The 129759-nt window shown below is 39.4% G+C and overlaps 3 protein-coding genes across 4 annotated transcripts; 1 reads left to right on the plus strand and 2 right to left on the minus strand.

Moving 5' to 3' along the window:
• Positions 1–4754: 4754 nt before the first annotated feature.
• LOC139729751 (nuclear envelope phosphatase-regulatory subunit 1-like) lies at positions 4755–21293 on the minus strand. Its single transcript, XM_071640684.1, has 6 exons — positions 21167–21293; positions 18934–19014; positions 17175–17248; positions 10528–10637; positions 9153–9207; positions 4755–8659 (listed from the first exon to the last, which is right to left on the minus strand). The coding sequence occupies exons 1-6, from the start codon at positions 21204–21206 to the stop codon at positions 8534–8536; spliced, it is 486 nt and encodes a 161-aa protein (XP_071496785.1). The 5' UTR covers positions 21207–21293; the 3' UTR covers positions 4755–8533.
• Positions 21294–28166: 6873 nt separating this feature from the next.
• Positions 28167–90018, plus strand: LOC139729767 (Y+L amino acid transporter 2-like). 2 transcript variants are annotated; one of them, XM_071640701.1, is made up of 10 exons: positions 28167–28992; positions 68852–68977; positions 74322–74418; positions 75406–75450; positions 76313–76436; positions 76810–76913; positions 77450–77546; positions 86666–86815; positions 88228–88405; positions 89362–90017. In XM_071640701.1, exons 1-10 carry the CDS (start codon positions 28416–28418, stop codon positions 89421–89423), a joined length of 1560 nt encoding a protein of 519 aa, XP_071496802.1. In that variant the 5' UTR covers positions 28167–28415; the 3' UTR covers positions 89424–90017. The 2 variants fall into 2 exon arrangements, with proteins under 2 accessions (XP_071496802.1, XP_071496803.1); XM_071640702.1 differs by lacking the exon at positions 28167–28992 and adding an exon at positions 61666–62395 and having other exon boundaries at positions 89362–90018.
• Positions 90019–102644: 12626 nt separating this feature from the next.
• Positions 102645–117949, minus strand: LOC139729752 (b(0,+)-type amino acid transporter 1-like). Its single transcript, XM_071640685.1, has 11 exons — positions 117467–117949; positions 114310–114558; positions 112803–112928; positions 112065–112170; positions 108634–108678; positions 107402–107525; positions 106312–106415; positions 105397–105493; positions 104473–104625; positions 103551–103719; positions 102645–102916 (listed from the first exon to the last, which is right to left on the minus strand). Exons 1-11 carry the CDS (start codon positions 117750–117752, stop codon positions 102777–102779), a joined length of 1599 nt encoding a protein of 532 aa, XP_071496786.1. The 5' UTR covers positions 117753–117949; the 3' UTR covers positions 102645–102776.
• Positions 117950–129759: the final 11810 nt, after the last annotated feature.

Consider the following 129759-nt stretch of genomic DNA (forward strand, 5'->3'; position numbering starts at 1 on the left):
ATTATGGTAGCAAAATCAAATGCTTCCTAACTAGGTCATACATAATTCACCAATCATATGTCATGATGTCTTTTGAATTCAGTACATCATAATTTGTTGCATACAGGTTCAAGAAATTCTTAGATCAAGGCAGAAGAGGAATGGGCAGACCGAGTATCGAATCCGTTGGAAAGGATTTGGCCCACAAGAGGATACGTGGGAGCCAGAGGAGAACTTGGTCTCCTGTGCAGACATCCTTGAGGACTTTAAGAAGAGACAATCGCACCAGCATTCAGACAGCAAGACTGTTGAAGGAAGCCGCAGTGACCGACTGACCAGTCAAGACAGTGATTCTGAAGCATCAACCACCAGAAATTCCACAGTGCTAACAAGAAGTCAAGTTTCCATTGAGACTCCTGGGCTGCTGAGAAGGAGCCTACGTGTACGACAGAGAAGTACACCCAAAGTTCAGAGAGTGCTTGGGCTTAAACACATGCCAACTGTCAGCAATCGTGATACTGTTGATGTCGATGATATCAATGACAAGGCAGAAAAGAGATTGGATTCAGTGAGTAATCATATATATATATTTTTTTTCATATATATATATATATATATATATATTTAATATATACTTTAACAATAATGTTTTAGATAAAGACATGACTTTGGGGTGTGTTTACTAACCACACCCATGAATTGCAAAGTAAGATTTTTTTAATGTCATTCTTTTTTGACTGAAAACAATTCAACTTTCTGAATAAGTTGTTCTTCTTGTCTTTAAAACAGTAGTGCAGGGGCAGATGTATTTTGTCATACATTTTTTTTTTTGTATATTCTTAATTGAATGAAGTTCAGCATCCTTTTTTTATTAAATTATTGTAACTAGAACACTTTCTCCTGATCTAAACACTGTATAGTATGTATACTCAGTACTTCACAGTATGCTGTAACATTAGCATTCTTTGATTTATTATTTCTATTACACTGTATATAAAACAGATACAACAATAGCATACATGGCCCATAGTCACACTTCAGTAGTGATGCACTACTATTTTTACACAAAAAACAACACATTAGAATGTCAAACAAAGTGACATGCAGGAGAATTCCCAGTAGACATAAGCAAGACTGAACCTCCAATTCATGTTCTTGATACTCTGTAACTAAAAGAAAATACATGTAGGGACAACTAAAACAAAACTGGTCCAAAAATCAGGCAACATTACTTCCTATCATCATGAATCTGCCAATGTACAGGCTGACGATGCCCTGCTGTCCCAGTGTCGTCCTGTCCAGTGCAACAAGTGGGCAGCGATCGCCGGCCTGGTGTGTATTCTGGTAGGAGTGGTTCTCCTGGTGTCCAAGAACTTCATAGACTGAGGAATGTAGCCAGCTTTGATGCACGTGCTTCCATTTACCAAACTTCGGTAATCATGCACCCAAAGTCAACCATTTCAGATCATCCAGTGGTGAAGATGCCAATGCTTTGTTGGCTAATGTCTACACTGCTTAAGTTTCAACCGTAGCATTATGAATACATTTCATCTTGATGGCATAGTTCCATCGTGGTAAATCAAGAGGTGTCATAAAAAGGCATTTCAGTGACCCTTATTTCCCTTTTTTAGGAGGGGAAATCTACAACTGGAGGTATATGTTGCCAGGGCAGATTTCTGATGTGCAACTAGCATTTTTGAAGAGTTGTTCAAGTTAATGATGTAGGCCTAATCACCTACCATGAGTCTTTATCACAGTCCAGGAGACAGACTGAATAATGATCAGGATTCACATGTTCATTATCATCAGATCATCACAGAATGTTGTAAAATACAGACTAGAGGAACTTTAAGTAGAGAACACATGAGATGTAACCAGTGCTCAAGAATGGCTGCGGTAGTAATTGTAATCCATACTCATTACATCCCAGGGACAGTCTCCTCAGGCAATGAGATAACCTTCAACAGATAGTGCTGTTTTACTGTCTAATCAAAGAGCTGTATCATCGCTGAACAGAGACAAGTTATCAAGTTGTCAGGAGGTCATTGAGGACTCCCTTTGCAACCTTTGCAATCAAATCTTATCAATTATAATCTGTATAACTATCTTATGTTTGAAGCCATCTTCAGATTTATTTGATTTTATCTACCTCTTGTTATTGCGTAGTTTTCATTTAATTTCTTTGGTTTGTTTGGGTAGTTTGGATCAATTATGTAGAATTAGTCCTCAACATATGGAAAAAAGCAAATGTGATATTTTTTCCCATAATGGATTGGGTGCTTTTCTTGTTCTTACCTCTGAGAGGTAGAGTAAACATTGCCAGATCTATGCAGCTGTGTTTATGTATTCATTTACAAACGGACAAGGCCTTTGCATGTGTGATTATTTATATGAAAGCTTCTGCTACAGTGTATTCTAAAATAATGATTTGTGGTGTACACAATAACTTGAATAAGTCAAGCAAGTTCAGTCTTTTTTCCTCTCTCTGTCTCTCTCTCTTCATCAAGCAAATAACCTAGCTATAGTTTAGCTAGTTAAATATGTATCTTCCTTTCTCCACTTGGGACTTGATTTCTACAGAGTTGACTATTCATGAAATCCATGTGTGTATAAAGAGTACTTCACATGATTATCTTCTAAGCTAAAACAAAATGTATACATTCATGTTGTCAAGCATAGTAGTATCCTGGAAAAGGTAGAAGAAATCAAAATGGATGAAATGAAAGTGATTAAGTGTGAAATGGACTTTTGTTCAGAGGATAGTAAAAGTTGTAGTGCAGGTATCGCCACAAGAGATTAAGAGTACACTGTATTCTCAAACACTCCTCATTTTACCTACTGACCAAGATTATACTCATTTTATCAAAAGTGTTAAACCATGTTCAAAATAATTTCTGTACCCAAGCCATAAAATCAAATTAACAGAATGGTAGACATTTTGTCATGCAGAGACATCAAATGGGACAGTTTTGAAGTACCTCACTTATAACTACAAGTAAGTCTATATCATGTCAAAATTAAATTTTACAGTGATTTGTGACCAGGTTTGTAGGATACAGATACTCTGTTTTGCAGTGGGTTGCAGCTTATGTCACTGTTTGTGAAATCTTGTGAAACTCTTAGATACTTTTTCTCACACTAGTTTCTACTTTGATGAAATCTTTACCCTGTTTAAATACACGTACATTCATGTGATTTTACTGTATACAGCTAACTTGTACATGGTGCAGAATTATACTTCCTTGCTCTGCTGTCTGTCTTCAGTTTTTTTCTGTGTGGGCAAACCATAACTGCCTTCATGTTTTATATCTGTAAATATTTATAAAAATGGCAATATATATCCATGAGTACTTCCTTTTTACATGTAAAGTGTAAATTCATGAACATAGACGTTCTGAATTTTATTTTGTATTCAGAATGATATATAACAAATGTTAACATGTGCCTTATTCAGCACACTGTCTTCAGGAATTTGTACAATCAGAGGAAGAGAAATGAAATATATTTTGCTTCTTGTGTTCTTTTGTACAGTATTAATAACTGTTGATGGCATGATGGATTATGACTTAATATACATATGTATGATACATTCAATATATATATATATATATATATATATATATAGAGAGAGAGAGAGAGAGAGAGAGAGAGAGAGAGATACAATGATTTCATTACCTCACAGCTCCACCATCTGTTTTCACCAAAAAAAAATATTGCAACTTTTTATTCAAATACAATGTAATCTAACAACTTTCCCCCTCAGAAGTCATTTTGCTGTGTTAGCATATCACTATCATGTGAAGAGTGGAACATAATCCAATTGGTATAAATTTTTGACAGTGAAAGTGAAATTCATGAAGATTTGCATAAAGGTCAATGGAAACACTAATGAGATGACATCACCATCCCCAATTTTGCATATGAGGTTGTAACCAATATTTCTAATTCATTAAAATATGTAAACCTTCAAATTCCAAAAACTTCATTTTATATGTAATACGAGTGAAGCGCTAGCATTTTTATTTACTAGTATTTTCAAAACCCTTCAAAGCATGATACCTGTAATACTGTATATTGATAATACACTTGTAAACTTTATTCCAGGTGGCTATTGTATAGGAGCTCTGTCGTCGTTCTTTTGCGTGATCTGAGTAATTTGTGATTTCCCAACCTGTTTTTCTATACATGTAGCTGTTGATCTTCTGTGATATTCCTCAACTCAACTAATTTGCACAACCATTGGTAGTTGCTGGGAAGGACCAGGCAGACTTTCTTGTTTTAATTGTGCATTACAAAACTCCTGTATTGCTGAATCACAGGCGGTGCTGTCAGCACATTTCAATTGCAGATCATTGCCGTTTCACTAGCTGATGTCCAGTTATGACATGCACAACTAGCCAGTTACCCACCAGCAATCACCACAGTCATCTTAACTTTGTTGTTTTCACTATTGTAATCACAGGATCACACATGCAGGAATCATGCAGATATTGACTTTGCTCCAGTTGTGACACTGACTTTTATCTATGAACATCACTCATTTACATCATGGCTCAGGATGAAACACCCTCACAAAAACTCACTTTGACTTCCAATCCTATCTAATTATTGACTTGTTACACTGGGTGGGGGAAAAAAAGATGTGTACATGTGCAGAAAAACAAGGAGAGCATATTGGAGTTGTATGAACCCCATGATAGTGTGGTGTAAGTTCGTGTTGTGAATTACGAGAAGACCACAGCCACACTGACTCTATCAATTAAATTCGCCTATATTTCATGTGAAAAGGACTCTACATTTTCAACTCCGCTGAAATCTTGTATGTGAATGTATGGAGGAAAATCAAGATTTTTTTTAGTTTTTTTTTTTTTTTTTGGGGGGGGGGGGGTGGTTCGAGTTAGGAGATTTTTGGCTCATGCACCTACAACTCAGGCAACGCATACTTTATATCCATCCATATATGAGTACACTTTACAACCTATGATCATATACACTTGCTACGTGAAATACACATACAAAGACTATTGGAAAATTCCTTGAAAGCTCATTTTAAGTGTTAAGATTGGAAGAAAACCTATAAAGATACTAAATTATCACATGATATTCCCATGTTCATTGCAAGAATGAGACCATAATATGAGAATACATGATTTTTTTTTTTTAAAGTATATACTTCACAATCCAGTGGATACCTTCTTATGACTAATCACGCAGTGATTACATTTCCACAGAACACATTCTGACATGCTGATGGATTTTCATTTTCCTGAACGAGGGGCACACAGCCTTAATAGACTGCAGAACATCAGATGGCAAGAAAGGACTGCTGTTAAAGGAATAGTCTCACAGCCTGCATGCATTTAACACTGAGTGAATCACTGTACATTGTACTGTATATGTATACTCTTCAGAGATGACCAAGAACTTTAAGGCCTGTATACAGTTTGGGAAATCACCAGATGCAGGGGAAAAGATTGATAAGTTGAAATCTAGAATGATTTAAAAAAAAAAACCTTCAAAAACAAAACAGCAATAATGCTTTTCTGTCATCAATACCAGTACTGTCGACTAAGTATGGTGTGCACTGCATTGGTAATTTCTGGCCATATATTCACCCATGCTACAAGTATTGCATTGGCTTTCACCACAAACAACCTGCAGCTGCAACATTTTTGCTTCAATTTATACAACATGTTACTTCACACAACCAATAGTGTGTGAACATTTCAGTCAGCAATTAAGACTACACAAACATGAGCATCAATATTTTGAGCACTCAACAGGGATACCTTGTTATAACAAGGACCAAAATTCATGACAATTACCTTGGTACATGTACATATCGGGTCTCTCACTATATCAGGCTACAAAAACAAAGAAATACAAAGAATTGGGACCTGCAAAATCAACTTGTTTTGGAAGGTTTTGTTATACATTGTATCTGACCTTGTTAAAAAAAGATTCCATTGTACCTTGATTGCTACATGCCATCAACTGGACAGGGGCTTTGGATCGAGTAAAAAGTTTCCAGGCACATGTATTAACTTGGTGTCTGTTACAGAGGTGACTTCAATTATTACCTATTATCACAAGCTGTATCTACCACTTAGGACTGTCACAATCTCTCTATGGTTCTTCCTTAAACCTTCAAAGACAAGCACATAAGGGCCTATTTCATAAAGAGTCACGACTGATCTTACGCTCGATTTATTGAGCGTAACTTGGCAAATCAATCCTGATCATAAGTCTGTGTAACAAAGATACCTATGCTTGATTTAATGCACAGATTTCATAGCAGGCAGATTAAGTGTAACTTTTTTTTATCAATCTTACAATCTTTCTTTAAGAAACGGGCCCCTGATATTTCTTCTTTTTTTTTTTACTTCAACTCAATCTATTCATATTTACAGTGTTTGTACATTGTATATGTGTACTTAATAGCCCAAAAACAGAACTGAAAGAAAAATGGTCTATTGTGCACATGGGGGAGTGAAGAAAAGAAGAAGAACTACAAATTAAATATGATATAGCACCTCTGTTTCTGAAACTTCTGTACACACAGTTCACATTGCTACTGTGTATTTCCTTTAACCCTTTCGCTGCTTTGTTTGCCAACTGATGTACATGCTGGAGTACTTTTTCCACCTACTGGCACAGGTGTCTAGAAAGTGATTGTCCATGAACGGAGTTAGAGATCAACTTATCTCCCCTTCCCCACTTCCCCCATCCTTACTGTGTCACCATGGCATTCCTGTAAGACTGAGGCACAGTGCTGCACCAGCATGGGCTGGCTAACTTTACAGCTAGGTCAATTTTGGATGGATTTCTGAATGCTGATGGCCAAGCTTGGCAAGTTAAGTACCTGGGCATATGAAAGTCTTCTAATGCTTGCCATGTCATTGCTGGTCACTCCGGTCTGATGCTGGTAAATCTGGTTAATGGCAGGACTCAAAGTAACTTGTTGCCTAGTGACCAGTGGCAATAAAAACAATCAATATACTACATCTTTTGCAAATGTGAGACTTGGGTAACCATGAGGCACAGATGTGTGGCAGGGAAAGGGGAATTATTGTATATGTTTGTTTTTGATAACAGCTGGAACGACAACCAAAATTTTGACTTGCAGCATCGTCATTGGAGGCACTGGAATAAACTAGAGATTTGTGTGAAAACTGCCTCATTGCAAATACAGTGTACTCCCGTTATCACGAACATGGTTATAAAGAAATTGCGGTTATAACGAAGTAAAAATTCAGACCACAATATCAGTTGCTCTATTTTTGTTTTCATTCTTTATTTGTTCGATTCTAACGAAATTTCGATATAACGAAAGAAAACTGCCAGTCCCGAGGGCTTCATTATAACGGGAGTCCACTGTACAGAACCATAGATGCTTCTTTGTTCTACATACTTTGCCACATATTCTTACAGTGGGTGCCCCTAAATCCTTGCATTAAGGTTGGTTCCTGTAATATGCCTGCACACACTAGATCTTCATGACTCATTTATACCTGCCAACTCCGAAGCTCATCAAATAAGAACACTTTGGGGGGTAACAGTTGACAAATAATTTTATTGTCGATTTCCCACACTTGCCTATGCACGATTGTTCATGAAAATAGGAGAACATCTGATAAAATCGAAATAATAAAATTCATCTCTCCTGTTAAAAAGATGAGTATTTATCTGGAATGGATACAGTAGCAGGTATACTCATTTGCAAGATAAAGTTTTTGCTGCTACGTATTCACATATACACTTTACATCTTTATTCACAGATCATACACTGCGCATTGTCTCTGATGTCAAAAGTAATCTGGTAATGGTATGCAAATTGTTAGGTGGGTTTTTCGGGAGGATAAAAAAGGTAAAGGAACTGGAGTCATTTGCATTAGGGTCATTCCTTCTAACTTCCATCAGAGCTGTATCAACATTTCACTTTCACTTTCTACCCTGTACTCATAATGTCATCACATGGTGCAGCTAAATGGTTTCAAAACACAAAGATGACAATATCTACATAAACCCACCTTTCCTCTCATTCACTATAAACCTTACACTGAGCCATCCAATATCATATCCACACCATCTATAGATAGTTTGAATGTGATCATTAGATTGATGGAATATATTTGTCATCAGCATGCATTATTTTTTTATAATGTATACTGTGTGAGCCATTAACCAATATTCCAGGTCCTGTCAGCAACTTTTACAACACATTTGGAATCAGCAAGATGTCTCAAAGACAGCACAAATAGAATTGCATGATTGTATTTATCATTACCAGTGAACCACAGTTTTTAAGACATCAGGAATGTCCCTCATGTACTTGATACTGCTGACTCTTCCATGACTCTACAGTCCTGTGGAAAGAGGCCACTTCCAGACAACTTTCTCTCAGGATGCAAGCTTTGAGCAGAGCAGCATCTACCAAACAGCACAGAATTCTGCACTCAGTCGCAAACATATTCTGCCAGCCCCTATGGCATCACCGCAGGGGGGCCTGACATTGAGATGGGGATGGGGAGGTCACTAGGGCAAGGTGCAGGGGTCACTGATTGTGCTGGTGAGCTGTATGATCGGCCACCCTCGAGTCCAAGTCGTTGGGCCATCGTAGCAGAGGCACCCTGTTCTGCGTCGGTCCACTCCGAGGTGGCTTCAGTATAAGCTTGCCCGTCTGGAAGGCAAGATGAAACAAGTGATTTTACGGGGTGATTTGCCATGTTCAAGCATTTGAAAAATTGCTGAACAATTAACAGCATACTGCACAGGTGAGTGGATAGTACAGTTAAATGGTTCATCAAATGGTTCAAAATCTAATACCAGTGCATTAAGTCTGAATGGGCATTTCTTCATCTCATCAACAAAAATCCAATGTTTAAATGATCTATTGAAAATAACTAGCAATAATCAGTACACAAATAAGTCAGTGACCCTTCTAACTTTGTTTAGAAACCTTATATATACTTAAAAGAGTGTAATGATGACATTTTATTTTCATTACTTATCTGATTATCAGTATTTTATTGAGCACACAGTATGAAATATTCTACCAACACACCTTTACAATTCATTATGTGGATTGCTAACTTGTCTCAGTAGAGGTTAAGTTCACCTTGCACAGGGTCAGTCTAGGACAGACCGACAATACAATGATGGAGTGTACTTACATCATCACAGGACATATTAAAATTGTCTAGAACATTCCTGCACCTTGCTGTTATTCTGAGATGAAAAAAAGAAAAGAAAAGAAAAAGTATTGACTGTCAAGGAAATGCAATGCACTGTGTGTGGAGGTGATACCATTGTCACAATGGGTTAGTACCCCTAGTGAAACCACAGGTTCAAGGGCAAAATTACCAGTATGCCATTCTGTGTTCACAGTTGCCCGTAGTAACTGAAGTAAAACCAAATGGTAGAGATTTCATCTACTTGGACATACAATGAAAGAAAGTTATGGAGGTTCAAAGTATAGTTCTTGTCAAATACTGACATCAGTTACAATGAAACATGCAAATTAGATTAAGACAGTATGTCGAGGATATGAAGGATACAAGCGCATGTATAAATGATACTTTGACTGCACTTCAAAAAAAGGAAATTTTCTGAAGGTCTGAGTACAGGTCAACGGCAGACTTATTAGGCATTGATAGAGTCACCTCAACTTGCCTGTTATATGCTTGAGTTTGGAGAAACTCTTTACCATCTTCTGTTTGTTCTGTCTCTGTCATTCAAATATAATTTTAATATGAAGCAGAATTTCCATTTAGCTTGCTTACAGTATTCTATATTTGAGTTTGGAAAAACACCTTAACATTCCTGCTTGATTTGTCGCTGTCATCCCAGACTGATTTGATTTGAATATGAAGTGGAATTACACTTTCGTATCTATTACATAGGAACAAAGCAAGGCAGAGACGAGGGTGGTCTTTGCATAGTTATGTGTCTCACATGCAAGATTCTTTTTAACTATCACTGGAATGGTAGTAATGCTCTTTTAAAGCTATCAATCAGACAGTCCCGGGACTGCATATTCCAGGGTGACATTCTTTCTTCAAGACATCTTGTTTCGGAAGACAACAATCATTCCTCACCTTGATACCCTGTGTATATTATGACTAATGAGTACATCTACAAAATATCATAATCTCCATATATCTCAATGCATAAGTTTCTTTGGGGCATTGCTGCAGATATATTTGCTATGTATTGGCTTGCATAATGGCAATTATACAATACATGTACTGTATTTCTTGAGCTACATGAGTTGGAGACTTTTTGTTCCGTTTCTTGTTTGGATTTTTGATTTGGGGGGGGGGGGGGGGGCGGGGGGTAGCTGTCTTCTTTTTTAACGTGTACCAATGCTTTTATTGACAAATTGAATAAAGAATTACATGCAGTATGTTGCCTTGAATGGTTTACAAGACATACATTCATTGAATATCCTTTGACTGAAATGGTACCAGCAGTTGTTGAGAAAAAAAAAAGAGGACAGAAAGTGAAATGTAACAAATTAGATTTTAAAACGCACAGGTAAAAGGATACACTGCTGGTGAAAAAACTCTTTTGTGAATACCACCCATACAGAGGAGAATCAGAGCTGAACAACTGGTGGCAAAAAAAGGATGGTTCCATAGTGACTGAAGAAACGAGACCTGTGAAATAGGGCAAAACATAGATATTCATCAATATGTGTATGAGCTGTATGAAACAAAAAATATATATTTCTTGTGAATAGACCTCTAAAGGCATATTTTTAAGCAAAAACTGAATTTGCAATAACTGCACAATAACAATTGTCATTTCAAATCTTATGTTTTTGGACATCAGTAGAACCAAGGAGGTACATACCTCCCTGGCAGAGCACATTTCAAATGTGGGTGGCTTTAGTTCTACCCTTTTTCTTTCACTCTCTCTCCCTCTCTATCCTAGCTGTAAGAGAAACGATGCCTGTGATTGCATAGGGCAAATTGTTCAGGGAATTTAAAAATAATGATCATATTGGTGATACGAAAAGGTACATACAAGGCTAAAAAGGGACATTCATTCACATATTCTGGAGAAAGTTCATTTGGTTGCAAGTCTGTTTATCCTATTGAACACTGTTCAATGACACTACCACAGTCGTACTTCCGGCCATTACCACTGGTTAAATTCACAAAATATTAAAGGCAGCCGATCGCCATCCCTAATGGTACGTAAACTCCGAACGACCGAAGTTTGTCCATGCAATTGCGCAATGCTACCACTGAGACAAGTGTGTGTGTGTGCGTGTGTGTGTACGCATCATACACAAACATTGTCACCGCGAGCTGCGGTGATTGGAAGAGAGAGGCCAGAAGACGCTGCGGCGTGTGTGTGTGTGTGTGTGTGTGTGTGTGTGTGTGTGCGTGTGTGTACACGTACGCATCATACACAAATATTGTCACCGCGAGCTGCAGTGATTGGAGGAGAGAGGCCAGAAGACGCGTGGCTCTTTCGGCCTCTCTTCATGTGCATGCGCACTGAGAGTGTGCGTCCATTCGGAAGCTCTCGTGGCTCGCTGGGACAGCCATTTTGGGTTAGGAGATAAGCACAGGGAGCTCTCTTGTAGCCTACCGTATTTTCTTGGTTCTAGGAACACTACCCCCTGGAAAACCACCCTCCGGATAACTACCACCCGGATAATTACCCCCCAGGACAATTCCCCCCTAGGGCAACTACCCCCCCCGGACAACTACCCTCCAAGGGCAATTACCCTCCAGGGTAATTACCCCCTAGGACAACTACCCCCCCCCCCCCCCCCCCCCCCCGGACAACTACCCTCCTAGGGCAATCACCCCCTTGGGCAATTCCCCCTTAGGAAAACAACCCCCTGGATAACTACCCCTCGGATAACTACCCCTGGATAACTACCCCCTCGGATAACTACCCCCTGGATAACTACCCCCCGGAAAACTACCCCCAGGGTAACTACCCCCCGGAGAACTACCCCCTGGATAACTACCCCCCGGAGAACTACCCCCTGGGTAACTACCCCCAGGATAACTACCCCCCGGATAATTACCCCTCGGATAATTACCCCCCGGATAATTACCCCCAGGATAATCACCCCCCCCCCCCCCGATAACTACCCCCCCCCCCTCCAGATAATTACCACCAGGATAATTATCCCCAGGTTAATTACCCCCTCCTCCGAAAACTAGACCCCAGATAACTGCCACCCGATAACTACCCTCTCCGATGACTTCCCATGGATGATTACCCCGGATAAATAGGCCTACAACTCCCCCTTCCCTATAACTAACAAGAGGAAAATTACCCCCAGGACAGTGCACCACGCCAATTACCCCCTGGGTAACTACCTCCCGGGTCATGATTGCCCCCACCCCCACCACCAATCTTACTTTTAATAAAAAGAATATCATTACTACAGGAAACGAAGTTCTTTGTATTATTTGCCAGGAATCACGGAGATGCCATACTGATACATCATCTTATGAAAACAACATCTTAAGGATTTACGATTCGTATCGTTTGCATTTAGGACGATTTATGTACAAGCTTAATTTCTCCCTCTGTATTTTGACTCTATGTTTATAAAAAACGAAGCTGTCCCTTCATATCTTACCCGGTAATCCAGTAAATGTCAATGCCTTTAACCAAAACTATTTTCGCTAAATCTGTATTTTCTTTTACTGTGCCGAAATTTTGGATTTCTCTTGATAGTATAGTATAAAAAAAAGTTTTAAGTTTGAATGCCTTTACCATTGAACTAAAGACATTTTGAAGAAATGTTACACTTCAGAATGAGTTAAACTTTTTGCAATATTTTCTTAACCACAATCGTCTATCGTTTACCACAACTCCATGTTACACTTCTTTATTTTGAGGAGCTTATATCTCATGCCTCACGTGCCCTGGTTTTGACCCATCATCTTCCTCTTCCCTCTCGCTTTTCTCTGTCCACCGTGAAGGAAGTCTATTCCTGTCATTCATAACTCACCTTTCCTCTTTCTCTCATTACAAGGGATTTATCTCGTATGTGTTCATGTGCAGTGCACTCCCATTAAAACGAAATGCTCAGGACCGGCAGTTTTTTTTTTTTTTTCGTTTTAGCGAAATTTCGTTATAACCGAACAAATGTAATATGCAATGTATAACGAAAAGAAGGAAACCACGCATAAAAAATTATGTTTGTTGAATCCTCATCATACGCTGGAAAGCTATGTGAAATGGGAGATTACCTTTTTAATTTCGTTTAAATATTACATTTTAAAAAGAGCATAAAGTTGTTTGTGTGTTTGTGTTGTCACACATGTGTAGAAAATGACGGTGTACGATTCGGTTACAGTTCGCTATTCCAAAGGTTCTTTTCTTACTAAAGTACGTTACTCCGAAGGCTCCTTATTCCGAAGTTTCGCCATCCCCGGGATTCCGATGGTTTGTTTATGTGAAGGTTCGCATTTCCGCAGAATCATTATTCCGAGAGTTCATAATTTAGATCAAAATAATATATCGTTCATTTTCCGAAGGTTAGTTGATCTGAAAATGAAATGAGGTTCGTCATTCTGAAGGTTTATAATAAAAAAAAAAGAGAGAAAGGTTCACTATTCAGAAAGTCCGTTGTTCCGAAGGCTTTTTCATCCGAAAATGAAATAAGGTTCGTTATTCCGAAGAAATTTTGTTAATGAAAAAAAAAATGAGAAAGGCTTGTTATTTCGAAGATTTATTTATCTTAAGACGATTATAAGAATTGCCATTCTTAAGTTTTGTTCTGTATACTCTCCTTTTTCCACCATGGATTAACGATACTTTTTGTAATGTTCCGATGAACGAACGTTTTGAATTCCTGTCATTTTCGGACTAACGAACCGTATAAGAATAAGAATAAGGACTATATTTTATTATCGGATTAACGAACCTTTGGAATAACGCCAAAATATGCTTAATAACAAACCCTCTTTCATTTCCGAACTAACGGACATTCAGTTGTATCAGAATCTGTGTGTTTTGTATTAAAGGACTTCGGAACAATGAAACAAACCTTATCTGAATTCAGATTATTGTATTACAATAACGCAAGTTCCCCTCGGAAACTGTGCGTGATACACGGGAGTGAACATTCAATGATGCGTTCGCTCATGCAGACTGAGATGCTTTAAAAATGCTTGTTCCGCTATGCATTTTCGAATGCGATCCGCATTTCGTTATAACGGAGCACATTTCTTTTGTTTTTCTTTGTCAGTGGCGCTCAGAAAAGACTTCGTGATAACGAAAATTTTGTTATAACCGTCTTCGTTATAAGCGCATTTTGTACCATAGACTTTAATGGCGATAATTTTGGGACCAGAAGTTTTGCTTCGTTATGACGAAATTTCGTTATAACCGTGTTCGCTGTAACGGGAGTGCACTGTATCTTTATTTGTGTACTTCGTCTCTGTCTTAATGTGCTTTCTTTGTATTGTTTCATCAATTTTGTAACTATTTTACTGTTATACCGTTAACGCTCATTTCAGAATTGCCCTACTGCATTATTGGGCATTATCAACTAGTATATCAAGGATGTGGAAAGAGATTGTCACCTCCTTGGTATGATCACCGCAGAGCATTACCTCCCTTGACAATTACTCCATATTAAAATTAGGCTCCAAACAATCACCCCTCTTACAATAACTCTCCCCCAGAAAAGTATGTCTCTCATTGTTATTTTCGAACAACGTTTGCTATTTGAATTGAAAAAAAAAAAAATATCATCTGGTTTTGGTCGAGACCTAACTTCAGGTTTTAAACATCTTTTGGGTGAAATAATTAGAAACCCCTTACGAAATATTAAAGAGCATGTTATTCCAAGAAGGATTCAAGTTTTCGTGAAAAAAAAAATACTCTTGAAATGGCCGGGATAAAACAGAGCAGCCCTATAATGTAAAAAGGATTCTGTCAACTACAACTCTCTATAGATCTATTCAAAAAGAGGTTGCAGGACAAAAGACTTTGTTAACAACTAGGGGTGTTTTGAAAAAAAAAAAAGAAATACCGTTAAACTCGTAATATTTTACTCTTTCTAATGAGACTAACTTATATTTGAACTGGATTTCCTCTAAAAGTGTCGAGAACATTTAATTTGAAAACTAGCACAATTCTATTTGTATGTAAAACAAGCTGTAATTTTACTCTTATGACAGATTAGGGCACCGTTTGATAAAAGTTGCCAGTTATGACATCTTGTTAGTCTCTAATAATTTCAATAAAACCATGGGTTCTGCTCGAGTCACTGACTTGTTACCATGGACCTGCTTTGATCGACCTCCAACGATTGGTAATTGTGTGGAACTGACAGCTTGTCAGGACTGATAACTTTCATAAAACCGTGCCCGGATCCTATCAGAAATTATGGCTTTATATCGAAGGGTCCCTCTCTAATGTTAAGGGAATATGAATTGCAGTGAAATCAACTCTCCTTTTCTTATGTTTGTCGTCTAATGTGTTATAACGGTAGAAAATGACAAGCCAAAAGAGTAAATGTGACCGTGCACCTCAAAACGAACATAAAGTCGCACACACTGATTTTGCGTGAGGACTGAAAATAAGTGAAATGGGTCAACCTAGCCGAACTTGACTTTTTCATATTTTCTGAAAGAGCGGGTCTTCTTTTACATTATGCTAAAATTTGGTATTATAAAATGGGCAGGAAAGTGTGTTTTCTTAGCAGTTTATCTCAAACATTTTTGGTAGAATAATGTGATTAGGCGTGTCTTTAGAATCCCTTTTTCATTTCTGAAAAACCTTGTCCACACTCTTCACTTTCAACTCTAATAACTTTTGAAAGGATAGTGCTACTGCTTTGAAAATTGGCATTAATTATGGACAGAATGTGTTAATGAGGCATGCTTAATTTCAGTTTAATCTGATAATCCCTTCATTGTTGTAAATCTGGTGGTTTACTTCCTGTTTTTTGTCCCATTCATCGCACAGCCAGCACGGTTTGGTAAAGATTAAGCGCTTGAATAGACACTGTACTTCAGAGCCTCTTTTCTCAGTTCCCACTTTTCCTGAGTTTGTGCTTTCTTTTCAATATTTAGATAGGTTAGGAGAGTCCATTTGATTTGAGTTATACATCATTTTAAAGCTTAAGGTCTGCTCTTTTAGAATATGGTCTTAACTATAAAAATTCATATCTGGCGACTTTTTGTTTGTTTTGAGGTGCAGGGTCACAAATGATGACAGTGTAAGAGAAAGGTGCATCTTCTGATATGGTGTTATGAACTTATGGAAAAATTACAACGGGTGGTAACTTTCGGGGGGCGGGGAGGGAGGGTTGTCCAGTAGGTAAGTATCAGGAGGGGGCGGTTCGAGGTATGGTTATGGGGGGGGGGGGTAGTAATCCGGGTGGTAGGTATCCTGGGAGTAGTTATCCGGGGAGTAATTATCCGGGTGGTAGTTATCCTGGGGGTAGTTATCCGGGGGGTAGTTATCCGGGGGGTAGTTATCCGGGGGGTAGTTATCCGGGTGGTAGTTATCCTGGGGGTAGTTATCCGGGGGGTAGTTACCCAGGGGGTAGTTCTCCGGGGGGTAGTTATCCAGGGGGTAGTTATCCGGGTGGTAGTTATCTGGGGGGTAGTTATCCGGTGGGTAGTCATCCAGGGGGTAGTTACCCAGGGGGTAGTTATCCAGGGGGTAGATGTCCTAGGGGTAATTGCCCTTGGGGGTAGTTGCCCTAGGAGGGTAGGTGACCGGGTGGTAGTTGTCCTAGGGGGTAATGGCCCTGGAGGGTGAATACCCTAGGAGGGTAATTGTCCAGGGGGTAGTTGCCCTAAGGGGGAATAGACCTGGGGGGTAATTATCCGGGTGGAAGTTATCCGGAGGGTAGTTGCCCAGGGGGTAAGTGCCCGGATACGATTTTCGCTGACCCATTGAGCCAGCGCTATTCTCATTCGGGGGTCACTACATTTGATACAGAATGGGGGAGGCAGCGTGTTGCGTTCGTCTCCGTGCCGCACAAACCACTCGCCACGACTGAGTGTCTTTAATCTGATAACCACTGAATTACAAATACTGTTATTTGCCACTTCTTACAAAAAAAAACAAAACAAAACAAAACAAAAACCATATATATATATATACACTACAGTATGTCTTACAGCAGAATAGGGACAATATTCCAGTAACACTGGAGGAACATTCCTAGAAATGTTCAAGGACACTCCCCTCACCTTTGAGGTCTCTTCATCCAGGAGCCAGTAGCATGCGCCATAGATAGTACAGATTGCCACCAGAAAAAGAACAACTAGGGAGACAAAAACATTTTTTTTTTTAAGAATACATGACAGTAAATCTGTATCATTTGGCAGGTTCATTATCATGTACAATTTATCTATTCAAAATCAAACAAATACTTATATGGGAGACATCTCCTTTGTACATCACATTTATTCTCATTTAGTAAACTAAGCTGCCATTCATCATGATTGCAAGTTTCATGGCAACCTAGACTTAATGTCAAGAATGTGGAGAAATTAAGCAGAACTCATTCTCTCAGTGGCAAAGTTATCATTACACACACAAACACACACACACACACACACACACAATATACATTGTCCCTTTGTAAATTCACATCACTGAGAAAAAAAAACCTTTAAAAATGTACCTTCCGAATAATGAAATAGCGTGACCTTCCCAGTAACATGGCAGTTAAGATTCAGGGGCCTGGTTAGTTCCAGTACACATGTACAAGGTCTTTAATCCTAAGACTTGATTATTATACCATGGACGTACCACATGCATGGACTACAGAGACTCCAACTCCATCTCCCGCCGAAAACCCAATTTTGCAAAATCTCCCGTTCTCCCGCTTGAGATCTAATTTTTCCCGCCCTGGCTCTGTGTCTCCCGTTGGAAAGGATTTCTTACTTATTGCTATTGTATGTTGAAAAAAATAAGCCTTAAATAGCACCAGAGAGCATCTAGAACCCTAGGAACTTCGCGCTTCGCACACGTCAACTTGGAGTCTCCCGTTTGCTAGGGGTTTCAGGCGGGAGAATCTCCAGATCAGAAGGTGCTTTGGGTTGGAGTCTCTGGGACTATGAACGGAGATCTTTCTTTGATCCCATCATCACTACCGCCACCTGATAATGTGCATCTTAATGAGTACATTCAGACGTGTGGACAATGACGATTGTGTAATAGTGCATCGTCACTGATAAAAGAACTGTTTCCCTCATGTCGGTCCTATTTGGCCGAGGTGCCTTTTCAAACTCAACTGCCTTTGAATAAACACCAATGATGGGGAGCAGCAAACCTCAAACAAGGACAAGCTTTGCATCACAAAATTGGTAAATAGAAGCGGACACTTGTGGCCACGCATGTAACGTCCCTGAATTTACAAAGGGACAATGTACATTGTGTGTGTGTGTGTGTGTGTGTGTGTGTGTGTGTGTGCGATGAATGTCCATATGTGTGGTAGGTCCATGATTATACTAACTGTTTATGTGCACATGCCCTTTACAATTATTTCACGTACATTGCAATTTGCCAAACTATTAACTGTCACATTGTAACACAGATAATAAACAAACACCAGAAACATCCATAATTAGATTTTGATTTCACAAACTCTGAAAGGAACACTCAGTAAAAGGTATTTAGATGATTGACATATTCTTTGTAATGCCATTTCATAAGTACTGCAAGTCAGTTTCAAGACATTCATGCTAATGAAGAAATGCTAGCTGATGTGTTTAAATGACAACAATGAGCACTTGTATGGCACCATATTTCTGTTTCACATAAAGAACAAAAGTGCAGACTCCTCCTAATGGGTAAAGGGAAAAAGTAGCTAAGGATTTTCACTATTCAGTGACATGATTTGTTTCATGGTGTAAGGTTTTTTTGTTTATTTTTTGTTTTGTTTTGTTCCTTTGTTTGTTTGTTTTTTAATGTCTATGTCAATTTTGCAGAGTTTGTGCTTACCTGTCCATTTCCATGCATATGGGCGCACATATGCCACCACTTCCATCAGTCTCTGCTCGAAAGCTTTCAGGTCTGCAAAATCTAGCAAGCACAATGGACACAAAATGTCAGTTAATACAGTAAAATGCAAAAGTTACATTTCACGCTTTGTACTTCTGTTGACATATACATGTTTTCCCCCCCTTCATTTTATTCTTTTTTTGATGTTTGGTGGAGTTTGTGGACTTCCCCCTGGTTTTATGCACATTATGTCATGCCAAACATCTCTAAGATAAACTTAACCTTCAAGTATGTTACAAAGTAAAAGTACATGTAGATGGTTCTATTCTTACAACAAAATTTGTGTATTAACTTTATTGTGCCCAGAGCTGACAAAATCAAAAGAAGTAAAAATAAGACCAGGGCTTTCAGGGGAGGATGTAGGTAGGATTCTACTTCTGGGAAGCCTTTGCCAACAGCTGCTAAACTAGGATGGCTGGTATGTTGTGTGATGTGATTGTATGCAATCGTGTTGGGAACAGAAAAGTGATCTAGTTCTTGTGAAAAAAAAAAAAAAAAATCATCTTCATCATCATCATCATCAGTATATGCAACTAGTAATTGCATGCACAAACAAAAGAAAAAATGTGCAAGTAAAATCAAGGACAAGGGCATCATTATTCATATTATTGATGCAATTTTATGTATATTTTACATGCACCAATAGGCCCATCCCTGTTTTAATGTACATTACTTAACATAGTTCAATCTAACCAGTTGGTACCCTAGGGCTAGCCGCTAGGGTTTTAAAGAAGGATTATGGCTATGGACGGCCAGTAAAACAGGGGATTACCTAACTGCGACCAGCCCGAAGCTTTCACAGTATACATAACTGTGTACAACTTCAACTTCAAGGAGTGCACTGGGGTGAGGGATTTTACCCAACTGATCATTGCATCTTCCTAGACCTAGTACCAAGGCTAGCTAGGTGGGCTCTATTACACACAGCCCAGTCGCTGTAAAAAGTGGCTGTGCCTGCTGTGTGTGCGAAGCTCAGCGTCTGATCGGGCTAGGTAGTATGGTTGGGTGTTCATAATACCGGACACCTAACATTTTTCTATCAATAGAAACGTGAAAAATCTCACAATTTGCCTGAAATTTTACTCACGTGTGGAGAAAATACTCCGGATTCACAAGCGCGCACTGAAAATGCGATATGAGGTACGCGCTCTTAGATAGCGGCTTCGAACGCATGGGGTGTCATTTTTTCCGCACTCAGTTGCCCTGCTCATTTCAACCGACCACCCTGACAATACGTATTAAGGGCACTTAAATGCGTTTTTTCGACAGGCCGCTGTTTTTTTCAAGCCGTCATTTTTTCCCAATAATATTTGAATATATTTTGAATCCTTCGATATTACTTTTGAAGGACTGTTTGATGAATTTGACTTGATTTTCATAAGGAAACTTTTCATCGTAATTGAAATAAATTAGATGAGTCGGTTTGTTTTTTCACATTCATTTCTCGTTTCTGCATCAACTCGTACGGTCGTAGCTGGCGACAAAATGTTTGTGTCATGTGTATGTGTAACGTGTGTGCACGATCGTACAAGCGGCGGTGACAATTTTGCGGTCAAAATCATCAAATTTATTACGGAAGGATACTCTACATCTAACAACGAGTCAGCAAAGGTAGGCCTAGTTATATGTAGTTACACGATAAACCTTATTAGATTTTGCTAAATTTCGGTAATTTATAGGGAATACTTAGTTGTTTTCGCCACATTTTACTCGGTAGCGTAGCCCAGTGAAGAATCGAACACCATTGCGCGTAGTCCCATGTGTACATTTTCTTTCTGTACTACGTACGTGGTGCCCGGTGGGCTCTATCTTCTCGCCCGAACAATTACTGTGTAGCTGTGGTTGCCCTTCTGTAACCGTTAATCATTAGACGACTTTAATAACGCATCGCAATTTCCCCATTCATTTTGTTAGGCCTGCTCAATCGTAGCCCAGTTTAGTTATGTAGCAGAGGAGTATGAATACAAACGCTGTCAAAATACATTCACCAGCACATTATCCAACACGTGGGACTATTCATTTAAAGCTCTCGCACTCTCTCGCACGACGTAATACACTACACTGGTATCTCTCTGCATACCCATTTCAATGTTAGTGACAGAATAACTACGGATGGCTTAGAGAAGTATAGCGTGAATTACTAGTAGCAAATTTCCCTTGTGATCCAACTAACCTTCTGTCTGCACCTGCTCGACGGACATGTTGGAATTCATCGGATAAGCTTAACCCGAAAAGATAACTTTTTCTTGCTGTTCCACAGGATGTAATGAGGGTATTCACGTTTTCCGGGCCGTGTACAGTACAGGGGTATACGTAGCTGAACAGGTTTGCAGTCACGTGCATAAGATGCAGTGTCTAGAGCACAGAACTCATACTCCGCGTGGTCCGGTCTAGAGTACAAGTTAGGGCCGGGGGGGGGGGGGGGGGGGGGGGGGGGGGGGGGGGTACGGTTTGTTCCATTCAAAGTCAAGAAGTTCTCACTCCACGACTACCGCGAGCATTCCTGCTGCCATATAAACGTAGCCAGAGCTTGGCATTTGGGTGATTAGTCTTTTCACCTATACTCTCTAAAGTTAGCTAAAATGATCCATGCTGTGACCAAGCTCGCTCTCTAGAGCATGTCTTGGATCTCTGCTTCAGTAGTTGTTCAAAGTCAAAGTGCTGTGCTTGTTCTGTGTAGTACACCTAGCAGTGTTATCTTTTTACTCATATCAATATCATATCATATCAATATTCACATACTACTAAGTGAGATTTTCCCTTCATTTTTCTCCTTATTGTTGTTGGGTCTCTTTTTGCTCTCTCTCGCCCTCTCTCTCTCTCTCTCTCTCTCTCTCTCTCCCTCCCTCTCTGATCGCGGAGGGATGCAAAAATGGGTTGGGCGCAGGTGGTATTGGTGGGATTGCTATGATAATTAATTGATTGCCTGGTAACGACATTTCAATGATATGAAATTGAAATCTGCATCATTCCAAAAATGGGAATGCTATACTATGCGAGGAGATTGCATGGCGGTGTTTGAGCACCCTTTGCACACTGACTGGCAATGACAATCAACTTGAAGTATACACAAGGGGTCAGGAGAGAAATTATATTTTATTGTTCATGCGCTATTGATCATTAAAACAGCTTGTGAGACAGGTGAACGTTCATGTATGTTTTGTTTGCATGTTTGCCCCTTGAAACCCTCATATTTTAATCATGTTTTCCTATGTGTTTTCTTCATTTTAGTTTTTGAAAGCAACAAGGACACACAATGAGGCCTCTTTGTTGTTTGCCGATTATAGGTCTGCTCAAACAAAAGTAAGATTGGATTCCATAAATTAGGGTACATAGGAAAAGCACCAACCAAGTATAAATCTACTGAAATTGCATAATAATTATGCAGGGCCGCTAATTAGTGACCTACACTCACCCACTTCATCCACACACACACACACACACACACACACACACACACACACACACACAAACTGAAAAGCATTCCATAGCCCCTGCAGAGACATTGATGATGATGATAATAATGATGATATTAATAATATTAATAATGACACTGACAATAATAACAATAATATGACAATGACAACTAGAAAAGCACTCTGAGAGTGCAGACCTCCGCCAAGCATGCAGCTCATTAATTCCACCACTGATCTTGTCCTTCCATAGAGATATCAGTGATTTCCACTCATACGTATTTATAGCAGTGTGTGCTGAAAGTCGCCCGATTTCCCAATATTGAAGCCTTTGTTACGTCATAAACCCTCAGCTGCATGGCGCGCCTCGCCCTAGCAGAAACTAGAGCACGCATTTTAGTGTGCGCATGCAAACCTCAAATACGCGCAGCCTGAACTCCCAAGTTCATTGACCCTACCTGCCAAAATATAAAAACTCCTTCATAAATTCCCCTAAAATTCTCGGATCATTACCAAAAGTTAATCGTTTGTTACTTGTGTCATTCTCAACCTTTCCTGCAAGTTTCATCCCAATCCCATCACTACTTTTTGAGTTATTTTGCACACGGACAAACGAACAAACGAACGAACAAACAAACAAACAAACCAACGTGTAACGAAAACATAACCTCCTCCCTTGGCGGAGGTAATAATAGGCTAATAAGTAACGAGATAAGTACAGCGTACAAGTATAAAGGCCCATATATTATTATAATACTGGCTACACAGGCCTATGATGATTATGATATTATAGTGGCACACAGGTCCTCCTGTCGGTCCCCATGGCGCTTCAAAAAAAAAAAATGCGTGTGCAAACATAAGAGAGTGGAGAAGAAAATAACAACCAAATAAAAAGCAAGTAAAAAGGAGCACTATTCTCCTGGACATACTATATTAGTAGAATGAAGCTATTTATTCAATAATGCGGGAGGAACATACGATTTAGTTTTGAATTTGAATGTTTCTCCTTCTTCTTCTTCTTCTCTGATTAAGTTTGTCTCCTTCAGATACAGAAGCTGAATGTTTCTGTTAATGAAAGTTTTGTTCCTATAAGTGAAAAAGCACCCACATGCATGTTTTATTCGAAAAGTCGTGTGGTGGATGCGATGTTTGTGGAGGGACCATGTAGTGACAGTACGAAGCAGGGCGCGATGTCACGTATATACGAAGCAGCGGGCGATATCGGCTTTATGATGTCACAATAACTGTATAACATTTTGCAGTAGTGACCGCAAGTCACAAGTGCTTTGTGATGTCATAATTGCTATGTGACATCATTCACAAATAATAATCATCATGAAGTGTCAAACAAAAGTGACGGTGCGAAGGAGGGCGCGCTGTCATTAGTGCTTTGTGATGTCACAATTGCTTTGTGACATACTATTAGTTTTACATAGAGTATAAAACATGCCAACTTCTGAATTTATTTAGTACAATAATATACTTTTCCTTGAGAGTTTCTAGTTAAAGGAAACGAAAATTCCCAAGAGAAATTAGGATTGAGTGAAAGCAGTAACATTAGTAGAACACATCAGTGAAAGTTGTTGCACAAGCATGTATCTAAATATCTTAAGTAGTAGGACCTACTCCTATGTCAGATACGATAGAAAATTGACTCACATGCATTGTGGTTCGAAGGATGTGAAACTAACTTGTCATGATCAAGAAGGGTTTTTCCCCGTGTAAGAAAATGTGGGGTTTTTAACGCGAGTACAAAATAAGTACAGAATTTCCATAGAAAAAAAAAAAGCAAAAGCAGATTTGATTTAATTACCCGACAGATACTAGTAGTCACGACATACGTCTTATTTACAATAATTATAATGACGTCATTAGTGCCCTAAAGGCTTTTCCTAGAGTACCTACTTGTAATTACAGTCTTCATCGTAAAATAACTTCCACAGGCATTCACACGGTTTGGAAACTCCTTTATTTTTCTGGTTGCCACCATGTCACCAAACGAATTAGCGCCATCTTTTGCCCCGTATACGTTACAAGCCCCCGTCGTCGTCGCCACGGAAGTACTATTTCTGTGGTTGCCGCACGCGTGATATACGTTTCCGTACAGCATTTGCTCAATTGGCCATCCATGATCAATATGTGAAATGAATCAGTATCTTATGCTGACATTCTGTACAACTTATCTATTTAATTACGGCAATCTAATATTGGTCAAATTGTCTGTATATTCTTGACTGTTGATAAACCATAGCTAGAGGGAGAGTGTATAAACTGTACCCCTTGGATTTCTTAGGTTTGGTTTATGCATACCATAAAGACTCGACCTACGTCTACAGTATATACAGTTCGACCTCGATTATCCAGCCATTCATCCGGATAAGCGAATTGGCCGGATATGGGAGACACAATGTTAATGTGTTGCCGTCCAAGCTGCAGGTAGCGTACCCCGCAACGGTGGTGATGACTGCTTATTTTTACGATGATAATGTGGTGTGAATTTATGTTAGTTCTGTCGGGAATATTGTAGGTAAATCGTGTGAGTTTTGTAGAAATTTTAATTGAGTTTAAAGTCACTGTTTTTTTCTCAATTTTTGGACGAAAAAAAAAAGTCCTTCACTGCGTGAACGCGTCCGGATAGAGATTTCCGGATAAAAGGAGGCCGGATAATCAGGGTCGAACTGTACTAGAAACTCGTGATCCTCCGGCTTCAAAGGTATACAAATTTCTTATACTTTAGTACATTGTACATCCATGTGGTGTCATCGAGGTGTAAACAGAATAATGCAAACTGTGCACTGCCATTAATAGACTACCGATATGTCGAAAGAAATAGGCCTACTTTGTAATTGTCAAGTTTCATACAAGATGGTAAACCTACTTCAATATTTGATGGTTTCAGCATGTAAATTAACGACCATTTATACCATATAGCATATTGAGAACACGCAGATGAGAATCGACGTCTTAAAGAGCCAAGAGCTCCGGTCAATAATGGAAGCTTGTCGGAAAATTAATCTAATCAACGTACAATTTGGTTGGAGTTAATAGCTCTGGTAATTAATTACACGGTATAAGTTTGTTCAGACTTTAAACTCGTGACACTTTGTGTATAAGGTTAATTCACGTTGAGCCACGCGCGAAGCTTTCTCTTTCGGTAATCACCCTTTCTTGACGTTATCTGCAGCCGGCATAATTTTGTTATCTTTGACACCTGTCATTGTCCCAGCCAAAACGAGTTGAAATATCCACAGGGGAGACCTCTAAACCCAATTCCACCCTCTGCTTGATAAGTCCAGAAATCTTATTGTTAATCATGATGTTGAAGGTTATTAACCCATAGTAGGACCTAAATTGCCGCACTTCCCGTTGGTTCGTAAATTAAATCTACATAATGACTGTATATACAAATGCCCGTTTCGACTACCCATTGTAGTTGGAACTACAGTGTGCAATACACGTATTGTCATTAACTTGTACTTCGAAATAGTTCTCCTTCAAGAAGAGCTAAGCCTTTGACCAGAGAAGGCAGTAATTTGTTTGCTACGTGGCAGAGATGGTGCTTCCAACAGATTAACGTGCGGTCATGACCACCATCAAAGATTATCCCGTTTCATCCCCATTATACATAGTCCCTCATTGTGGCAGTTTACGAAAACGAAGACAATAAAAAGTCTCCTTTTGTTCATGTCTTTATTCCGATGCACCCCTTAAAATCGACAGAGTGTATCAAGATGATACAGGCCTAGGTATGGGGCATAATGCGAACATAATATGTATATATATATATATATGTATATATATATATATATATATATATATATACATATCATAAATAAATAAAATACAAGATAAGTTCAAAGGTTGACAAATTGCCCTGCATCGACGTAATTAAGGTTGAGGCAGGGCAATTTGTCAATCAGTTACAATGAAAGCATCTCGACGGAAGAATTTCATAAATTTGAAGTTAAAGGTATTTTCCCTTCGTAAAGGCTATAGGCATATTCCAAATAATGTGATTATACTCAAATATATTTGAATGTTTAGAACGCACTGCCTATGCATTAGGGCTTCTGGTTGTCAGGAAAATTCTTTGCGTTAAAGGTATGCATACAGTTTGAATAAATTAGGTTGTAAATTTGTCTATTGTGCACACAGTCAATCACAAAATAAACCGCATCTTTTGCAAGCAACCCTAATTGCTTCTAAAACTTGTATACCCATCATGTAAATCTTGTCTTAACGGTGCGGTGACAATTCCTAGGAAATACATAATATAAAACAGTCTTGGTATAATGTCGGCCATAACTGCATGGGGGTTTCAAATAAAATTATATCAGAAGAATATAATTCAATAGGTTGTGGAATGTGTTAGGTGCATTGCTATGTCATTGCATAAATCAGCTGTTGTTTACATGTTGTTTAAATGTTCATTTAGTTACATAATGTTGTCATTTCATTACAAAATAATCATTCATCGACGAAATGACTGAATTCGTAACGAAATATTCCATGCGACACTTGGCTCTCCATGTCCATGGTTTTTTTCCATGGTTTAAACCATGGTTTCATTTTGTACCACCTTCGTGAATTCGGGCCAACAAGTATAAAAGTGGTATGAACCTTTCTTTAGACAAAAAATGATGAATCAATGAAATTACTGAATGAAAACAACACATATACCTTGCATGATATCGAATACACACTCAAACTATAAGTGAAATGTAATTTCCCGCAAGAGGTGAACAGTGCATACCCTCTTTACTGCAGTTTCAACCAATCGATCACATTAATGTTATACGGCTACTTTATATAATAATGTTCATCACACACGTTTGACACATGGTTCAGTATCACTAGAGTAATGCCTACGTAGTACAATGAAGATATTGACAGGTCAGGCCCAAAAGCGTATCTGTGTATTTGACAGATTATCATGGTGATTTCAGGAAGTAAAGTATCTATACATCATACGATTTTTGTGTCGTTGTTGTTATTATTATTATCATTGATCGCATACTCATGCTATACATGTCATTTGCAACACTTCCTCGTCCAAATATATTAGTATGTGAAGTTACCCTTATCCCATGCATGTTTAAAACACACTGAGAGTTATTTCCTATTTCTATTACAGTATATTGTGCTTCAATTTCTTCTTGTATGCTGACAAAACATGTTGCTTACTAGGTGTAAGAAGGAGTTATCAGAAGAGCTGACAACTGATACTAGAACTGGAATGCCACGGGAATCTTTTAGACAACCCATACACAAAAGTCTATCAAATTGTTTGGGAGACATTCCCAAAAGGGCGATCATTGCAGAGCAAGGACGCGTGGAAATTGCAATGTTATCGGGATCCTACTTAGTATACTCCTACCCCTGAACAGCTAATATACTTTGTATGAAGCTAACATACTGAAGTATTACACCATTATATTCGTTGTTCCATATTTTCTCTGCTTTTCAGTCCGCGCGGCCAGTTTATAGAGAACAGACACCGCGAGGGGGAACTGGTGTTCCCTTTCACAGCGTCTTTGTGCCTAGCAACGGCAGCACGAAGAGGGAATGGATCTGAAGAAAACGAGCATACCACTACGAGTATACACTGGATGGAGTGGAGTGCTGACACCCGGCATACTACTGTATTCAAGACTGTCAACACACACGCCCGAAAGCAATTTCTCACTCTCGAGTGTGTGTGTGCTGTGCACTGATGCTTGCATCACTGCACTCACTCAGAATGCGCGCTGGAACGAAAGAATAGCGCGGGAAGTGGCGAATGAACTTATTCACTTGTCCATGCTTTTACAAATACCTGAGCAACTACTCTATAACGTTCCACCATTGTCCGTGTCGTATCTACACATACATACAGGCAAATTACTTCTATTTTTCTGCATGCAGTTGGCATTCCGTGGTTGAAGTTGAGTGTGACATACGGATCGACATCGTGTGTTCCTTATAAGGAATATATAAGATTGCTTCCGCACAACTATAGTCCGTCAAGCTATGCCGCCGTCGAAGGAGGAGGAGATAGCGGCCGTGCTGAACACTTCGCGAGAGCCGTGTATACCCAACGTGAGTGGTGATATTATGAATGGTAGCTCGTATTTCGGTGGAAAGAGCGACGTCAAAATCAAACAAATGAACGGCGGAAGCCATGATGAACCAGTTCGTCTGAGGAAAGAAATCAGCTGGGTCAATGGCGTCACCATCATCACGGGCTGCATCGTCGGCTCCGGTATTTTCCTCTCGCCAAAAAGCGTGCTGGAAAATGCTGGCTCTGTGGGCATGTCCCTCGTCGTGTGGACTGTGTCCGGCATTTTTTCCCTGATCGGTGCACTGTGCTTTGCAGAGTTGGGAACCACCATCGTCAAATCAGGTGGGGAATACTCCTATATATTGACTGCATTTGGACCTTTACCAGCTTTCATTCTTCTCTGGGTGACACTTCTTATCATCAATCCAACTGGGCAAAGCATCATAGCCTTGACATTCGCGAATTATGTCGTGCAACCGTTTTACGCCGACTCGGATTGCGGCCCTCCCGATATATTTGTACGACTATTGGCAGTGATGTGTATAAGTGAGTATTTACATCGGATTCACGTTTCCTTTAAGTATTTCTTAGTTTGTTTGTGGTGTTTTTTTAAACCAATGTTTTGGTGCGTTTCTGATTTGGACGTGAAGTTTGGGTTTCGATATGTAAATTTGATGCCTTCGAATCCATTGCCATTGATCTTGTATACCATGCAAATTCTTGTTGCAAAAATTCTTGAATGAAGTGGAGTATATTCAGTTATTGTTGAAAGTTACGAAAATTCCAAAAGGATTTTGTTTCGGGTATATCGATATATTCATTTCGGAAAAGTTCGGATACCCATCCATGAATATATTGTTTATAAACATTTACAAATATATATATATATATATATATATATATTATATATGACTCCAAATTCTAGTTTTATCTTATTTTCTTGGAGTACGAAGGGAGCTGTATTATCCTCATTTCAAATCGTTTGTTTCCTTGAGTTTAGTTTGTGCTTAGAGCTGAAGACCTGTTGTCACTTCAATTTAAACAAGTTATGATAGTTTTCAACATTGCACATTTGTGTTTACTCCCTCTTGTTTGGGTGATCGTGCAGGAGTCAAAAAGTAAAGTAGCGCCATGGTTTGTAAAGACTATCACACGTGGTACGTACAGTGTAGGAGTCGTCGTGGACCCCCGCATACAAATTATCCGATAAAATGTCTAACATACCCCTGTGTAATATGATGTTTAGAATGTTTTGTTGTATGTAGTCATTTATTTTATGGCGTAAAGTGCATGATTGCCTATTTTATTGTAGGACAACCAAAATGGTTTTTTAAAATTCAGCTCGGGATATGTATACGCCAAGACATGCTGTGTTGCCATTCAAACACGAGGTGGCTAGGTGTAGCTGCCCAGGGCCAGAGTAGCACGATGACTGCTCCAGTGGACATGAATGGTGTCTGTCTTTGGACACTGGAAACCTGAGTTCAAATGTCACAACGGATACTCGCTGATGATTTGGCACGTCCTCGACTTTCACTCAATACATCTTTGTCAAAGGCAGTGTGTACAAAGAGCAAAACAGTTCGTTCGCTGACAGAATGCTTACATTAAATATAGGTGTCCCCTCACACCACTCCCCTGTCCCATAGCAATAAGAAGTTGCAGATAATCAACATATTGGCATATAGAACTTTATTTGAGAGCCGATTTATGTGCTATTATATTGGAAACTATAGAGAGACTCTTATAAAGCGCCCATTCTACATAAAAAGATACTCATGGCGCTGTATAATACAATTTACAGGTCTCGATAAAAGAGGGAAACTGACCATCATTTTTCAGTTGGTTTTATCTGATAAATGATGATACTGTTTATGACGTCACAATGTTGACTCGGGTCTCTCATGGTGCTGGTGATGCAGATTTTTCTTTTTTGGAATAGATTCTACTCGATGGCTTTATACCATTGCATCGAGTGTCCCGTCAAATTATCTCTCTTTGCGATCGATGTGTGATGGGAGTAACTGGATGCCGAATGCCCCATCACAGAAAGAACTTGAAGTATATTATTTATAATTTACTCCATCTTTTTGCCACATGGACATGCGGTGTATGTGAAGTATTACTAGTTTGTAACTCGATAGATATTGTAACATACTTTTGACGCTGTTTGAAGACCCATAACCTTTGATTATGAATTTCACGCACACAATTTATTTAGTTAGGCCTATATGTATATAATAAAGATATGCTCATAACTCTTGGCATACAATATTATTTTATAGTGTGCACTCATCGCATGTTAGTATCGCGCTGCGTATCTCGCAGTAGTCACAAATCACATGTTTTTACGACGATATGAAGTATAATCTTTATGGGCAATTACATTCTTCTATAACTAGTATAAGGTACAAATACAATGTACACTGTAGCTATGATAGGCACAGTTACCCTTCCGGGCTTCGTTGTGTAAGACAAGATATGATGTACAGTGCACATGTGTAAAAACTCAATCGAAAGCCTTTTCTAATGTCGTCTGAATAGGGCGGTACATTATCTTCAGCCATAATACAGGAGAAGGAGATACATGAGAAAGAAAATGTTATTTGATTTTCATCACGTCCCGCGAAAATCTCTCAAAGATCGGGGGGGGGGGGTACATAAAGAAATAACCCAACTTCCTACTGCAGCTTACGTGCGGTATAACTCACATCATTAGTCATCTTTTCCCGAACTCATTCCTCCAAGAGTGTTAAACGACCCAGTTTTTTCCCATTCTGTGCCATCTAATATCAAATCAAATATTACCAACAGGGTTGAATGCTAATATACAATTAAACTGTGTTTTGTTTTTGTATGTACTGAATGCCAAACAAAAACTCAAAGATGCCCCTCATGTCTACATTCGTATATTAGGACATCCAGTCATACTCCGACTGTCATTTCGTGGAATTTTGTGTTTTTGCCAACTTATAGTATGAACTGCGAAAAATGTTCTCTTCCTTAGGTTACTAATTTCAAATTGTAATACTGTGACACTCGTCGTGACGTTTACCATTATTTAACGATATACACCGTCACATCATGCTGTACACACGACAATCGAAAAGATGAAGTCCTACTGCCATAGCAAATACCAGCAGTATACACATGTGTACATGACAACAACAAAGAAGCTGTGAATTGTTCATTCTGTATAGAGAGTTTCAACACCGTTGTAGATTGATATTAGATAACAAATTTATGTTGACGTATACACATGTATACTGAACTCTTCCTCGGGGGCGTTGTTTCGCCCGAACAACTATCCTGAAGGCAGTACAATATATTACCATACATGATCAATCGTACAGATGCAGAAAACAAAATGAAAGAAGACACAAAGGATTTGGGGGTTGAAACTTTGAAGAAAAAAAAAGAAGAAGAAAAGACAACACTCGTGGACCGTTATCTTCTATATCCCAATGAATCGCATTAATGAACAAGATTTTGTGCACTGACAGAATAGGCATGCAGTGCATCGAAACGAAACGATTGTCGGCACTCACCAATCCCCATGTACCGAGACCGGGCCCGTATGAGGAAGAACTAAGGAATTTTTTATCTCTATACACTCATAGCTTTTGGAAAAGAACGCAGTTGAAGGCAGTTAATCGCCCCAATTTCCGATATTGTCTAACTTAGTTAATTGAACTGCATGCATGAATAATATTCAGATGCACGAAAACACCCTATGTAGCAAACACATATTTTGAGGATTATGCTGTCACAATCAAGTGATTTACGAACCAAGAGCATAAGTTTAGCATCATCCATTTACTCCATAATAATCTAACACTACTGGTATACTGTGTAAAAGTGTATTGAGAAAAGCAAACCCGTCACTCACATGCTTTTGCCCTGTTTGAAGCGCTATAATATGTATATATAATGTCAACCCTATACTAATGCGTATATCTTCATATCTATACACAACATCAGACACTTTGGTACACCGTACACTGTATAGCATGCAACAATACATTGTATATATGTACTACAACTCTACATGTTATATGGTTCATACCTTTCAAACTTGCCTGTAATAGATGGGATTATTCTTCTCAACAGTGCAAGACACCAGAAGAAGGGACAAGGTGTTTCTCCTTTGACAACGTTACTGAAATAAAATTGAAAGGTCAGGGAGTGATTTGTATTCAGTCATTTTTGTATTTATTATTTTTTTTTTTGAGAGAGAGAGAGAGATAGATAAAAATCATTTCAAATCTTCCACATGTTACAGTTGATCAATCTCACGTTGATCGAAAATCAATTATGCAGAACAGGAGTCGGGTGACTAAAATGATACTGCTTTAGCCAAACAGTATAAAGAGCATGGAATTTCATTGACATAAGGTAGGGAAATAAACATGAGATAATTATCAAATTTTGAAGTGTGACATCTTGCCACACAACAATGATATTGGTCACCATTATTTCATAGGGATTTTAGGTGAGGTGTCGTGGCCTGAGAGGTCATAACGAAACACCTTCATTTAAAGTTGGCCTGCGGCATCACACACACAGGCCTCGAATTAACCGACGGCCACCGACGGCCATGGCCGTCGGTGCCCCTCTCGTTGGCCGCAATGCCTTTTGTTTTTTGATCAAAGTTACGGCCAAAAAAAATGTGCCCTTTTTCTTGGGGCCGTGGTGCCCTTTTAGAATGAAAGTTATTATTTATGACATATGATATGCCCTTTCTCAAAGTCTCTTTAATAAGCTTGAACAACTTTCCTGATCTCAAATATCATACCTTCAGTTCACTCGCGTCCCGATATATCTGATTCAAACTCAAAGTATCTTTCCGAGATACGAGACGACGTGTACCTACATGTACGCCCGACTGGCTTTTACCGTCCCGACTGCCTCCGCAGCGCAGCGGCCGCGAGTATGTACTAGCTAGGCAGCGCATATTCAGATAGAGTAGTGAAGAGTGAACTCCCAAGTTCACCAAGAAAAAAAGAAAAATCCCACGATGCCAAGGTGTGCCAGACTGGGGAATGGGGAGGGGTGGAGAGAGAGAGAGACCAATCAACAGAAGAAACCGCGCGTACTGGCGCATTCTTGGAGGTCATGAACTGTCTGTCACAAACTAATCATAGCAATCTACACGCGCACGCAAATTCCTTTGCCTTGTGGTTTTGCCAGCCAGCTGTCGGAATGTGCTTTGAAGTTTCATGGCAGCCTGGCTGGCCTGAAAGGGTGTCGAGTTTCAATCAATACCTACTGTTGTTTTATTCCTGTTTAAAAAAATGTTGTTTCACTGATAGAAACGCGGAGATCGGGAATGTGTTACAGCTGTAGGGAAGAGGTTTTTGTTGTGTGTTGCACTTTGTGTGTGTGTGTGTGTGTGTGTGTTTGTTTGTTTTTCTCGGTTTGTTTTTCTTCTTTCTTTTTTCATAAACACCAAACATGCCCTTTCCAATGTGGCCTTGGTGCCCCTCTGACTGACTTAAGTGCCCTGGCCTCTTGGAAAAAGTGCCCTTTTCTAAATGGCCGTGCCCCTCCAAAATCCTATTTCGAGGCCTGCACACACACACGCACACACACACACACACACACACACATACACACACACACACACACACACACACACACAAATATCAATGTTCAAAATACAAGGGATATACTGTTGCACAGTATCACGTTGCACAGGATGATGAACATGTGAAACACCTATGGTGGCCGAAGCAGAGTTTTGTCATTATGATGAAAGGCTCTGTTAGAGGCACATTCCTGTGCTTTTGTATTTTCCTCTATACATGCATTATGATATTTATACAATTCATCGTCCGCATTTCGTAAGGCAGAATAAAGATCCCCCTTCTCTTGTGCCCCTTGTTTATGTGTACCATTTATTAGATAGCAGAATTTACAAAATCCTCCGAGTTTTTGAATTAGTAACTGAATTGTAAATATGGTAACATGTTTACCAGATCACAGTTCTTGCCTCTGTCACGTCAGAGGATTAGCAAGAGCCAACTCATGTTTTCTCCAATATAACAAGTTTGAGTAATTCATGTCTCGATCTCAACTTCCTGTCACGCGTATGGCAAGAGAATCGTCAGTCTGTTTGTGATGCGCTTATATGCACAGTGAATAGAGAAATTGCTCTCCATGCATGTGGCTGTACTAATTATATTCGTTGTTTGTCTTCGTATTTCCAGAACACGGTAAACAATGACTGGTAAGCAGAGTTTCACTTCCCTCCGTGGGAACTAGAGCAAAGTCTGGGCGAAGATCTCGATAATAACCACGAACTAACATTGACATGGAACTCTCCTCCCCATATCTAGAGAGACAAGCACACTACACGCGTCCTGCTTCTGAAGTCGAGGTTGCAGTCGTAGTCTGCAGTTGCAGTCTGTTAATTACCTCATTATGATACTCAAGCTGAAAGTACAAAATGGCAATACCACATCATTCGTTACAAAACACACATAACCAAGTGACACGAGTGCTCAATATTTATTTTGTTAAGTAAAACTTCAAAAACAGTAACACTTGAAAGGGTGTAACCTTAAGTATGTTCCTCAAAGCTCATATCCTGTGATGCAAAGTCGTTGATTTTGTCGCCAAAAATTTCACTTTGGTAAGTTTCCTAAAAAAAAAATAGAGAAGGAAAATGTAGCAAAGAGAAAGTGTACCATGCAAGTAGATGATGTGTTGCAGCATTACGTCACAATTAAGGAGTAATTGCCCACAGAAGTGTTACTGGGATGTAAACTGGCATTTATTTGCAATCACGCCATCCCACTTTCTAACGCAACGCAAAATGTTGCTTCCATTCAACCTATAACGCTGAAGAAGGGACCTATTCTGTGATGTTTGTGAAGTCCGCACTGTTATCGAGCGAGCTAATTACCCCCCCCCCCCCCCCCCCCCCCCCCGCTTTTTAGTGCGATCATCTGCTATAATCATATGTTTGGGGAAATGTTACACATTATATACTTGTATTAGCAATCAAAAATCAAATGTAGAAAAGTAAAGGTTGTTTTTCGTGTTTATGAATTTCCTTTTTTTTTTTAAAGAATGTCTGAAGCGAAGCTGATGTTCTTGTTCCTTGGTGACAGAACATTGGCCTTAACCAGGTATACTTTATGCATGCTGCCCTTTGTACATCATTACTTCACATCAAATCCTTATAGAACTATAGTAAGGGGAAAAAACTCCGAGTGCTTTCCCACCTATTTAACATTCGTTGTTCATACATAGCCTATAATGTTTGTATAAAAAGGTCCACTGATGGGCACTGGGTGTATATTTTGCATGACAATGTGATAATGTGATGTCTGTAGGCGACATCACTATTGTAAGTGTTCTTGTGTGTCAGTAATTCCGTTAATGCTTTAGACTAGAGTAGGCCTCTCTAGAAAACTGGCAGAGTTTCCAAGGGACTATGAGGGGGTTTCTCGAATGTGAATGTGTGTGTGTTGCGCCAGGCCAAAATGGCGTTCTTGCCTTTCTTGGCGGCGCCACTGGGAGGTTCCACGTTATGGCGAGGTAAGACTCGACGTGCAAATATAAGTTGTACGTGAATCTGTACCTTGGCGGTCATAACCCCACGCTTCTGACGAGCGGGTGAATGTACAATGTATGCCTCTTCATGCACCCAGATATACCAGGGAGCTCGGAGGTGAGAGAAAACCTCACTGGATATACTCATAACATCACGCAAAGCATGCATTGTGTGTGTTTGCTGCGTGTCTGTATATAATGTACAAAATTGTACGTGTGTAGAGGGGATCATTCATAATTATCTTGAAAAAAAAATCTGCGATTGTAAAACACCTTCAATGTAAACGTAAAGAAGTGATATTTTACTATTCTAAGAAACGTAGCGAAAATGTTTGCTTGATGTATGCAGGTTTGCCCAGGGAGATGATCTCGTCTGCCCCTCTGGTTTGCCGTATACGGTAACTCCGTGTATACCTAAATGTTAGAGAAATGTGAAAGAGTAAACCAACATTATTTTGGATATATTACAAACGCCAAATTCCAAGCATATTCATTTGATACTCAGAAAACTCCAAATTCCAAGCATTTTCGTTGAATACTCAGAAAAAGAAAATGCATTTGCACTTTGCTTTTGATCTAGTGTGTGACGACTTTGTTATGGCTCGGTAGGTAAACACAATTGTTCAACGCATAAACTCATGCGCATAGGTTTGGTGTTTTTTTTTTCCCAAAATTCGCCCAAAATGATTAATCTGCCGTCAATCCACTCCCCTCTCGCATTCCCCCAAAACAGTAGAAAAACAACATCCCCAGATTCAATGGGAATCATGAGGTCACCAACAAAGCTTTGCGGTCCCAGGGTAGTTGATAGATCAACAACTGAATAAACATGAAAATGGGAAATCTTTTGTTGGCACAGAGAAAACAAGGTATATGAATGATGAAAGATTGCACGGGCCTTTGTGTCTAACAGTATAAACCTGTAGATTGATGTGTTGCATGCACCAAGTCTTCATAATTCTCCGAAAAATAAAGGAAATGGAGTAATGACTGGTATTGATTTATACTCTGATCACCACTTATGTGGCCAAAAGAATGTCTAAACTTGTGCGCCATATAATATTTTATTAAAAATTCTGCTATTTTTCTTCGGATTGCTCGTGCATGTCTCCATGCGATGTCTTGTTCATAGTCTCACCATAGAACATGATCCTCAGTCTATAGGGTATATCATTATGGTGCATGTATTCCAATGTCTTTTTCAAATCATAGTAATTAGCAATTTAACAGTTATTAACAGAATGATTCAGTGATGTCATCGATAGTATCTTGGTTTTGAAGGCCTTTTGTGGTCGGTTCCAATCAAGTAATCTGAAGAAAAATAGAAAAAGTGTGATGGTCATGGCACGTAATATTAAAATCCATTTGGCCACATAGTATAAATCAGGGTACTGTATTAATCAGCATAATAAGCCAACCTGCGTTTGCATCGCAGGTCCTTTAAATTAAGAAAAATTCTTTTTTACGTTCCTTTGTGGGTATTATTCTGTTTAATGAACGTCACATTCTTTCTCTTTTGGATCATCACTTAAAATGTATTTGATCATTTTATTTCCAATTGTATCATCGATACGATAGCTGAAAAATTATTATATTTTATTTTTGCTGTAATAGATAGATCATTAAATAGCGCGATATAAAGGTAAAAGTGGGAAGACTATATTCTGCCTCTTACGCTTTTCAAAGGGTGAGAATATTGTCACGACTGATGTAGCGTTTATCTCTAACCACATTACTGTGATGTTTTTCGGATTTCCGTCGTGAGTTAACTAAACTGTCTATGACCGGACCGGGACTACGCGGATGATGCACGGGGTACCCCTCGATGATACCCCTCGTTTCATTCCTTTCATTCATTTACTTCATCGACTGTGTGTGTAAAAACTGCGATCAGTGTGTTACAGGTGTTTGTTTCATTCGATCCGTCGGTGTGTTATATGTCTTTGGACCTATGTTATCAGATTACTTGATGGCACAGATGGCTTAATCAGAAACTGCTGATGTTGATGGGTTCACGCTGCATGAGATTTCTCACACGATGCATAGAGCTATACAATTCAGCCATGTTGTAGTTCCATGCTTGCATGCATGCTAGCGGGAGACGGCTACATTTTCATCCAGAATCTCGACGAACCTCGATTTCGAAATCTCGACGTAGAAGACTGTGCATTTTGTCCACATGGTTTTCCGCTTTAACGACTGATCTTTTTTTTAAGGTTACACGTGTACTATGCTAGTTACTAGTCTTCACTCATGCAGGCGCAAAGTATTCCTAGACGTCTAACCAGCTCCTTCTCACCGTCTCCTAGTCTTAATACCCACATCTGACACGGCTTCTTAAATGGCAAAAATAATTACAACAAGTGATCCAAAGTTAACTTATCTACCTTTATAGGAAGTTCGTCTGATTCGCTGTTCTAGGATGATGACTTGTAATTAAAAAAAAGAATGATATCCATTATCTACCTATTTTATGTCTGACTGGATGCTTGTCTGTATCTAGTCCTGACCTGACATTGAACTTTTGAATCTCATTGGATCTCCCGACGAGTGATATGCCCGAGTCTATTAAAGTCCTCTAACTCATGGATATCCACGTAGTTTGCTGTGTTCAAAAGGTGCAACTGTTGTAATAATAGCATTTACATATTTATAGTTGTCGTTGACTTTGTATACAGCTCTCCAGTACCGTGAGGACTATACAGTGTAGACCTTTTACTAGTAAATGTTATGCATTCTCATGATTTTTTTTTTTAATTAAGAAGCTTATTTGCAACTTTCTTGACATGGCAACAACCATGCAAAATAGATTCCGATTTTGGGGATGTTTATACGTGAGAACAGGTGAATAGTCCGTTTCCGTAATTTATTACAATTTATGGATGTTTCTTTTCAGACAGCCTAGAATAATGAAGTATTTCAGTTACCCGCTCCTTCAATAGGTAGAAATTCGCTCAGTTGTTGCTAGGTAGGGCAAGCTTCCCTCCTGCAAGATTTGTGCGTACTACACAGGTAACTTTCGTGAACAAAGCATGCATAAAATCTAAATGTATTACAAAACCGGTCTGTTGACTATTGTTATGTAATTAGTGACAAATTCATAAATTGGAATTCGTTAGCATTAGCAGTGTACCCTCGCTATTGACAACGTGCATTCTGCATGAAATTATTCACGATGAATGTCAATACTGTCATTGTGCGTGCATTAATATACCAGTCGAATGATTGAGTGTCATATTATTATATAGTTTTTATATCATGGTAGGGAGCTATAACATAATAGAGATTATCTCAATTAGTAAACCCCATCATTTTTAGTCGCCCTGATGAAGAGATGGCTTGTATGAGGGAATGATTATCTGCGATCTGAGCTTACCATGCAGTGCAGTCCCGGATGCATCACGACCAGCATGCTACCTTGATGTGTGCCGTCGAAGGCACGTCTGGAATGAGACAGTTGGAGGGAGTAGGCAGCCATTTTTTTTCAGGGAAATATATGGCATCGTGAGAGGACGTTGTTACAATGAAGCTGTACACATAGCTCCATGGTGGTACCATTTGACAGTATGTAGTGCTTTTGTTTTGCTGCCATGTTTTAAGTGCAGTATATCACACCATACTCGACTTAACTTTGACACAGAAATCAGACGAACAGAACGGTACAGAAGTAAAAAAAAAAATAGTTTTGTCTTTTCAAACCTTACATAATCTCCAAGTGATAAGTACTGAAACCAATACCATTCTCTTAAACTTACCATAGTTGACATGGTGTTGTGTTGAATTTCTCTTCAAAATATAACCTTGAATTACTAAGGATGCTGTCAACATATGCCGATATCACGTTAATATGCCACTTTATTAATCAAGTAAAGTATTAATTGTGTGGGTATTATTTTCACTTCTTAGGACTTTGTAACCTGTCAGTTCGCCTGCACGACGTGGTGATACCTCAAGCAAACTCCACCGATCTCCTCTGTAAAATATTCATTGTACAGGATGAGATTGACAATTTGAACGTACTGGTTAACTGGACTATTGCATCATGTAACTGATAGTGTCGCGCAGTGTAGTAGGGAATAGAGAGTTGTCAGTCTCCAACAATCACCATGCATAGTGACTGTCAGTGACCAAAACATATCAGTCAATCAAAACCAAGGATTTTATAGAAATTGTCAAGAGACAACATGACAACTTGTCAGGGCTGACGCTTTCATGAAACGGTGCCCTTTTATGGTGGGGAAAGATCCTTTGACTTGCTGTCAAATGACAGTTTTTCATTTGCGACCGCCATGAGTGGAGCATTATACACTCAACAGTATAGAAGAGAGGTGTGACTATGTGCTGTATTAGTGTGTATGCAGTAATTTATGTCGTCTAGTTGTTTGTTGCTTGATATCTTGGAAGATGAGTAGAAAGAGAGAGAAAGAGGAAAAGTAGAGATAAAAATCACGGATCACCTTATAATGTTATATAAGACAAACCTCCTGAGTACAGAGAAGAAAGTTGTGTAGAAGAAAGTTGTGTAGGGACATTCTACAGGGAACCGAAACGAACGAGCTCACACCAGGGATATGGGAAAAGCATTCTTCCCACCGCCCTACTCACACCGCAAGACCATTACTGGAACATAAGAACTGGGGGCATTTCATGAAGGAACTTGTCGGATAAAATATCTGACAAGTCAGTTATATCCGACAAGTTCAGAGAAATTAGCCAATCAGACTGAAGAATTTCTCAAAACTTGTCGGATATAACTGACTTGTCAGATATTTTATCCGACAAGTTCCTTCATGAAATGCCCCCCTGGTCTGTCACCTCCGCAGTGGTCAAGCATTGATCTAGATCCATGGGTCAAGAGAAGATCGAGTTCATCCTTCAGTAACTCGTCATCTTGGTGTTGTTGATGGCGTCATTGATTTGGTCAGGTTCCAGGTGAAGTACCCCTGTATCCCAGAAGCCTGTATTGGAGCTGTGCTATCCTCAAATGCAGGTATACTACAGTGTACTAGTAAGGTTGGTTTTGTTGTTAGTATTGACCCCCCGCCCCCTCCCCCAATCAACGCCATACATATTTTGTAGGACACGTGACCTCATTCTTTGAACTGCGTTGGCCCATTGAAAAGAATGGCGAATGGCGTTTAGTTCGATCACCTATTGATTTTAAAGAACAGACCCAGTGAGGTTCTGCTACTAGTGTTGTTGTGCTATTCAAGGACAATTGCGTAGTGTGGGTACACCCCCATTGTAGATTTCATTGATGAAACTATATAGGAACTCTTTTTTTTCCTGAAACTTGTATTGTAGGGGACTTATGTCCTTTCAACCAAGGCAGTCACTAAAGACAGTTTTCTATTATGCTTACATTGGGGAGGGGAGAATTTTCTCCCAAATAAGTTCTTTTGAATGAATTCGCTGAGATGCGATTCAGCAGAGTTTCGAGCGAAAGCTTGCATGCAGTATATTCATAGATACTGCATTACATTCCTATACTTTATAATTCTGCTGTTGTCTGGCTTGGATCCATTATGGTGACCTCCATCACCTGATGATACGTACGTAGTTGTGTGAAGGAATCACCCTGGAGGACCGATATGATATGATTTATGTCATTGCTTGGAAATTGTAATAGAAATTATCTTTCCAGGGAAGTATATGCCATCTCCTTGGGCTTTCCTTGAAACAAAGAAGAAAATGTAAGAAATAACATTTCACAAATTATGTGGGCCTAAAGATGAACGAGGAGTATAAAACAAACGATGTCGCGTGCCTAACCACAACATTCGTTTGGTTGTGTATAAATTGAACGCCGTTTCAAAACACCTCACTCATTCACATCTATATTCGTAACACTCTAATAGACATTATTTTACATGCGTAGTTTCGCAGTACAGCACTTGATGGGATAGGGGAGCTCGCGTGGTTAATAGGTTAAAGACCACGGGCTTCCATACACGTACAATGAGGTTCGAGTCCCAGCCCAGCAATAGTGCACCCGTTGGCAAAGCACTTTATCCTATATTCTATATTAAATTATTTATCTATACATCTATCTATCCATTCTTTGCATCTGCACAAGAGTGGTATATCGATGCCTCCATCCGTCTTTCTGTCTTTTTATATTATGTCTGTCTGTCTGTCTGTCCGTCTGTCCCTTACTCTGGCTCCAAGCATGCTGCTTCATGTGGGCTTCAAAAAGGCGACTGGCTGTAGGAAGGACCTGCAGTTATCACTCTGTATATTAGGTGGTGTGTGAGCATGATGAGAGGACAGGAAGTGTGAGCTTTTATGATTGACACGTGTTACTATGTGTCATTATGATATAGCTGTGTACGTGTGCATAGCTTTTGTTCTATTGACATAGTTTTTGTTGAGTGTATTTTTTGTTTTGTTTGTGATCAGTTGCTCGTGATTGTGTTTGACTACACCTCTCGTTGACGGGGAGAAATCAACAGGCGTGTTGTGGTCCGAAGTATGTCAAGGTCTGGGATATTGAGTCACCGAGGGGCTCGGCTCATCCCGCCATGGATCGGTTAGCGGTTTCGGCAATAGAATCAGTGAAAGGAAGAACACTCCAGGTGCAAATACATTTGATAGGTAAAATAAAATCAAACAAATGAAGTATGAAAGAACTCGGATTCACAAAATGAAAGTACCGAAACTCATCGAAGTTTTACGATGCTTTCATGCGAATAGTTGAATATTAACCAGTCGCAGCCTTTTATGTATTATTCGAAAAAGAAATGATTCCCATCGCTTCACCAAGTTTCCCATCGATTTGTGCACAGAAAAGCTATATGTGGGAATCTGTGATCCATAATAATCATGGCTACTGCAACCCTTCCCGTTAGAAAATATGAATGAAACTGTAAGTCTATAACTTGTTCATTTCACATCTACTCGCAAAACGAAACAAAACGCCACATTCTGTTGTGCTGTGTATTTCATTATGCTCTCTTCGCTTTCACGAGAGGATAATTCGTGAGGTAGACGGTGGACGGACAGCTTTCCGCCGACCTTCATCTGAAGTCATTTTCTTGGATAGCGTTTAACTTTTCCTCTCTCTCTCTCTCTCTCTCTCTCTTTTAATGCCACGCTGTTGTCATTATTATTTTTTTTTTTGCCTCTTAACTTAATTGCCATAACATTAATGGAGAGAAAAATTCCTTTATCAAATTAGTTTTCTTTCTTAATCATACCGCGGTGAGACATAACCGGGATAACGAAATGACAGCACAGGGTATAACTGAACTTCCTATTATGATATGAATGGCAAGGCTGCAGAAGGGTACTAGTATCATGGGGAAAGGGAAAAAGATGTCATTTCCATTTTTAGGTCAATAGAGAGAGATCTGGGGAGAAAAAAAAAACGTCATATGATACGAGCGTTGGTCATCATAGGACATGCACTCGTTATCTTCTATACTGCACCATGGAGAAGCAGTGTAGCTCCATGACCGCATCAGGCCACCGAGCTACAACCTTGCTACAACCATGAAGCTTGGTTTGTAGCTTCATGCTACAACTAAGAAGGTACGATACCTCTTTGCTACAACCACACACAGGGGTTGGCGAAAGGTCGCACACAGCGGATGTACCTCGTAGTAACGACGAGTCGCTTCGTCGATTGACATTTCTAATGGCTCCGTGCCAAGTCGTGACTATGCTCGCCGGGAGGGGAGACGTCTCACCTCCATGCATGCAATTAGTCTGCCAGTACATGTATTTAGATGTCAAGTTTACAATAAGAATCAATGTGCTATGCATTGGTGTCTTATTTCATATCAGTAAGTATACCCTGACGGCAATAAACCTTTATAGTCAGCTATCATAAATGAAAACGACACTAGTCTCGCCGAACACTTCAGTTACTGAATTATTGAGCTCATATTTTTCTTTATGATGGACGTGATTCAGCTGTTTAATGATGTTATAAGTTAATAGTCGATGTGTATGTCTGTTACATGCAAACAATTTGTTATCTTGCAATTTATTCCCGCCTTTTCCCCTGCCAATATTTACGTTGTTCAAGTTCATTAGGCCTAATCCAGGCCGTCGTGGGAGGGTACAAGTAGGCTGCTACATTCCCGCACTTTTGTCACCTTTTGTTAAATCGCGCAATGCGGCATTCATGGTCCAGTGATGCGATGTGTTTTTCATGAACGACAGAATTTTGTCCAGATTACCGCCAAAATCATGTGTGTCTTTCATCTAGTTTGCGCGTCACGTATATTGCACGCAATGGTTGTTATGTGCAAATAATGTGGTTATAACTATTTGCAGAGGTGACGAAGAAATAGGGGCGCAGCCCCGAAGTAAATCGTACCAAGGATGTATCCTGACTATCCTACTGTTGGAGACATCACCGAACTGTATAGTTTTAACGAGAAACTCGGCATTAGGCAGGGCATTGTCATTTTGGATCAAACCCAGATTATAATCAAAAGAAATAAGAGAATTAAATGGGAAAAATGAGACGAGAAGATTGTGTGGTGGATATATACGATCATGGATAGCTACAAAAGTACATTGTAGATCCATGATGGGATGATGTGGAGTGATCCTATATATTATAGCACGAAGCTTTAGTGTGTTAATTGGAAAACGTCCTCATAAGTGACGTCAAAAGTACATTGTAGATCCATGATGGGATGATGTGGAGTGATCCTATATATTATAGCACGAAGCTTTAGTGTGTTAATTGGAAAACGTCCTCATAAGTGACGTCATTTTCCAAATAGTACGCCATGAAGGGTCAAACATGCCAACATTCTGAAATACATGTAGTTGAATATAAATACGATCACGTGAATCGCTTTCAACCTATCACCAGACGATAAATATTTGATCCAAAATATTATACCAATAAAAAAAAAATGCTACCCGATTTCGAAAGTTCTTGCCATGTTTGAACATCGTCCACTTTTCAATGTTTCTATATTTCTAAAGAGTGAACGCTGCTATTGTCCTGCATCTATTACCTGTATTACACAGCGGTTCATTAGCCAAGGTCTTCGGTTCAGTGCATGGGCAGCTACATGTATGTGTGTATGTGTTTGTGTGGGGTGACCGTGTGTGTCTTGAGGGGAGGGGTGAGGATCACAAGCCCACGGGTTTTGTGATTAATGAACCTCGGGTTACGAATTACTAATGCCCGCGATGTTATGTGTACGTTTACTTATTAACGAACAAGCAGACTGGGTCTGAGCATGGAGGTACAACAGAGCGAGTTTGGAGTCAAAGTATTATGTCAGGGGAAAATCTGAGCAGGGAGGTGGAAATGACCTCGGTGGTGTGAGTCTCCAAATACTGAGTCGAGAATTTACTACTCGAAAAATGAATTTCTGTCATTAAGCGCCCTAGAAATACCTTGACTTTTATGCCAGTGTAAGGTAGTTTTTATGTATGGTTGATAAGGTTTATAACACCAGTAAGGGGTTTGTATGTAAGTTTGATATTACGTGGTAACACTGTATGTACAAACAGTGTGCCCAGCAGTAAGAAACTATGTGTCACAACAGAATGAATAGAACCCAACTGAATAGGCTTTAGATTAACAATATAGCACTAGGATTAAGAATATAATACAGGGCACAGCATGTATAGCCCTATCTCTACTCCCCAAAATACATGAGTCACTCTTTTATATTAAAGCAGTATATTGTTCACATTTAACATATCTATACTGGTACAGCTATTAATTAACATGTCTGTAGTTATAGTAACCAGACTAATAAGCGTAAACATAGATACAGTGTATATACAGTGTGACTAAGAGAACAGGGTCAGTCTTGATTCCCACCTTCTTCAGGTGAGGACCTCAGATAAGCTAAAACCCAAGCCACCCCCTCCGTTGGGTTACGGCTTTTATACTATAGAATGGGTTATATCGCACTTATACTTGACTGGATATTGTGAACTTGCTTCCATGTTCGAAGCATCTTGTGTTCAATAAACCTGCTGGTGGACTTCAAATAAATGTGTTACGCTTCATCATTGAACTGCTGTTGTTAACACTCTACCACGCTACCTCTAAATTATTGAGTGTTACACCAGTATTACATAGACAATCATTGAGTTATGAGCCACACGAGTATATCATGCCAAAACAATAATTGCCTGTATAGTCCGTCGTGAAGGCATCATTCACCATCTTTTAAATAAACATCATTCAAAATTGAAACAGCGAAAAGCACAGCAGTCTGGCCTGCACGCCAATCATGCAAAAACGTAGGCTGCTGGACCTCCAATAGGCTACTGCAGTCATAGGAGTAGGACACCACCATGTCATAATGTATTTCTATATAGGCCGTATTGACTCCGTATGAAGCTCGCACTGACAGTGCATGTGCCTTTCAGTTTCTATTGAATACAGTATTTTAAGTGAACTGAATACGATTGTTGTAATTACACAGTGGCATCGAGACAGTTGTCACCGCCTTTGTAAGGAAAACATGATTACTCTGGCATTTTCTTTTACTTTGGTCTGCATCACATTAAACCAGCATGAATGAAAACCAATATCTGAGGATAAGATGTGGGCGTCTCCAAACAATGTCGTTGCCATGATGATGAAAGCGACCATAATGACCAGTAGACTTTAGCCAGTGCGCCGCGAGCTGCCTGCAGGTTTCAGTATACCTCCTCCATTTCGTCAGCCACTGCACGCACGTAGACAAAACTCAAAATTTACCACAAGGCAAACATACTTGAAACCATGTGCTCTCCAACTGTATTTCCCGTCAGCTTTGTTTGATACAGATTGATTTCGCTCTATTTCTAGCAGGGGGCGGGGGACCGGGGGGGGGGGGGGGATGGAGGATTCTGCTTCACCCCCCCCCCCCCCTCCTCCGTTGCGACCGGCCAGCCTGCAACACTATGGCCTGAACTGTACTGAATAGGGAATCATGAGAGACCGACGTACACATGGAGTATATACCAAATAAACATGTAGTGCAGTATGTGTTTGGTTGTATTAAACGAAAATGGCACGCATTTATTTCAGGTGGTTTTTCTGTTTTTGGCACTTATGGGGTACGGGGAGGGTTGGGAAAGCGAAGTTATGTTTAGGGGGAGGGGAGGGGAGGGTGGGGAAGAGGAATTGATATAAAACTTAAGGGCTTTTTACACTTGTGTTTCTTAACCCCGGACTTTCTCTGACCCAGGACTATCGTTAGTCCCGTACCAATTTTTTCAGCTTTTTACACTGGCCAATTAGTCCCGTACTATCTCTTGTCCGGGGCTAAGGAGAAAACTGACCTTTTTACACTCGTATTTCTTAGCCCCGGACTTTCCAAACCACATGAATATTCATAATTACGCTGTGTACTGTACACGTACACGCACGCACCGGCAGCACTTGATTGCCTCGTTTCTGATTGGTCAGTGAGGGTCGGACTTCGTCTCCGTCGCTTAGCCCAGGATTATTTTTTCGTTCTGTTTACACTCACTTGCTTGGCACCGCAATTGCGGTGCTAGCACCGCAATTGCGGTGCTAACCCCTGCTATTTTGCAGGGCCAGATAGTACCGTACTATCGGTGGGGCTAGCCCACTTTGGCAAAAACGAGTGTAAACAGAAAGTGGGCTAAGGATAGTCCCGTACCAACGGTGGGGCTAAGGCCCCCCCTTAGCCCCACCGATAGTCCGGGGCTAAGCAAAAATTTACAAGTGTAAAAAGCCCTATAGACACCTCGGGGCCCGGGTGTGTGAACTCACCCTGAGTAAACCAGACCGGTGTCACTGCATTGTATGCAGAGACACAGGTTCTATGATATTTGAATAGCGTGTTATGCACGCTTCCTTCAAAATGAAGTATTCAAGGCAACTCATATCTACCATTCCTGCTATTTGAACGAGACACCTTCAATCTATAGCAGCAGCCATAATCTGAGTTAAATAACTACAAGTCCTTGAGTATAGTGTATGTGCAAAATTTGGAGACATGGGGCAGAATAAATGATAGGCTCATCACAAGACATATGTGAACTATTCAATGTATACAGCAAATATTCCATCAAGTGCTATAGGGAAATTCCCCAGCAGTGAATGTCATCTTTTCATCATAAGATTTTACTACATAATGTCCTGCAAACGATTGTGCAAAATTTTAAGTTAACCAAATTTTGCACAAATTCAGAAGGAAATTTACGCAAATATGCCTATTTGAGAGAAAAAAAAAACAAACAAACGGATTTCTGCAACCGAAATGAGTTTACAAGTATCATGAACAAAAAACAAATAAGAAAGTTAAACTTCGCAATAATAATGAAACACCGACAGTGTGTTGTTAAGATTATTATTATAAAAAAAAGATAAGCACAGAACCTCAGATTTCTGTTGCATCTCCTGGTTCATGGGACCTTAATTTCATAACGGTCTATTTTCAGCCGATGAAGATATTAGGCCTATTATAATGACGATTGAATCCAGCGAGACAGCTCTTTCTCGTCATAGACAGTACCTTGTCTTCATTCCTTGAATATTGAAAGGTAGAGGGCCGCTAGCAGGGCCACAACCTCCTCATTCAGCTCCATTCATGAAGGTCGAATTATGGATGTTTTGCCATTTTTTCAAAAATGCAGCGAAATATACAAATGCAACGCTTAAAAGAGGAAAGCCTGAACCAAATCGGCGAATTTATCAGAAACCAACTGCCAGTGCATATACATTATAGCTTCTAGAAAATGCAGTAAATGCACGTTTTTATTTAGAAATAATAGTATTATATTCCAATGGATAATTATGCATATATATTCAGTTTTTGTATGAATACAAACGATATGATTTCTGGCGTACACCGACTGCGACAATGTGCTTGATTGTGCGTGAACAGAGAATGACCAGAGCAAAAGAACCAATTTTTTACTGCTTATGTATAGAAAGTTTTAAAACGAGAGTATAATTAGTCTTGGCCAAAGAGTGTTTTTCATTAATTTCGTTTTCACATTCTTGTGTCAAGTCGTCAGTTTGAAGTGTTGTAAGATCACTGTGACTGGATGGTTTGATGGCTTTGACTGCATTGCCAACACAGATAGGTAATCATAGTATATCTGTGTTTGGGATGGGTTTTCTTTTTCGGAAACAATTTAGACAAATCAAAAGCTTTGCCAGAGACTTGCAAGACAACTGACATGCAAACACTAAAATATATTTACATCTTTTAGGAACAGGTTAACTCGTTTTGAAAATGACATAAAGTATAAGCTTGCCTGACGTGTAGGATTCATATTCAAACTATGGACCCTTTTTGTGGTAGGGTCCATGTTTAAACAATTAAACAAAGAATGAACTTGCGTAGACCAGGTGACCAGAATGATCCGTAGACTTGGGGAAGCATCAATTGCTTTGCTTTGCTTTGCTTTGCTTTGCTTTGCTTTTTTTTCCTGTTAATCTAACCAAGGTGCAGGTCTGATATCAGGTGGATGTCCTGGCAAGCAACATTAGTCTAAAGATTGCATACATCACCATTGGCATCACAGATGCTTATCATCATGCCTGTTGGTACAAATGACCTTTTCTGCTCATGCGCAGAGTGGAACTTCGAACTGGCTCGTTGTTGTTTTGTGACAATAATAAGTTATCAGAATAAAATCTCAATCAGAATGACAATTCAGCTATGCTTTACTTCAAACGATTAGTGAACGGTGTACATGCTCCTGTTTCGACAACATGACCACTTTGATCCTCGGATAGTTGTTACAACTTGTCAAAATCCCACAGTGTGAACGTGATCAGGGCATCACGTGACAGCTGTTCCACGTGACAGCTTACCTGCGATATGATGATTACAATATGATAATCATGGATTGCTAGCAACGCCATATTTCTTTTTTCTTTATAGGCCTATTAGAACTCTCCGCCTCAATGTAATATTCTGCGGCAGGACCGAGTGCCAGACGTAATTTCACCAAGTCACTGATCAGTATAGTTGTCCACAATCAGAGCAACAGTGATACCATTCAAGATGTTAAATGTAGTCAAGAGAGGAAGTTACGTAACAATTCTTCCCCCCCAAGACGCTGGTAACAGTGATACCCGTGATAAACGCATTACATGATTATGATTTGCTCTCTATCAATACTGCAAGAACAATGATATGCTTGATATCCAGCGGATCAACTGCCAAGTGCCGACAGGTAGGCGATCGAAACCTATACTGAACCTAACAACCAAATAAATTTGATACTTTTTGACGACCGAGGTTTTGGTATCTGCGTTCTGTTGAATCACTTCCCACCTCCCTGATTTAATACATTATTAACGAGTAGTATACATTGATTTACGGTCGCATTTTGTATCATGAGAATAAGATGTATGTTTGCTTCTTGACATTTTCACAATGTCATTTTATATTAGAGTCACATTGAACTACCTATTCTATCTTGCCTTCTAACTCGGCCTCTAATCAAGTACGGTACGTGGGCCGAATGATTTCGATAAAGCATGCGTTTCGCATTTGTTTACTATGGAATGGCGGGAAGGGGTATATGGCGGACTTACTCATCACGGTACACACAATCACAGACTCCGAGAAATATTTGTCGTGACGTAGTATCGTTGACGTCATCGTCCATTGAAGGAGCCATTTAAGGACTAGTCTTTTGTCTACGGACTCCAAGATTACTATGAGTATAAAACAGTGATAGATTACGTGTTAAGTGTACAGTCAGACCATATCACTGCATAGGGCAAGCCCTATACCCATCTCTTATCATCATAGTTATTGTTATAAAAAGATTATGATTACTACGGAAATTACAACTATTTTCACTGTCTTAAACGTGTAGGCCTACGGCGGATTCGGCCCTGTGAAATGCTGTGAACGTTTTACAGCAGATATTTAAAGGGTTTGATTTTTGTTACAGAGATTAAATATTTATATAGACGTTCGGCGTTTCCAGTGAGCACATGGAACAATGATACCTATGTAATTTGCACAATGAATCCATTCAAGAGCCTCAGTCACCTATCCTCTGGTGACTCTCACCTGTCCGTAGACTGTCACAAAACGATGCAATCAAACATAATAAGTCAGAAATCAAACAAAATTCAAATGTCAGCCAATCAGTATTGAGTATTTAGAGACTTATGTTTAATTTTCTAAATTATTTGTGGTCTTAATTTTATTCAACAGGGTCGTGGTGTCTCACAGTTTTGATCTGAGACTATTAGTACAGCGTAAACAGATTTGGAGAGGGCGTACTTCGAAATGAGCGACGCAAACAGTTGCAGTGTGTTCATTTCCAACTCTTCAAACCAAACAGTTATTTCTACTTCGCTTCGGTTCTGCGTTCCCAGATTAGAGAGTATCGGACAATAAGATAATTGAGGTATTAATCCAAATCGTCATTAACACTCGATTAATCAAAATTTACTTCCAAAGTTTTTTTTTTCTTTTTCCCTAAGAAAAAAAAAGAAGGTATAATGTATCTAATCCTGAAACAGGATATAAGGTGTGGGCGGGGTACTGTTTCAATTTTTTTTTTCGTGTTTTGTTCTGTTTTTGTTTTTCTTTTTTTGCCAATGTTTCTTTGAAACGGCTGATGAATACACCATAAATAATCATCAAATTCATGTGACGTACATAACACAACAACGTATACGGCACTTACTATTTTTAACGTGCCTTGTACACATAGGCTATGTTTCAGAGGGAAATTCTTTCTTTGTTGCGTAGATTGTATCGCACTGTTGTTGAGGGGATCACTGAAGATTTTTGCTTCTCAACATTGGAATAGAATATCTTGATAAAGAATAGTTTTCATTGCCACCCCTTTCCTGGCCGTGGCTCCAACATCTTGACGATTCTTTATCTGCCATGTCATCATGCCCAGCAGCAGCTGTTGTAAATCAACACCAATGGTTGTCTTACATGGTACCAGCTAGAATCATGTTCACAAGACGGCAGTATTATATACCAGCATTGCATGCACGACGTCATCAGACACAGTTATAAGTGGCAAAAAGACATTAGCCATGTCATAACATCGTCCCTTGATCACAACGTGCGGTCACCCGGTGCCTATCATGGACGTCACATGGATTATAGTGTCTGTAAATTGCCGTGAAGTATAGGCCTATGGAATATACCCAGCACAGTCACCTAACTATTAATGGCAAGCTTAAACAAACCATCAGTCTGCCCGTGAGCTTTTAGGTTCGAACCGAATAACAGCTATATTCCAATCATGGTTGCTCACTCATTCAAGTTAGATCCGAAATGTCATTGCTTTATTTTAACTTGTTTTGTTCTTGCATATTGAGTGAGAATCAATAAACAAAACAATAACAAATGCACCGTGGGGTTTGGCATACGCTAGGCCTACATAACTATATGTGTGTGTCAAAAATCAACAAAACATTTTTGCGAACTTTTACCTTATTGCTGAAACAAACTGAAGGATTGCAGCTTCCTATTATTCCAGGACCCTGTCTTATCAAGAGTTATAATTGATTATATAGTTGATTTCAATCATAAGTCTATGGCAGCCTGTGTGTTTAAGGAAATCTAAAATCGATCATACCTTTTGAAAAAACGGGGCCCAGATTGGACAATGAATACAAAGCTATATTATTATAGGATATTCAAATTTTGTAAGCTACCATCTGTACTCACATTGTCGGAATCAGTTCTTTTTTTTTTCTTTATTTATTTCCCTTAGTTTTAAGGGTGAAACAAGGATTTTTATTATTATGATTATGTATTATTGTGACGCTTCCGAAATCAGAGTGCGCTATGGTTGAAGGCGAATGCTCTATATGCGCCTCAGTAATACGGACCGAACATTGGTCGTCGTTGATATGAAGCAGTGCCGTATACTTCATATACAATGATGTGAAGCAGAAGCTCTGATGTGAAGCAGAGCGATGTGAAGAATCAGAGCGAGCTCTGTCAAGAATGAACGCGCGCCCCCTTGTGATGAAAACAGTCAGACCGCAACACCCTGAAAAGCCTTCGCAGTTATCGTACGCATATGCTTATAGACCTCGCGGATATCACAATGAGCTGGAAGACCACATTTTTAGAGTCCCTGTAAATCTAAACGACATTACCAATCTATACATAATTTATACATCGATAAAAAGCTGAAGAGTTGTACTTTGATGAAATCCGACCACTTGAAAGGTTGTGACGTATGAAATATACTTAACAATCAAATAAAAAACATAAAATTTGCATATTTTTCATTTTTCTTTGGGGGTACACTAGATCAATGAAATAAACGTGGACCAAAATGGAAGAAGTATAAAATGAAAGAGGAAATATCATACTATGAAAATATAATGACTTCATGTGGACTGATTCTTGGAACGGGTCAGGTGATCGAATAAATCATTGCGTTGTACTATTAATTTTTGACCAGATTTCAGTTTGCCGAGAATACGCGTACCTGGGGGGCGTTTCATCAACGAGTTCGTCGGAGTTTTCACCGACAAATTTGCTATCAGCTTATCAGACCAAGGATTTCATTAGCTTTTAACAGTTGTCAGTGTAAATCCTTGCGTCTGATTGGCTGATAGCAAATTTGTCGGTGAAAACTCCGACGAACTCGTTGATGAAACGCCCCCCTGATTAGTTCCCTCTGAGTGGAGAGTTGAACGAACTTTCGCGGAAGGACAAAATCTCGGGTGCTGAGAAGGACATGCGCAAAAACCTGCGCGTACGATAAATTTTTATTTTGAGCTCATTAACAGCCGCGTTGCGGTCTGACTGAATACGCTTGTCAATATTCTTACAGTACCCAGTCCTGTAGCTCCTGAAAGTTGTGATTTCTTCACAATTTCTTTCATCATTGCAATTGGGAGGCAGCACAAATTGGACAATAATTAACGTTATTGTGGATATCATAATTGTCACGTACAGAAATGCCTAAACATGACAAGTGTACGAAAAAAGAAACTGGCAACACGTGCTCACACACAAACACACACACACAGTTTTTACTATTATGTATAGGGATCTAGAACAAACTTATTACAGCCCACACTGACAATGGCCATGACATGATGAATGACGTTGACAACATTTACTTGTTTTTCTTTATTGCAAATAACTACAACAGATAAAATCATGCTTAGTCGTTCTATGCCCTGATTTTTTATTCGGGCTAATTTTTTCAACTTGTATGACTATGCGACCTTTTTAAAAGTTAATGAATTATTCATTACAAAGTTTAGCCAGTTGTTTTGCGAGAGTGAATTTCAGAACCTAAGTTCTTATTGGTGTTTCTTTTATGAAGTGTGGCCTTGAATACACGGTATTTCAGGGTTTATTTATTTTTTTGGTATATGTATATAGCAATGATAATGTCACAACAGTGGAATGCAATCTTGATTTTAATGAATAATCCGAATTTCGAGGATCCTTCCTCTTCAGGGATGACAGTGCGAATTTTCACAGTGATATTCAATTCGCACTGTCATCCCTGATGAAGAGGAAGGATCCTCGAAAATTCGGATTACTCATTAAAATCAAGATCGGCATTTAATGCATTCCACTGTTTTGACATTATCATTGCTATTTCTAGTACTGCCAATACGCGGAGCAACTACAATATATGTATATATATATATATATATATATATATATATATATATATATATATATTAACTTCTGTACTTTATACGCAAACGTTGTATTGTTAGCAAGTTGTGCATGCGGTGCCTGTGTTTACTTGCACTTTCTGCTGTAATATACTTTTTTTGGGGGGGGTCAAGTGCATTCATCCGCGAAATGGCAAGATTACGAGCCAACGGCAAACAATTTTGTAATGTTTGTTCAAAAAAAAAAAGAAGAAAGCATACTGTCAGGGAATGAATGACGTTGTTTCCATGATACATGACGGAGCTTTCTAGTCGTAGTTATAATTTGTATAACTTTGTTTTAAGACGTAAACCGTGCATCCTCATTCTAGCAACGTCACAAAGTTTTCCTGGTCAGCACCCGGAATCATTGTGTTTGTGTTATATACCAAACATAATTATGGTAAGGTCGTTATATAAGAAAATGACAAAACAGAGTAAAAACTGTGCTTCCAAATTACATTCCAAGTGTTGACCCCCCCCCCCCCAAAAAAAAAAGAAAGAAATTAATTTACTATCGTCGGATGAATGGAAGAGCTCCCAGTTAAATCGAGACGTCGCAATTTTTCAAAGTAATTCTGACGTTACTCGAGCCGTTTGCAGTCAGTCTAGGGGCAGGGATTCTTTTCTTTTGATTTTAATCCGTGATCGAACATAATGCTCTATTCATAGCAGTGAAAATGATAATGAAACTAGCGTGATTATAGTAGCAGCAGTGTTACACTGTAGTTGTGCATGCACGTAGTATAGATGCTAATGCTGATACTGTACTAAACTCCGATTCATTTTCATCTTGTGATGATGATATTTGTTTATTACTGTAATTAGGCCTACAGTAAAAGGCGTGCAATCATTTTTTTTTTCTTATCATGGTAGTCATCAGGATTATTTAGATTGTGACGTCACCTTGATGTTTATCGTGGTACCAGCAAAACACGCGTTTTCGAGGTGATTAAAAAAGTCTATACCCCGTTAACAACTTGTGTTTTGTTTTGTGTTTTCATTGAACTTATGCACACTGATACTAGTGGGTCGTCGGCCTTAATGCCAAAAGGGCCTTAACACCATAGACTTTGTACACTATTAATGCCCTTTTGGCATGAGGCCGACGTTAATATAAGGTTTACTAGACGGTATAACGGCTTCAACAATTCAAATTCGTGATTCTTAAACCAGATCACAGAGGTACTGTATATTCAATTTTTCGTGTTATGAAATGAATACGCGTAACACGCACTTCATATTCTGCTTGGTTCATGCAGGCACGTGTTATCACAGCCGTCACACCGTCCTAAAATTGAGCGAAGAAAAATAAATGTTCAAATTCGGCTCTGTAAACATCGGGTCATTATTTATGCACGTCTTGTTGGTGGGCACGTCTCCCAGATTACAGATATTTTTAAGCCATCGTTTGACCATGGAGAGATGTGAGACCTCCCTGGTTTTACCGTCTTTGGAGTTTTTCGTTTAGGCTCCAGCGGCCACTTTGTGAGCGGTGGCAAAATCTCCGTGTAGCAATATGTTGCATGGTTTCTTTCGAGTGTTCTTCGGGTTAAAATGTTTGCAGGCATCGTGCGTACTTCGGCTGTTGATTGACTTTTTGACCAAATATGGGGCCAAATATGGGGCACAAAATTTAAAATTGTATAATCGTTATGGCCACCTTGTATCATTCGGGACACTGACGCCACCCTACTTTATATACAGAAGAAGTGCTTGGAATCTCCTCGCAATTTGAAAAAAAAAAAATTATGGATATAGGATAGTTCTCACCACATAACATGATGTGCTTAGCATTCTAGAGTTTGGCCTTGATGTTCCATGCTTCAAGCCGCTCTTCCTATATTATAGAGTTTGAATATTATATGGCGACCAAGGGACTCATTATCCATTTTAAGCCGTATACATCAATGATTCTTAGAAAAAATGTTAAAGTCCTGTATGAAACGTGGTGTTAATAATATTGTACAGAACAAATCCTTCCAGTTGTTTTTTCTTCATCATTTCTTTGTTATTGATGTCCCAGAACTGCCAAAAAAAAATGATAATAATATTAGCATCTCATAAAAAAAAATTAACATTAAATCATAAATCCACACGCATGGACATTCATCGCTTGTTAATTAATTCAATACACCTGTTCTGTCAAAAGCATAGAGATGAATTGTGTACTAGAGCGCGGACTGCGTGTGGCGCGTACGCAGTGCTCGTGTGCCGAGTTGAAGAGGCCGCGCGCCATCTTTGTCCGGGCAAAGTGGAGTATGTGGTGGACACGTAAACACGTATACACAAGCGCTCAAACACGTATTAGCATACTATAGGCCCTACTTGTCTTTCAGCAAGAAGATGAGAGAAGGAAACAACTCAAAAATTTAAGTTGCTAGCAATCTCTTATTATGAGTGGTAAAGAAAATGAAAATGAAACAAAATTTTACCTTATTCTCCACGATGTAATATTTTCAAGCCGACCAACACGACCATGGTCCATGCAATACAAAGGATTCTCTTGGTCTCCAGACAGCAGGGTGCCCCTTGTGATATAATAATTACCGCAATTACATTAAACTTTCTTAAGCTGCGTCAATCTTTGTATTTTTTTTTTGGCAATTATATTTTTTTCTGTATGAGGGGACTACATTCTATAGTCCTGACATCTGTGTATACGAGTGTTTCATTATATATTTTCTTCTTTTTTTTGGTGGAAATGAAATAAATCATTTTTATAAGTACGTGTAGGCATATTGGTTCCATGACATGTATTATGTTCAAGCTCGAAATGCTAATGTTGAAGCTTACCTAAACCCTAATCATAACACCTACACTGCAAAAAGTCCGGTGTTAAATAGTGAACACCGAGCTGGTGTTAAATTTTCGGTGCTCATTTATGGTGTTAAATTAACACCTCCGGGTGTCATTTCCAAATTTTAAACTGTTTTTTGAAGAGTTTCTTAGTAACTGCACTTCTTGTTGATTTTTAATTTAAACAAGACGATCAAGAATTTTACATTAAAATAATAATGATAAAATACTAGATTTTTGAAAAAATGTGAAAATAAATTTACACCAAAGTAACACCAACTGGTGTGGTCTCTTATTGAAGCTGGACGGGTGTTAAACCATTGATATTAACACCAACAAATATCAAATCAACACCATGTGGTGTCATTTTTGAATTAACACCAGTACAGTGTCAAAATAACACCAGGTACAGTGTCAAATTAACACCACGAAGTGTCAGGTGAAGACTTTTCAACACCATCACCTGTGGGTGTGGTCCTTTATTGAAGTTTGATCGGTGTTAGATTTAACACCCGTGGTGTTAAATCTAACACCGATATTTTTACAGTGTAACCTCTAATCCTCACCCTGCCTTGAACCAAAAGCCTAATCAGACCCATGGTGCTAACTGTTTTTCAGAAAGATATCAATGCCGGAGCATAATAATATGTTCTGTCACCAGGCATATATTACGTATTCTAGCTTTTCTCACACCGTATCACCGTAGTAAAATTAACTGCTGGTATAGCAAAGAGTGGAGGAACGATTTTTTTTTTTTTTTTTTGGGGGGGGGGGGGGGGGGGCTCAAGGGCCAAATAATGCACTTAGAAAAGAGCACTTTTTAAACTTAAAAAGGGAAGTTTTTTTTTTTTTTGGAAAGGGGGCAAATGCCCCCCCCCCCCCCCCCCGTTCCGCCAACCTTGCATATATAGTTATGTACTGTGATATAGTAGCACTAGATCGAGAATGGCTGAGGGAGGGCGGAGTGCCCCCCTGACGAATTTTGCAAGACCTTTTCTTTTCTTTTTCTTTTTTTGTGTGCAGTGAATCAATCTGTTTAACACGCACTGTAATGTCCTTTTAATTACTTGTGAAAGGAAACTCCGCTCCCCTTCTTTTCTCCTGTTTCTACATCCAAAAGCAGCACATGATTCAGGCATTTTGCAACATAGATCTATGCTATACTTTAAGTGGAATTTACGAATTTGAGAACACTTTCAATTTCCAAACTCCGATGGAGACTTTGGCATAGATGCTATAGCCTACTGCCGTTAGTTTGCAGGCACAAACCCTTGTTGGTCGTAAAGGAGTCTGCGCCAAGACTACTACATGCACCACTTTGGCACTGTCCCATAGGCCCTGTGTTGAAGCTTCTCCCAACAAGTTGGGAGAGGCTGCAGTGTAGTGGTGCGTGTATTAGTCTTGGCGCATGCAGACTCCTATACGACCAACAAGGGTTTGTGCCTGCAAACTATACTGCCGTTGCATTCCGTCGTCGATCTCCCTGCATGCTCCGCTAGCGCTGTACATTATCGGTACGGTTGCTAGTCGAAATTTGCCCGGACCAAAATGGCGAATGCTTCCTTCTATCGGTCACAGGGATTTTACGGAGTCCGCCCTCTAGTTTTTTATATCTCTATGGTCAAAAGCGTCACAACATTTTGAACATGCTGTTCTGCAGCGATCCGGTCTTGTCCACCGCCAGCCAGTCTCGATAAAAGCAAGACAGTGCTCTGAGAAATCTAACATGCACATGAGATAATAATGTTTCGCACCAAAATATTGAAAGGATAATACAGCGAACTGCCGCTCGCTGTTCTGGGCTCGCTGTTGTGATTTTGGTATGATATTGATAATGCATGATTAAACCAGGAAAGCTCTCTATATTGTGAAAACAATGTCATGTTATTGATAAACACCTGCGATAGAGTGCATACGATCTTCGAGGCACGGATCATGGTTTTAAATGAGATGTTCTGGTTTCTTCTTTTTCTAGATAGTACAGACCTCTTTATTTTAGTTCATAACTGAGTAAAGTACTGAGCATTATAGTCACTGGCTATAGGACACTCCGCTGCAGGAGTCGATTCGAGCACTATAAATCTTTCAATGATCGCAACAGAATTTCTGGGAAGTTGTCATGGCAGCACCTGGCCAACAACCTGACTATTACAAGTGTATTACTAGGGCATATATACTTATTTGACAACAATCTTATCATTATGATTGAAGTGGTCCCAGGGTTTCAGATTTTTTTTTTATGTGCAGTACATGTACATGGTATTGTACATGTACTTATAAATCAGATAGCGCTGTCATTGATGAGGAAGTATATACCTTGAACTTACATTGTATATGTGGAGAATGATCCTTGAAAGTAACTGAAATTTTGCTCAACTGATGGAGTCAAGACTATACATTGCAATATAGACCCATGAGTTTTATTATGAGGAATTAATGCGTAACATGATACTTCATTATAACAGGCTGTGTTTCAGTTTCATCACAGTATTAAAAAATGAATATCCTCCTATTAAAAAAAAAAAAAGTGGTTTTGGAAGTTTTAGTGTGGAGGCGCCCACTCCCTCCCCCCCCCCCCCCCCCCCCCAGTTTTGGGTTCACAGTACTATCCAGTATAGACGTATCATTTGAATAAAAAGCCATCGCTTTCAGCAAAGCGTTTTTCTGGGGTCTTTCGTTTGTTTTGTGAAGTGCAGCCCACGTGTTATAATAATATCCAGCCCCAATATAGACACAAGGTTGTGACAGACCTATATACATTTAGATATTCATGAACAAGGACCCCGCCCGGCTTGACAAGAACTTGTTGTTACTTATGGTTGATGAGGATGAAACAATGTTTCTGTACCAAATGCACACCATCCTGACGGTGGACCCACTTTTCCTGTAAAAGATTGATAGAGGGACTGGTGCATCCTCACCAATATTTTTAGGGATGAAACGGCAGTCAACATCATGGTCGTATATTGCACAAAACTGTGTTTGAGATAGATATAAATGGAGAAAAAATAACCGTATATCAGCTATATATTCCTATAGGTGATTACACGTGACATTGATGTTCTCACTCCATGTTGTGTAATGACATTTTCATTTTATTTTATTCAAATCAAAACTGCTCATTCAACCCTCGTTGCTATTTGAACTAGACGACATAGTGCATGGTGGGTCTATTGGATTTTTGTTCTCACACAGGCTAATATCATTCACTTGTGATTACGCTGTGAAATATATTTGTCATTCTTTCACACTTATTTCACTTTTAGAAAGTGATGCATGCAGGTGATGTGAATGTTAGATAGACAACAATGATTGTGAATGTGATTTTACATAGGTATAGACGTGTATAAAATATGTTTATCAGTGTAAATTATGCAGTCGTATGACCATTGTTATGGAACGGCGCTTGATTGACTCCTAAAAAATATGAAATAGTATTGCCTACTATTGGTCTTTTAACAATATCCTGCAACGTCAAACTTACGTAATTTATCACGGTATAGGCTAGTAGGAGGGGCCTACTAGTAACATCTTGCAAAAAAAAAAAAAAAAAAAATGTCACCTCTCACTGTCACACATTACACGTGCATTATTACTACTAGAACAGTAGTATTACGTTATACCTAGACGCATTTCGAAGGCGTAAAGACGTACAGATTACATACACATTGTATTATGACAAGCACTCTTTAGTCTACAGCTTTTCCTTAGTAACAACCCGTGAGGAGGAGAAAAATATCTCTTTGCAAGTACGGGTGGATAGCTTTCTTCCAGCCAGGCACGTTCTAGTAGTAACTCTAGTTTGTTATGATTTCAACATTTACAGTCTCTTCGAAAAGAAGTTTTAAAACTTTACTTCTTTTTGTTCTACTTTTTGTAAACCTTCAATCCATTGTGACGAATTTCCTTGACTCTGCGACGACTGGTTTTAAAGGCTACACCTCCGAAACTACGCGAGATATGCCCGCCATTCATGCTGTTAGACTCCGGATAACGGTACGCTCTGTGTATTGTCTTTGTGTGTGTCTGTGTGTGTGTGTCTACGTGTGTGTGGGGTGTGTGTGTGTGTGTGTCGTGTTTTCATTTTTTTGTTGGGCGTGCTGAATGCCCGAACCCGTACTCCTGCGTTGATGCCGTAGCGCAAGCCGAGCTACTACAGGTATTATACTTAGTACTCATTCAGCACAATGCAATGATGTTGACATTCATTATTTCGCGCGCAATCCACGTGGCTAGCGCTTGTATAGCAGTTTTCTATTTCTCGGCGGTCCGTTATCAGTGTCATCATTCTCGACGATATCGACGTTGTTATCTCTTGACCAACTTGACATTGTCGTGCTGTGTAAGAAGATTCCGTAGTTGTTTTATTACTACAGACTTCATTCATTCAGCTGATAGTTTTGTCATCTCATCGCCAGCAGATTTTCTGAAGGAGAGGAGATATCAAACGAAATATGGTTTTGAACCAAGGAGAAAATGGCCATGCAGCCGAAACTCCAGAGACTGGCGTGCTCAACCCAAGTCGCGGTGGAAAGGAGGCCGAGGCGACGGGGGACCAAGGTGAAGGGAGGGTCGACACCCATGACGACAGCCGAGTTCAACTCAAACCCCAGATCGGTCTCTTTAGTAGCAGCACTGTCATTATCGGCTGCATTGTCGGCTCTGGAATCTTCCTCTCCCCGACCAGCGTTTTGAAAAATTCTGGCTCCGTGGGTATGTCGCTTGTCGTGTGGATCGTTTCTGGTTTGTTTTCTCTAATCGGAGCTCTGTGCTTTGCCGAACTCGGGACCACCATCCCGAAGAGTGGGGGAGAGTATGCGTACATTATGGCCAGCTTCGGTGGTTTACCGGCATTCCTGCTGCTCTGGGTAACACTCATCATCATAAATCCTACTGGTCAGGCGATAGTAGCCCTCACATTTGCCGATTACGTCATTCAGCCCTTCTTCACGGAAGTCGACTGTCCAGCACCCGATAGCTTTGTCCGGATAGCGGCCATTCTGTGTCTTGGTAAGGCTTCACTCATTGTTTTTGTCATTGCCAAGGTCAAGGAATCCTGCTAGGAATCCTGGCCAAACTGCAACGGATGAGACTACAAATTGAGAAATTATTTTTTTTTACAATTTTTTAATGACGTTGTACAATATTATGTACAAATGTAATCTTCCAGGGGGGGGGGGGGGGGGATTTGGGGATTATTTAATCATGCAGAAACACATCCTTTGTATCAAAATGTGACGTTTAGTATGGGTCTGTATGTGTTTCAGAAATGCATTGCCAAGTGTTTTCCATGGGTGTAATTACTGAGACCTTTCTTGGGAGGTACAGTGTATTCCCTTTCAGCCAAAATAGACAAGTAAATGACTTTCTCAAAATCTGTTTGACTGATGAAAAATCTGGGAAGAAATGGGACTTCTGCATGTAGTGCAAGCTCAGACTCTTGTATGTATGAAAGTGCAGTGACTCTTTGATTATTAAGTTGACAAATTGAAATACCGTACCCCAGTCGGCATTTAGAAAATAATGCGATATATTTGATGCTAAATTGGATGAGGGCATTTACAAACATGTACGTTGTCAGTCTACGTAAAAATTCTGATGAAATGTTATAGAAACGACCCAAGGAAAGACGATCAAGTGTTTTAAAATTGAAGAAAAGTAATGTGGTTTCCAGTTCCCACAACAGCAACATGTGTTAGAGTTAGCACTGCTCTCCCAGACAGTTTAAGTCTTGCAGCATTGTCACACCATGTACTAGCGTGTACATGTCGAAGGAGAGTGATGTAGTGGGAAACCATCGATACGAGCACAGAGCAAAATTTGAATTCAACTTTGTGAAATTCCAAGACATTAACCACAGTGCTCACATGTACTTAGTACATACATGTAGACTCTAAGACATATTTGAGAGATGATGATTTATGCACCAAATTAATTATAAATATTGCATTTCATCAACTTCCATTTAGACTTCGGACTGTAGTCGGGAAGTGTTTTGAAGAGGTAATAAACTGGGGAAAGGAAGTGGTCGAAAAATCCACCAAGTTCACATACAGTCTGGAAACTAGGCTAATAGACTTTGGATGTGTGCATCAGGGTGTCATCGCTTTGTTCCTTGGGAAGTCATGCAGTGATGGAGACTATATTAATTTTTTTGGAGGGGTGTTGAAAGCAAATAATTCAAGCCCTCCTCTTATTATTTTGCTAACTCTACCAAACTTTGTGCATGATAATTGCATCCGTTCTCCACGCTCCTGTGACCCACAGAGAGTTCTGTATACTGCAGCCAGTCACAAAAACCCATAGGAGAACATGCATACTGCTGTCAGAGTTTCAAGCATTGTCCCTGGAGCTAAGAGAGTGCATGTCAGAGTAATGATACCATGATGCCCTGTTGAAGACAAAGTTAGCTTGAATCAAAGATGTGAAGCAAAACCCTTTTAGTCTGTGAAAATACTAAGGTAGTCAGAAAAAGTAAGATAGCACTGAGGTATATGTATGTCTTCTTTGAGTGATGTACAGTACATATGACAGTCTATGTTGAGTGAATTTGATGTTGCTTGCCTATGTGAGCAAGTGGAATGTGTTGATAAGCAGACCCATAAGCAGAGCCCATGAAACATGAACAATTACTTATGATCACAAGGAGTACAGGGAATTGTTTCTGATATTATATAGAAATATATACATATGTGTAAGTACCTATGTTTGTTTGTTTGGTTAGGGACAGAGATGGTAGACAGGTCATTGTAGTCGTAGATAAGTTTTTATGTGGACCTATTATTCTACAGTTGTGATGGGTGTGCAAAGGGTAGCCCAGGTTTGGATGTTTGTGTTTTTGATTATTGCCACACAGAGAAAAAAGCATTGACAAATTCCAGCAGTGCAGTGAAATGGTCTTGTGTAGATGCATCAGGAGATGCATTAGCTATACTTTGTCGCTCAGAATTCCATAAGGGAACACACTAAAAAAAAAATGACAGCTATAACAATAAACACTATCTTTACTAGGTCCAGGATTTTAATGAAGTAGAAGTGTTACTCTTGAGTTGAGTTAGGAAACGTTTACACATGAAACATTCCTTATCCTACTATATCAAATCATCTGTTTACTGTCAGTGTGTATGGCTTTTTGAATCCACATGGTTTGAATGAATGCCTCGGTTGTGTGTGAAATGTATTTCCTCCTTTATGGGGTACTTTAGTACTGTATACAGTGTATTTTTCACATGCGTGGCTATCTTTTCCCGTCCGTCGTATGTTGTATTGCAGGATTCGTGCAATGCTTGAGTAGCCACACGGATTAATGATTTGGAAGGAAATAACAAAACAAAATGAAGATCACAAAACTTAGGAAAGATTATATAATCGAGGGACACCGAGTATCATTTGTCATGTAGCACGTGTTGCCACACTGTGCAGTGTGTAAAGGTTTGTTCTTGTGTAGTAATATCGGCATATCGGAAAGACCGAACCCATGTATAAAAGCAATTTCCACCATCATTTCACGCCACCCTCATTTCTGCGAAGGGAGTGGTCATGTTGATCAACAGCGCTTGTGTACGCATAGGCTTTTCCCGCTGTAAGTGCATCACTAGAGTTGGTAGTTCATTGTGTACACTGATTGTATATTAGCATTGGTTTCCGTTTCCAATACACTGTCTACGCACCTGTCTCCTTGCGCTGTTAATTGTCACCATGGCGAATCTAGTCATGACGACATCGTCGGAGTACAGACCAGACACAGAGATCATGACCCATCATTGGTGCGGGTGGCGAGCTAGGATAACGGCCATACCCTTGACAGTGACTCGCATAGATTGTCCTATGATTAGGCCTACAGGAGACATTCAACACGTGAAACGTCTCCCAACAATAATATAGGGGAGGGGAGGGGGGGGGGAGGGTAAATTGATATGTATTGGTGAAGTTGAATACGTATGATACAGAAATCTAAATAATCATTTCATCCGGGAACATCTCTACAGCTGCTGCAAAGTACACACAGGCGTAGTAGACGCGCTTGTGGGAAGGTTGGTAAATTCCGTGGTGTGTGGATTTTTCTTGCGATGCCTCGAATTACTGTCTTGACGAAAAACAGACATATTAAGTCTCTCAGTTTATTATGCCCCTATTCAAAGGTTTGTTTGTTTGTTTGTGTGTTTTGTTTTGTTTTTTAAAGAAAGGAATTTTTACTTCGTTAGTTATTCTAAGAATCAGGATCAAGTAGTTATGATTCTCACGAACACAGGAAGGGTCATAATCATGCCGTATGACGTAATGCTGAATGTACTTCACGCCGGTTGCTAGAAGGCATTGAGGAAATCCATAAACCACCAGTATGAAACTGACTGATTTTCCGCTATGCATTGTATGTAATTGAGGGAAGTTACGTTGAAACGTTCAGTATTTCAAAGATGAATCTGATCAATGTGAGAAAAACAAAGGAAACAATTCTGAAAAAGAAAGAAAAGACACACTGAATCTTGATTTATCGCAATGTGACTCCTCATCCAGCCAGGCTATTCGTCGTAGAATCACACTCACATAGCCTATATTACAGCGATATGTAGCCATGCCTCCATAAGGGGTCGTATGCCTATAATAAATACAATTCATCCATTCAATGCTGTTGGTCAGTGAAGGCTTGTGGTTTCGAGATTTTCATGCATGCATTGCAACAAAGCATTTGCGATAACCGGTACAATAGTAGTATGGCACGTGGTATGCGACCAGACGCTGTATCTCTCCGCGTGCTGGCTGTTAATTGCATGCACTTGGCATTAAACCAATCGTATGCGATATATCCGCCTTTGGGCACAGGGAATATTGCATCAGACAAGTTTGCATTCCCACGCACCGAGCATGTAGCCTTGTGTGTCCAGGAGGTAATTGCGTATCATTTTCATAGTATAGACCGGTGATTACCCTGCTCTTCGGCATGTTCGGTGCCAATTCGTCATGAAAACACAACAGAGAAAAAATGGACAAAGTTGCGTGTATCTCTCATTTCATGTCATGTTGTGATCACAAGCAGTTTAAAAACTTCTTTTGATGATAAAGAGGGGTTTTTGTTTCGGCATGGACCTATTAGGTCCATGGTTTCGGTAAGAAAAGCGGGAAATTCACGTGTCTGTCGAGTCGACCATCTGCAATAATTACATTGTATTTGCGATTGATTGACGCAGTCAACAGATGTCGTAAACTGAGTTTATGCTCTCTCTCTCTCTCTCTCTCGATTGTTTGGAGGGGTTATACCTTATGTATGATTTTACAAGCTGTGTACTGGAAGGAGGTCGAAACATGTTTAAATTATTTGATCTTTCTTTCTCAGCATAATTTGCATGTTTCTGTGATGTTAATGTGACTAACAAAAGACATGGCTAACCAGATAGGGAACATGCAAGTTATGCTGAGTCGAGGGGAAGGTGCATTCCAATGTCTTTTGTTAAACATTTCAGTACGTTAGCAATGATTGACAGATGAGGTCATCTATGAGGAATATTGGTTTGCAAGGATTTTTTTTTTTTTTTGTGGGCGTTCCCAAGTGATCTGAAGAAAAATAGAAGAAAAAATCGTTGAAGATGTATGGAATGTTTCCAGATATTCGTTTCACCGCAAAATTGATGTTGAGGGTATCATAAATCAACACAAATCAACATGCATTTTAATTTCAGGGGCCCTTTAGGGTATAGTCTGCAGGTGGTAGATGAAATTAAGAGGCATCAGTATATTTTTTTTTATACCATAAACGATGGAAAGGTGGAACGCAGAAGCAAAAGCTTTCCTTTATGTATACCTGCGATGTATGCCCGTGGCATTTTTTATTAGTTCATCTTTCCAACATTAAATTCTTGTGCGTTTGATGGAAGGCTGAAGAGACTATTTAGCTGCTGTTCTATCACGTTATTATAACCTCGTTTATTCAGCTTTTAGTCGTTTTTCGGATGTGCATGAATTTCTTTTTAAAATCCAATTTTCGTTGATTGAACGTTCTTTCTGATTGATTGTGCGAGACCGTCATTTCTCGTTGAATCACAGCGAACGATTTTGTTCCCAAAAGGGGCCGCACTTTTTTACCCGCCGTTCTTTTCTCCATTATATTAAAGAAAAAAGAAGAAAAAAGAAGAAAAAAAGAGCCAAGAATTATGAATTTTAGGGTTATTTTCGAAATTACTATAGGACCACAAAGATTTGCGTTCATTTCAGATAAAAAAAAACCCAAACAACAACTCAATGTCATAATATTACACATATGGGGGCGTAGAATGAAGAGCTTTGTAATGGAGGTCAATGTTTTTAGTGTTTTTTATTACGTCACTGACTTTTTAATTAATTTTGTGGATGTTCTCAGGCCTACGCTGTCGTGATCACTTGACCGACACGGTGCGTCCGCAGACACATTGCACCAACCTATTAATAATATCACGCGCTCGTCATGGTCTCAGACTAGCATAGCCATCATACGTCATGTATTTCATGCCGTTCAATTCACTTTATTATCGTGACGTAAGAGTTCTACTGCTGTTGAAAGGAGTACATGTACTGGTAGTAACATACAAAAGTAGGTCTATATTTTACAGCCATCATCCGTTTGTTCTGCGAGATAGCGTAAGGCTTGATATCTACCATTTGCATCAATGTTTCGCTCTTCACGGATCCACTTGCTTGTAGTATCATTGGTAGTGTTGACATGATGACAGTAATAATGTGTCATTATCTCTAGGACGTCATGAATGTATCTCTTCCCTCAGGGTAATTTGGCTGGTGATGTCAATGTCCGATGTACACGAAGACTCCCGCTATGCCGTAGGCGACAATACTTTGTCAGCGTGTTATCTTCTTCCCTCATACTAATTGTCTTTCCCTTTTTCGGTGTTAGCAGCTTACAAGCGAGATGTTAATCTGTGATTCTTTCTGCCCATTCGAAGAGGCGCTCTTAATGAATAACAAGGGTGCCGAAAGTGTAGAAATGCATGCCATGAATAAGATTTTTGCCCAGGATTTCACAACTAAAGATTGATTGATCCATAGATTTGATGGTCTGGGTTGTGTTTGTGAGTCGAGTGTTTGATATTGAATTGTCTGTGTTGGCATAAGTGATTTGGGAAGTGATACTGTAGTGTCAAAACAAATTACGAATAGCTTAAAACAGCAAAGCGAATGTACAATGTATATCCACGTGCTGTTAAACTTGTCATGATCTTCACAAGTGTACATCATTAGGATGCTTACGATACCTTGTACCTTCACATCCTGCCGAAGATCGAAAAAAAAAAAAAATGGTTGAATAATTAATAATACTGCTGTCGTTAAATTGCGTAAGGGAAGAAAATTTGAGGAAAGGGGCGGAATGGACGACAATGACAGGTATTGCCAGTCTTCTTGATAGTATACTGTGTAGTACTGAGTAACATCAACTGTACTGTGAGTATAATTGTCTGATTTTGTTTTTCTTTTCTCCAGCACTCCTAACTTTCGTGAACTCGTGGAGTGTGCCGTGGGCGACGCGGGTCCAGGATGTATTCACGGTGGCCAAGATTATCGCTCTCCTGGTCATTATCGGCACCGGCCTGGTCAGGATCGCAATGGGTAGGCATAGGTCGCAGTGGATCGGGACCACCGATGCTGGGAAAAATGTTATCACTATCTGTGTAGTTAGAGATCACTGTCTTTGAGATTTATGTTCTTCCTGCACTTCTTCTGACTTTGTCTTCATTTTTGGTGTCTTCTTCATCGTCTTCCTCGTCTTCGTCATGTCTTCTTCTTTTCCTCCTCCTCCTCCTCTATCTTCTTCTTCCTCTTTTTCTTCATCATCATCTCCTTCAGTGTTGCTGCTGGTATCTTCGTTTCATGTTTGACATACGTCATGCATCACCCAAGAAGTTTAGACAAGTTTAGATAATGAAATAGGGAATTCATTGGCAGGGATCATTGTTGCCATGAAAACCGATGTCACCTATTTGTCGTAATAGAAAATGATATTTTGATGAGTGCAGCTATTAATGTGAGGATTGCGGAGGGAGGGTCGCAGCAGCGCAGGGGGGGGGGGGGGGAGGGAAGGGGTCGGTAAGTGGTTTAGTGGTAGGAGATAAAAAGCATTGAGACGGGATAACAACAGACGAGAGATGCAGCGGAGAAGGGTCGCAGCGGATGAGGGATCACATTGGAGGAAGCGATACCATGGCAACCGGCGAGGACTCTCAACATTCTAGGACTCGCTCTCACTCTATGTTAGATAATTGTGAAAGTTGCTATAACAGGGCTCGACACTAACGGTGGCCCGGGGCCACCAAAAACGCGCGTCGGGCCACCCAAATTTCAGAAATGAAGATTTTGGTGGCCCAATCGGGCCACCAAAAAGTCGGATAATTGCCTTTACTTTTGTAGATGGACAGCGGTAACAATCGGCTCCGTAAGATGCTAAAATAAATGTCAGATGTTTGCTTTTTATTTTGGAAATGAATAACGGTAATATTTGACTCCAGAAGATGATGAAATAAATGTGGAATGTTAGCTTTGACGTTCGGAAATGAATACTAATAACATTCAACTCCGTACGATGAGAAAATAAATGCCGGATGTTTGCTTTTTATTTTGGAAATGAATAACGGTAATATTCGACTCCGTATAATACTAAAATAAATGTCGGATGTTTGATTTTATACTACGTTCAGAAATGAATAAGGATAACATTCAGCTCCAGAAGATGATAAAATAAATGTGGAATGTTAGCTTTGACGTTCGGAAATGAATACTAATAACATTCAACTCCGTATACGATGAGAAAATAAATGCCGGATGTTTGCTTTTTATTTTGGAAATGAATAGCGGTAATATTCGGCTCCGTATGATACTAAAAGAAGTGTCGGATGTTTGGTTATGCGTTCGGAAATGAATAAAGATAACATTCGGCTCAAGAAGATGCTGAAATAAATGTGGAATGTTAGCTTTGACGTTCGGAAATGAATACTAATAATATTCAACTCCGTACGATGAGAAAATAAATGCCGGATGTTTGCTTTTAAGTTGGAAAGTAAATAACAACAACATTCAGCTCCAGAAGATGCCAAAGTAAGTGTCGAATGATCCCTTTGACGTTCGGAAATGAATAAACATGATATTCAACTCAATATAGATAGTAAAATAAATACTGGATGTTCACGTTCAGGTGAATGATAAGAATAATGTCTCATGTTTGCTTTTATGTTCGAATGTATATAGCAACAACATTCAGCTCCGGAAAATGCTAAAATAGATGTCGGATATTAATTTTGCTCTGACGTTCGGAAATGAACAACAGTAATATTCAACTCCATATGGTAAAATAAATACCGGATGTTCACGTTCAGGTTTGAAGTAAATAGCAATAACAGATCAGCTGCGGAAGATGCTAAAATAGATGTCGGATATTAATTTTGCTCTGACGTTCTGAAATGAACAACAATAATATTCAACTCCATATGGTAAAATAAATACCGAATGTTCACGTTCAGGTTTGAAGTAAATAGCAATAACAGATCAGCTGCGGAAGATGCTAAAATAAATGTCGAATGATCCCTTGCCCTTTGACGTTCGGAAATGAATAACAATGATATTCAACCCCGAATGATGATTAAATAAATGTCGGATGTTTGCTTTTACTTTCGAAAGTAAATAGCAATAACATTCGGCTAAGGAAGATGCTAAAATAAATGTCAGATGATTGCTTTTACGTTCGGAAGTGAATAGCAGTATAATATTCTGCTCCATACGGTGCTAAAATGAATGTCGGATATTTGCTATTACATTTCGAAATGAATAACAGTAACTTTCAGCTGCGTTTGATGGTAAAATATCTTATGTCTGATGTCTGCCTTGACGTTCAAAAATGAAAAACAGTAAAATTCGGCTCCGTACAATGCTAAATTGTCCGATAATTCATTTCACTTTCGGAAGTGGACAGCAGTAACATTCGGCTCCGTACGATAATAAAACAAATGTTGGATGTTTGCTTTTTTAGTTTTAAAATGAATAACGGTAGTATTCTGCTCCGTACGATGCTAAAATGAATAACAGATTATTGCTTTTACATTTGGAAATGATTAACGGTATCAATCGGCTCAGTTAGATGCTAAAATAGATTGGGGATGTTTGCTTTCACGTTCAGAAATGAATAAGGATAACATTCAGCTCCGTAAGATGCTAAAATGAATGTCAGTTCTTTGCTTATACATTTGGAAAAAAAAAATTAATAGTAACATTCGGCTCCGTACGATCGGGCCACCAAAAATAAAAGTTAGTGTCGAGCCCTGGGCCTATAATAATCTGTGTATATTGTAGTTATATACATTGTACTATACAGTAAATGACTCAAATACACGCATCTGATAGGTCGCATGGCTGCTGACGTAAAAACTAATTATCGCAACTTGTAATCGTTTGGAAGAGCTCTATCGAAATTCCAGTTGACGATGGTCGTATTTATCTAGGGTAATCTCTTCAGTGTTGGCGCTGCTCTTCTAGAGAGTCCTGCCATGATTATGATCAGAAGTAAGATGTATATCACAAAGATAATCTGTTCTTTTTAATTCTGAATGATTGGCATTGCAGATGTTGCGTTTTGTCATCATTATTATTGCGATGTGAGTATTTTTATTGTGTGTGTGTGTGTGTGTGTGTGTGTGTGTGTGTGTGTGTGTGTGTGATAAAAAAAATATCGCCGTGATACAGTAGAACATAGTGAGGAACCAGTTGATGTTTATAAGTAAATTTGGTAGGGCATTATGCTGCGCTGCACTTTTCAAAATTGTGGTAGAATATATCACTGGGCACACTGCGTGATTGAGTAAAATCTGTTGTTAACCGAACTTGCAATTTGTAATTTATGTTAAGCAGAGATTTCTATGATTAAGGCAGTCTCCAATCTGTTTCTCCTTGACAGGACTTTATTTGCATCTTTCCCTTTTTTCAGTTTCACCTCCCCCTTTTTTTCACTCTGTGTACCACATGCGCGCTTTGCCTTGTGAATCGATCTTGTTTTTAGTATCGACTCCAAACCGGAAAGAGTGTCCTATCTGTACGCAGCGTGTGCCCATTTAAGTTGGCAAGACTGTGCTATACGTCCTTCCGTTTATGCTCAATGGGTTTTTGTCCCATTCAAGAAGCAATGACTAGTTTATCGCTGTGACATTACAGAGCAATAAAGAGATTAACCCATGAATTTAGATCACCCCAACAGCAGGGTTCACAAAACGGTCACCTAAAATGCTGAAAATCACAGATTTTTAGCTCACCTGAGCCAAAGGCGCAATGAAGGTATTGCGATCATTCATTGTCCGTCGTGCGTTGCGTCGTATGTATAACCTTTTTAACATTTTCAACTCCTTAAAAATCCCGTGAAATGACTTTTTTTACCAAACTTGGCAGGTGATATCCCTGTAGTGAAAGGATCTCGGTTTGATCAAAGGGCCACCACGATTGGGGGGGGGGGGGCAATTATCATTGCTAGGGTGATCGAATTCGGCAATTTCGCGGTTACTAACGTTACATTTAAGCAAATTTACTTATTTGCTGTTACAACTGAAAGTCTAAGTCAAAATCTTGTTAACATCATGTTCATCTTTCGGGGGATTATGATATAGAAACGAATGAGTACAATTAAACAATAGAGTTGCCATGGTAACTTTAACGGTCATCTGGTTATTAACGTTACAAAAAAGGACATGGGAAAAAGAAAATAATATCTTATGAAAAAAGTTTGCAAAATTGAAAGTAACAACAAAGTTTCGCACTAATTTCAATTTGAGAATCATAACAAAATAATGTTCCAGCAAATATGTTTAGCATTTCGACAGATAAAATTTCTATTTTAGCTAGACTCCCAAAAGCGTGGTTAGTAACGTTACGGTCATTGGTAATTTTTCCAGAGTAACTCCGCAGGGCATTTCGCCGTATTGTACGTGATAAAATATCACATGACCTCTGGAATGTAAAATGTTTTAATCTTTTTCACTTCAGCAATATCAGAGGCACCCATTGTAATTTGCATTGAAATGAATTTAATTGTCTCCAGTCCCACATGTTATACATTTCAAATGATGGCTTGAAATCTTGCAGAGAACAACGAAAATGAAAAATAAACTCTCCCGAATATGAAAGACCTTTAGGATTTTTAGCTCACCTGTGCCGAAGGCTCAAGTGAGCTATTGCGATCGCTCTTCGTCCGGCGTCCGTCGTCCGTCGTGCGTAAACTTTTACATGTTCATTTTCTTCTTGAGAACCCCTTGACCGATTTTCACAAACTTGGCAGGTAGCATCCCTAGGGGGATAGGATCTCAATTTGTTCAAGTGGGCACCATACCCCACCTGGGGGTGGGGGGGGGGGCAGAGGGGCCCAACCCCCCCCCCCCCCCAAAAAAAAAAAAAAAAAAATTAAGGAATCTTAAAAAAATCTTCTTCTCTAGAACCAGAAGTAGTAGTAGTAGAAGTAGTAGTAGTAGTAGCAGTAGTAGTAGTAGTAGTAGTAATATGATAATAGAAATTATCGGACCACAGACGCTGTTTTCTGATACATTTGATTATAAACCACCGCATACACAGGAGTAATGATCCATGATGATAATTATTATGATCACCTCATCTCATAGCAGATGGCTGTGACGAAAATCGCTCTTACATGATCATGATAGCTATATAATTTTCTAATTCGTCCTATGGACCAGTCTGATTGAATTTGCCCCGGTTTTCAGGACAATTCAAACGTGGAACGGAATTGCACTGCAAAAATTTATCGCAATTTTATTCGCCAGTGGTAATGTGTCACATAGCCGTATTTGCTAATGCTTGTGGCTTGTTCGAATCTTGCAGTGGTGTACCGGTACTATTCTGATACTCTACACTGTACATGTATTCTTCAGTCTCTGCTTTATATTTTTCCATACTCATCTTTTCACAGGTCATACCGAAAATTTCCAAGAACCTTTTAAGGGCAGTGCCAACGGACAGAGTATAGCCCTGGCGTTTTACGGAGGCCTGTTCGCCTATGCAGCTTGGTAAGCCGGAGGGATGTAAGCTTGGTAGCTTTTCAATAACTGTCGCTCTTTTTGTTTGTTTGTTTGCTTGTTGTTTGTTTGATCATATTGTAAGGTCATATTTGGAAATGTCGTTCATTATAAGAACTGGCTGCTGTGAAATCGGACCAAAAAACGAATGCACATCGCCTTCGTGTTTTCTCTACCCAATCCGCACGTGATCTCTTTTGTTAGCATTATCATTCATTGTAAGTAATCAAGAATATGGAACGATATTGATTGACAGAGAGAGAGAGCATTACCCTATAGGTCCATTTTTTTTTTTCCCCGTAGCGGTCAGCTATAGTTGATAAAGAAACGAGCGTGATAAGGTCTTATCGAAGAATTTCCCAGGGTATTTTGTGGAGGTCTTTCTGTCCGGCGTTTTTATGCAGGCTGAACCGCAGGTTCGACCTCGTGTTGCGTTGTTATATACCTCAAGTACGCTAACGTCGTACGAGCGATATAACTGCAGCATGAAGTTAAAATGTTCAATTCCAAGACCAAGAATATTTTTGAACCCGCAGTGAAATAAAAAAGTGTACCGTCATAATAGTGATTTGCTGAGCGGAATCCTGGTTAAAGGTGATCACATTTCCTCATATTGGTGATCTTCATACATATATCATATAGAAAGCAATGATTCCTGTGAATCATACCATGACCAACTGGTCTAAGTTCTGATTTCCCGCTGTCTGTTATGATGATGATGATGATGATGATGATGATGGTGATGAAATAGCATTTATATAGCGCCGTTTATCTGTCGAAACATTCGAAGTCGCCCGGCTCCCATAATGTGTTACGCATCACTTACAAAGTTGCTGGAAAAGATAAGTCTTCAGTCCAGATTTGAAGGTATTGAGGTTTGTACAATTTGACTGTATTGAAGTTCATATGAAGGTAGTGAAGTTTTTTGAAAGTAGTGAAGTGGACGTGTTTTTTTTTTTTTCTTCAATGACCTCACAGGAATTACCTGAACTACCTGACTGAAGAAATCAAGGAGCCCACGAAGTAAGACTTTATTGTACTCCTTTTTTTGTTTCATATTTCTTCCTGCAAGTTTACTAGGGAGTGGGAGGGGGGAGGGGGGGGGGGGGGGGTAAAGGAAATATGACACACATTCAACTTCGTGATATCGGTCACGCTAATCAGATGTGCATTTTACAAATTTTCATTTGGTTCACACGTTTCTTACCTTATGTATACTGCAGTTATGTTATGATTAATGTGTGGATGTTGATTTCATAGCGTGTCATACTGAAGGAATATTCTTCTCGTATTTAAGTTTATTTAACCTCGTTTAGAACGAAATCTTTTTCATAGAGATAAACGAGGTTCACGTGTTAATGAAAGGCATTGAAGTATCGTGTTTGGTTTTTTGTTTCGCCAGTTTTGGGATGTACATTATTGTCTGTATGTCTTACATGATACATTGATATATTTTGTATTACTTATGATGTTTGATATATATGTATCACTCATAGGCCTTTTTAGGCCGGCCGTCCGTGTGACGGGTGTGATTTTTAATAAAGAATAAACTATACTACTACTACTACTTCCAATTTAGTATTCTTGAAACTTGTCAGTCAAGATTCAAGTGAATCATCTTGAAGAGGAAAACTTGAACGAACTCAGAACATGAAGGACAAATTTCAGCCAAAGTTGTGAACATTTGTATGTCTGAAAGTCAGCCCCTCTTTATTACCTCCCATGAACAAGGTCTTCAGAAATAGGCACCCACTATAGCACACCTGCCGTTTGAAGCACTGGAAAAAAAATATCCTGTGTTCTCATCGAAGTGTTGAAATTGAGATGTTCACAGTGATTGTGAGAATTAATACTCTCATTTTCCCCCTTTTGCTGTCTTGCTTAGAAATCTGCCACGAGGTATCATGATTTCGTTGCCCATGGTAACGATTATCTACGTCCTGGCAAACGTGGCCTATTTCGCGGTACTCTCGCCCGATGAGCTGGCGGCTTCCAACGCCGTCGCTGTGGTGAGTTTCTCCGTCGCCATTTTCGCGCTTTTTAGCCCGTCGTCTTTTGACCCTCTTTTGCCTGTTGTATGTTACAGTTTGTCCTTACCTCACCTATCAAGAAAAGCGATATCCTGTACCTCCAGCGCGTATTCAATGAAACACCGTAAAAATTTCACCCCTGAACACAAAGATCTTGCAAGGATTAAATGTATCTCATTAATTATTAAAGAGGAGGATACAGGATTTCTTAGTTTATCATCTTTTCAGTCTTCTTGGAAGAAAAGATATGTATGCTGTGCATGCATTGACGCACTTTGAAGAGTAATAAGAAAGGTATGTGAGGTGTAGTTTGCTAATCGTTTCGTTTCTTCTGTGTTGTTCATTTTGGCAGTCGTTTGGCCGGAAAGTGTTCGGCCCAATGGCGTGGATAATGCCAGTGTCCGTTGCCATGTCAACGTTTGGTGGTGTAAATGGTGGATTCCTGTCTCTCTCCAGGTGAGTATCATCCGCCTTTTCAAACATTCTGCCATCTCTGATACCTCTTTTTACACGGCCGTTATGAAAAATGCTCATCATTGTCGGCTTTTATGCAGTGTCCTGATAAAGAATATCTTCTTTCAGCTTAGTTGTGCACATGAAAGTTTCTTATACGACAATACCAAAAGGTATCACTCGTTTGAAAACTTGCCCATTTCTTTCCCGACTACATGTATATTATTACCATGAGAACTCTACCAAGTTCGACGTGTGTAAGTGAATAGAATACGTGACCATCATTAAGATTGTTTAAACAACCTGACCAGAGCTTGTTCTATGATTAATTATAGAGAGATAAGCGAGCCAGATGGTGTATTATGAACCTGGTCTGAGCTTGTTCTGTGATTAAGAAACTCTTGTGAAGAGATAAGCCAGCTAGGTGATGTATTATGACTCATTAAACTATCTACCACTCTTCGGTGCCAAGCTCATGCTCTCTGCTCCCCCCCCCCCCCATCTCTCTCCCTCTCTCCTTTCCCATTCTCAAACCGCAGGTTGTTCTTTGTGGGAGCTCGAGAGGGCCAGCTACCGGAATGGCTGGCGATGATTCAAGTCAGCCGCAAGACGCCCATGCCTTCACTAGTCTTCACGGTAATAATTCTGTTCACAGTTCATTTTTGCCGAACGGGGATAACTTATCTACATTAATCGGTGAAGGTAGACTCTAATCATTCGTTGCAAGAAGAACAGAATAGATTATGATGATGGTTATATTGCTTTTATTCTTATTCTCATTATCGGTTTTCTTTGTTTTATCATCTAATACTGTTCTGGTATTACTGTGATTGTAATAGTTGCGGTATTAATGAGTTTTGCGTGTAGTAGTGGTGGTGGTAGTAGTAGTAGTTGTGGTAGAAGTTGTAGTAGTAGAAGATGTAATAGCAGTAGTAGTAGTACTGTAGATGTAGTAGGAGGAGATGTTATTTACCCAGATATCATATTCAATGTGTTAGCACCATTCATTCAGAAGACCCTGCATGCCCATGATATCGCCCCAGCCTTGCTCTGTATCAATTTATAACTCTGGGTCTGGAGGGGCATAGTGGCCTAAACATTTCGTTGCAGGGATACACGCATGGAACACGATTCAAACCTTGTATCTCGTATCAGTATATGCAGAGCCTTTGCCAGTATATTACAGCGGCCACAATAAGTGAGTCGTGACAGAAAGGATTAGTTTCTGTCGTAGGAGAAGATGGACCATGGACAGATTAGGAGCAACATCATTCATCCTGATTTGTACCCATCTGAAATTTTTGTAAATCGGTTACAAGGATATGCATTTGTGCAACCGCCATAAGCGAAATAAACCTATAGATTTTCTTACGTGGAATTGTATTTCACTCGTCTTAGGAAAGCAATGTTATTGTGGCTGTGGTGCGTGAGCTTGTTTACGTATTTTCATGATGTTTGTGGCCCATTTTTTTTTTTTTTTTTTAGATTGTGTAAGTGTGCACGTATATTTTGGTTCTTGTGATGAAGCATAGCAGACTTGAGGTTTCTCTAAAACTGCCTTTGATTATTGTCAATTTTGCTCATTTCTTGGTTCCCACACCCACACCACGGTATAATCCCTCAATCAAATCCAGTGGTGTAGAGTAGGACAAACGTTTGGCGATGCCTGGAACGGCATATAGGGGACAATCAGCTTAACTTAACTTGTCTCCACGCTTAGGGTTCTTATCCTTCTTGTATGTGTGTGTGTGCGTGTGTGTGTGTGTGCGTTTGTGTGTATGTTTGTATGTGTGTGCAAATCACACGCATACTTCTTCGGATTAGTCTCGCATTTGTCAGTTCGAGGTGAGTCGCCCCAGCATGAAGCGGGCAGGTAGTCACCTGTCCCCACGTGACAGTAAGTGACTGCTTTTCGTCCAGCGGAACAGGCATTATGCCATATGCCGGTAGCCGACCTTAGTTCTTTATGGACGCACTGTTCTGTCTGGCTGAGTGATGAAAGCTCTCATTCGGAAAAAGGAGGAATTGCTTTAGAAGACACGTGGTGTTTTGGACGCATGATAGGTCCACTCGAATTTCATATAGTGACTAGACAAGTTTTGACATCGCAACGTTCAGTCCGGGAAGAAGGAGGAATTGCTTTAGAAGACACGTGGTGTTTTGGACGCATGATAGGTCCACTCGAATTTCATATAGTGACTAGACAAGTTTTGACATCGCAACGTTCAGTCCGGGAAGGGCAGGAAAAGTAACCTTCAGTGTTATGCCGTCTGGAAAGTAGTTCAATTACCTTTGAAGAATAAAAAGGACATTCGTGAAACACTAATCGCGTCTCATTGTCATAAAGTTACATTCATTGTCTGCATGCAGGAGTGTAGACAGCCTCGTAAAAGAGGGCTGGTACGTGTTTATTACAGGGGAGCGAGATGTTAGCGATCAAACACAAAATCTGCAATTGTCAAATAACGGTAGACCGACATACTCATTTGTGCACTGTGTAGAATAACGTCTTTTCAATTTAGTAAAGATTTCTGTCAGTCTTTGAGAATGACAAAGAGACTGAGTATTGTGTTGCTTGCATGTTTTGGCACACTATAGCCCTCCACATGATATGTGATTCTGCCCGATTAAGTGTGCGCGTCTTCAAGTAATGTGGTAATGCACCTTGATTGTCAAATAATTGATGTAACTTTAGAAACCAATTCTGCGATTCCATGCCGACGGAACCTTAGTCTTTGCTGAACCATTCACAGTTCATCGGAACCATTTTATGCTTCGTGATAACACCAGCTACATTATTGGGTGGAAATGGCAAACGATCGCCCCGGAAGTCGTTGCACGTGTTAGCAGCTTGATCAGAGAGCTGAGGCGATAGGAAACGATACTTTGTTTTGTCACAGCTGGTCCTTATCACAAAATACCAACGTGCGAGAAATCGATTGTTTGGTGGCTTTCTGCACGTAGAACATTGGGAACAGCGCGCCAAGCTATGGTTACCTTGTTCAACATGACCTTCAAACACGGAGTGGATAGATCAATCTTAAACAACATGTTCACTCCTTGTGTAAATTGACTTTATCAAAAGTGGAAGCGAAATGAGACGGTAGTGTAAAATTCATCAAAGTCGGACTTAAGATAATAATGTAATCTGAAAGTTCGACATACTGTGAAAACTAAATGATTTAATTCCGTTTATTAGCTCACCTGAGCCAAAGGCGCAAGTGAGCTATTGCGATCGCCCTTCGTCCGGCGTCCGTCGTGCGTCGTCCGTCGTCCGTCGTCCGTCGTCCGTCGTCCGTCGTCCGTCGTCCGTCGTGCGTCGTGCGTAAACTTTTTACATTTTCATCTTCTTCTTGAAAACCCCATGACCGATTTTTATCAAACTTGGCAGGTAGCATCCCTAGGGGGTTAGGAACTCAATTTGTTAAAATGGGCACCATGCCCCACCCAGGGGGCCCCCAGGGGGGCCCGAACCCCCCAAAATTAAGGAATCTGTAAAAATCTTCTTCTCTAGAACCAGAAGTGATAGAGCTAAGTTAATACTATGAGTTAGTACATTGATGACTGTAGTTTCAAGTTTGTTCATGGCAGAATCAGGGGTGCCCCCCTTGGGACCCAGGGGAGGGGGGGTGGGGAAGGGTTCTAATGGGGCCTAAATTGTACATTTTCATCTTCTTCTTGAGAACTCCATGACCCATTTTCACCAAACTTGGCAGGTAGCATCCCTAGGGGGTTAGGAACTCCATTTGTTAAAATGGGCACCATGACCCACCCAGGGGGCCCCCAGGGGGCCCAAACCCCCCAAAATTAAGGAATCCGCAAAAATCTTCTTCTGTAGAACCAGAAGTGATACAGCTAGGTTAATACTATGAGTTAGCACATTGATGACTGTAGTTTCAAGTTTGTTCATTGCAGAATCAGGGGTGCCCCCCTTGGGACCCGGGGGGGGGGGGGGGGGGTGAGGAGGGGTCCTAATGGGGCCTAAATTGTACATTTTTATCTTCTTCTTGAGAACCCCATGACCCATTTTCACCAAACTTGGCAGGTAGCATCCCTAGGGGGTTAGGATCTCAATTTGTTAAAATGGGCACCATGCCCCGCCCAGGGGGCCCCCAGGGGGCCCAAACCCCCCAAATGAAGGAATCTTTACAAATCTTCTCTAGAATCAGAAGTTATAGAGCTGAGATAATACTATGAGTGAGTACATTAATGACTGTAGTTTCAAGTTTGTTCATAGGAGATCCAGGGGTGCCCCTCTTGGGGGTGGGGGGGGGGGTGGTTGGAAGGGTCCAAATGGGGGCCTGAATTGTACATTTTCATCTTCTTCCTGAAAACCTCATGATGGATTTTTGTCAAACTTGGCAGGTAGCATCCCTAGGTGGTCAGGATCTCAATTTATCAAACTGGGCACCATGCCCCACCCAGAGGGCCCCAGGGGGCCCCAATTCCCCCAAATTAAGGAATCTTGAAAAAATTGGGCCCTTATTGTACATTTTCATCTTCCACTTGAGAATGCCTCGTCAAATTTTGGTAGAGCTGTGAATAATTTAGATTAGTGACTGCGTGAAAGGTGAACTTGCGATACTCAGGTGAGCGCTAGACCCGCGGGTCTCTTGTTTTGGAAATATTCGTATACGGGCATTTGGAGGACTTCTTGGGCGATGACCCCATGACCTTATCTAACTTGTCAATGTCATTTTGACCGATTTTACTGTTTCATCGTGAAAATCTGGAAACGATCTGTTTTTTTTTTTTTTTGTTTTTTTTTTTTGGTAGCATTTTCGTGTAATTTTGTAGTCGATTTATTTCAATTTCTTTAAATTGCCAACTACTAAGTAAGTGCAACACGGTCGGTTCATGTGCTATTTTCGTCTGTCGTTTGATTTGATGCATCTTCCAATCTTTCTTCTTGTCATCTAAAGCGCCGTTTCCGTTCCTCCTGTACTCGGAGGATCAACTGTATCATACGATGCTTAAAAGTTTTTTTTGGCAAAGTTTTTGTGAGATTGGTGGAGGTGATGCAAGAGAATTGATTCTTTTTGCCGAAGAAGTTTTATGCTCAAAATTTTGAGGAGAAAGCGGTCGTACGCTAATTCGACGACGCGGCAATGGGGGGATGCTCTGCGCATGCGCGAGACGGTTCCCATTGTCCAATCCGGGATCGGGAGGAGGCGCGTCATAGGCGCGGTCAGACCGGTCAAGACTGGCAAAAGATCGAGAAGTTTGGGCCTTTGGTACGCGCGCAAGCAAGAGTGAGCCGTCCGATGGCTAGTGATTGTGACGTAACAATGCACATCTGTACATGACAATGGCCTCGCGCTCAGGAGGCACCGCCCGCAAACAGATCGAGAAGTGTCGCGAGAAGTTTCGCGGGAATTTTGCGGTCACACAGGCAAAACTTCGAGATCGCGATCTTAAACTTATCGATCTTTTGCCAGTCTGACCGCGCCTTGATGACAGCTCGCTAATATTAAAACAGCTAGCTTTAGACCTGCGACGCGAACGCTATGACGACGCAGTCTCCCAGCTTTTAAACAATGGAAACAGCTGTCTCGCGCATCATCTGCACATGGCATGTGCAGATGACCATTTTGTTTTTGCTGATTAGCGTTGTCTTAGCGTTCTCGTCGCAGATCTAAAGCTCGCTAGTAATGTCGTTGCAATAGTGTGGTAGGGTTCGACATGCACGTTCGATTTTCCTGGGCATCTTGTACTGCGGCAAAGGAGAGAGATGCGGTAGAGGCGGGTGCGTGTGTGTGTGTGTGTGTGTGTGTATGTGTGTGGTGTGTGTGTGTGTGTGTTAATGTACAGGATATGAAAGGCAAAAACATTTCGAGCCGTCTGACCGATTGTTTTGGCTTTACCAGTGTGATTGAATATAATTATATGTTTCATTCTATTACAAATTTTGCAGGTATCAAACGAAGCAGATAGCCATTTGCTGTGGAAGAGAAATTTATATCTGTGTGTGCCAGTACAGATTATACTTTAACGTTTTTATCGACATTCTCCTGTGGAGGTTTTGTGACAGTCAAGTTGATAACGAGTTTGTCAAAGGGTTAATCCTTCTAAAAAGAAAAAAAAAGTTGGGAGCACAGTAACAATTAGTTGACCATTGTCCAGGACAAGGACATGAAAAGGGGGAAGTGGCAGATGGCGAAAGTGGTAGTTATGAGTTTAAGTGGGGTTCCTAAACCGGGCGATGTACCCCATTCACTTGCTAATCACTGGCCTGTTCTTCCCGCGATAACGTGTGTTTTCCGTGCAATTCTGTAAAGGTAAATAATATACACACATCGCTCGTATAGCTATGTGTTTGTTACGTTGGTTTATGGCCTTTTTTCCCCTTTTCGAGAAGTTTGTATTTGTAGTCCCTTTTGTGGTCGTTTTATCTTTCGGTGTGCGTCTTAGTTTTTGTTTTGTTCTATTTCTCGTTTTTTTTTTGTTTTTGTTTTTTTTTTGACGCTCTGTCCCGTCCGGACATATTAAAATATCTTTCAATATGTTGTCTAAAGACGCACGTGAGAAGACCTCCCTGTAAGTGAGGGGTCGCGTGTGATCCTTGGGCGAGTGTACCCGTATGTCTGCGGCTTTTTTGTTCCCCTTCCGCTACTCCCCCACCCCCACAAAGAAAAAGAGAGAAAAAAGATTCACCATTTTCACTGTTTCACACATAATTATGTTGGCCTCCTGTAGACTCGATCAGAATGCAGGTTTGGGGAAAAAGATTGAAAAACACCATTTAACCACTAAGCGTTTTCCTCACGTCTATTTTTTATAAAGAGTCCAAACTTGCACAAAAACAAACGTGGTAACATTGTAAGAATGAACATTTTACATTTAGAGGCCAGAAACCAGCACGAAGGACTTTTTGAAATATTTCGTGGAGATGCGACAAAAGGGGAAAACAGCAAATCAAAACACACACACACACACACACACACACACACACACACACACACACACACACACACACACATACACAAACACAAACACCATCTTCGATTGCTGATGGAGCATTGACCTATCTGATGTTTATGGTATCGATGGTTCTTATAGCTGAGAGCTGGATGCCGGCGGCACGTGTTGTGAAAGTCACGTTAATGACATGCATGGTAATACACGCCCGCTTCTAAATTTGCTCTCATAACACATCCTGGAGCAGGCGGACGAACAGTGCGTGACCGGGCTACTGCATGGACGGCTGTGGAAGGTTGATTTTGATGCCAATATTACACCAAATCAATTCTTTTTCTAAGCTCATAGAACATACACACGCCCACACACACATGTATTTATATATTATATTTATATGATTATATATACTGTAATCCTGAGAAATAGGTGGTACAGTATTTCTTGCATGTATATGTGTATTTCAAACTCTAAATGCCGACAAGTTCTTCTTCTAAAAGGGAAAACCTTGTTGATGCACTTTCACGGGTGGGGATGGGGGATTACAAAATAAATCAATAGCAAAAATAAACAACAAAACACGCGACTATCACGTGATTCCTGAGCAAAGCTGAAACTATACCAACCCTCAACCTTCAATCATTGTGTTAAGTTTCTAGCAAAGCATTTCACAGAAATCGGATCGTCTAGCCGTAAGATATACGATAGGTGGCTGGCTTTGGTTTTTCTCCCTTCGAGAACTGAGACGAGTGAACTGTGCGTGGAAAATACTTATAACAGTAATTTCCCTTATTTAGCTTGGAAAAGGGTTATGATGTACAATTTTATAGTGTTTCAAAGCCACTTGCCTGCTTAGCACCGTGTATGAATATTCATTAACCGCGGGAAGAAAAAAAAAATCGCCTCAGAGGCTGCGCTTTGAAACCGACACGAGCTGCAATGTTTTTCATAACGTGTCAGAAGCAATAGAGCTGTCGTCTGGCTAATGATTTTACTCCCAGACTCCATTAGCTGTATGTTTTGTCTTTCTTATTTTCACACAGTGGGCATCCTTTTGTGAATTCGTAGGATAGATTAGACACAAGATAGTGTCCGGCGTACCGTTGCTCATTAAGAGATAAAATTCTTGTTGTTTAGATGACAGGCACGCTAACTTTTCCCCAGTATTTTCCGTTTCGCAGTCTAGGAGTGCAAAGTTTTCCAGAGAAAGTACTTCTGCCATAAGTAGCCGAAGTCCGTGTTAAATAGCGTCCTTTTGTCGGGATTTTATTTGAAATGGTGGGACATCGATTATATCTGGCGGCTCATCGGGTTGAAAAGCGGGTTAATGTAGTCTCGATTGCTTTCGAATGTCGGAGATCAATTGTCTTTCCCAAACACGCATGCCAAACTTTGGTCTTTTGCCCGAATGCCCTTTCACGCCTTCGTATTGATGTTCGTCATTGACAATATTGATTAAATCTCCGACAACCTGGCAAGGAGAAATGGGATATGATTTTCTGTTTTGAGATCCAAATTTAGATTTTAGACATAATTATTTGCCTAACCTTTTGAATCGTGACTGTGCCTTAATTTAGTAGATGTTTCCTGTAGAAATGATAATGGTGAGAAACACTTTGTCATATATATATATAGCTGCGACTAAAAGCTCGCGGTATATTCCTTGTATATTAACCTCTGTCTTTATACTGCTAAGTTGCAGTTATGTTTTAGTCTTGTTAAATCATATCCCCTGTGTTTGAATATTTTATGCCCCCTTCAAACTTGAACTCATCGCCCTTTTCTCTGACCCTGTGACCTCAGAAGGATAGTTAGTCTTGTTACCCAGTCTTTTTTCCCTTCAAACCCATGAACATTTTCCTCTTTATTGCCAAAGAGTAAATGCTTCCTTTTAGCGTAGAATTTGCCAGATCATTGTTGTCTTTTAACCCAGCCCTTTCGATCATGTCATTACATTTGATGTACTGGCTGTGAGAAGCTGAAATGCTTTTATCTAAAGACAGGAAAATTATTATTTTTGTCTTTGTTATTGTGTTTCTGTTGGCTTGCACCTCTCTTCTTGCATTGATTTCCTTTGAATGACGCCCATACAGCCAAGGCCTAGATCTCATATCTTGTTAGCATCTGGTTGTCATTCTTTGCAATCCACTTTGATGTCGCTGTAAGGGAAGGTTCCGTCCATCGTGTATACAGTATGTCAAAAAAAAAAAAAATGCTATCCACTTTTCGTATTGATAACACCCAATATGTATGATTAAATCGTCTGAATGTTACTTCAGGGTCTTAGAATATAAATCTTAGCTTTATTTGCAGAAAACCCTGTTCACAAATTGGTTAAGTGGTCACAGAGAAATGTGGATTGATGTAAAGCATGTCATGAGTCTGATTCTTCCAAGTTTAGCACTTGGATAGCCATGCTCTTGGAAATGCAAATTAATGTGTGAACACAATAAATTGACAGAACTTGGAGGGAAGAGATTTATGACATGCTCTACAAAATTCCTCATTTCTCTTTGACCACTGAAGCAAATTGAATGGGGTTTTGCAATGAGTTATAGTTTCATACCCTGAAATTGTATTTGGATTGATTCACTATTTTTAAAGGTATCGTAGCGGAGGTACCGTTGTAATTTTTTGGGGGAAATACGGTATAAGAGGGTGTGTGTAGAACAGTAACTGGCTACCGTCTTGTCAAGCACTACAGTTTTCCATTCATCATCGTCATCGTAAGATTCACTTCCAGTGTGTAAGGTGTGCTTCAGATGTCAATGAACTGAGTCCCATTTGCAAGATGAATATTCCTTGATAATTCTCTCTCTCTTCTTCGTCTCAAATTATAGTGTTTGCTGTCGGTGATGTATGTGTTCGTGCCTACCATCGACTCCCTGTTAAACTACTTCAGCTTCATGACTTGGCTGTCCATCGGTGCTGCTGTCTGCGGACAAATTTACCTCAGATTCACCCGCCCCGACATGGAGAGACCGATAAAAGTAATCTATTCCATCTCCTTTATTAATGTCATTATTACCTCTATAGTTCAAATGTTCTGTTAACCCTAACCAGGCCGGGCTTTTTGGCCTGTTCTGTGACCGGGAAAGGGTTGATTCGACTCCCCCCTGAGATCTCAGTCATTGATAGTTCAATCACCTTGAAAATTGGCACATACATTACTTGTTGCGTAATCTACCAAACTATAAAAGAAAAAATTTGATTTTTCATTCTTTATATTTTATATTAATTAATATGCTTGAAATCATAAATTTTGCTTAATTCAGAAAATAGAGCTAATGGCATCCTCATTTTTGGTGCATTATTCCTTGTAGCATTCCTAACAATGGTCTTGATAAAAAATCTGGTATCAAAGTTAATTTCTTATGTATTCTATTGTTTTTTGAATTTCTTATGTATTTCTTTGTTTTTCGACCTTTTGGGGTTTTTTCGTTTTTTTCCTCAAAATTTATTACAGAACCTATTTTAAGCATAATTATGCTAAAATTAATTGATTTCAGCCATTGAAAGTGAAAATCATCATATCTTTTTTTGAAGGTGAGAAAACTCTATTTGCATATACTTTGTGCACAAAATCACGTTTTGGAGCCATTTTTGGTCTGACAAGCATGTATAAAAGGTCGTGCAGCGTCGTAACGGTATGTCCGATTTTTGCGAAAATGATGTCATCAGATGTGCAAGACTTGAAAGTAAAAAGTCAGCGAGCGACACGGTCGAAAAAATTCGCCAGTAGAATGGTCACAGAAAATGTTGAAAATGGTCGCAGAAAAAGGGGGGAGATTCAACCCCCGCCCTTTTATTGTTAAGATGATTTCATTTTATCATTTTCATTTTAAAACATACTTTTTGGTTGGAATTAATGCTGTGCTCTCTCGGTAATTAGATTGACCTTCAGCTGAACAGTTTTGTTTGCTTTGCCATGAGTATTGATTTCACCCATCTCGTTTAACTACAGTATTTGTGAAGTAATAGAGAGCAGGAACTAATTTGATGTGATATAGACTGTAGAGAAAGTCAGAAACAAAATATTTTATGTCATTTACAGATAGATAAACTTACACAGGTTTTTTTGTATGTGTTCTTTCAGGGGGGTAGAGGAAATAATACGAAACATGTTTGTGTTTTGAAGCTCACTTTATGGAGGAAAAGAGGAAAAAGCTCAAATGTTAATTATGATCAAACAATATTCTGTGAAAAAACAATCAAATGATACTACATTCTTTTTGTCAACACATAAAACACTGACAAAGAACACAAGATGTTATGATGCCAAGAAACAGCACCTAATGCAAGTACTGTGTTTTGTGTGACTTGATGAGTTCTGATGCTGATTAGATGATGAAAAGTTCATATTTAAGTCTTGGTTGCTTGCCTGTGTGTTTTCTACCTACAGTACCACATCCTGCTTCCAATCACCTTTGTCCTGGCCTGTGTGTTTCTGGTCATCATGGGTACAGTGGCTGCACCCCAAGACACTCTTATTGGTCTGGCCATCACACTGACAGGCTTTCCAGTCTACTTCCTCTGTATCTGGTGGGAGAACAAACCAGCTGTTGTCCTGAAATTTAATCGTAAGTGCAAATACATCATGAATGATGACGATAATAGCTCATCTTCATATTGAATTTGAAATCAATAGAACAGTTTATGACTGTGCTATACCATTTTGTATGATTCATTATGGTTACACCTGATAATCAGACTTGCCCGCACAAGTTGTCATGTTAACCCATTTAACAGGATTTAAGAGAGTCTAAAAGTGGTTTGATATCAAAACATTTGAGTAAATATATTAGCACTGAGGGTATTGACAAAAGAGTAAAATTGATCATTACAGCCTTGGTGATGATAGTGGTAATGAACTGTCTCCCCGCAAATCGAACTCCTTCACTTCTTAAAAGCTCAGCTTAGTCAGTGACTGAGGAAAAATGTAGATCTGTCATTCAGGCTTACTAAAGTAAACTTTAATACAAATTTACAAGTGCTTTTGCTGTTTTGGCCACTAAATGACTACACACACCCACAAGGTTATATTGAACTAATGATAAGTATATGTGTCAGCCGTCAAGCCCTTCATCTGTCTAAGGACATTTAAACTTGTGAAGAAGTCCGATATTATGATACAGAAGACAGAGACACTTCATAATTGACTGAATGATATGAGATAAGTGTCTTATTCGTCTAAAAGCCATACTAACACAAGTTTAAGGCTTCACGAGATTATTTTGATACAGATGTTAGGTATTGTAGTCGCTGTTTTTTCTTAATTTTTCATTAGGTAGATCTAAATCAATATGATACAAGTTAGAAAAGCAGGCAGAAAACTCAGCCCATTGTTGTTGAAAGTACAAGTTACTTACCTCATGTAGGGGTTTGTCGTTCCTAAAGGGTCAAGGACTATGAAGGTATTGTGTAGAGAGTTGAGGACCATGAACAACCAGATATTGACACCTCTTACCCCCCCCCCCCCCCCCTCCCCAACCCACTACTTCATCAAGCTATTCCAATCTTGTTTTTCTATCTGTAGGAGCAATCACCCGCATTGTTCAGAAGCTGCTGATCGTAGTCGGAGAAGAGAAGGAAGAGTAAGTCATCTTCTTTTGATGGACCGGGCTCAAACATCTCTGTCTCTTCGACTCTTCTGTTCTAGTCATTACACAAGGACACATGTTCATCGAGTGTGGATTTTTCAAGTGTGGATTTTTTCAACCAGCTCCTTCATCTGTGCCACAAAGGGGTTCTAGAGGCACTTTTTGCCCAATCTTCTGTCCATCTATCTTTTTTTTGGTAATAACTTCTCATTACCATGAAAACCTTAGACCAGCATGAGCTGTCATAGCCAAACTTGGTCTCAGAGCAAAGAACAATACAAAGGTAAACTGAGATCTATTAGAACAAAGTCACCAGGAACTGGTCATTATTCTAGTCATTATTCAAAATATTCCCTGAAATTCTGCATTGTACTATGAAAGACAATGGTTCAGCAGTTCTTGTCCTATTTCTGTTCAAATTTTAAATTACAATTTCAATTGTAAAAACTTTTTGCCGTGATTGAAAATCTAGGTCTGATCAATTTAAGCTGTGACAGAGCAACTTATTTGTTGGTTTTCCAGTGTAGGAAATGTATGGAGATGGGTAAGAGCAATTGAACTTTGAAATATGACAATTTTGGCAATAATTGGAACTTGAATTCTGTCAACAAAAACCAAAAATAGAAGAAGATGTGGTACAAAAGGATTGACTTTGAGAATGGAGCTTCGATTCGAGTGATTCTCTTGGTTAGTACCAGGATATCCACTAGTGAGTTTTTTTTAATGCATAGTACTCGCCACTCGACAGATACAACTTTAACGTACAATGCAGATCCAATAAAAGGTGTCTGGCAACTTAGATGTGTGTGAGGGCGAGGTCGTGGAATGTATTTGTGATGTGTGACAAGTATTTTGTGACAATCTTTCATGTTGAGAAAGATACACTCTGCTAGGAAACCACTCAAAGAAACCCAGAGTTGAGAGATGGTCTTAGATGAAACCAAGGACTGGTCTAGGGTTATTAGAAACGGCTGATGGAGTTGCCAGTTTCAAATGTGTATATGTTGGTATCTTGGCTGAAGTTTGGTTAACTCTGGTGCACATAATGGCAAGTGGGCAGTGTGGCCTGTATGCCCTTTGACTGTTGTTACAAAGACAGCAGCTTGTGTCACAGTGTTTAAGATCTCCACTTAGAGACATTAAACCTCTCTCAACTGAGTTTCGTGTGAAATGTCACAGCTTTTTAAAAACTGGTAAACATTAAAGTTCAGCTGTTTGGTTTATCCAGTACATTGACTCGATGCACTGGTTAATAAGAGTATGTAGATAGGTAAATAATCTGGAAATTAAAATTTCAAAGTTGCTCTCTCTTTTTGTCTTTTTTTTTTTGTCTATTGGGAAACATGATTATTATGGATATATTGGTCTGAAATATTGTAGTGATATTTTGAACTCAAATGTGCCTCATTGTTCGTTTGGATTGAACTCACCATTTTTTAAAGGGAAGAGTGGGTATTGACTGACAGCAATTTAAAGATGAAAGCTACACTGCATTTTTCAGTCACAGGTCTTCCAAACAGTATGTCTATGATAATGGATGCAGTTCTTTCAAATGATCAATGCAGTCGTTGATATTTGTCACAGAAGTTGAATCACTTTCACCTTGTGTTAATGTGAAGAGGGATTATCGACTTTCATTAAGCATTCCATGTTAGTATGTAACTCTTCTTTTTTTAATTTGTGTTTGTTCTCTTTTTTTTTTGTCAATGCAATATTTGACAGTATGTATCGTGTTGTTATTCTTTTTTTAGGAAACTCTAGCTTGATGCATGATGTGTAGTAGTCATAGATAAAGAAGTGGGAAGCAGGGTAGAGGATCAAGTGAAGAGTCTTGGTTGACTCATTGATCATTACTGTGCTGCTTTAGTGTCGTGTCGCTTGCTGTCTTTTCATGTCTTTTCCTCCCTGTTTGTCCCTCCCGTCCCGGTATGCCACTCTTTGTGACCGTCACTTTGGGATCATTCTCCCATGTCCCATTGTATCAAATCTCTCTTGCTTACCCAGGAAAAAAAAAAAACAGAGGAAATTGGGATTGCAAGTACCCACTGAGACTGAAAGAAGAGTTATTGTGCAATATTTTACCACTCTGTCAACTCTTCTTGTGTTAACTAAAAGTCTTCATGCTGTAAATAGGACAACTATTGTTTTTGATCTTCTTATGTAACAGAGGAATTGTCCTTTCATTCCAAGCTGTAATCTAGATGATAAAGGAACATCAATCTTTTGCATCTGAGGTGGTGGTTATTTACTGCTGCTTTGTCAGGGGGAAGAATTCTGTTCCAGATGAAAGCTATAAATAAAAGTAAAGAAAAGACAAGTTAGAAGCGTCGAGGCATAGTTTTGGTGCAGTTGTACCTCAACATAGCAATATACTACTATTGTGCTTACTCATCTAGTCCAAGCGTGTAATACCTTTCAATTTACGCTTGTGTGAGAGAATTCTTTAAGATGGATATAAACACAGAATGCATCCCGTCAACATAATGTATAAAAATCTTTTATTATTCGAGTTGCTAAGGCTGTGTCCCTGTACACATCTCAGGTTCAGCCTTAGTGCATCAAGAACACACATGTATCATTGTAAAGATACTGAGGCCGCTGTATCATCTCTTAAAGGACAAGTTCACCTTCATAAACATAAGGATTGAGAAAATGCAACAATATTAGTAGAACACATCAGTGAAAGTTTGAGGAAAATTGGGCAATCGAAGCAGAAGTTATGAATTTTTTAAATTTTTGTATTGGAACCGCTGGATGAGGAGACTACTACAGCTTGTGAGTCATATGCGTACAACAGTATAAAGAAAATGTAAAAGAAAATTCAACATATTTTCACTTTTTTTCGCATAATAAAAGAGCACTTGACTTGCCTCTTTCTAAAGGCAGGGGAATAATATTACCCATAACATTTGTCGGTAACGAGTCAGGGGAATGTGTACTTTTTTCAAAAGATGGAATTTTGTGAAATTCTCTTTATATTTTCCTTATATTGTTGTACGCATGTGACATCTAAGTTATTCATACACTGCAGTAGTCTTCTCATCCAGCGGGTACTGCACAAAAACTTCAAAAATTCATAACTTTTGAACGGATTGTCTGATTTTCCTCAAACTTTCAATGATGTATTCTACTAATATTGCTACATTCTCTCAATCCTTATGTTTATGAAGGTGAACTTGTCCTTTAAATAGATAACAAAGGGATATGGTCTGCAGATGACTTGTAAAATCTGCCAGTTGTGCCATCATTCATAGACAAGGTACAGGGTTCTGCATTTCTTTGCCCAAATGCTTGCATTGCCATTGTAAATACAAATTTGTAGTGTAATTATCAGGTGATTTTTGTTGGCAGCCTTCCTCCTCCCCCGTAGTTGGAGGGGAAAAATATAACATCAGATCACAGCCAATGTTAATAAAAAAAAATAAAAAAATAAGCTGTCATCCTCACCTGTGCTAAAGGTTTTGAGGCTGCATAGTTACGGTTTACGTTGTTTATATTTTGTTACCTCAGTGCTGTGCTTGTGTAGAGATATTAATGTAGAGGATTATTACAACTTCCTTCAACTGAGCTTATTTCTTATGTAAACAAAAATGTAATAAGAACATGATGTAATGTAGGCGATTGTCGGTTTGATGAACGCCAAATGTCTTCATTGATATGAAGAACTGGTCCTGTATGTTGATTGTCATGGGTGCTTTAAGCGCGCGGAAGTCGTGACACATTAATGCCGTGCCTCAATCATTTGCTTCGTTTACTTTTTTTTTCTTTGTTTCAATCATCATTGTTAGTGTACTGACATGTTTCCATTCTCTGCCTCATTTTGTATTTATTTGCGAACGATTATTGTATTGTTATTGTTATTTGTATATTCGTCATATGTCACCTTTGTGGTCATCATTCCTTCTATCAGTGTAATGGTGGTGTGATGGTAGGCCTGAATTAATGGTGAAGATTGTTACACAGTTCTGAGATATTAGGAATAGCTGTAGATGTTAGAATACACCACTTCATTACCACAGCTTCCAAGTAAGCTGCTACACGACTACCTCTTTTCTATTTGAAATACAACCATGGTCTCCCTAGCTCATCATTGTCACTCCTTTGCTCTTTTCTCTGTCACCAAACAACGTGATAGAAGTGACACAGTGTGGCCAGCTGGGGTAGATTTGCTTCTTTATATATATATTAAAAAAGAAATGATGTTAATAAATGAAATTCCTTTATTACTTAACTTGATTCAAGTTGGAACGGGGCATGGAAGAATTTTCGGCCGTTCGAACAACAATCATTATATTTTGAGATTTCTAAGCATAATTTTCAGGAGCGTTGATTTATTCGTAAACTTTTTTTTTTTTTAATAAAAAAAGAGCAAATATTTGGAGAATTTCAGGTCACAACACTACGCAAAGTGTGAGATGACCAGACATGCCTAGGTGTGTTATCGAATCATTCGTGATTTAACGGTTGTAGGTCTATCATTTCGTCTCCAACGCTCGATTTCAATCAGTTTAGTCAAACATGAGTTTATTTATTACTGGTCGTTTTCACTGTTAGATTACTTTTGTGGGAGCCTGTAGACCGACAGGAATAACGTTCAAGGTACAATATTGTATTAGTTTGACACTGGTTATTTTGGGGTTGCCTGCCACTTCTACAAAGTGTCATGAGATAACACAGTGTGTTGGTAATTTCGCGTTTGTGATTTTGTTTTTTATTTTGTTTGTGGTTTTTCTTTGGTCCATGTGCGCGCGCGCGTGTGTGTGTGTGTGTGTGTGTGTGTGTGTGTGTGTGTGTGTGTGTGTGTGTGTTTTGAGGGGTGGTGTAGCTTTGCTAGACAATGTTACTCGAACGAAGCGAAATGTTTTCAAGAGCAGTACATCTGTTATGTGTCAAAAAGTACGTTGCAGTGTAAAAAGTCATTACTCTGCTATCTAGGTTAAGAGGTTCGTTCTGTGGTGACGTTCAGCAAAATGATAAGACCACGTTCTTCCATTGTACATTGAAAACGAACTTTCGTTCTCTTTTGTTTGATGTAGTAGTAGATCTTCTGTGTGTGTGTACGCATTTGCGGGTCGATACGCACATTTTTTTTTTTTTTTCTATCTCAGCCCGACTTCGCCGTGGACAGGAATGATTCTTTTGGCTTTGTCCACTACGCATTTTTTCCCTCGTTTTGCATAGAAACTGTCCCGTAGTGTTGGAGCATGATTCTTCCCGCAGCGTCAGAAAAGTACAGCGTATCGCCCTGTAAGTCTATGGGACTACATTGCAGTCCTGTCATTTCTTTTGGAAGTTAGTCACTGTTTTTGCACGAAAAGTCAGAAAATTAATCTCAGAACGCTGAAGTCAGCAAAGTTATACATGTTGTGCATGAGGAAATCGCTATGAAATTCCGTTTTGTGATGACCTGATTGTGTAATTTTATCATTTTATCGTCTTTTAATCGTTTAAATCATTAAAGGATAATATTTTTCTTGAAAAAAAAAAACAGTGAAAGAAGCCGATATTAAGCCCCGCTATATCACAAAGACTGCATGATTGTATTTGCAAAAGGCAATTTATATATGTGAATATTTTTGTTTGCTTTGTGTGGAGAATATACAACATGATTATGAATTTGCCGTTAGAGAGTGTAAATATTCGATTTAGCGAGTCCGTTTGGGGAGAGGAGTCGTAAACCATTTTGTACTTTGGAAATGTTAGATGAATTGATACAAATTTGGACTGGGTTTTTTCCGCCGTGATGTAGTATGCTTGATCTTCATTGTCTTGCTTACATCTGCGCAAAAATAAGACGGCTTGTATTAGGTGGATATGAAAATACTAAACGTTAGTATACCTTTTTGCCGGACAACGCAGTTGTTATCGGGGCTATGTATACGTTGCCCTGTGTCGATGCTGTCGAGACAGCTATGAGAAGGTATAAATGTAGTTTTGAGAAGGGATAATGTTAAGATTACCGATTCTCCCTTTAAAACGCTTTTTTTAAACAGATCGAGCAATGACCGATTTCTCCAACGATCTTCTCTCCCCAGAGACGGTACTGCTAAATTGTTGTAAAGTGTATAGAATATGGAATCGGAAAAAAAGTAAACGTACTCCTTTATAAAGAGAGAGATGTTGATTTTACAGTTGAATTTATACACTTCTTTATGCAATAGCAGTGAGCGACATTGCTTCGTGTGCGCTATCCAATCTAGTAATTAGCAGTTTGTGTGACGCCTAGTGAACTGATAGTCGTTATGTTCTGGCTAGCCACTCGACAAGGTGTCGAAAGATCTCTTTATTTTTGTGTTGCTTATATCATGTACTATACTGTGTAATAAAGGATTACGTTTCTTTCACGTGGTTGTTTAAACTAGTTTTACTTGCCTGTCCTGTAGAGGTTATACTTTTCGTACTTATCCCCCGTTTTTATCAAATTGAATGAGGAGACGTTGTGAGAGATTGTATTGTAGCATCCAAAATTAGTCACCTTTTTATACCCCCTGATACACTTCGTGTATCGGGGGTGTATAGGAATCAGTGTGTGGTCGGGCGGGCGGGCGGGCGGGGGGGGGGGGGGGTCCGATAGCAAATCTTGCGTCGCGAACTCCTACAGTTTTGAAGCAATTTTGATGAAACTTGGTGTACAAGATGACATTGAGGTGTAAATGTGCGAAACATGTTTTGTGTGTTTGTCGAAGGAAGTGTTGCCATGGTAACCAACCCTTTCCCAAAACCTTGTGGACGGAACTACATGTACTTCCATAGCATGCAAGCAATTTATATCAAATTTGGTATGCAGGTAGGGTCCACGGTATAATGATCTCTAGGTGTAGTTATGCAAGACACATGTTGTGTTTGTACCTCACAAGGCATTGCCATGGTAACGGCATATATTCTTGTGAAATCTTGCGGAGTGAGCTACTTTAACAATTTTCAAGCTATTGAACTCAAATTTGGTGTAGATGATGACATTGATATGTGGATGAGCAATATTATATAATTTACTTCAAAAATACTTTCACACCCTGCATGTACAAGTACAGGGGCGGATCCAGGAATTCTGTAAAAGGGGCGTAACTATTATTTTTGGTGCCACTTCCGGGCTTCATTTATATTTCTTTTGTTTTTAACGATAAATAAAAGGGGGGGGGCGTGCGTCTCTTGCGCATACGTACAGTATACGCAAGCTCGAGATTCGAGACAAGGACATCTCATTCAGCGAGGGCGGCCTTCGTAACTTTTGGATAGATTGTCCGATTTTCGCACACTACCAGTCTTTGCTGGTGTGTTCCCTCCTGATACACGTATTGCCGCATTTACTCAATCCATAACATTTGGGTTTCATTCCCGTTTATATGAGGACATCATTATTCTGCTGCAAATTCTTCTAGAATTGACGGGTTAAGACAGGATTCTTCGTGACTACTGTATCACTAAGGAACTGTGCTATGTAAAGGCATGTTGACTTGTGATGATTCGTGGATACCCTCAACATCACAATGTACCACTGTATATTTTAATTGTGGCCAAATAACGATCAAAATATATGTCATGAATTTCATTTTTTTTCCTGTGTTTCTTCTGATTCCTTGGAACACACACACACACATAAACAAACAAACAAACATAAACCAAGATTCTTTCAGTTGCATCATCTATCAATCAGAAGTAAGAAGCCAGTAACGCCAAATTATCCGATCCTCAAATTATGGATAAAGAAAAATAACAATTAACATTTCGCCAGAATCTCCTCGCTAACAATTCGATGGAAAATTCTTGAATTCGCTAGTAATTGCACTCGACCTTTTAGCAAGACTTACAAAGCAGGCGAGAAAAGCTTTTAGGAGCGGCAGTACGTGTCTTTACGGTTATAGCAAGCACGTACTCGTTACGTCATTCGAGTTTATGGGCAAAAGGCATGGGCAAAAACAATACATTTAGTGCAAAAAGAACTATGAAATCAGAGTATTTTTCCAAAAAAGCAAGAGGCTTTCCTATTTCCAACAATCTACATGTCATTATCGCCAATTATATCCCTGAAACTATAGTGCTTCAGGTATACATCGAGTCCTTCCTAGTTTAGATAGTAGAGGTTTGCTTTTGTTTTTTATTTGTTTTTTTAGCGATTATCAGTCTGTGGTAGTCTCAATGCAAATGCGACAGCATAATGCACAAAAAAAAATCTGCTCTTTTCTGAAATTATGAAATTGTACTATGGTTCATAGTTTTTCATTGCGTTATTGTATCATTAGTATATATATACGTTTCAAATGTAATCATATGTGTTTGAAATGAACGAAAACAAACGAAAAACAGAGACGTTCTGATTTATCAACGAATGACATTCAGTGTCTTTGTCACGTCCTTGTACGCAAGGCCGGTTATTACACAAGACCTATTTCGGCCTGCTGCCACAGCGGATGATCGTATTTATACCTCTCAAAACATACCTTGCGTGAAAAATGGATAGTGGCGCTATAGTACAGACCCCGACACCCCTCTTGGTAGAGGCAATAAAGAGAATGACACATGGCATTTCATATCTGTGGTATTGTTCTTGATGGCTAGCATGGAAAAACAACATTACAGCGAAAATATACATCAGTGAAGATTTCTTATGTACATACTTGAAATTGCAATAAGATTCTAACAAAAAATAATTGAATTCTCAGCATATTTCGCTCGATTGTTACGTATATGCAGAGAAAGATGAATTCACGGACTTCAGGAATGATTCTCACGAGTGAGTGTTGGTTTGTACTACACATACTGTTCCTTGTCACTGCATTTCGGACTTATGAAAATCTCCAATGATCGGATGCAGGGTATAAGAGTGATTAAACAAAAACAAAAATACCAATGCGTCGATAAAACATTACTAATAATGAAGTCAAAGCACGGACATAATACTCGTTTTCCATGCATTCACGACGAGATTTACAAAATATAAGTTTGAAGTGCGTAATTGTACAGCATGTGCGCATCGCCGTGTTTTTGTGTTGTTTTGTTTTAACTCTGCTAACTTTATACACCAATCCTAGGTTCAATAGAGATGGACTTTGATTCGCATAGATGGACGTATTACAGATGATGGATGTTGTATACACATATTCATTTTTGGCAAAACACAGATGTTGTGCACACATTACCCATACTACAGTGCATTCTTCTGACATAAAACGAGTTGAGGATGCTCTGGTTTGGCTTAAAGGGGAAGGCTAGTAACTGATCAGTGGGAATCAGTGGAAATGCTGGGAGATGATTGTTCCAATCCTTATGGGATTCATTCAAGAGTTCATTGTATATCTATTGTTGTGTGAAAATGATTTGCTTCAGAACGGTCTCATATTCAAGTAATGTGCAGATTAATGCTCCGTCACTGACCAGGGACGCTAACCTGGAAGCATTAAACTACACATTACTTGAATATGAGACCATTCTGAAGCAAATCATTTTCACACAACAATAGATATACAATGAACTCTTGAATGAATCCCATAAGGATTGGAACAATCATCTCCCAGCATTTCCACTGATTCCCACTGATCAGTTACTAGCCTTCCTTAAGGGAAATTCCACCTCGCGTTCAGGCTGATTGACAAAATTAAAGCTAAACAACATAACAGTGAAAATGTTAAAAAGAGACAGAAAATAAATAAAAGTAAGATTTCACCAAACATATCTGACACAATCATTGCACCTTGGAAACTGCATAAGGCAACGATAACAATGCCTTACTAATTTGCAGTGGTTAGTAGGGCTACACAAAAGATGTGATTTTCTCTTATAGTCAATAATTCAACCCAAACTACTCTTATAAAAGTCATTATTGCGAAGTTCTAATAAGCCGTAAATGATGTCGAAAAATTGTTTTCTTCTTTTTTTTTTGATTTTCTTAATTTTGAAGGAGGACATCTAGCGAAGCTATTAATGTATAATGAGACATTATACAGAGGCAAGCGACACTGTGCACCTCACTATTGGCTCAGAGATTGTAACACTCGTCACTATTTTGGTGAAAAACGGGACAAACTTTAGAAGTCGGTAGTTTGACTGATTTGTCTTGCTTGGCTGTATTTCCTTTTTCTTTTTCTTCTTTTTTTTTGGGGGGGGGGGGCTGGGGTGGTGTTTGATCATACTAAAACTGTCACTTTCCTTTTCTTTAATTTTATTCAAATAAAGTCAACCTCAACATCTGCATGAAGTGGAGTTGGGTTTTCCAAATGTAATACCGAGTAGAGCATTAGTGACCCTGAAATACAGATTAATGACATTTAGCGTTAATGATGTGTCCACGTTTCAAAGAAAAAAAAACAGCTTACAGTAAAGTTTATGATGACAAATTGTGACTTTACACAAATCGACTTACAGGAACCTTTATCAACACTCTTTTCAAAATGGGCAATCAGTAATCAATTTAATTAGTAAATGCTTGTTTAAAGTGGCTTTGAACACACTTGTTTTCTTCAAGATTCTGTGATCACATAGCGATTATGTATAATCCCTCAAAACGATGGTACGTCAGTGATTTCAAATATTTATCTGGTCAGACTTATCCCACAAAGATCTGCCACGGGGCGGGGGGAGGGGGTGGAATATTCTCCTCTATTATACCCATGAATTTTGCATACCTCAAACTCATAAAACATACGTTAAAAATGATTGTATTCTTGTGAATTAGTGCGTAAATATGCCATGATAATATAGGGAATCTTTTTAGTACGAAGAGTAGGCTACATCGTCAACATAATTATGAGCATACCAAGAATATACAAGTAAAAACCATACGACGAATTGAAGCAACTTAACGTGGGTGGCAATGTGATTTATTACATCAAATTGATCAATATTCCATGAAGAAATTCTGTGAAAAGGGAAGCGCAACACGGGGGTGGGAGCGGTGGCGGCTCAGAGAGATCCCCCCCCCCCCCCCCACAAAGACACATACACTTTTGGTAGGTAAAAGCAGGGAGGTGGAAGTCTGTTCTCTTTCCACCTCCCTAAAAGTGAAAACAATATAAAACAAAAACAAAAACAAAACAAAACCCTCGAAATTCTTCACGTCGAGGGGGGGGGGGGGGGGGGGGGGATACCATTGATCTTTGACCAACCACGCAGCCGCCCGCCCCCATGCACACACACACTGAAAATCGTTCGATGGTCCCTGTATTATATAATATATAATTTTGGTTACAGCTCGTTATTCCGAAGGTTCGTTATTCCGAAGGCTCTTCAGTCCGAAGATTCGTTATTCCGAAGGTTCGTTTTTCCGAATTTCATTTTCGGATTAACAACTCTTCGGAATAACGAACCTTCGGAATAACGCCACAAATGTTCGGATTAACGAACCCTTTTTCATTTTCGGATTAACGAACCTCTAGGTATAGGGAATTGTGTGTTTCGGATCAACGAACCTTCGGAATAACGAACCTTCGGAATAACGAACAGCACCCATAATTTTGTATCGGAAGATTATACCTTAACATTGAAATGTTGCACGCGAAAATAACTTGACGCACTTTACAATGTCAGTACTTGGGCGTATGTATTTTTATTTTTTTTAAAGTATTTCCATAGCCTTCCTCTATGATGTAATAGGAGAGGCGACGGAAAGTCGTCAGACAAAGGCAGTAAAATACTATCATATTAGATTTTAGTCACGTTTTCATCAGACTACAGTTGATAGAGAAACTCCCCACAACCACCACAATATTTTTCAAGGAGACGTGATGATATACTGTACAGACAAAAGTAAGTTATCTTCACAGAGCCAATTGAAGGGGAAACTTTAAAGAGATTGACGCATACAGCATAATGGGCTGGTATATGTATATACATGTACCATTAAAAAGTGTGACAAATCTTTTTTTTTTGGGGGGGGGGGCGGTGGGTTTAGTGAAAAGCTCTTCAGTTCTTCAGTCTTTCAATTTTTCTTCGTCTCGCTGTTTGCTTTGAAATTCCTTAACAAAATTCTGAACTTTGTTTCCAGCTGTATACTTGATATTAGTAGCAGACCAGAGTCTGCTATCGCGTGGAGAGATGTCTCTATCGTTTCCATAACCACGTGACTGAGTTTAATTATTTTTTTATTCATTTAGTTCATTCATTTCTACACATGTATTTCGTTGCGTTCTTATCTCCTCAATTAGAGACAGTGCTGAGTGATCTAACTCCTCTTATTTCATATCGCCTGAGTTCACTATCTACAGCCAAAAGATGTTCCTCCAACTTTTGCATTGCTTCAACATAGAATCGCCATGAACGCAAATTTTTCTAGGTCATCACCACGCAGAACAACGTGATCCCTAATTTATTTCAGTTTCTTTCGGCTGAGTACAGTGACCACAGGCACCAAATATGAAGTCATCGGAGAACTTAAAAGTAAGGCACTATGACGTCAAGAAAAATAAGCTTTGATGTGTTTGAAGAGCACCATGTAAAATATCTTATGTATATTATAAATTGCTTTTTTAAGACGATGTCAGAATGCGCTTGGTACAGCAATATGGTTAGCAAACTTGAGATTCTTTAGGGATGCAATGATTATGATATGTTCAACCCCCTTTCATTGCGACACACATATTAAGATGAATATATAATGGTTTGTACAGTAGTATTAGAGAAAGAGAATCCTTACACGACACCTGATCTAAAAATAACGTTATCTATTAGACGTCACACGCAGCGTAACATTAGATTTCAAATGGGGCGAGTGTCCCTCTTCGGGATTTGGGAGTATGCAACATTAAGAAATGAATTGAGATAGAATTCAGGTGCCGTTTTATTGCTCACCGCTGGAACTTTGCAGTAATTCGATCGAAAAATGTACACGTGCCACACAATGATTCCAAATGTGACATAAACGGGGACAAAATACTGAAACGTATGAGAGCTTGGCAAACACGACGGGCATCTCTAGAATTCGTCATTTATTTAAAATTGACAAATGACGCCTGAGATATTCATCCGTATTCCAGTCCTTCTGACCCAAAGACGAGAAACTGGTCTCAGTAAAATTGGCTCGCCCTCAGTTATGATTTTACGTATGTGGTATCTTACCATTTCAGAGGTACAATACAGACAATATATCAGCCACTGTTGTTGACGTGCATGCCTAATTTGCTTTTGCGAAGTTTTTATTTAGAATTACTGTTTGAGAGGCGCTTCTTGCATTGACACGGCGTCGCTTGCAACATTGTACGACACATTATACGTTTTGATAAACCGTCACTGTCTTCTTCTTGGCCTTGGTGCGAGTGACCAGAGATGTAACTGACCGAAATGGTGACTGAACTGTTTTTAATTCCAAAACCGAGTCCTTTTTCACTTTTCTCGTGGAATCAACCTCCCAGGAGTGTGTTTGTTAGTCGTCACCTCTTTGAGAAGCTTTCTCTTCTTGTTCTTGCACGCTGTCGTTTTCTGGAGCCTTGTCGAGGTCGGCGAAGTCGAGGACTTGGGTAGGAACCAATTCGAACAATATTTGGCAGTATGCAGTGAAGTATGCTGTGAGGGAAAGACAAACAGACAACCAACAGAGAGTCATTTGAAGAAAAGGCGTCTGTAGATGTGGGTCCTCTCTCTCTCACACACGCAAAATGTAAGTTTACGTTCTCTTTAACAAGACCAACAACAATACGAAAATCGTGAGCACAATAATTTGTTGACAACACAATATAGGGAGTATAACTTATGAATGAGCTTCTTATTTCAGTCTGAAAATGTAATCATGGCTCTGCGAGATTATAAAAAAAAAATCACCCCTCAGGGAATGGTTGATAACATTTATGCGTTTAGCATGTTAATAACTGTTGGTTGTTGTCGTCGTCATCGTCGTGGTCGTGGTTGTGGTCGTCGTTGTTGCTGTTGTTGTTGTTGCTGTTGTTTGTCTTTCCTGAAGGACTTCGTCCACGACTGTTTTTGTTTGAAGATAAATGTTTTTTGTTGTTGTTGCTAAATTTGGGTCTCTCCACAAAGTCGAAATTTCAATATGACGGACATCATTACATTTGTGGAATCGAAAGGGGGTGGGTAATCGGACCTTAGTGTCATCATTTTCGTGATACATTCTTTCCAAACATTCGCTACCTCATGAAATCAGTAACTAAGTGTGAACTTTTCTTTTCCAGTCGACACTCACGCATGAATTTCGGCTGGTACTTGTAATAGACGAAGGGGAAGTAGAAGATGAGACCGCCAACCATGAATATCGCTGCGAAGAGGAACTCGAGTGCAGGGTCTTCGATGATAGGCGCAATGACGAAGTAGGCCGAAGCGATTAGCATGAACACGGCTGCCAACCAATGCACCTGATGAGACAAATTAAAGAATTGAAGCGCCTGTGTATTATCCTCTTATACAACATCCTCACAATCCATAGCGCACTCCATTTCCAAATTACAGTTTCACTTAAATAGTGACTACAGAGCACATCAACTCATTCTGTTCGGCCTATGATATCTGTACAATCGTTTCCTACGTTTGCCCCTACACATCTCCTTCATTTTCCTGTTTCTTTAAAAAAAAATAATAAAAAAATAATGGTTTTCTCCCTTTGCATTAAAAAAAAATCTGCATCGGAATGGATCCTACACCTGATCATAAATATCGTCCAGCTGCTGTCGTTATAGCGAAAAAAAAATACATCTTTGCTTTACCCCTGGGTCAAGAGAGACACCGCGGGTACAAACATCTTGTCCATGGAAGTATAAGCACTCTGCAGAACTCGAATTCGGGACCTCCGTTTTAAAGTCAAAAGTTTTATCACACTACGCCACAGATCCCCCACACTGGTCTTCCTTTCCCACTGGTGACATGCAGCAACTAAGACGTCCATTTTCAGAGAACACCAAACTCTAATCTTAATCTCAACACGTTCATGTATCAGCGATAAGCCGGTCTCACTTCAAGGTTTCTGAATTTTAGTGCACCTGTAAAGTTGCATTCGATATCATGTCGAAGGTTCACTTTGATTTTACTAGTATTTGATTAGTAAAGATACATAAAGATATCAGCTCAAGAAAGACTCATGTGTCTTTGGTTCCTTTCCCCGCCCGACTTACCCTGTAGGGTCTGTTCCACTCTGGGTGGGTGTACCTCAGTACCAGGAAGGCTAGCGAAGTAATGCCATAGAAGAACCAAGAAGCAAAGCTGAAGTAGTTGAGCAAACTGTCCAAATCGGTTGGCAGAGCCAGCAGAATAATAGCTATCACAGACTGCAGACAAAATAATGAAAGATCGTGTGAACCGTCTTATGTCTGATGATGTATTTATGTTTAGATGAGAGCATATGAATTAATGTGATGAATGATAGCATTCTTATCTTGTTCCTCTCTAGCGATATTTCCCAGAGAATGTATTGACCGATTCGGGTTCGTTGAGGGCAGCAGACATTTTACGGCACAGGGCGCAGCCATAGTGGGTGTATCAGCCGACCCCCCCCCCCCCCCCCCCCCTGCTCTCCCCCACCCCGGGGCAACATGTTTATCACGCACTTGTGACAAAGGTTCGCGCACTAGCAAGCATTCGCGCACTCGGTACGAGACGCTCATTGGCTAAAGCAGTTTTTCATTCCGCGCGCGTGCTAATGTAGGGAGAGGGGTGGGGAGTGGGAAGGGGGGGGGGTCTGCTGATACACCCACTATGGCTGCGCCCATGCCAAAAATACACATAGCGCGTCACAGAATCGGTCAATAGTCATGTTTCTGGGACATTGTCAAGAAGAAAAGCCAATGTCTTCATGCATATTTGTGATACGAGGAAAAATTTTTTTATCAGTAATGTGCGTTTAAACAGTCATTAAGTAATAATATTATGCTGTAAAATATCTTGTCTTAGGGATTATTTATGGTAACACGGTTTTCTGTAAGAATAAAGTTATGAATTGTATATTACAATTATATAATATATAATATACGTGGACATGTCTGGTATAGTATTGATACGTTAGCACCCAGAAGACGATAGCGGAGTTGCATTACACATACCACAACTATGAGTGAAACGACTGGAGTGACCCGCTTGTACTGGGCCATAGAGAGTACTTCCGGAAAGTGACCTTCCTGGGCCACGGCGTACGCCAACCTGAATACATACGAGTATGGTGGAGATCAAAGGGTGTTAGAAAGGTCTGCATTTGAGAACTTTTCAATCGTTTCATCCCTTTATCTTATAAAAACTTGCATCTCTGCCCCCCCCCCCCCCACCCCGGGGGGGGGGGGGGTGAGGGAGGGGGTGTCTGGCTGTCTGTCTCCCCGCCCCCTCTTAAACTCTGTAACATTACTTTAGGGCTTATTATCTCAAGCATCGCTGGAAAGCACTTGTTGATGTTTTCCTTCTTTTCAAATCACTTGCAACGCACCTTTGTCCAGTACATCATTTGACCAATCAAATAACTATTAAGCTCTTGAAATCAAAGAACCTCTGATAAAGCCATAGGGTATCAGGCTTTGCAAACTCCTTATTTTATTCCAGTAATAGAAGGCTCATTACAGTAAGCCATCATCCTTTCTTTCCCGGCGGCAAGTTGCCTGCCAAGAGCAAACATAGGTGATTTCCGCGTCACAAGATCATTCCCAATTAGGATGTCAGAAGAAAAACTAATCTTACCTCACTTCTGTTCAGATTTCTGATTTTATGTCGACAGAACTTGGGTTTAATCAAAGCCACACACTTATAAGAGATCAAACACATCGTCTGAATGAACTTTACACCTGATGTGGTTGGTGCTGCTATACGATTATTATTTGTTATTCTTCTCATGCTTCTGTTTAGCTTTGTACGTCAACACATTACCATGAAGACATTGTACTGTACTTTATAAATGAAGACAAGAAAGTAAATTATTGATAGTGAATGAAATGATAGAAAGCAGAATGATAGCGAGGAATAAATTAGTTTACCTGGATGAGATGTAGGAGACCCCGTTTGCAGCACCGAACGTGGACATGGCAACGGCGATTGGAATTAAGATGTAGGCTCCGCCCATGGTTTGCAGAGCAAACGTCTTCCAGGATAAACGAACATGTACATGGTGTGAGTTTATTCTTGAAACGGCGAGGACTTCAAAGCATCCTGGCTTGGAGCGTCTTAATAACATTGTTTTTATCATTATCATCATTACATTTCAGGGATTTTATATCGTGCATGCATGAGGTGCTACAACAGTTTCATGATGAAATGATAAATAAATGATTTACTAACATACAAAAAGTCTTCACATTATTGATATTTGCCATGTGTCTGTCAGACGAACTTATCCTAGACACTAATCCGAGGCAAATATGTCATTCTTATAAGGTATCATAGCATTCTCTTGACAGTATCCTATCAATATATTGTACAAATTGAAAACGAATACGATGTCAGTATATATCCACCACAGTAGAAAAATCATGTTAAGCCTTATTTCATGGCTTTATTAGAAGCAATAACCATTCAAATTCTCTTTAGCTTCCGCAATCAATTACGTCTCTCTGCGTGCACACTCTAAAAAAAAAATCCGGGTCAGAACTGACCCGGAACTGGGTTCGCTGGGGTCACATCCCGTTCCGGGTTAAAAATGACTTGGAATTTTGTCATCAAGACCCGGATTGATGACACCCTGACCCAGTTCATGACTCTGAATGGGGTCATATCTGACGCCATTCCTTATCATTTCTGACCCGGAATGGGGTGTGACCCCAACGGACCCTTTCCGGGTCAGTTCTGACCCGGGTGTTTTAAGAGTGCAGAAGGAAATAAGAGTATTTCAACACACAAATAATACCAGACATCAGGGCCCCCATTTCATAAAAGATGTTGGGATAGTAACTCTTGCTGGAATGGCAATACCCAATAGCAACAGCCATTCAGGAAGCTGGATTCTTGTCATTACCTTAACAACTGCCATTCTAGCAAGAGTTGCTATCATATCAACTTTTCATGAAATTTGGCGCAGGGCATTTTATCATCTGAGCCTTAGTTACGATCGAGGACTGCCTGTAAACTTACCACGGCAACGGCATCTGACTGCATGAGTTGGTCCGGGCTGAGAACGGTGAAGTAGGCGATATTTGTCAGGATGTAGACCACAGTAGTGACTGGAAGACCAAGCAGAATGGCCAAGGGCAGATTTCTGGAAGGAATTTTACAAAAAGGACCAATAATTTTCATATTGACAATAATGATGATATAATGACAATAGTAATGATAACAAAGTAATGATACAAGTAATACCGATGATTATGATGATAATGACAATGATAATGATAATAACAATTACAATAATAAAGAATAACAGGAATCAGAAGAAGAAGAAGAAAAAGAAAAAGAAAGCAAGAAGAATGCAAGTAATCATGATTATGGTGATGTTAAGGGTAATGTAGTAATAATAGCAAAGATAACAGCAGTAATGAAAATGACCATCATCATCATCATCATTATCATCATCAATATCATCATGATTTCGTGATTCGCTATAAACAACTCAACAAACCTCAGGTTTGTTGCTTATATCAAGAAGAAAATAAAGACTAAACAACATTTAGTACAGTAATAAATATTTAGATATTTTACATCCATTCCGTTTGATATTAGAAAGTTTCTCAGCAAGTTGACAATGTCCTGGCTATAAGTCCTTCAGGGTTCCTTTAAAGAGTTTGGGATACTATAGATTTCAACCAACGTCTCATTTTGGCGCTATTAAGCTCTTAAATGATTCATTTCATGCAGGACTCAGTTCGCTTACGACCGAGGTAAAATGAGTGGAATCTGTCTTCAGGGTCCACTATGTTAAATGTGAGAGAATGATTTGGCCTTGTATATGATTCCCCATTGCATGAAAGAGAGCAGAGAGCTAATAAGACTTGATAAATAGTGTGCAACCCGTTTATACCTCACGCCAGCCAAAATCATTCACGAATTGGAAAAGCACAAACTGAGTATCATTGATACAAGCTACTAGTAGGGCATTGATACAAGCTACTAGTAGGGCAGAAAGTTTGCATTTGTTTAGTTTCTTTTCATTTCACTTCGTTTTGTATTTCTCAAATAAATATGCATTGCTGTTATGAATATGATTCTTTACCCTGAAGCACATTACAATGTAATCAAGGAAACCAGAGGCGATATGAATGAGCTTCATACACAGACGCAAGCTTCTTTCCGTAAAAACCTGTAAAAATATGATGTCATATATTAGAAAGACTTATTTCTATAAGAAAACGGAAGCAAGAGTAATATACCTTTCTGGGTTTTCCATTTCTTCAACTGCGAAGTTTAATGTATTCCTGTACAGAAAACAAACAGGACCAGTTAGTAAAGAAAAAAAACAATGTCATAACATTAATCTTGTTTGATAACCCCCACGTATAACGATTCCTACCACTGCAGCCTTGGCCTCTTTCTTTCTCATTAGTCACACTGCCCCGTTGCTGACACTTCAGTTTGGTTGTTTTGTGCTGTATATCCTTATAATCACAGGGCTTCCAAAACTTCACTTTGACTGCTGCTAATACATGTACTTTTTTACCTTTTACATTTGGTCATAAAATGTCGAGGTGTGGGCAAAATTTGTTCATGTTCAGGTACGCATGCAAAAGAGAAGCTGCCATTATCTGTTATGGAGTTGATTTGAATTGCATGTTTTTGAACTCTTTTGACACATTACACCGAAGGCACAAACACAGCGTTTTTCTATTATTTTAAAAGATACGGGTGTGTGTGTGTGTGTGTGTGTGTGTGTGTGTGTGTGTGTGTGTCTGTGTCTGTGTTTGTGTGTCTGTGTGCGTTTGTGTGCATTTTCTGCTTGGTTTTGTTTCGCATTTTGTTTGTTTTGTATGGTTCTGATGCATTGCCTTAATCTTCTGTAGATATCAAAGCTGCGTTAGACTTTGGACTAGAATGCATATCAGCCACGAAGTCACGGGTTGATTGTGCTGCCTTTTTCGAATTAGTAAGTCCATGGTTGCAAACTCCTAGATTACAGCGCTGAGGTGATAACGCTTTGATACTAAAGAATTTTGATATGAAGTACAGCCTGTACATGAGTTTTGAGGGCGTCTCCTGAAATTCACTTAAACCATTCCTTTCGATAGTCCAAGGTGCGAGCACGCCCCTTTCAACAATCTGATGCATCATGGGAAACGCCCATGTGGCTTCATTTGCGTTTAGAAATAGTCTAAGCTATCAATGGGGTTGGTTATATAGATTTTACTGACAAGCCACCAGCAGACAAATATATATATATATATATATATATATATATATATATATATATATCATACAGTGCAACAATGCTAGTAATAAGTTTACAATTATTATTATCAATAACGTCATCCCTGCCGTCGTTGACAGTTTCGTTCTCTGCTGCTGCTTTGGGAAAAAAAAGATATTCTAGTGATAGTGAGGAGGATTCTGTGAAAATGATCTCAGAGTGATCTAAGAAGCACAGTGTACTTCAGTCTGGATGAAGAAATTGTCACGATAATGATTGATGAATTATATGTACCTTCCTCCCCAGACCACACATTTGAAACGCATAATAGATCTTTAATTGATTGGTTGTTCGATAGATATCCATTCATTTAATCAATAAATCAACTGATAACATGATATACATATATATGATAAAATACCCCGATTGTTTTGCAGTTGTTTTCTATATGACGTTCATCATACATGCGCACTCAGCCTGCAAGAAAGCGGCTGCTTTCGGACCATTTAACCTTCGACCGATTAACGCCAAGTCATTATCTCGCATAACTGTAATTACTCGATTGCTCTGAATATCAAAATAAGACAGATAAGAATACTGTGTGTCATGCAAGGTCGTGTATAGATTGCACCTTTTTGTGTCAAGCACCATCCATATGATAACTTCCGAAGGTCCATCGAACACTGCATTATCACAGTAATGAATTCATTTGCCAGCAGATGGCACGTTTACTGTAATTTGTTTAGAGTACACACAGAAATATTTTGGGGCATGTCTATGACATGTTATATCTCTATTACAGTAAGGTTAATTCATAATCTCTTATTTACAAGTATCGATAGCGATGTACATTCTACTACGTGAAAGAAATGCATACAACGTGAACTGCTGAATTAGTGGTCTTGTCTAGAGCTCTTCTTTATCATCAGTTGAAGTCTGTTCAGCGGTATCGTTATGCAACATGTTCATTTTGTAAAACAAAGTGATGTTTTGTGGCACGTTAATCTACTATACATCTGGTTCAGAAATCTGCTTTTTCGTCAGTGATTGGTGATTAAATATACATAATACATAATTCCTTTTCCCCTCTCTCTCTCTTTGACATAACACGTCACTGACTGCCGTTGTCGATCTTTATATTCAGCTTAGCAAAGTGATGAATAGGAGATAAATATGCACGCGGCAATAAAAGAACTTATGTCAACCTGTATGTGTGTCATAATTTCTATATCTGAATAATTCTGTGGGGGAATGAGGGGGTCATTTTTTCATGCGTTCGACATTCTGATAGTAATTGTAGAGTCTTGCGAGCATTGGTGATTGCCACGTGATACATACTATATGATAACATGGGTACCTCGTTACCAAGATTTCTTTATTCTCTTTTAAAGTGTTATTAAAAGCATGTCAATTAGTTTTGTTCTTAGCTTATATCAATGTCGTGAATGACTTAATAATGAACTGAAAGAATTACAAATCGTCTTCATAATGGAAAGACACGCAGGTGATCTTTGTTTAAATAATAGAGATACAGTCATAGTCCTTATTACATCTTTTGTTTTGTCATAGTTCGCAAGGAGTTCGTTTATATTACAGAGCCACGGAACCATCATGACTAGGCTGCATCATTTATCATCTTTCGTTTAAACAGAGCAACCTGCCAGTCACGAAGATTATTAGATTTTTCCCTATTTCGAAAATCAGACGATTCTCCACGTAGCTACCGATCTAGTCGCTGTGTGATGTCATTTATGATGTCATTGTTATACATCATTCTGCGGTTTTTCATATCAAGGCAGATTTGACCTCGTAGAGAGGGTTGTTTTGAATGAAGTTGGTGGAATCAAAGCGATGCATTGCATTACGTGAAAATTTGAGGTTAATAGCTCAAGCGTCATGAAGGTCTCGAAAGTTTGAATGTTCAGAGAGTCGTCTGATGTGATGTCGTTTGGGAACCAGAAGCAGCTGTATGTTTTTTTTTTCCTCTTTTTTCATTGCATAGAAATTCTCCACAGTTGTCCACATGTTATGCAAAAATAAATAAATGAATGAATAAATAAATAAATAAGTAAATAAATAAATAAATAAATGAATAAATGAATAAATGATTTTCTTGAATCTCCCTGACAGTGCGAGATTACTGATAAAATCTGGTGTAATCATTATTTACAATGAATAAGATAATATACAGGGGAAATGCGGTATGAAATTGGTGACATTTCATGTACAGGACGAAGAGTAATTTCAAGAAAATGATATCATCACTGTCATGACGGGGTACTATAGCATATATAACCGAGTCGAATTTTTTGAAGTAGGCCCATGTTTAATGACTCACTGATACTTACGTGGCTATATAACCCACTGACGCTTTGTCTGATTTTGCTCAAGACTGAACAGATTTTTTCTGTCGTTTCACTATACATAGTGAAGTATAGAAATTGTTCCATTGTGACATACCATCCATCGTACGACCAGAGGCCAGCGTAGAAGGCGAGTCCATACGCCGCGACATTTGTTGCCGAATTGTCAAATGACGTTTTGGGATCCAAATATTCCGTGTTTCCTGCATGGAAATTGACAGAAAATCTTAATTGTTATATTTTTTCATGGCCATAAAGATACCCACACACGCACGCGCGCGCGCACACACACACCCTACACACACACACACACACACACACACACACATATACTCTCTTTCTCTCTCTTTGACTCTTACCTTTGAAAATATAAATGTAAGAGTTGATATGGGTAAAACTGATGGAGACACGACATCATTTTGTTCCTGTGACGGTTGCTCCGATGTTATTTCCTCCAAGGACTTAGGGTTAGGGTTGTGATAGGGATTTAGGTTTCGTTTGATCTAAGGATTTGGATGAGGGTTAGGGTTAAATTTGCGGGTAGAATTTTGGCTTAGCGTGCAGATATACCATGGGAGCAATTGTCGCAGGAACAAGTGACATGGAACCAAATCTGATAGACGATAACGGTTAGTTCTTATGGAGAGTGATAGACTAAGATTGTTCTTGATGCTCGTCACACTCTGCGATTCAACGATAATAACACTACAAATCCACCAGGCATATTGATGATTCGATATCTAAAGAGTGCTTGGAAAATAACAGCATGTCACTCAACGCAGTACTGCAATAGAGCACGGTGGATCATTCTGTCAGACACTGCTGATCGACTGACCTTGTCCCATCTCGACGAAGCCGAGAATGATGATGACGATGAGAGCGAGTAGTTTGGCCACGGTGAAGATGATCTGGACTCTTGCCGCTGCCTCGAGACTGTAGCAGTTGATGACGCAGAGCAGGACTGAAAGAGGGAAAGAACAAAAAAAATAGACAGACATGTGAACAGAAAGATAGAGAGATGTAGTCTAGGGAGGAGAGCGAGTTTATCGTGAAGCACACATTTTCCTTACAGAAATGTCGAATGAAAAAGAAAGTTTGATACAGTGGACTCCAGTTATAACGAAGTCCTCGAAACCGGCAGTTTTCTTTCGCTATATCGAAATATCGTTATAACCGAACAAATAACTAAGAAAAATACATAGAGCCGATTATGTTGCGGCCCGAATGTTTATGTCGTAACGGGAATTTCGTTATAACCGTGTTCGTTATAATAGGAGTGCACTGTATTTATGATAATCATGTGCATTTCTTGTTACATGAATCATTGGTATGATGCTGATGTCTGCCCATCTAACATTCCTGGTCTGGACCATGACACCATGGTAGATTTGACAAATTACAAACTCAAGAGCAGGAGTAGAGACATTTCGGAGGTCGTTTCATAAGTAAATTCTGCATGAAGTCCTGTTTCTTTACGACATTTTCTTTTGGGTATTTTGTTAGTTGTAGAGGTTAGAATAAAAGAGGACAGGCGAGTCCAACTCAAACCCACTACCTGCATTGAGCTTGTCGATGGGTTAATTTTGAGCGAATTTGAGTTGAAGGCATTATCTGCCATCTTGCAGATGAAACAAAAACTCGGCATTAGCGTTTCAAAGTAGTTCTAAAATGTAAATTTGGGATGCGAACAACCAATGTAAAAATGTTAATCAATATTATCAATCTTAGGTATTTTACATATATTATGCAAAATGTGAACAATGTGTATAATAAAATTTTTATAGTAAATGTGGTTTAATGGGGAGGGGGTGATATCCAGTTACATTTTAGGCTTTATTGCGATTTTATTTTTAATATGGAAGGATGTTTTGTGATACAACTGACCTACACATGCATCAAATGTGATAACTCGAGCATATTTTAAAATACCGCTCCCAATGTACCTTCAAAATTCATTGTAAAGTGCCGTACCTTTAACGTTCATTGTGAAGTTTTATTTCATACTCAACTACTATCAACAACCATAACAACTCAACAACAAATGTTTGGTGTGTAATTTTTATAATTATCATTATTATTTCTTTCTACTTTTTCCTCTGGAAATATTTTTTTACTAAGTTGTACAAAAACATTGGAAATGAAAATATAGTAATGTCATTCTATCGTCCGAAATTGCATTAAAAAACTTACGATGTATTATTATTGTTCAAGCGTTTACAGTTCCTTCAATTTTATGTGTTGCAAACATGTCACTTAGAATTTGTTATTGTCATTGTACTTTGCATACTTGGTGAAGAAAAAAAAATAGACCAATATATATAAAAAAATGAATTGATTCTCACTTATGCAACATCCAGCGAGCATCTTATCAATACCCGCTGGTGCTCCGCAAGGATCGCCTTCGTAGATGGGCGCCACAATGTACTGGCCGAAGGTGAGCGAGATGATAGCCAGACCAGCTGGACGGATGACAGTGATGCTGACCCAAGCGAACACGAAGGCAAGCGAGGAACCAAATGTGGCGTTGAGGTAGGTGTGCTCTCCCCCGGACTTGGGCAGCATCAGACCCAGCTCTGCGTAGATCAAGGCACCTGTACATCGAAGAGGTCATTTCAGTGATCCATGGTTATCATTTTGAAATATTGTCTCTTTCCTTTGAAAAACAAAACCCCAAAATAGAAATAGAAATAACCACTTTTATTGAGTTATAGACACACTCTCCTGATGTGTCACAATTGAGGATAACAAAATTCATTCTTTTGTATTTTACTGCTCTAACACTTTACAATTTGTGATGCAACAACATCATCCTCAGTCTGTCCGACATTTTTCTTTGATGAGTGGTCCATGACATTCGATATACTGGTAATTACAAAATATGTGATTGCAACCAATATTTCTGTTTTGTGGAAACGTGTAAAAAGTGGAAATACATGTCCTAAACTTATTTTGGTCAAATTTGGATAAACATCCATTAATAGTTTCTATTCTTTGATTTCACTCAATTGTTACTATCTTTGTTTTGTTTTTTATTAATCCTTACAAACGTATACTGATAGATCACTAAAAGAGTAAGACGGTGACATGACTTATCACACAAATCAGCAAATTGAAATTGGTAAGACACACCCAAGGTAAAGTGAACTTTAAGAACACGTTTTAAGAGAAGAATGATTTCGAAGGGCTATGTGCTCAGGGTAAGGTGTGGTACCGCTGAGAGGAGAAGGAGGGAAGGGACGTTATTGTTACGTAGATACAGATATTACTGCTATTCTCTCCGACTGATAAAGCATTATCGCACATTAAGGATTAGGATTGCAATTGATACTGTGGGTGTCTCGGAATAGTACCTGGTATGACTCATAACGCCCCTAACCAAGCCTTATTCAACAGGTCTACTGGGCCGGGACGAACTCAACAAACATCCATAGAAACACCGTCTATACAAAGAAAATCCTTTGTTTTATTCATATCTGCGAGACAAATCAGATTCGTCTCCAACATTTCTGAAATTCAATATTCGCACTCGCAATTTTTTTCATTTCTCTTTTTGAAACTCGATTTTGGTTAGGTAGAAATGTGATCCTCTTTTCATAGTTTGTGTAATGTGATAACAAATGATATCTTGAAAGTCCATCATGCAAAAGACGGCTAAAAAACCATACTGTCTGAACCTGCCGTTGAGATATTTTAAATCAAATACGGTGCACAAATTGTAAGGCTATGAGACAGTCCCTATGAAGAGCTGATCGCAGATAATGTCTAAATTAACGTTGATTTGCTTTCTGCAGGTACCCTGAGTATAATGACAATATAGCAGACAACGCAAACACAATGTGGGATACCCATAACTTAAAATGTCCTCTGGAATAGTATGCTATATAGATGCTTCATATCAGTGGAACTAGGAGTTATACATAATATGTGTACATGAAAAGGAGAAGAATAGAGAAGGCTGCAATAATAAGTAGATTTTGCACAAAGTTTGAACTCGTTCATTACAAATGCTACCTACTGCGGCATGACTATGGCTCCAGCTAAAAATAAAATATGATATGTTGTTTTTAGTCAGTTTGCACATTACAACTTCGAAATATTCATCAGCGTGATCCCCTCTCAATTTATCTAAGAAAAATCGAATCCAATAGAATGCCCTTGAAATTATGCCGGTAAATCTAATCATTACACCCGTTAGAATAGCAGGCCGAAATGATTATCTTAGGATCTCTCAATAGCAAAATTTTGAGGACATTTGTCAGTCAGTTCGCAGATGACAGGTCTCTGATTCCACCATGGCTCCCAGTAATATAGAACTGCAACCATTGTTACTTGTCTGAGGAGGAGAGGGTCATCATGGTCATTGAGATTTTGACCTCTCTCAATAGATTCAGGACAATACAAATCCAGACTGGACACGATTAGGCCCCATATGACTTCCCATCTTCAAATGTTATCTGAGTGATGTGACAGAAACACTGTAAGCAAAGGCACAAATTAGATAGGATGAGCTCAGTTTGTATATCAGCCTCGAGAAACACGCTATGATTCTAATTACTGAATTTTGCTCGTAGCCCGTGCAAAGTGCACAGAAAGTACAAAGTGGAGTTGGTCCGGTTGGTTTTATTTTCGATGTTTCTTTATTTTTTTCTCCAAGTATTATAACAAACTGATAAAACGTGAGAAAAATAGTACAAATTAATATAGGATTGTCATTTTGTAATTACACTCCGTTAAAACAGCATACAGAGAGATAGCAGCATCATAAATTGCATACTGAAATCATACGAAAACAAGGGAGAGATCGAATTAGGACCGTCACGTTTTGGTTATCATGACTTTATTCAAGCAGTGTTAGAACAGCATATATACCAAAAAAAAAGTCCATCGTAGTTGTCCACCGTTTCATTCAAAACGAATGGCAGGCTAGGGATGCAAAAAACTATTGAGTTTACATTACCGCGACACAAATACACATACAGCTGTCTACCATACTCTATTATTACACACAAACTGTTAAAAATTAATCAATCAATCAAATATCAATATTATTGATGCGTTACAATAACAACAGTGGTATGATTATATTTTACAATATCAATACAATAAATATAGTTTAAGATATGATGATGAAATATACCAACATATGATAAGCCTTATCATCATCGTCATCACATCTTTACCAACTTAAATGTTTATTGACTCTGTGCCCCACATACCCCCCCCCCAGAAAAAACAAAACCGCCGATTAATAATCAAAATCCATCTTTACATCTATAAACTATTTTCAACATAGGCCCTATAACAAAAATATTTTTAAAAATATATTTTCTTTAGGTTGACCTTTCACCCATGATCCACTCTTACTATATAAGGAGCTTGACTCAGATGGGACCAAATCACATACATTTCGTGACAAATAGTCACATTTAACCTCCATTTAACCCTAGTCGTACATAGGTCCTATCTGTTATATACGTGTGTATATGTCTGTCAACTCACCTAGCAAAGCAACGATACCGCAGACGAACCAAACGACGAGACTCATCCCGACACTCTGCGTCGATGCCAGCACGCCTTTGGGGGACACGAAGATACCCGAACCGATCATCGAGCCGACAACGTAGGCGAAGGCGCCGACCAGGCCTATACCCCTCTTTAGTTGTACCCCTTGCTCACCATCACCCGTCTCCGCAACAACCTTGTCGGACAGGTCGACTTCGTCTCCTTCGTCGGCTTCGAAGGCCTTGTTGACGGAGCCTTGTTTTCTTTCCTTCAATTCCGTCATCGTGTTGTAAAGATATCGAAGAACCGAGGGAGTAAACTACCATGAACTATATATCCCAGAAAGACACCTGTATCGAAATAGCTTGGCTGTGATCAAGTATCAAAATGTGTCCGCTTCGTATTGATCGGGATGTATTCGTCTCGCTCTCAAAGTCAGCGTTGTGATTGTGAAAATGAGAACCGCCTCCCAGTTGCATCTGAATCCCTACTACCCACTAAAGTCCGAACTTTGTGCGGCAGATCGCCTTGGCGTTTACTCGCTGCATTGTGGTTACACCATCCATCCAAAGTTCATCTTTCGGAGATGAAAACAAAGGTACACATCCTTCTACACCTATGAACTACTGAAGAGTATTGTTTACGCATGTCATTATCGTACATCGATAACTATGGCATTGTTTGTAGGAGAGCCGGAGCAGAGACTGTGATAAGGTCGACTATCTAAGTAGAACCTACTCTTCATATGGGTATTTGCAAAGAGGCGTGATTAATGTGATGATTTTCATGAACAATATAAAACATCAATACCAGCGTCAGCACAGTCGTCGAAACCACTCTTTTTTACCTGGTCAAATGATTTTCCCGTTTTAATAAAGTCCGATATACAGAACCATATTGGCTGGGTTTTTTTTTTTCGTTTTTGTTTGTTTTTGTTATGTTTTTGTTTTTGTTTTTTGGGGGGAGTGCATTTAAACCACAATTTTACTCGTTTTTTTTTTGTACATTTAAACCACAATGTGAGTCGATATATTCACAAACGCTGCAATTTCTGTAATTGTTCATGATTCAAGCTATATAATGATCATAATCAATTCCTCTTTCTCGGAAAAATAATGTATTCTAATCTAGCTCCCCATAACCCCTCTCCCTCCCCCCCCCCCTCTCTCTCTCTCTCTCTGTGGAAGGGGTTTCCTATAAAGAATGCAATAGCGTTTGAATCTGTCCCATCATCGCTGCACAAAACATGTCAAACTGCATATGTTGCTAATTTTTCCCTTTGCTTCGCAATGTTGTCCGATTTTGAGTGATTTTAACACTTTGTTGCATCCTACTTATTACATGTTGCAGTATGCAGTTTGCAGAAGAAGTCATGTGACTTTATGATGACGTAAAACAACTCCATTGTGTCAGGAGCGAATTAATTTCCCTCCGACACATCCCCCATCAACTTTTCGGAATGTAAGTGGTACTTTAAGTGGATCATATTACTTAAGTACCAAGATCGTGACGTTATCGTTGACCTTCTCCTGTTGTGAGGAACGAGAGGAAGAAATCCGGTCAGAGTGTTAATAACCTCCCGAGGTACAATTAGGCCTTGGGGGGGGGGGGGGGGGCGTTGTCGGTCCCTGCGTCTGACCGCTTTCTCAAGGTTAGTTTGGTAAGATCGTGGACCTCTACAATTTCCGAGCAAAACCTGAGAAAGCTGTTTGTATAAAATGATGGATTATCGATATCATTCAACAAAAACAAATGAAAATTGGAGACTAAATTGTTCGACATTACTTTGTCAGCAACACAATAGCAATTGATTTTTGTCTATTCTGTTAAGAACATAGGTTGTATTATTTAGTTCTCCGAGATTGGACGCATGACAAAGCATGTACAAAACTGGTTTGATAAAAGAGTGAAGCCCCGCTTATGAGAAAGATAAAGGAAGAGAAAGTAAGAAATAAAGGAAGTAGAAGGGACAAGTTGATATGGGAGAGGAGAGAAAAGTTGGAGACAGAAGAGGAGATCGAGTTCTTACCAGGAGGATTGACAATTTCAAACAGAATATCCTTGTGGTGATTTATTTCCTAATTGCCTCTGAAATTAATCAGACTATATGTAATTTCTTTTAAACTTGGGTCCAATGGGTTTCAGAGGTTTAGACCCGATGCATGTGAAAATTCTGTTGGCAGGCTACATTCTACTGAGAGGCGAGTGCAGTGAATTCGTCTGTCTTGTTTGGTAGTCACGAACAGAACTGTTTGACTAAACTATTTTAGTAACATTGTCGGGAAAAAAAAGGTCATTGGAATCTAATTTGTGTATAAGTTGCCCGAAACGATTCTGTACTTTGTGGGGTTTTTTTCTCCCTCTCCCTCTTTCATGAAGTAATGCAGGATAGGCCTAGCTTGCTGTTTTGGCCCAAGTTCTTGCTCATTCTGATTATTGTTTGACAGGTCCTCTTCTACACAATTAGTACCAACACTGCCCATTGCGATATGTGAAAAGTTCGCAAACAGTGGCAGAACAGCCCTCCAACTCCATTTTTGGCCTGAGAGACTGTTACGACTTTTGTAGTAACCTACGGTTAACCTGCACTGTCGCAGGCGTCACACCGCCCTGAATTGATCAAAAAGTTGACACATAAGAAAATGCTCAAACTCGGCTCTGATCGTATACACATTGGGTCATTCGTGAGGGAATCTTGAGCCATCGTACGACCGTTGGTAGAATTTTCAGGCTCCAGCAACAATATCTTCGAGCTGTGCCAAAATCTTCGAGTAGCCATTGTGCTACCTTCATGTGTTCTTCGTATTTGTATTTGTATTTATTCATTCTCCACTCGTAGGGTAGATAGACCCTTTCAGCAAACCGCTGGTTTTCGAAGGGTTTCCATGTAAACTTTTTAATAAAGATCTACGTTTTCGTGTAGCCTTCGTGGTTGGTTCTGGTGCCATCCTGTGATCTTCTATATATAGGCACTTTCTTCGGCTGTTGATTGGCTTTTGGCAATATTCGGGTCCAACTTCACAAGGCACTGAAAATTCCATATTCGTATTGCCATCTAGTGCCAATATCTGAACAGCGTGCCGCCACTCTGAAGGCAATATTGCTAACGATGACAGTACGAGCTGCTATAATAATGTTCTTGCCACTTTTTCATCCCGGAGTGATGCGACTGCTTCTGCGACCAAGCGGTCATAATTATCAGAGTGTATTACGCTTATTATCGAGACCTCGCTACAATGGTGATACAAGCGGAGTGAATATGATGCGCTATTGCCAAAATCATACGATCTCAATCAATCGGGATATTAATTTGATTACATTATCAATTTCTTCTGTCAGATGCCTTTGTCAAACAAAAGTGGACGTGCATCAATTTCACTGATACATCTTAGCCTTCAAGAACAACAACAGTTACAACCTAGCTGGTGGGGAATTGCAGTGGTAGGTAAGTCACCCGTTCAATTAAGACGATAGATGTATGTACCGAGGAGGATCGGCCTTTGGGCAAATTACAAATCGAATCATATCGGCCAGAGAATCCATTTCATGAAGATGAAATGGATTTGAAATGACTGCAACGTATTGTATCGAGTATCGAGTAGCATGGTAAATGAAAACAAAGACTCGTGCTTGTGTGTAAGTAAAGAAAAGAATGTTTTCGTCTGGTACACCAGTTTCTTCTGTTAATTTCTTTGGGTATACCAGAAATGTGGCAATTTTCTAGAACAATGGGATCTACGAGGGGCTTTCAATGCGCTTGGGTTTATGGGTATCTCACCGGCCTGAAGACAAGGTTTCGACCTGGTGGCGGCGACTCCTCTGTTTGGTGAGTTTCCGCGGAGTCGCGGGAGAATCGAACATGTTTGACTTTTTCTCAGCCTTTTCCTGTCTCCAACCGGAAAAGGAAATGTCTCCATCGACGTCTCCATCAGTTGCTGCCATTTTCGCAGAGACTTATTTTGTCCCCGACGTTTCCGTAACCTTGCGAAGATCCATGGTACGAATCACGAAGGCCCTCTCACACTTTTGCAGGCAAGCCACGCGGGCTTGTTGAGAGTAGGAATTTTCCAGCACGCAGGATCATTTTCTGGGGGCGGACAAGGATGTTGGCGATCGAGTTTCGCACTTGCGTCTTAACTGCTAGACACGTGCTACTTACCTGCTACTTGCGTGTATTCCTTGTGACCTGCGTGAGAGTTTTGAAACCGATCTGTTTTCAGTTACGAGCGACGTCCGGAGACTGCCAAGTACCTGAGAAGTACATGCGTGGGCGTTGCCTGCGAGGTACTGCTGCTATATAGGCCTCCTATTGGTGTTCTGCGTGTACCTCTGCGGGCAAACTACCGGCGAGATAAGTGCTTGGTACTGTCATGTGCGGGCCATCTGCGGGGACCTCCGGGTAGCAAAAATTGTTCTTCGCAAGTCGCACGCAAGGCTTGCCCGGAAAGCTGTGACAGGGCCATAACAGCGATGATGGGAAACGTCGCGAGTACATTCCCGCGACTGCCAAGCGAATAAGTTGCCAACTTGTTTGGAGACGTCTTTGGACGTCTCGGACTTCTTTGGGGAGTCTTGAGAGACTTCTAGGGCACCTTTTTGGTGAGAAGTAAGCCACGGGGTCTTTCGACGCCACGACTGATTGGTGCAGTCTCCTCCAGTGAGATACCCCCATCTCATTTACTTTATATGTTAGTGATGGTATAAAATATAAGATACATAAGATGGACCTTTGTCCAAGAGTAGCTCTGCTGAAGTTGCTTCCTGGTTTCCCTCTTATTTGCGTACGGGTATAGCGCGCAAAAAGTAGATGCTCTCCTTTATCTTATGTTAGTACACTGTACATGTTAACATCCTTCTTCTTCTTCTTCTTCTGATTAAGTCTGCCTTCTTCAATAGGCTGAAGATTCTTGCAGATTCTTATAGTCACTGAAGTGATTATTCCTATAATGACTGCCATCTTTCACTTTCCTTCCATCTGCTACGTCCATTTGTAACTGTACTTTGTGAAAAAAAGAATTAACAGAAATATAATAAACCAAACCAATTCCAACTAAACCAAGAAGAATAGCAAGCATAGCATATCATTTCGAATGTCTTCACGTTATAGCGGATAGAAGATCAAACATTCTTCCTCTTGATATGAATAAATGCGGCTTCCTTGTGGATATAAATCTATGTTTCGACATAGCTAACATTTGTTATTACTCAACAGTGAACCAATAATGGTTTGACCTCCCCTCCCATGTTCTTACACTGAAAAGCTACACAAGAAACCATTGATCCTTTTTGACACTCGAGTAAACACAACTGCTAAGTGGTGGTGATACAGATAAATTCCTATCACTCACATCGTGTTTGATGTTTCTCTATCGGGATTATGATATAGGTACAAGTGTACATGAGATTTTGTTAAAAGGGTGTTCCGAGGTAGCAACCAGGGAAATGGGACCGTTGACTTCTTCTCACAGTTATGCAAGGACTTAATAAAATCAACGTAATGTATATCTACATACCTCAAGGTATATGCCACAAGGTCGGGCGACATGCACTTGAACATTATACGCCCTAAAACAGATTATGGCAAGAGATATTTTGTATATAAAGGTGCTTCTTTATGGAGCGATATAGTTCGACATGTTTCTTTTGATATTTCTCTTGATACATTCAAAAAACGACTACATGAATGTATAAAATAATTTTGAATATATATTGTATAGGATGCGTTACCAGATGGAGTGTTTTAACCATTCTTTTTTCACTCATCAATTCACAGTCAAAATATATCAGCAATACCGATTCTCTTCCGTATTTGAAATTCATTCTCTCATGCCCTTGTTTTCTCTTCATGTCGTAATCTAAGGCCTGAATTGTTATGTTTTTCTTCTTTTCCCTTTCCTTCTTTTATGTCTGAAACAAGCTTATCATGGTGCTTATACAAGTACTTTGTTTCTTGCTCTTTGCATATGTGATGTATATGTTTGTCATACTGCATGTATAATGTTTGTATTTTTAACCTGTATGCGTGGACCCCTCTGAAAAGCAACCTTTGGCTGACCAGGGTGTTCCACCCCATGAGTGGAAAATAAAAAATCAATTGAATTCAATCTAATATGTATTATATACACTCACATGTTGTCGTGTTTTTGCGTGTCTTTATCTGCGTTTGTGTTTGGAAGTTCTAGGTATATTGTCTATAGCTGCTAAATGTTTTGTAGGTACACAGACACTTTGATAATGCTATAGTATCGGTTTTTCGTTTCCTATGCTTTAGTTCCCATGTCTGGGATAAATCGACGAAAAAAAGTGCGTGTAACGAATATCAAGTCAGTGTTTATCTTCTACTTTTAGGGGGACATTGATGCCGATGTCGATAGACTGAGAGGAATAATATTTTGATGAGTAGCGGTATAGCTAAACATGGCGTGGGAAGACACAATCTGGCGTATAGCTCTGCGTGCTTGAGATGATGCAATCCGCAAACAACTCTTTGCACGTTAGATTTCTTCTCTCACTGCATAACACGCGGATTTGTCCTTTGTGAAAGGATCTACATATATTTCTTATCAGCTGTTGTGTGATCCCTGCATGTGTTGTGGCCTGGTCATTTTTTTTCCAGTCCTGTCTAATTTTCTTGTAACTTCCCTACATCAGTTCTGACCCTGCAGGATTTCTGAATAAGTTAGTGTCACCTATAACATTATGAAAACAACAACAAAAAAGAGCAAACTTTCATGTTTGCCCTATCTATCAGTATAAGGTGCTTGATCTCAACTAACCACTTATAAAACAGTGGAAAATTATAAATAAACCACAAGAATCACAAAACAAAACAAAACAAAACAAAACAAACAAAGTCATGAAATCATCTTTGAATGCTTGAGTAGTCTTACAAGTGCAATTGATGCTTGAACGTTATTAAGAATAGTGAACAAACAATTGAGGGACGACAGGAAATTTCTGAAATTTATAGATATGTATGAGGTATCTTGCATTTTACCTCTATCTGTGCAAGGGAAGAAGACAAAGGCAGAGAGAGAGAGAGAGAGAGAGAAAAGAACGTGATCTCCTTATGTCTGTTCCTTATCCAAGTATACGACCCACAATCTGGTACAAACCGGTCACACCCGGTCAAAGTCTATCTATCTCCTCGGCAAGAAGTACAAACAACTTACGAGTAGCTTGTATGGGAGATATATCACGAGTCAGTAAATGCAGTGTCAATTAAGTACTCATTAAAACGGTTTGACGAGTCAAGTGTTACAACCACCTTAAGCATGAACCTATGCAGAAATGAGGCTACATCTTAAGTCTCATGTTTTCTTCACTTTATAAAAGAAATAACCGCGTAACGACAGCAGTTGAACATTAATCGTGCCTGTAATAATAGTAATAATAATGTTCCCCTAGCCCATACTATGGAGAACACCAACTGAAGAAGCCAAATATTTCAAAAACAATACGATGAAACAAGTCGCGATACTTTACAACATAACTGCATGAAACTCGTTAATCAGAATAGAATAGGCGGAATTGATTATCCAGCTTGATTTGCTCTTAGCAAAGGTTTCGGCATTGAGCTATCTTCAATGTCACCCAACCAACGAATGTAAACGTATTCCTGTCCTTCATCAGGGCAGACATGTACTTGTATATTGACTGCGTATACTTTGAAAGGGGCAACGCTTGATCACCCATGTTGTGGACCAGGCTGTCTCCTATATAGGCGGCATATATTTTAATGTTTGTCGGTGGTTTCCCTTCACACTCGCAAATCTGAAGTTATCACGTGGTAATTCAATTAAAGAAATATTATTGTGGTATTATTCTCGGAAGATCAGACACCAGATATTGGTCAAATAAACAAACGTAGGGATTTACCAGTCAAACATACTTGCCAAGAACAAGAGTACCTTACAGAGTAAATTTTTGGAAAACCTATACAAAGACATAGCGATTTAGTAGGCAACCAATAGACTTAATTCTCAGTCCTCTTCTGACGTAGAGCAAATCTTTGCATGTAGGACCTACATGAATACAAATCTTGCCTTTGAATGCGATAACCTTAAAATAAAAGACAGAGTTATTCGGAGTAACAAAAACAATTGAGTGAATAGAGCGGACTTGGCTCAAAATTTCGTTTCAGGTGACCGTTGGTGGATATTCAGATGTATATCTTGATTGACATCAGCTGCAAATCAAATTATATGTCCATAGTAACCTATTTGAAAATACGATAATTCGCTTTTCATAATTTTGTGATTTTCCGTGTTCCAAATTTGCTTCATTTGTATTCTTTGCAGCTTCGTTCTATGTTGGGTAATTGATCACCCTTACATTTTCTTTACCATTTGACAATGAAGAAGCATATACAACTTAACAAATAAATACTCATACAAATGTAAAACTAAGCAACCAACTTAACATACCAACAAACAAACAATCTGACAATCAATAAACTGGGCTCTTCGCTGTTGTTAGCTCGGTGACGAAGGCTCAAGTGAGCTGTGTTGCAATCATTCTTCTTCAGGCGTCAGCAGTGCGTCGTGAGCAAACTTTTCAGCGTCTTCCTGAAACTCCCATGACGGATTTTCAACAAATTTGGACAGTATCAAGAAAGACTATGCCCTCTGTATTATCTGAAGAAATGGGCACTATTCCCCACTAGGGGGCCCGATGTTGCTTTTAAGACAATTCTAGGTGTAGTCCCGTTTTTGGTCCAAATTTGGGAAAAGTTTTCTCATTTTGATTTTTCTTTTTGAAAATGCACAGTCAAAATAATTCTCTACAAACTTGGCAGGTATAATCCCTGTGTGATCTTATATACGCCTACAAATGGATACTCAGGTGAGCGCTAAACCTGTGGGTCTCTTGTTTAAATGCATATACATTTCAGGGTGCAAGATCAGCATATCGGTAACATTGTGTTGTGGAGTTTGAACTGCCGCGGTCTATCAATTAAATTCCACAGCACGACGCAAGACATCCAACTGAATTACTATAGCGCCATCTAAGGACACACCCATACAACGTTTCACTCGTCCACCTCCCTGTTCGTATAACCGTCTCTCTCCTCTTCCCATTACATTAAGGACTTAACGAAAGTTGGTACTGTAGTTCAACTTCTTTGCCATCTGATACATGTTGGTATCATTAAATGTGATGTTGATTTGGTGCAGTTTATGCAAAATGAATGCATTATCGCAACTAACCATGATGTATGTTGTATATAGGCTACCGGGTAGAATATACAATGATGGGTCTGCTCAGGATTACACAAGCATTCAACTGCTTGCGATATTGGATATACGTGACTGTTACACGATTTTAGGTTGCAGGATGTTACATCTATCTTCATAAGATTTAGAGAGAAGGTAAGCTCCTGTTGCAGTGAAATGTAAAAGTAGAAAAAAAGGGGACACAAGCCCGATATTACATCACGATTCTTAACGCACGTAGAGTCGAATTCGTGAACTTTTTATTTTCTGACAGTATCAAGCTCGTGGGCCTTATTTACCTAGTATCGAGTTCATGGCCTTTATCTTGTATATATAGTGTCTGGCTCATGGGCCTATTTTACTTAGTGTCTAGCTAGTGGGTCCGTTTTTCTCGGTGTCTAGCTAGTTTATGTTTCATGGACCTTTGTACAATAATAGCTCGTTGACTATTACGACTCGTGGGTGTCGAGCTCGTGGGATGACGTCATGATAGCTGTGGTCCTTTGCAGCCTCGTCAAAGTGAACTGAGCCGATAAGTCTTCACAATTCCTGTACGTCTGACATTCATTTCATATTTTAGAAATCCATTTAGTGTACGGTTTCACACTCAGGGTGCAAACAGACGAAGACAAACTCGAATCGAATGAAGGCAATTTGTTTATAGTCGTCTGGTTATCACGACCTTTGGGTTTTGATGGTTCCTACCTCGGTTGATTTTAATGTTTCTCTATAAATGCTGTTTCATCATCATCTTCACGTGGCGTTTAGTATAATAATGTTGCCACAGCATATCTCCAGTCTTACATTTTCTCTTTTTTCTCTCAGCCTTCTCCCCCTCCCTGTTTGGAGCCTCTCTTTACTCACTCTCTCCCATCTTTCCCCCTCTTAACTCTCTCCCTCTTCCTCTCTTTCTCTATCTCTCATTTACTCTGTTTCTCCCATTCGAAAAAGTGTTGATCCAGGAAGGCAGATGGCTTTAGATTATACGTTTTATTGAGTCTACTCTATCTGTAGCAAGCGATGGAACACGCAAAAGAAGGAGAAGAAGACAATAATCAAAACACAAATACAAATGTCTGGTGACACACCAGTCTCTCCGTGTCTGAGTTGCTTGCATAACATACGCATATCAGCTAAACTTTAAAACCTATATGCAAACTTGCACATCAAAGTATAAAATATAGGAGTACATCGAAATATAAATCACATCAACTTAGGACATACTGCATAGCACATCTCAAGAAAGTTCGTCATACGGCACACAGCATTTTCCGATATTCGCTTCTATTATATTCTTGATTTCATGTTCAATGCTTTCTTATTTTCTAAGTCCTTATGCTTGGTAAAGCGCTTTAATATGAAACCTTTTCTTTAAAAATATATTAGCAAATACATTAAAGTTGGAATGCTTGTTTTCTAGCACTCGTTCGGTACAAGACAATAAGTTATGAATAGCTCAACATAAGAATAGATATATGTACATTAAAGAATACCGCTTCAAATTTATTTTTGGGATGATAACAGCAGAAATGATAATTTGATAACTGATTTCAAGACCAAAAATGTGAAACTGAAAAAAGTGCACACATTATTTCAGTCAAGCTGTACTTTTAGCTTGGCAGTATATTCTATGAGGGCAATATTTGCATAATAAGCCATATAGTACAAATTAAGAGAGCTTCATTCGAAGTAGCGTGTGTAAAATAAAACCCCCAAAAAGGTATACGGTCTTCACAGGAATTTGCACAGAAACATAGTATAAAGTGTTGCTCTAACGTCCCCCACAGCTGTAAACTTCAAATGGAATTTACAGTCTCCTTCATGCATGTGACCTGTACAGCAAAGAGTAACAATAAAATAGTGAAATCCATAAGTCAAGAACTTCATCCCTATGCTTTGAGGCTGTTCTAATGTAGGCTGTGCCTATCATCTTGATATTGCTTTTGACAATGGAATTAAAGAAACAAAATAATTAAATGGACTTGATATCCTCATAGGGGATAACGCAAAATAAGCGGATGCTCTGAATAATAAGTTTGTTCTAAAAACTATTGCAAAGACTTCAAAATTCATAAGCTAGAATGCGGGATGATAGCGGCAGAACTACTACTTTGACAGGAAAAGATCTTAAGGGGGAAAGTGATAGGAAAATATTTATTCCGTAAAAAACGTACACACATTACTTCAGTTAAGTTGTCGTATTTCTATCTGGTCAATATTTCTCAAATATGAGGGGAATGTTTGCACAATAGGCCATATAAAAGTGCAAATTAAGAGAGCTTGATTCGAAGTATCGTCTGTAAAATAATAACGCAAAGAAAGGATTGAACGGTATGCACATAAGAATTTGCACAGAAGCACATTACAAAGTGTTGCTCTGACGTCCCATACAATATAACAGTAAACTTCAAACCGAGATTACAGTCTTCTTCATGCATATGGCCTGTATCACATTTCTACACTACGTACAGCAGAGAGTAACACTAAAATGGTGAAATACATAATTCAAAAACTTCGTATGTTTTGAAGCCATTCCGATGTATGCTATTTCAAATATATTGATATTGGTACTCATATTGGAATTACAGAAAGGATGAAATTAAAATGAACTTAAGAATAGATAAATTACATTCCCATACGTATATCCAGCAGATATTCAGTTGGAAATTAAAAACTACTGTAAAACACGTACAATTTGGTTAGCCAGAATGTGGGATGGCAATACACTGTTTATCAAATCTAGTTGACCATGTTCATCTCCAGTCACTGGTGAGTTTGTCCTCTACTAAATGGTCATCTTTAAGCATCAAAGGGAAATGCAGATGACAAACTGAAATATATTTAAACTCGATTAATTTTTTTTTTTGGTGTAAAGAAAAGAAGCGACGACTAGGACCTACATAACAACCTCAGTGGGACATACAGTATGAAAGTACTTTTTATATTATATCTAGCAACTTGTTTCCTTGATGTTATTTAGTCTTTTTGTCCACGAGGAGACTGCAAATTACAATCTTAGCTTTTCAGCATGTCTCCTCCATTTCCTGCAACTTTAATTTCAATTCAATTTTCATT

The sequence above is a fragment of the Diadema antillarum genome, unplaced genomic scaffold, assembly GCF_040938485.1.
Source record: "Diadema antillarum isolate AM-2024a unplaced genomic scaffold, OU_Dant_1.0 seq00000263_RagTag, whole genome shotgun sequence".
Lineage (NCBI taxonomy): Eukaryota > Metazoa > Echinodermata > Echinoidea > Diadematoida > Diadematidae > Diadema > Diadema antillarum.

Excerpts from the sequence above, each read along its gene's own strand:
- LOC139729751 (XM_071640684.1), bottom strand. The coding sequence starts at position 21,206 with ATGAATTCCAACATGTCCGTCGAGCAGGTGCAGACAGAAG. Across the intron at positions 17,249-18,933 it reads ATATGCATGGAAATGGACAG|TTGTTCTTTTTCTGGTGGCA; the intron begins GTAAGCACAAAC and ends TTGTCTCCCTAG. Across the intron at positions 9,208-10,527 it reads AGAGTTTTTTCACCAGCAGT|AATAACAGCAAGGTGCAGGA; the intron begins GTATCCTTTTAC and ends TTTTCATCTCAG.
- LOC139729767 (XM_071640701.1), top strand. The coding sequence starts at position 28,416 with ATGCCGCCGTCGAAGGAGGAGGAGATAGCGGCCGTGCTGAACACTTCG. Across the intron at positions 76,437-76,809 it reads CTTCCAACGCCGTCGCTGTG|TCGTTTGGCCGGAAAGTGTT; the intron begins GTGAGTTTCTCC and ends TCATTTTGGCAG. Across the intron at positions 88,406-89,361 it reads TGTTGTCCTGAAATTTAATC|GAGCAATCACCCGCATTGTT; the intron begins GTAAGTGCAAAT and ends TTCTATCTGTAG.
- LOC139729752 (XM_071640685.1), bottom strand. The coding sequence starts at position 117,752 with ATGACGGAATTGAAGGAAAGAAAACAAGGCTCCGTCAACAAGGCCTTC. Across the intron at positions 107,526-108,633 it reads GAAATGGAAAACCCAGAAAG|AAATCTGCCCTTGGCCATTC; the intron begins GTATATTACTCT and ends AATTCCTTCCAG. Across the intron at positions 105,494-106,311 it reads GTCTCCTACATCTCATCCAG|GTTGGCGTACGCCGTGGCCC; the intron begins GTAAACTAATTT and ends GTATGTATTCAG.